The sequence below is a fragment of the Xenopus laevis genome, chromosome 4L, assembly GCF_017654675.1.
Source record: "Xenopus laevis strain J_2021 chromosome 4L, Xenopus_laevis_v10.1, whole genome shotgun sequence".
NCBI lineage: Eukaryota > Metazoa > Chordata > Amphibia > Anura > Pipidae > Xenopus > Xenopus laevis.
The window spans coordinates 116,795,800-116,912,870 of record NC_054377.1 but is presented as its reverse complement, the minus strand read 5'-3'; the positions used below and the strand labels follow the sequence as shown (position 1 = coordinate 116,912,870).

The 117,071-nt window shown below is 39.5% G+C and overlaps 3 protein-coding genes and 1 long non-coding RNA gene across 8 annotated transcripts; 2 read left to right on the top strand and 2 right to left on the bottom strand.

The window, feature by feature from the left end:
- Nucleotides 1-19,467: 19,467 nt before the first annotated feature.
- LOC108714502 lies at nt 19,468-33,756 on the top strand. 4 transcript variants are annotated; one of them, XR_005967048.1, is made up of 7 exons: nt 19,473-19,708; nt 21,930-22,026; nt 23,325-23,477; nt 27,648-27,725; nt 27,872-28,016; nt 31,739-31,924; nt 32,730-33,756. It is a non-coding gene; the product is annotated as an uncharacterized LOC108714502 (long non-coding RNA). The 4 variants fall into 4 exon arrangements; XR_005967049.1 differs by lacking the exon at nt 31,739-31,924 and having other exon boundaries at nt 19,468-19,708; nt 23,297-23,477; XR_001935375.2 differs by lacking the exon at nt 31,739-31,924 and having other exon boundaries at nt 19,484-19,708.
- A 2,680-nt stretch (nt 33,757-36,436) lies between these two features.
- On the bottom strand, nt 36,437-50,551 carry mgst3.L (microsomal glutathione S-transferase 3 L homeolog). Of its 2 annotated transcripts, none has more exon segments than NM_001095248.1 (6): nt 36,437-36,745; nt 37,236-37,308; nt 39,425-39,482; nt 40,178-40,251; nt 44,194-44,317; nt 50,297-50,551. In NM_001095248.1, coding segments are annotated over 5 exon segments (444 nt in total). In that variant the 5' UTR covers nt 44,311-44,317; nt 50,297-50,551; the 3' UTR covers nt 36,437-36,623.
- Nucleotides 50,552-61,148: 10,597 nt separating this feature from the next.
- Nucleotides 61,149-97,936, bottom strand: lrrc52.L (leucine rich repeat containing 52 L homeolog). Its single transcript, XM_018258797.2, has 2 exons — nt 96,648-97,936; nt 61,149-62,267 (listed from the first exon to the last, which is right to left on the bottom strand). Exons 1-2 carry the CDS (start codon nt 97,291-97,293, stop codon nt 61,975-61,977), a joined length of 939 nt encoding a protein of 312 aa, XP_018114286.1. The 5' UTR covers nt 97,294-97,936; the 3' UTR covers nt 61,149-61,974.
- A 9,106-nt stretch (nt 97,937-107,042) lies between these two features.
- LOC108714500 (coiled-coil domain-containing protein 190) lies at nt 107,043-114,514 on the top strand. Its single transcript, XM_018258795.2, has 4 exons — nt 107,043-107,319; nt 111,745-111,946; nt 112,411-112,537; nt 113,858-114,514. Exons 2-4 carry the CDS (start codon nt 111,757-111,759, stop codon nt 114,495-114,497), a joined length of 957 nt encoding a protein of 318 aa, XP_018114284.1. The 5' UTR covers nt 107,043-107,319; nt 111,745-111,756; the 3' UTR covers nt 114,498-114,514.
- The last annotated feature ends 2,557 nt before the right edge of the window (nt 114,515-117,071 follow it).

The following is a 117,071-nucleotide window of genomic DNA, read 5'->3' as shown; positions in this document are numbered from 1 at the left end:
TTGTTTTGTACAATAGTATCAGTGCGCCACCTTTACTATCATTATACCTTCTAACATTCCATTGTTTTCCATTGTTTTTTCATTTTTTCAAAATGGTTATTTCAATTATCTTTACTACTACTACCTGCACATTATCTTTGACAATATATAGTAAAACCCCTATTTTACATTTTTCAGGGGACCAGGAAAAAATTATGTAAAATCAGGGAAATGTAACGCTTTCTTTGAGTACTGAAAGGATATAAGCACAGGAGTCTGTTTTACTTTGCGATACAATATTTACGGTGTTAATAACAAGTTTAAGCTTTGAAGAGTTAATGTTACACTATGGGGGCATGCGCAAGGCCTCTCTGTCAGTCACATTGTAAGATGGGAAATTGACGACTTCTCTTACCGCCTGGCGTGTCTCTCAAAGAGTCCTTGTGCACAAGAGCGCACTTCCAGGTTTGCGGCCTGTGTGATGCTGGTGTTATGACGCCGGGTGTCGTGACGTCACAAAGAGGTGCCGGATTCGAACTTTGGCAGCCCACTCCACCATTTTGAAAGTGCCCAGGCTGGTTTAAGTTTTCTGTTCCTTCCTGTTTGTTACTGTAATCCGTATTCCTGTTTTTTGACTTCTGACTCTGATTCTTGCCGCCTGCCTCAACCCATTGCCTGTTTCTTGACCACGTCTTGTCTTATCCTGCCAGTACCTCGTTTACGGACATTTTGTTATACGCACTTCCTTGTTGGTTTCCGCAGCAGAAAGCCCGGGGCCCCAAAAGGGCGTCGGTGAACACTGGAATCCACAGGGATTCCCTGTGCATGAGAGTGTACCCATCACCGTCCAAGATAACTGAGAATGAGAACGTTACACACATACACAACCTAAAGAAATAATTGATTGGTGCAGGACTGTATAAGGGGCAGACTAATAGGAATTGACCATTTACAGGCAGAACCAAGGCAAAATATATATCTGGTTAGTATTTTAAACCTGTATATTTCACAAATAATAACATTCATAGAGGGAAAAAGCAGTTTTTGTGTACATCAGGACAAAATTTTGATGCAAAATCCGGGAAAACATTACCATTATCAGGGAAATGCACCCATTGAAATGCATTATAAAATCGTGGGACCACAAAAATGTATAATGTGGGAAAACTTAAAACCAGGGTACTTAAAATCAAGGTTTCACTGTAACACATATATTATAGCTGATTCATATTAAACACCCTTTAAATGTGTGGCAGCTGAAAGTGTATGCACAAATGTGCAAAGAACCTCTCATGCCCTCTAATGTACTTTTTGTAATTGTGTTAGAAGACATTATGGACAGATAGGGAATCTTTTTTCCATAAAAGAGAACAATGTGCCAGAGGCCACCCTTTAAGACTAGAGCAGGGTCCCCAACCTTTTTTAACCATGAGCCACATTCAAATGTAAAAAGAGTTGGGGAGCAACACAAGCATGAAAAATATTCTTGGGGGTGCCAAATAAGTGCTGTGATTGGCCATTTGGTAGCCCTTATGTGGACTGTCAGCCTATGAAAGGCTCTACACCTGGTTTTTAATGCAATTTAAACTAACCTTTAATCCTGAAATACAAATACTGTATAACCATCTGCGTTTAGACTGCGTGAGCAGCATGTTGCTCGAGAGCCACTAGTTGGGGATCATTGAACTAGAACAGACAGAACATTCATATGAAGCAGTGTAGGTGGTTCTTTACAGTGAGGACAGTGAGGTTGTGGAATGCACTGCCGGTTGGTGTTGTGATGGCAGATTATATTAATGCCTTTAAGAGGGGCTTGGATTATATGAAAGGCTATTGTGATACTTAAATCTACAATTAGTATAGATATCAGTATTTATAATTTGTATACAACCCTTTTCAAAAAAACAACCATACCCCCCACCCCACGTAGACCCCTCCCCCCCAGCATAGCTGCCCCCGGGGAAATGCCCCTAATTTTATACTTACCCCTTGGTGCATGCACCGCTTCGCTGGTCTCCCACTCATCTTACCGAAGACCCAGAAGATGCCTGAATCTGCGCCGAAGGGTAAGTATAAAGTTAGGGGCATTTCCCTGGGGGGGCAGCTATGCTGGGTGGGAGGAGGGAGGGGTGTCTACATGGGTTGGGGGGTAGGGTTTTGTTTTTTTTTTAATTCTCCTTTAAATGTGTAATTATGCTTTTAGCCTTAGACCTGGTAGTGTAAAAAGAGGTTACTGTCCCGACTCCCCACATCAAAATCACTTTAGGGCCCCTTATAGGAGAAAAGTAGTTTATCAGTCATTCAGCTATACAGTCAGCTAAGAATATGTAGGACCCCAGACAAGTTTCCACCCCAAATTTCACCAGCTGTTTTTTCAGGTGTATCTGGGAGAGCAAATATGCATCCCCCCCAATTCTTTCCCAACAGACTTTCAGGCTGAGCCACTGCCCCACATTTATGCCCCAACTTATACATCAGATTTGTAGGAAAACAGGCGATAGGTGCTAGTAACACATATGAATTTAGGGCAATTATTTGCATAATAAAATCTTTCCAGTATTGCATTCAGACATGTCCCAGTTGGCATTTGGACACATGTATATATATATATCACTTTGACAGCTGCAATGCAAACACGTTTATAAATGCATGTTTAGCCCTTTGGGTACATTTCCATATACCCCAAAGCAAATCAGACACAAACATACAAAACTTAAATATGTTGAGTTAAATATTGACTCAAAAAAACTAAACACAGAAAAATCCAGTACTTTGGCACTTAGATGAACATAAAAACCAATTAAGGGGTTGTTCACCTGTGAATTCATTTCAGTGTGAAGTAGAGAGTGATTTTCTGACAATTAGCAGTTTGTTTTCATTTTTTATTATTTGTGGTTTTTGAGTTATTTTTTTTTTTATTCAGCAGATCTCCAGTTTGCAGTTTCAGCAATATGGTTGCTAGGGTCTAAATTACCATAGCAACCATGCATTGATTTGAATAACAGACTGGTATGTGAATAGGGGAGAAACTGACAAGAAAGATGAATAATCAAAAAGTAGCAATAACAAGAAATGTGTAGCCTAACAGATCATTTGTTTTTAGATGGGGTCAGTGACCCCCATTTGAAAGCTGGAAAGAGTCAGAAGAAGAAGGCAAATAATTAAAAAACTATAAAAAAATAAATTATGACAACCAATAGAAAAGTTGTTTACAACTGGCCTTCTATAACATATGAAGGTGAACCACCCCTTCAAAAGACTACAATGCAAGGTTTTAATTAAATTTTCCCAAAAGATTTGCACAAAGTGCTCCCATACCATGGGCGATCCGTGGGCTGCTGCCACCTGAGGCAGCAACCCTGATGACGCCCCCCTCTCCCGCTTCGCTCTTAAAAGTTTAGCATTGGAGCGGATCAAAAGGGGCGGTATCGCTAGTGCAATGAGCGCATACTGCGCTTTCTGCACTAGCAGAGCCGAATTTCCGGTTTAAAAACCGGAAATTTGGCTTTTAAAGTTACAAGAGGCGGCTTTTTGCCACCCATTGTAACTGGCCATTCACTGCCGCCTGAGGCAAGGTGCTCACCTTGCCTCATGGCAGGAACGGCCCTGCCCCATACACACCACAGAGACCAACAGCAGCTACAAGCAAAAGTGAATACTGAAAGCGCTGCACCAAGAAATATGCACTAATTATATTGCAAGGCAGAAAATATACCCCCGCAACCAATATTTTGTCAGTAAATTTTTTGTCAAAGTAGACATGCCACTGAATTCCAGATTTTACCATAACTTTCTACCAATACTTATCTTTCACCAGCTTTTTGCCAAATCTAAATTCTTTTTGTTATAAAGCACAAAATGCACATACATATTGACCAAAAAGTCATATTTACAGCACCATATCTCTCAAATGCTCCAGAGTACAAAGGAAAGATTCCAGAATATAAAAGCAAGGGAACTTCTTGTCATGTCATGGCTATGACAATTAATCTCTTTTTCTATGATATAATGTTGCAGTTGATTTAGTGACAATATGTGATTGTATCTAGTAGAATCCCGATTGCATCTATTTCTCACTTTGAATAACCTAAAATTTCTGTGTGATCAGTGCTAAGTGGCTTAATTAATTAATTGGATTTATGGGGTGTGTTCTTTCCTTGTATTCCTTAAGGGCAGGGCCGGAACTAGGGGTAGGCAGAGTAGGTATGTGCCTAGGGCGCAAAGGTGGAGGGGCGTCAGGCACGTACTTACTCCTACCCCTAGTCCGGTCCCTTCTCTGCCGACTGCCCACTTGTTCCCATCTGTGCAAGTACGCATGCGTTGATTCGCGCATGCGCAGAAGCGTAGTTTCGCATTTGCGCAGAAGCGTCTTTATGCGCAGAAGCGTCTTTATGCGCAGAAGCGTCTTTATGCGCAGAAGCGTCTTTTCGCGCATGCGCAGAAGCGCGCAACCAGCCGGCACAGCAGCTGGGCAGGCTGCTTAGGGCACCTGCCCGGCTTGGCCCGGCTCTGCTTAAGGGCTCTTACAGACGAGCGTTTTTAACTGTGCGCTCCCTGCATTCAGCCGCATCGGAGCACAGGAGTAGACGCACTGAATTGTTTTCATTGGGGCTGTACTCACACAGACACATGTAAGAGCCGAATGCAGGAAAAATGCAACATGTTGCATCCCAACCTGCGTTCAGCGTTCATGCGTCTGTGTGAGTACAGCCCCATTGAAAACAATTCAGTGTGTCTGCTCCTGCGCTCCCCTGTAGCTGAACGCATGAAACCGGAATGCAGGGGATCGCAGCTAAAAACACTTGTCTGCAAGAGCCCTTATACTGCATGGAATGGTGGAGCTGCAGTGGGGGAAACAATTCCCCACACTCTGGATTGGGGAACGTGTTAGTTAACACCCAGTTTCTACATCATATGCATTCACTTAGGGTTCTTTGGGTAACCTCAATGTTTGTAGATGTGCGCCCCCAGTATGGCGGCCTGCACTCTGTGTAGGAACATGGTGAGGGCAATCACAATACTCACAAGGGTGGCTCATTTTTTAAAGGGGTTGTTCACCTTCTAACACTTTTTCCAGTTCAGTTGTTTATAGATAATTCACCAGACTTACTGTAATGTAATCTGTTGTTTATGATCAATAAAAAGAGATAAACCATAAAGACTTTTTTTTATTAGTTTCTAGTTGTGATCGTTGTAGTGGTGCTCTGGGAGGGAGTGGACTCTGTAACTGTTCTTAAGGATACATTAGTTGATATATTTCTTATCTTTGTCCCTGCTGAGTAGAATCCCTGAGGCAGGTGTTAGAATTGATACAATAGTTGCTTATATTCCACAGATGCTGCTAAGAAATTGATCAACTAATGCAGCAAATTGTAACAGTTCAAAAGTTGCATCTGGATCACTGAGCTGCCAACCGAAACACCATAGGGAGAAACTTTAAACTTCCATTTTTGAAAAATGGCCAGAAATAAAATATGGAAAGCTATTTAAAAAAAAGTTTTTTATTTCTTGTGAAAAAATATCTGAAAAACTGAAAAAAGTTTTTGGAAGGTTAACAAGCCGTGTAACTGGCACTATGTTTCCCCCATCCAAAGTGCACTCTTGCCAGTCCTCAGCTACAGTGGGGGAAGACAGATGCCCTTTAATATAAGCTAATTATTACCAGATAATCAGCTCTGGTTTCACTGGATTGCTAAATGGATTTTGAATTGCTACCCTTGCCAGTTACATAATCTAGTTTGATGCACAGACTGACCGAGATGTATAAAAAGGAACATGGAAGCACAAGGATATTTTCATAATTTGTTTACAAGGACACAGGAGAACGTGGCAGTGCCCACATGCAGGCCTCTTTATTAATACAGACAATGGACAGATTAAATTAGAAATAAAATGTAAACTGGGCTTGTTTACTATAAACAGACTGCATGTAAGAGGTGACCTTATTCAGAAGTTTACTTTAATCAAAGAACAATACAAAGACTTCACTGATGAGGGTTTTTTTCCATATCCTAAATTGTGCAGGTGTGTATGGTACAGCCATTCGGAATGGAAGAAAAACAGTTACACCAGAAGTATAGAACGTGACAGGGCAGGCTTTGAAATTATTTGCCAAAGGAGTTTGTGATGGCGTTTTGCCAGTACGCTGCCTGAATGTGTGTGTACTGACAGGTACAGGATCTATTGGTGTTCAGTCATCCTGTCCCCCATATTGATGCTGTTTGCTCGAAACTCTTTGCAAAACTCTCCTGCCACCAAATGCTCCCGACCACCTTTCTGCCACATACTGTACAACCCACCCCAGCTGATTACTTAACTTACCTCCTTTGTTCCATATTATACCCCTCACCCAGTCGCACTCTACACAGCTGCCTATGCAGCCTACACGGGGAGGCCCATTTATCCAAGTCCAAATTTATCTCAATACTTTTCTGAAACAAAACTAAGACCAAATCTGCATAGCTTTTTTCTCCTTATTTATTAATACAAAATTTTGTTTGCGGGAAAAAAACCTGAAAAAAATTATAAAAAATACAAATAATACCAATTTTTCGGCTTTTCCACCAGAAAACTCAGATCTTTTTTGATTTTTGGCCAAAAACCACTAAATCTTCAGATTATTGCACGAGTGGGACTTCTTCCACTGAATTATATGCAACCTCGGCAGATCTGCCTGGATTTTCGGATTCTGACTTTTTCCATTCTCGGGGTATAATAAATCCTGAAAAAAATTTGTTTTGTTTTTTCCCACTAAAAATTTGGACAAAAAAGACAATTTTTTTGTTTTTTTGGCATTCAGAGTTTAGTAAATAACCCCATACACTAGTCCTAGCCCTGGACAGTGTATACACAAAGTGGATTTTGGTGTGAAAATGTTTCTGCATTGAAATCCACATGTGTGTTGAGAGCCATGTGTTGGGTTGATCCCATATCTGTCAACACACACATTTAGGAGGTGAAAGACAGCGAACTGGCATTTATACACCAGCAGAGAATTTGACCAATCTGCCATTGGCCTCAATGCATATTTACTTGGAACAAGTTTATCCGAGACATATTGGTTCACAGACATTCTGAGTAACATGACCATTGTGAGTAAAATATGCCCTTTGCAAACAGTACATTAAAGGGGAACTCCGGCTTCCAGCCAGTACAGAAAAGTAGTCAGACAGATCAGCAGGAGAGCAGGGGGCTAGGCTTACGGAACTGTCGGAAACCATTAGAAACCATGAAAAGTCTGCATATTTTTTAATTGATGTATATTGCAAAGTTGAAATTATGTTTACTTTTCAAAAAGCTCAAGTTATGTTTTTGTGGCATTCCCCTTTAAATTAGATAGGTTAGATTAGCACATTAGATAGCACATTAAATTAGCACCCCTTAGATAAATTAACCCCACAGTATAGGACTGTCAAGCACCCATACCCCATATGATAAACAGTTGGATGGTTAATTTGACATTTACATGTTATTGTGGTTACACCCCATGATGACACAAAATGATGGGCAAGCAACATGAATAAAGTGTGCCCCTATGTAAATATATATTTTGCATGAATTATAGGATAGGATATAGGATGTGTGAGTGGTGCATATGTAGAAATACAGCATAATGTAATAGCTTTATGTTTTCTCCAGCTCTGCTAAACCACGGTCACCAAAAGGATGTTTGCTTTTGAAACAGCTGCTTTCTGTTGATTGAGTAGAAATGGGTTATTAGAAGTGGAGCATTGCTGAGATGAATGATATAAATCCTCCATATGTAATACAAGGCATAAAGTTTGACCAGGTGCAGTAACTTATAGAAACAATAAGATGTTTGCTTACCTGTAAATGCTACTTCCTGCTTAGTTGACTTTGCACCATTTATTACATAATGCCCATATAATATGAATTATTATTAAAAAATGTGAATATCTGTATATATATATTTATATATATATATATATATATATATATATATATATATATATATATACACACATATATGTGTGCCAATCTGCTGTCTTTTGCTTTAACAGCAGAATTTGGCGAGGAACAACTAAATTATACATTTTTGTGGTAAAATATAGCTGTGCATGTGCACTGACAGGTACTGTGGGGGGTGCAAGTGGCAGTGAGGGAATGCAACAGGAGCTGACAACCATGTTATCATAACATCAAATGCTATGATGTAAGATACAAAAAAAAATGAGAATTGTATTGCACAAGAACCTATTTAAATAGAATTCAAAATTTATTAGGCAATATATTGGGAATATAGAAGGTTAAAGACAAGAACTTTCTCTTATCTAAAAATGACGAAAAAACATTTTTATTTACTTTTCTCTGAGGAGAAAATATTGTGTATTGTATTTTTTGGTATTTTTCTCATTTGGATATTTGAACCCTTGTAAAACTATGGACGCTGATTTTTTTATGGACAATTTTATTGGACTGTGGATACTATTCCTCATGGACATTTTACTTACTTGGACTCATTGTTTCATTATATTGAGGGGTGTGGTTAATTTGTGATCATGATTAAGAAGGTATTTGGCTCTATACATTAAACACAGGGGAAATCCCCGTTCTCTATAGCTTGCTAAAGTCGACTCCCAGCACTATGATATTAAATAGAGTGAGTATTGCCAACCAGCCTCTTATCCCTGAAGCTCCTGCTATCAAGACATGCACGTCAGTGGTACAAATGAGCAGGGTTACTTTAATTCTGGGGATTTGTAAGTGCAGTAGAGACATACAACACAGGAGTGGCTCAGTGAAATATGAACCTGTACGTTTTTTAGTTACAAGAAGTTATTGTGAAAGTTACAGTAAATTGTGGTTTGTGTGAGTATGTGGTCATTTCAATTACAGAGTAACCTAAGAACTCCAAAAATAAGAAAAGTGATAGACTTGGTAAAAGAAAGCAAAAGAAAAAAAAAAGTAGAGGGAGGAGAGCTTGATAATACAGTGTATGTTAAAGGGGGTGCTTCACCCCTTTAATAAGTTAACTTTTAGTATGTTATAGAATGTCCTCTTACACGCAACTTTGCAATTGATTTTCATTATTTATTTTTCAGTGTTTTAATTATTTGCCTTCCTTTTCTGCCTCTTTCTAGCTTTCAGATAAGGGTGACTGACCCCAGTAGACCTGTTGTTTTCTGAGGCTGCAATTTTGTACTTATTGTTACTTTTTATTACTTATCTTCATATTAAATCCTTCATTATCCAGGCATTCATATTCCAGCCTCTCATTTAAATCACTGCCTGGTTGCTAATGTACATAAGACCCTAGCAACCAGATAGCTGCTGAAATACCAAACTGGAAAGCTGCCAATCAAAAAGCTAAATAACTGCAAAACCACAAACATTTAAAACTGAAGACCAATCTCAAATTGTCTCAAAATATCACTCTCTACATCATACAAAAACTTAATTTAAAGGTGAACACCTTGGCCTGGCGGAAGACCGGGAAAAAACCTGGTGGACCCCAGCCGGACTCCTTCTCCTGATATTTGGTTTTTACAAAAAAAATTTCAGCGCAGCGCCATCTGTATATGCGAGCTGAGCAATGTCATTCACGCATGCATGTGTCGCAGAGAGGCGCCTTCATATGTGTGCGCGCCAAGCTGCGCGTCACAGTAGGGGGGGCAGAGGGGTGCCCTGGACAGCAGTCCCGATGGGCCCCGGGCCCCCCAGTATGACCCTGAATATAAGTATGGGACCTGTTATCCAGAATGCTCGAGACCTGGAGTATTCCGGATAATGGATCTTAACCTAATTTGGGTCTTTATACCTTAAGGGTCTACTAGAAAATCATTTAAATGTTAAAAAAAAACCCAGCTGGCTGATTTTGCCTTCAATATGGGAATTGGCTATCCTGTAATTCGGAGCTTTCTGGATAACAAGTTTCTGGATAACGGATCCCATACCTGTATTTTATACTTTTCTCATTACTAAGTATTGAGAAGAAAATATACATATAGGAGGCTGAGTACTGAGTCCGAGTGAAGGTTATCCAGGGTAAGCACATGGATTTAGTAATAGGTAAGCATGGGCTGGGAGGTGGATGTGAATAGAAAATCACAGGCTGTTTGTGGGAGTAAATATGTAAGCACACTATGGAGGGAAGCAGGTAAGAATTTATAGACTTAATCAGGGAGAAGTGTTTATTAAATAAATGGCCAATCCCTAATGAAAGTGGTTACAGAGCACATTAAACTATTTGTCAAAAGCGACAGATTAATCCATCCTGAGAAAATGCTGCTCCTTTTCAAAATTACGAGTAAGTTTAAGAGTTTGAAGGAACCTGCCCACAGCCTGCATTAAACTGGGTTTTCAAAAACTCACAATACATTAGTTTGCCCACAACCAACCTACAAATACCAAGGGGAGCACTGTTTGTATGATATTAAGTAACATTTTCTCAGATTTTTAACATTAAATATTGTGACACACCATGCATATACATTGGAATGTCTCATGAAGAAATATACAGCATTTTTTTTTGGATGGAAAGCTTGTTTGGAACAGCTTTTTCTTTCACCGTTTATTTGCATTTAACCACAAATTGCATCATTTCTCAGCTCACGTAATAACTTTAAGTGGGGCTCCGAAATAGCTGGCTGCAGCACTTGAATAACACAGGCAGCTTTTTACTTATTTATGCCTTTAACTAAAGAACTACTGGATTCATTAACTACAAATTCCACTGCTATAGCCTTTTTCACTAACCCAATGAAAGAAAGCTGAATATAAAATGGAAAATTAGTAGGAAACAAAGTGACTTTTCCCCTTGGCCGCTCCAGCTGGAAGCACATCTGGCAGGCAATAGAGGGGAATATGCAAGGGCAGGTCAGTGAGAGAGCTCTCTGTCTGGGACATTGTTATATACTGTATATATGAGATACATCAACTCCTCATAGTTTGTAGCATATCATAAATGCAATACAGGGCCTACTGTGCAAGTCATATGTAATTAGTGTATGTGTATATATTCACATACATATTCCAGGCTCCAGTAATTAGCAGAACAAATATTTAGAGTGTAATTGCAACTGACATACAGACTGACTAATAGGTTTTGAACTTTTCAGGATAACAGCTTTCATACAGGTAAGGGATCAGTTATCCACAAATATATTATCCAGAAAGCTCTGAATTATGGAAAGGCCATCTCACATAGAATCAATTTTATCCAATAATGAACATTTTTACATATTATTTCCTTATTATATAATAAAATAGTACATTGTACCTGATCCAAACAAATTCATCCTTATTTGAAGCAAAACCAGCCTATTGGGTTTATTTATTGTTTAACTGATTTTCTAGTAGACTTATGGTATGCTATTCCAAATTATGGAAAGATCTATTATCTGGAAAAACCCCAGGTCCCGACAGTAAGAGACTAAACACAATAGTACATTTGTTCCAACACCTAAATGGAGCCTGGCATCACCTTCTTTCTTGGTGCACTTTACCCCTTGCACAAATGTGGTTTCTTATCACGCACCTTAGTCAAAAAGTAGTCAAAATCCCCTGCTGCTCTGTTCCCTGTAGTGAATTCACAGACATGAACTAGAAGGGAAAGTTTGGGAACAAACTTCATGTTGGTTTAAAAAGCATGTGAACTCACTGAATGAAATCTGAGTAGCTGTTGTTGGCTCCACTCAGTTTTTCTAAACCTTGGACCACAGTCATATAGTAAAAAACACTGTACACATTTTGGGGACCCTTTAATAGTGTCAGAATGGCAGCAATATAAATTTCCCGCTGAAAGTCAATGAGTGACATCTGATTGACGGTTGGTGGCTGCGCCCACTTTTTTTCTAATCTTGAACCGCAATTACCTGGTGACTAGCACTCAAAGTTTGGAGATCCTGGTATTTATATTCTAGTATTTATATTTAAAGAATGGCAGCAGTTTAAATGTAAACCAATGAAAGTCTATAGGAGAAATCTGGTTGGCTGTTGTTGACTTTTAGGGAAATGTAATCACCCAGTGACCAACTGTGCAAAATTTGGCGACTGTGACGTGTGAGAATGGTAGCAGTTAAAATTTCCCCACTGAAATCAAGGAAATAAGTGTGATTGGCTGGAAAAATTGGGGTATCGGGAGTGCTGCCCCAAAAATATGGGGGAGGAATCACTTCGAAAAGCACAAGCAAGCTGCTCCGCTATAGGACAAAGAAGTGTGGAGAGTTTGGGTGCTGTACCCCTAAGGAGAAGCATTTAGAAAATACATTTGATCCAAATTAGGATATAAATAATCCTTTCTGGAGTTAACTTTTAGTATGTTATAGAATAGCCACTTCTAAGCAACTATTCAATTGGTCTTCATCATGTCTTATAGTTTCTAAATTATTTACCATCTTCTTCTGACTCTCCAGATTTCGAATGGGGTCACTGATCCCATCTAAAAAACAACTGCTCTGCAAGGCGACAAATTTATTATTACTGCTACTTTTTTTTTTTTTTACTCATCTTTCTATTCAGGCCTCTCCTATTCATATTCTAGTCTCTTATTCAAATCAATATATGGTTGCTGGTTGGACTCTAGCAACCAGATTGCTGAAAATTGCAAACTGGAGAGCTGCTGAGTAAAAAGCTAAATTACTTAAAAATACACAAATAATGAAAACTGAAAACTGATTGCAAATTGTCTCAGAATATCACTCTCTGCATCATGCTAAAAGTTAACTCAAAGGTGAACAATCCCTTTAACGTGTGCAGGTGCCCTCTGTTCTGCGCCCTTGTGGCAAATTTTAGAAACGTTTACCCTGCTTGTTGTACTGTAGAAAGTTAAACATTTACACGATATTGCTGTGGCGAATACTTGGGCCTTTGCCTTGTTCTGGAAGGTGCTTGTACCGTTTACTTGTAGACCATTGTGTGCCTCTTTCTTGCTGTGGAACATGGTAACACCTCAGCGGAGTCTTAGTGATCCCAAACCAAAGGCTCGTGATCAATATGTTTCTCATCGACCCCTCTGGTGTTGCTCCCAGTGGCCTCAAAGCAGGCGCTCATTTTTGGATTTCTGAATTGGAGGCATAAAGCCATGTGTAATGCCAAACAGAGCCCCCTGCAGGCTGCCAGTTAACATAGGGACTACAAATAGCCAATCACAGCCCTTATTTGGCACCCCCTAGGAACTTTTTTCATGCTTGTGTTGCTCCCCAGATTTAAATGTGGTTCACAGATAAAAAAAGGTTGGGGACCTCTGTTGTAGAGCATTCAAACACCTTGTGCTTAAAATGTCCAGTGCACCAGTGTGACAACTTAGACTCTAACTAACCACTCCTTTGGTATTTATACACATTTATTTTGATAAACATGACTTAAATGCTGATCACAGTTCCTTGGAATCCTTTGTAAAGAAAAAACACAAAGTACTATTCAGACACAATTATTACACCAAATTGAGTAAACTGAATACCGTGCATTTCCAAAAGAATATGCTCAGTCCTATTTGTGTCTGCAGTTCTGTGCTTTTCTAGAAGTCACCCCTTCTAATATTTCATCAGAGATGTGCTAAACGGCACTGTTGAATTTCACAAGCACCAAGCATTCTGAGTTGAGCTGTATATTTCCACTGTCAGTCCCTTACACAGAAACCTCAATCAGCACAATTCACTTTCACTTCTCACTTCCAACTCTTCCTTCTTCCCACAATGCATTACAACTGTATGAAAGGGGATTTTGTTGATGAGGCCACATAAGATATTTCATTAAAAGCACAGGTTCACTGCAACCCTCCAAACACAATGTAATGTAACATTTGGCAGGAGGCTAAGCCACAATTAGTAATGAGTAGCATGATATGTTCTTTTGTTTTGAAAAGGTTAATTCACTGGACCACTACATGATTGCAACATAATTATATATAATCCAAGGACCAGCAGCAGCTTATTTACAAACATAGTTTCTACATTATATAACTGCAGTTACCCATGGCATCGCATCAGCTAGAGTTATACAGAATGCTCAGAACCTGGGGTTTTCCAGATAAGGGATCTTTCCTTAATTTAGAACGCCATACCATAAATGTACTAAAAATCATTTAAACATTAAATACCGAATCATTATATCTTATTTGGGGTCTGCAGGGTCTGTTTCCTCTCTAGTGTTCAAATCCCCCTCCTGCTCCTTTCTATTTCTTTTAATTGCACGTCTAAGCGAGCACACGGCACTATGTAACCGCTTTATAACTTAAAATATGTCCCTGCCTAAAAAGTCAATTTCAATCTACTATGAAGTTATGTCAAGTTATGTACGCTGCACAAAATCACAGGCGTCACGTCAGAGACAAGGTAAGTAATTCAATTGTCGCATCGTGTAGCAGCATTGATGCATCCGACAGTCGTGTTGCATCGCATCAACAATGCGACACGATCTGACACTGCCATTACACTTACCTTGTTTCCGTCACATCCGACGTGACGCCTGCGATTTTGCGCAGCGCGTCGGATCGCGGCTGAATCGGCCATGTTGTCCTGCCCTTAATGGTAACAGAGGAGATATTGACACTAATAAAATTATTTTAAGATTATTGACATTTGCAATTTGTGTACATATAGTAACATAGCCATAAATCTGCTTACAAAGTTGATTGCATTTATCTTAAAGAAGTGGTTTATCTTTGGGACAACTTTCAGTATGTTATAAAATGTCCAAGTTTAAGCAACATTTCAATTGGGCTTAATTATTTTATTTTTTAATAGTTTTTAAATGATTTGCCATTTTCTTCTGACTCTTTCCAGCTTTCAAATTAGGGTCACCGAGCCCATCTAAAAAAACAAATGCTCTGTAAGGCTACAAATGTATTGTCAATGCTTCTTTTTATTACTCATCTTTCTCTTCATCTCTTTTTCATATTCCAGTCTCTTATTGCTATTATGCAACTGCAAATTGTCTCAGAATATCATGCTCACCTTTAAGTTATTTTTTAGTATGTTATAGAATGCCAGTACTAAGCAACTTTTCAGCTTGTCTTTATTGTTAATTTTTATAGTTTTTTAATTATTTGCCTCTTTCTTTCATCCTTCAAATGGGGGTCATTGACCCCATTCAAATAACAAATGCTCTGTAAGGCTACCCATTTATTGTAATTGCTGCTTTTTATTAATCATCTTTCTACTCAGGCCCTCTCCTATTCATATTCCAGTATCTTATTCAAATCAGTGGATGGTTGCTGGGGTAATTTGGACCCTAGCAACCAGATTGCTGAAATTGCAAACTGGAGATCTGCTGAATAAAAAACGGAATAACTCAAAAACCACAAATAATAAAAAATTAAAACCAATTGTGAATTGTCTCAGACTCTCACTCTCTTCGTCATACTAAAAGTTACTCAAAGCTCAACAGCCTCTTTAATGATCTTGTATATAACTTCACAAATGTCTGAAATATCTATGATATTGCCTCTTTCAGTACAACTGTTTCTCAGAAAATGGAACGTATAGGAAAGTTAATCAAAGTTGTCTGCTTCTCTCTTTTGTATTTCTTTTCGCTTATATTTTGATCCAGGCAATCACGCAAGGAATACAGTATATGGCTCTGTTTGTAGCACCTCCTTACAAGCTGGCTATTCCTATGTGCTGTTCTAAGGTTTCTTTGTCTTTGTCTATTTAAAGGGATAATTCCAACAGAACACCTGGTTTCAGATTTTGGAGAGGACAATATTTGCACTCCTTTTATGCCCATCCCTTTTGTAAAAGGAGCACATGAAAACGTTTGCACTGTGCAAAGCAGGAGACTGGGAATTCTCTGTTTCTCACAGCCCTCTAGTGGATGTACAGTAAATAGAAGGCAAGAAGAAAGGTTGCTTCTATGCTCTCAGCACAATGCTTTATTTGTTACAAGGCAGTTTTTTTTTAACAGACACTTCTTTATGAATTGTTTTATCTTTGTCAGTGTATATTGACATATATGAGTTTAGCAAAGCTGTATGTCAGATTTATTCTGGCACAAAACGCATCCAAGGAAATATACATTAGTATTGTTTAATTTGTTGATTTTAATACTTTTATTTAAATAAATGTACTGCTGTTTTAGCTGAGATGATCTACTGTAACTTTAACAGATACCGTCACATCCACTGTGAAATACTTGCATTCCTTTGCCAACGCTAATACTTCGTTATTGGTGGCAACTCCTTGTCTATGCTTCTCTTTCTTTATACATAAATGCGTTTGTCCTTCACAACACAGAGCACTGCTTAAGGGTAGGGACACACTGGGCGATTTGGGGAAATTTAGTCGCCTGGCGACTAATCGCAGCGACTTTTCTCCCCGAATGCCTCCCCTCACTCTGCGCCTGGATAAAATGAAAAGTCGCCGGCGCTAATCACACACGGCGATTCGTTTTCCGAAATCGCCCGAAGTTGCCTCACGAGGAAACTTCGGGCGACTTCGGAAAACAAATCGCCGCGTGTGATTAGCGCAGGGATTTTTCATTTTATCCAGGCGCAGAGTGAGGGGAGGCATTCGGGGAAGATTGGTCGTGGAAAGTCGCGGCGATTAGTCGCCAGGCGACTAAATCTCCCCAAATCGCCCAGTGTGTCCCTACCCTAAGGGTCAGGCCACACGAGCAGATTCGGGGAAATTAACTGCCTTTCCCTTACCCTCCGCCGGCTAAAATGAAAATCGCCTGGGGGAAGGCACACGCGGCACTTCGTTTTCCCGAAGTCACCCCAAAGTTTTCCTCGTGAGGAAAAGGTAATCAGTGGTAATCAGATTTTGCCATGGGCCAGCAAAGTGATTGAATTCACTGGAGGGGTGATATATCTTGTATCACTTCCTCCTAAAAGGCAAACTAGAACAAGAAAGCTTTTTGGTGTTAAACTTATTTACAAATAATTTACAAAAGCCTTACCTTTTCATGAATAAAGCCTTACATTTGTTTCATGGACACCACTTTAAATTGCTCAAAAGATACCAAAAACAAATACGGGGCAGATTTATCAAGGGTCGAATTTCGAAGGAATGGGAGTTTTTTTTTTTTAACTCCCATAACTTTGAAATTCAAATAAAAACAGTCCAACTGAAATGTATTTAAGAAATCAAAGTTTTTTATTTTGGGTGAATAGACTGTATTCGATCATACGAATCGAAGTAAGATCATATTCGAACAAATAAGATTCAAAGTATTTTCAAAAAAAACCTTTGCTTTTTCAAAGTGCACCAATTGACTCTAAATGGGTTCTAGGAGGTCCCCCATAGGCTAAAACAGCTATTCGGCAGGTTTTAGATGCCGAATGGTCGAAGTTTTATAGAGACAGTACATGATAAATTTCGATATTCAAATTTTCAATTTTTTTTTCAAATTTGAATCGAATTCGGACTATTCCCTAGTAGTCGAAGTACACAAAAATAGCTCGAAATTCAAATTTTTTTACTTCAAATTTTCACTTCGAACCTTGCTAAATTTGCCCCTAAAAGTTGAGATACTTTCAATCAAATTTGAGCAGAAGGGGGGGTAAACAAGGCAAATGTGTTTGAAAGTTTAATCTGTCTAACAGTGGGCTCCTGGGGCAACAAGACTGACCATCTGAATCTACATACGCACTTCCGAACCCTGCCGCACCCACTTCCAACAGACACCCAGCCCTAATCAGAGTTCTGCAATCTCTTACATAAACAGTATCTAAGGGCTGGGACACACTGGGCGATTTGGGGAGATTTAGTCGCCTGGCGACTAATCGCCGCGACTTTCCACGACCAATCTTCCCCGAATGCTTCCCCTCGCTCTGCGCCTGGCTAAAATGAAAAATCGCCTGCGCTAATCACACGCGGCGATTCATATTCCGAAGTCGCCCGAAGTTTCCTCGTGAGGCAACTTCGGGCGACTTCGGAAAACTAATCGCCGCGTGTGATTAGCGCAGGCGATTTTTCATTTTAGCCAGGCGCAGAGCGAGGGGAAGCATTCGGGGAGAAAAGTCGCTGCGATTAGTCGCCAGGCGACTAAATCTCCCCAAATCGCCCAGTGTGTCCCTACCCTAAGAGATTATCTAAGAGACTGAGGCTGCTGAGGTGAGACAGGGGACTTTGGCCCAGAGAGGTACCGCAGTGGGCCAATCCCACATTGTTCTTCTCACCTATACAAGAGGCATAGCTTGGATAACTTAAATTTGTCTTTCTATTGTAGGAAAAGCAAAATGGTAAAGGCATATTCTGCTTGAGATAAGTTGTTACAATGTTTCCTTTACAAAACAACTGTAAAACATGCATTATCTCAAACTTTCCCAATGCTGAAATGAATGTTAAACCAAAGGAATTAGTAGCAGTTCACTTGTAAAAAAAGGCACAGTCTCCAAATACAGGTATGGCACCTATTTTCCAGAATGCTTGGGACCTGGGGTTTTCCGGATAATTTTCTGTAATTTGGATCTCTGTACATTACCGGGCCCATTTACTACTTAATCAATCAAATTTGTTTTCACAAATCTCTTAAAAATCCCTTTTTTAAAAAAAAGTTATTAAGTGTAAAAACCACAAAAACCACTAATACAAAAATTTGACAGGTAAAAGCTGTCGAGGTCCTATAGAAGTCAATGGGAGCTGCGCAGATCCTATAGAACCTTTTTAAATCAATTCAGACTTCTAAAGGTTTCCGGATTTTTTTTCGCTAGGAATGGTCTGGAAAATAGGGATGCACCGAATCCACTATTTGGGATTCGGCCGAATACCGAACCGAATTTTCATTTGCAAATTAGGGGTAGAGAAGGAAATTGTGGAAAAAAATCTTCTTTTTTGACGAAAAGTCACGTGATTTCCCTCCCTGCCTCTAATTTACATTTGCTAATTAGGATTTGGTTCGGCCAGGCACAAGGATTCGGCCGAATCCGAATCCTGCTGAAAAAGGCCATAGTATGATGTAGAGAGTGATATTCCGAGACAATTTGCAATTGGTTTTCATTATTTATTATTTAAGGTTTTTGAGTTATTTCGATTTTTATTCAGCTGCTCTTCAATTTGCATTTTAAACAATCTGGTAGTTAGGGTCCATATTACCCTAGCAACCATGCATTGATTTGAATAAGAGACTGGAATACGAATAGGAGAGACCTGAATAGAAATATGAGTAATAAAAATTTGCAATAACAATACATTTGTAGCCTTACAGAGCATTTGTTTTAAAGAAGGGGTCAGTGACGCCCATTTGAAAGCTGCATAGAGTCAGAAGAAAAAGGCAAATAAATATAAAACTATAAAAAGAAAATAATGAAGACCAATTGAAATGTTGCTTAGAATTGGTCATTATATAACATACTAAAATGTACCTAAAAGGTGAACCACTCCTTTAAATGAAAGTCTATCTAAGTAAATGTTACCCTGGTTACAAGGAAGGAGTGGGGGCGTTAGTCCAAAAAAAATAATTCTAATGAGTACTTTATAATAGCAAAGAAAGTCTTCTTTAATTAAACACATCTTGATTAACTGAAATTAAATTGACAGTAAAGGGCACGCTAACAGAATTAAAAGTTTTCCTATGTACAAGAGCCACGTCTCTACTTGAAACATCGTGACGCAATCACAGCATCTCCTAAATCTTAACTAATCCCAGTCCAGGCCTTGGCCCCGACTTCCGGCTTTGCGTTGCTAGGTGACGCGACGTCACTCTGGAATACTAACTCGCTTCCTGTGTGGGAGTTGTGCTGCTAGCGGTGCCGGCAAGATGAGCGCTATGTTTGCAGATACCATTCCGATCGTGTTTATATCAGTGTGCACAGCGCTGCTGGCTGAGGGTGAGTTCATATAAATGACGGACAGTCAGAGGGCAGTTTGTGAGCCGGAATGTGAGACCCGTGGAGATCGTGCTGTATATAGTGTTAGCGTCTCTTGCGAAGTGCAGTACACTAGCTGGTCCGTACCATGTTGTAAAGCAGGGGTGTTTTGTTAATGTACTTCCGGCTAGTGGAATAGGTCATTCCTGTTGAAAATACCATGACGTTAGCTTAGTGCTGTATAATAGAACTTAACTATATGAAGTGCACACAGTTATGTTCCAACAGAGGAAAGAGTTCCCTGTCCCATAGAGCTGTCTGTCTGAGCTGCTGGGACAACTATAGCCACATATAGAAGCTTTGCAATGTACAGTGGTCCTCCTTCATGTTAACTTTTAGTATGTTATAGAATGACCAGTTCCAATCAACTTTTTAATTGGTCTTCATTATTTAATTTGTAAAGTTTTTGAATGATTTGCCTTTTGCTGCTGACTCTTTCCAGCTTGTATATAGGGGAGTCACTGACCCCATCTAAAAAACAAAATGCTCTGTAAGGCTACACATTTATTGTTATTGCTACTTTTGATTACTTGCCTTTCTATTCAGTCCAACTCCTGCATGGTTGCTAGGGCAATTTTTGGCCTAGCAACCAGATTACTCCAATTACAAAAGTGGAGTGAAATAACTCAAAACACACAAATAATGAAAAATGAAAACGAATTGCTAATTCTCTAGTCTGTTATTTCTCCCCCCCCATGTCACCTTTAACTGACATGAACTTGTAATATTCCATTTGAACATGAGATGTAGCTCCTTTCTGTGTCAGTAGACATAGCAGAGGGTATTGGTGTCTCTCTGCCGGCTGAAATATTGGGTGGATAAATGCTACATGTCCAATTAGCCTAAGGCTGGCCGTACACGGGCAGGCTTAAATTGACAGTTGGCCCCTTCAGACCAGGTTGGCTACTTGTCTATGGACCTTCCCTTACAGGTATCTGGCTGAAAATTGCCAAATATCTATTGGCCATAATAATGCAGTCCTTTCCAAGGAGCCATCATAAGTGCCTTTTATTGTCTGATAGTTGTCCTGCAGGACCAAATGTTCAGATAAGCCTGTTTTGGACCAAGTGGATAAAGCCTGCACGGATCCGCTTTACGTGATGTTTGAATAGATCAATTGAGGCCAGCTTTAGACTCTGAAGGAGTTTTGTGACTGGTCAAAGGAGATGAGTCTGAAATGTAAGGGTAAATATAAAGTGATTAGTCACCACATGAGGGAAGAGGCCCAGGTGCACCGCCCTGAGCCCTCAGCACGGGGAGTGGACAAACCGAAAAACCTTTTGGAGCAGGCACTCCATGAAGGCAAACTTCCACCAGGCAAATAGTTAAAAGTGAAGAAAGTTTTATTGTGTACACAGCCTTACGCGTTTCGTGTCATAAATACTTAATCACAGGCTATCCTTACAGAGCCATGCCTCAAATATTTAAACACATGTGCACCAATCAAAACACACCAATTAACTATTCAACCTATCCCAAAACTTTACTCAGGTGCACCAATCTCCATTCAGTTTTAATCGGTGTGGATAAAGGTTAGAAGGGTGAAAACTTTGTCTCTTTCTTTGGAAGCCATATCGGTATACCTCAAACTGAATTGAGTGAGACAACATATTGGTACACCTCAGTTAAGTTTAAAGTGACAGTGCCATGGTGGAAGTTTGCCTTTATTGAGTGCCTGCTCCAAAAGGTTTTTCGACTGGTCAAAGAAGAACCAGAAACTGGCTGTACATTGATTACCTTTGGCAGGGCTGTACAAAGGGGGCACCTGTAATTAACCAAACTATTTTATACTATTGGTACATTAGAGTGCCATCCATTGATCAATATTTCTGTATGTTCAAATGGGGGCCTCAGGCCAAGGTTTTTCTCTTAATAGCTGCCATGTTCTGTAGTATATGGGTATGACAGATATGGAAAAATGTAACCCTTTTGAATGGACTCACAAAACAAGTAACTTTGTTTTTTGTTGTTTAGAACAAGTAGTGGGGCAAACTAAATGCAGATTACCCACATTGGAGCTGTGGGAATTCATATCTTTGCCAGAAATTTAGAGGAAGGATAAGGAATAGGTTTTTTTCTTAACTATGTTCTGGTATATATAGTCAAACAGCTGTCTAAACAAATAATGCCTAACTGTTGCATTGCTTAATAAGAATTTGCTTGTTTTCTTCTTTTTTTTTAGTGGAAAAGAAAGAGGAATCCATAACAGAATCTGCTGGACGCACTCAAGAAAATTGCTAATTCAAGTTATAGTTCAATAGGGGGTGCAGATTGAAAATGTCGGTGGTTATTTGTTAAGTTTTCGAGTTTATCTTTTTGGTCTAAAATTAATTATCAGGTTAAAAAAAAACTAGAATTTTTCAAGATTTATTATACCCCAACCCTGGAAATAGCTAGAATACGAAAATACACCAGCTGAAACCTGTTGAGGTCATGTAGGAGTCTGTGGCAGAGGTCCTTGGAACCACTTGAAGATGTTAAAGGGGTGGTTCACCTTCAAACAACTGGTTGTTTTCAGATAGAACACCAGAAATAATGACTTTTTCCAATGACTTTCTATTTTCTATGTGTGACCGTTTTTCTAATATTGAAGTGTCAAGTGTCTTTTTTCACCTTCTGAAGCAGCCCTGGGAGGGGGGGTCGCCGACCCTGTAAACTGTTCTAAATTGACACATTTCTTATGTTTGTCCCTGCTGAGCAGAATCTCAGGGTTTCATTACAGGCAGCTGTTAGAATTGATACAATAGTTGCCAATACTCCAGAGATGCTGCTGAGAAATGTATCAACTAAATGTTGCAAAATTGTAACAGATAAGAGTCTGCACCTGAATTACTGAGCTACCAGACTCAAACACCAGAGACAGGGACATTACATTTTAAACTTAGATTTTGGAAAAACAGTAAAAAATAAATAATGGAAAGTAATTGAAAAAAGTCTTTATTTCTGGGGAACAATCTAAAAACAACTGAATTGAAAAAAGCAATTGGAACGTGAACAGTCCCTTTAATAGTCTTTATGATGTTCCAAGTTTTTTTTTTTGGGAGTGTTTTGCCCAAAAACTCAATCAATTTGAGCCATTCGAGCATTTTCCCACTGAATGCTGGATTCATTTGAGTTCTCAGGTTGTTAACCCTGAACTCGCTGATTCGAGTTTTTCCATTTAAGTTTTTTTCTTAAATTAGAAACCATTTGAGTTGAGTTAATTCGAGGTATAAAAAGAAATCTAAAATTCAACCTTTGATATATAACCCCAGTCATCTTAAAATCCTGTGACTTGTATGAAAGCAAGAAGCCACAGGGTAATCTTACCTAACGTGAAATGGGCAAACATTTGTAATAAATACACTTATAAATACAGGTATAATTGTGAATAATCATGTTATCCCATGTATAATTGAGACTGACAGCTGCTGCATTACTATACACCAGCATGCATGAGTCTTGATTAGCACACTGTATAATGTGGGGCTATGTGTGCCTTTTTCTTATGGGAGTTCTGTAAAATGAAGAACACAATTAGGAGAAGTCTCTAAACTCTTCCTGTTGCAGTGTTTATACACGAGTGTTTCTACTGCAGAACGCCAGGAAGAGAAACTCAAGAACAATAACCGAGATCTCTCCATGGTGAGAAGGGAAACGTGAAACAGTGATGATCCTGATGCAAGTATAAAAATAATGCCCAGTACTTCCATACAAGTCTGAAAGACTCTTTAGCTGCTCACACATGCAGGTTGGTTTGCTCCTTTGTTATCTGCCATATAAACAAAGCAGCATTCACTCAGGGTTAAGTCCAATGGTTCATGGAGTTTTTTCTCAGAAGAACACGCAGAAGTCAAATGTCAGGATTTCGCTCACATCCCTTTCAGGTGGTGTTGGTGTACAGGAATTATTCAGCATTACTGTGTGAGCAGCTTTTTCCTGAAAGCTTCAAGGCCTGAATCTTCGGTGAAAGCTACTTGTGTCTGCTATAATAACAGTATATGACATTTAGTTTTAGATTTCCTGCTGTGACACTTCAATTTCTGGAGGCATAAAAGCACCATCCAGAGCTACTTCATTTATGGCATTGGTACCTTTATGAACCTCTAAAAATACAACAACATTGACCTGATGATGGCAGCTCAGTTTGCTTTGCTGGTATTCAGCTGAATGGTCTGCAACTTGTTTTCATGAAGCCAGTCATCTTGCATTTCATATCCGAGACCGCTTACTTGTCTATAGAAGACTCGCCACTGGATATCCATATAAACGTTTTGTTCATCAGAATACTTTAACTTGGAGCTTTCTTTGCATCTATTACGATCTATTAATAATGTGCAATATTAACTACTCACAGTTTCCCATATGGGTGGGTCCTAAGAAGAGGTCTGAAAACCAGCTTTATGTACTGTACCAGCAGTTTGCAAGAACTGTGATTAAAGGGCACCTAAAGCATTATTACCTTTTTTAATAAATATTTCTATCTTTGTACAGGTATGGGATCCGTTATCCGGAAACCCCTTATCCAGAAAGCTCCGAGTTACGGAAAGGCCATATCCCATAGACTCCATTTTATCCAAATTTTAAAAAACGATTTCCTTTTTCTCCACAATAATAAAACCGTCCCTTGTACTTGATCCAAACACAGATATAATCAATCCTTACTGCAAGCAAGAACAGCTTATTGGGTCTATTTAATGTTTACACGATTTTCTAGTAGAATTAATGTATGAATATCCATTATCCAGAAAACACCCATAGACTCCATTTTATCCAAATAATCCAAATTTTTTAAAATAATTTCCTTTTTCTCTGTAATACTAAAACAGTACCTTGTACTTGATCCAAACACAGATATAATCAATCCTTACTGCAAGCAAGAACAGCTTATTGGGGTTATTTAATATTTACATGTTTTTTATGTATGGAGATCCATTATCCAGAAAACACAAGGTCCCAAGCATTTCGTATAACACGTCCCATACCTGTAACAGAAAACAAAAACATAGTCCAGGGGCTGCAAGTACTGGACAATCCCTAGCTTGCAGAGAGTTTGGACACATTAATAAATCCCCTATTGTTCATGTTCTTGCTAAACCAAATTTAATGCACAGCAGCCCTATACATAAGGTTTTTTTTTTTGTTTTTTTTTTTTTGAATCCCCCACAGTTTGCTAAATTTCCTTTTTTCATGATGTCACATGCAAGCATGTCTGAATCAGCAAATGAGCACCAGAGGATGTGGAGCTTTGTGGGAATTTAGTAATGTTCGTGGGATTACCACATCTGCATAGGAATTCGGACTGTTGGCAATCTTTGCAGTACTGGTGCTATAATCCAATTTGCTCCAGGTCTATGGGTGTCATGTACAATTATTGTCAGTTAACATTATATAAAGGAAATGCATTAATATATGTAAATGTTAATTTTACATGATATGTGTGTTACTAAATCATGTTTATAAAAATAATACACTAAAGCAGGGATCCCCAACCTTTAGAACCCGTGAGCAACATTCAGATTAAAGGTAAGGCCAGACAAGGAGATTCGGGGAGATTTTGTCGCCTGGCGATTTATCGCCACGTCTTTTGCGCGACTATCTCCCCGAACTGCCTCAGCGTCTTTTCCCCATAGGCTACAGCGCAAAATTGCCTGCGCTAATGCACACGCGGCGATGCGTTTTCAATAGTCGCCCAAAGTTGGGCGACTATTGAAACTCTTGTAGTTTAAGTGAGAGACCAGAAACACCTGCTAACAGCTTGAATTGGCCTACAATAACTGCGTCTTACAGCTCTAAAGCTGGCCATAGATGTAAAGATTTTTAAAAGATCCAATCATAAAAGATCCAATCATTATCGTGAGACCATGAATAATTCGAAACAATCGTTTAAATGTACGATGTGTCCATCAACTAAAAAGCCCATTTCAGGCGATATTGCCAGCAAAACTCAAGGGTAGCTGCCTGCTTGGCCCTGCAGATATAGATTGCACTGGGGCCGATAAAGATCTTTTAACCTGGCCGATTAGATGTCAGTCGAAAAATCGTAAGATGTACGATCGGTCGAATCCCACTAACCGCACGATAATTTAGAAGGTTTGGTTGGACTTTGCTAAAATCGGCAAGAAAAATCTTTGTGTCTATGGGGAGCTTAACAGCAGTGGTGGCTCTCCTGCTTAATATTTTGTTTTCTTGATAAACAGAATTTGAACATCTTGTTCTTTCTAGTTGTGCTACAGAAGGATGTCCTATGGTTGCCCTTACACTTCTGTACTGTATAACTCAACTCATGCAACTTCCAATTGCAAATTCAATTTCTCCTCTACAGCAAGATGTATGTTTCCTATATATCTTTAATATTTTAAATGTATTTATTTGTATTGAAATCCTTGAAATATATGAAAAGAAATGTAAATAGGTTTTATTGTTCACACATGATACCGTGTAACCAACTACCACCACTGATTATCACCTTGGCAATTCCTCTGGCAATGGGTCCTGTAGACCTGGCAGCTGATACTGTGTTGTGTGGTTATCTTTAAAATCCAATTATCACTTTAACAACCTTTCTTTGTGAAAATTGTTGCTTTTAAGGACACAGTCCTACCAAACACCATTCTGTAGCACTGTAGCCTTTAGCCAAATGTTAAAGGGGGTGTTGACCTTTGAGATAACTTTTAGTAAGATGTAGAGAGTGATATACTGAGACAATTTGCAGTTGGTTTTCATGCTTTATTATTTAATGTTTTTTAGTTATTTAGCTTTTTACTCAGCAGCTCTCCAGTTTGCAATTTCAGCAATCGGGTTGCTAGGGCCCATATTACCCTAGCAACCATGCATGGATTTGAATAAGAGACTGGAATAGGAATAAGAGAAGCCTGAATAGAAAGAGGTGTAATTAAAAAGTAGCAATAACAATACATTTGTAGCCTTACAGAGCATTTGTTTTTTAAAAAGGGTCAGAAATGCCAATCTGAAAGCTGCAAAGAAAAAGGCAAATAACTATAAAACTATAAAAAAAAAAACAATGAAAACCAATAAAAAGTTGCTTAGAATTATCCATTCTATAACATACTAAAAGTTACCTTAAAGGTGAACCACCCATTTAAGTTACAGGAATATAAATGATGAGAACATTTAGAGAGGTGCTCTCCATTAAAGGACTGGTTCACCTTTAAAGTAACTTTTATTATGTTATAGAATGGCCAATTCTAAGCAAATTATTTATTTTTTTAAGGTTTTATAGTTATTAACCTTTGAAAGGCAAATGGTTAGCACTCGTGATGTGCGGGTTGAAATGTGACCAACCATTGTGGGTTAGGGTTGGGTGCGGGTCAGACTGGGGAAGTACCCTCCTCTTCTGCTCCCGAAGATGTATTTTGACCAGAGGCAGGCACAGAAGTAGCGAGACTGGTTAGGAGCGGGTCCTATAGTTTGAAACTCCTTAGTGGCCTGTACTAGAGGGTTGGAAGTAACTTGGTGATTGCTGCCATTGAAGGTGACCTGGAAATAAAAAAGCTGACTACACACAGGCCTCAGTGCAGGATACTATCTGATTGTCCAGAGTTTCGTTTAGCCTTTAAATTAATGTAAGAAAGGCCACATGGATGGCCAAATTGCAATGATCTCATGAAATGGCCTGTGAGTGGTTAATGAGGTGGGTCATCCTGCTCATACTCCATAGGATCATTGGTCAGCCGTCCTAGGTATGGGATCCGTTTTCCAGAAAGCTCTGAATTACGGAATGGTAATCTCCCGTAGACTCCATTTTATCCAAATAATCCAAAAAAAGAAATGATTTCCTTTTTCTCTGTTATAATAAAACAGTACCTTGTACTTGATCCAAAACTAAGATATAATTAATCCTTATTGGAAGCACAACCAGCCTATTGGATTTAATTAATGTTTAAGTGCTTTTCTATAGACTTACGGTATGAAGATCCAAATTACGGAAAGATCCGTTATCAAGAAAACCCCAGTTCCCGAGCTTTCTGAATAACAGGTATTGTATATTTTGCTCTGTCAGAGCTCCCGAGATATGCGCATATCCTAAACAAGACTGTAAAACAGAATTCTGTGTGTTTACACTATACTACTAAACGACTTTATTGTAATCATTTTTTTCTGTTTTGATTCATTTGATTTCAGATTTGATGGGCGGGTTGTAGCCAAGCTTCCCTTTGTGCCTCTATCGTATATTCAGGGGCTGTCGTACAGAAACCTCATTGGGGAAGATTACACCGAGTGCTCGTTTATCTTCTTGTACATACTGTGCACCATGTCCATCCGACAGGTATGTGATTATCTGGAATGCTGGGGACCTGGGATTTTTCCGTAATTTGAATTGCCATATTCAATTTGAATTTGTTATAGATTGGCCAATTCTAAGCAACTTTTCAACTGATCTTCATCATTCATTTTTTTCTCAGCTTTCAAATGGGGGTCACAGACCCTATCTAAAAACAAATGCTCTGTAAGGCTACAAATGCATTACTTTGTAATCAGTCTCTCTCCTTTTCATATTCCAGTCTCTTATTCAAATCAGTGCATGGTTGCTAGGGTAATTTGGACCCTAGCAATCAGATTTCCGAAATAGCAAACTGGAGAGCTGCAGAATGAAAAGCTAAATAAACTCAAAAACCAAAAATAATAAAAATAATGAAAACCAATTGCAAATGGTCTCAGAATATCACTCTGCATCATTCTGTAAGTTAAGTCAAAGGTGAACAACCCGTTTAAAGGTCACTAATAAACATTAAATATACCCAAGTAGATTATTTGCCATCAATCAGTAAAGTTAAGGTGGCAATAAACAGACTGATAAAAGCTGACAAATTGGCTCCTCTCAGACCAAATTCGACCGTTTAATTGACCCTTTTCCAGTCACTGAAGCATTATCCTGTGTTACATAAAAAAAAATTAAAAAACTAATCCATCCCTTCCAACCCGAACACAAATCTCCATGCACTGACTGTGGGATCACTGGAAGGACTCAGGCATCTTCCATATAGAGCACCAGCAGATTATAAGAACCTACCAGCAGTTATGGCTACTCCAAGGAAGGCTTGGACTCTGGCACTCAAGCTTTATCCCCAACACTCTCCGGTCCTAACCCCGAACACACCCCTGTGGGCGAACTCCTGCCTTACCCATTTTCAGAAGTTCTCTGATTTTTTATACTGGCCTAAAAAAAGAATTAGACGTTTGCAAGATGTCCTAGATGGTACCACATTTGGATCTTATGAATTCTTTAAAGAAAAACTCGCTGAACCCAATTTATCCCAGTTTAGATATTTCCAACTCAGGCAGGTTTTTCAGGCACAATTTGGTAGACTGGATATTCAAACTTCCCAACCCCAATTTGAAACACTACTCTGGTCTGCATCACTAACTAAACCAACGTCAACACTGTATAAAACCCTAATTCAAACAATCCCCTCACCTTTTAAAACAGCTTACTGTAAATGGCAAGCTTGCATCCCAAACTTTACTGAGGAGGAATGGGATGAAGCAACAGACAATAGTTACTACTACTTATACTCTGTAAGAGACAAGTTAATTCAATTTAAATGGTTACAACAATTCTACCTCACTCCTACACGACTCAGATCTATGGGGCGCAATCCAGAGGCAAAATGTCATAGGTGCGGGGCAGAGGGGGCAGACTTTCTACATATGGCCTGGAGCTGTTCCCCAGTAGCCAAATTCTGGACTGAGGTTCTCAAACTCCTAGATGACAAATTGGATTTCCCAAGGATACTTACACCACAGGTGTGTATATTGGGAATTATAGATGATGTAATAACTACCAGCCATGCCAGAACTAGATATAGAACCCTCTTATATTATGCCAGGAAAATAATTTCTATGATGTGGATGGGCCCTAAACCCCCCACAGTGCAAACCTGGATTACACTAGTAAATCAAAATCTGCCACTCATTAAGCTCACCTTGCTGGCTAGAGGCTCACAAAAGAAATTTGATAAAATATGGAGTCCGTGGTGGGAGGCGGGGCTGGGAGGTTGTGGTTCTCTTACATAACTTCCGAATTGTGAAAAGTTGATATACATACCCAAGAGAACCGTAGTCTATGACAATGTAACCCTAATATTGGGGTCTTAATCAGTAATTGCTTCTGCTTTAGAGACAATGCAATATCGGCCAAAGTACTGGGATGTCAAGTCAGTACGATGTTGAATGCTTAAATACTTGTCATGGAAATTGTTCCTAATACCATTGAATAGATACGGCATGTTTTTTTTGAGTTTTTTTTTTTTAGTTTTTTTTTGTCTATTTGTTTTATGTTGTGAAAATAATAAAAAGTTTCATCTATAAAAAAATAAAAAAAACTAATCCATACATTCATCTTTCTGTAGAGAGGCTCTGTGGGTAATATAATGTGGTAGGATTTGACAAGTGCCATTTTTAGACATTGGCTTCTTCCTTTGCTCTGTCCTTGTCTCGGCAGGAAAAGACGCAGATCCTGTGCTATTTGACCAATTCCATCTTCCTGTCTGGTGTGCTCAGGACTTCTAGCATTAATGTTATTTATACAGATCATCCCTATTTCTGCCTCCACACCCTGAGCTCCAGCAATGTATATACACTTGGGAAATGTCCTTCTTCCTCTGTGACTAATGTATGAGACAATATGTAATGCACTCATTGTCTGGATACACATGAGTAAGTACTAGTGATATGCGGGCCCGACCCTAACCCGCCCTCCCTTGACCCAACCAATCCACATTCTCACTTGCGGGTTCCTTTTATAGACCCGCGCTGCCCTGCCGATGACATCACAAAAGGGGGTGGGGCAAGCAGGCATAGTGTCTATAAAACACACGCCGGCATTTGACGCGCCACCCGCGAAGAAGTGTGCGAGGCCCGCCCGACCCACGGGTTTTGGGTCGGCCTGCACATCATAAGTATGTACCAATGCTGCTCTGATCAAATTAAAAGAAAAAAAATCTGAAGCTGCTCCATGTTTGGTCCTTGTCAGGTATTCAAAGGGGAACTAAAGTCTAAAATAGAATAATGCTAGAAATGCTGTATTTTGTATACTAAACATAAACATGAACTTACTGCACCAGAAGCCTAATTAAACAAATGATTTATGTTTTCAAAGTTGGCCGCAGGGGGCTGTCATCTTGTAACTTTGTTATACATCTCTCCAAGACCATGCACATGCTCAGTGTGGTCTGGGCTTTAGTTGGGAGGTTAAGCTTAAAATTAACAAAACAGCACTAGTCAAATAATATCTGCCATAGAAGCTGATACAGCAAGACTGATTAATAATCAGAATATACAGACTGCACTGGGTCTGCGGATACAAATCTTTACATAGTCACCGGCTGCTTTACAGGGAAACAAACAAAGCTGCTTGAGGTCACGGAAGTAAGGTAGAGGGCTCCCCCTGCCATTTGAAAGTATGATCATTTTCCTGCAGAGCAGTTAGGGACCGTCTGAAGTTTCCTACCTGCAGCTGTCAGAGCAAGTAAAACGAAGGGCAGATTTCACTGCATACAGTCAGGTTTATTGAAATAATCAAGTTTTTATCCACTATTCCTCTCTCAGCATCTGTTTCTCTTCATTGTGTCTTCATGCAGCAGTTGGGTGTCAGATGCATGATCCAATATATCTTATAGGGGGGGGTGGCTTCCTTTCCTAGCAGATGAATTAGAGCTCACTCAAATCATGGATTCCAGTACAAACAAAATCTAACAAAATAACTGCCTTTTGCACAAATTCTGCATGTAGAGAGGCAGGATGTCTGGTGATTTTAATAGTGAGCTCTAATACGTCTTCTAGGCAATAGGAGCCCCCCTACAAGATATATTGGATCATTCATCTGCCACCCAACTCCAGAATGAAGACGAAATGAGGAGAAACAGATGCTGAGAGAGAAATAGTGAAGATAAACTTGATCATTTCAGAATTGATGCAGAATATAATTAATTGTATTTAGAAAGTTTCTTATTTCAGTATGATGAAGCTTATATTATATTTTCATTTTAGCTTTAGTTCCACTTGAATAAAACTGAGACCTCCGGTAATCCCCTGCATAATGGACTTCTGATATACTGCCTATGTCTCCATCTTGTTATAACATTCTGTACGTTGGGGAGAGTGCTTCCCATACAAGCCGGGAGACCAAACGGAATCCGTTATCCCCATGGAGCCCCAGTAGGACCCTAGCAACAAGTAAGACAGGGGCCCTAATAAAAAAAAATATATACAGCATGCATATGACCACACCCCTGATCTGTCTAGACTGTCTCTGTATCACAAAGCCCCACCCCTTTTACAACTGCCATACCCCACTGTTGGCGGCCCTGTAGAGAGAAGCTGCTTGTCTGCAACCCCACTTTTTTCAATAGACTTTGTCTGGAGAGGCACAGCAAGCAGATCCATTTCATTGTATCTGGTATTCCCCAGTTATGGGATTACTTCTGCTTTGGTTTTTGGACCAGCTCTGACCTATTGCTGAATGCCTTGACAACTCTTAACGGATTAACCCCTTTTACTCTTCCAGCCAATATAGACCATTTCCCTGTATCCTGCAGCTTCTACATTCAGATGAATACCTTGAAATGAAGAGGTCTATTTATCAAAGTGTGAGGTTGCCACAGTCCACTAGAGTGATTGGGATTTTGAAAGGCCTATTTATGAACTTTCACCCATTGATAAATATTCCTTTAAAAACCCCATAGAAATGAATGGAGAGTTGCGGAATTTCTCTCTAGAGGACTGTGGCAATCTCAAACTTAATGCCCCATAGTCTTTAGTGTAACCTTGTGGGAACACACGGGATCCTGATCTCGCTAAAGTCTGTGACCCGCTAACACACAAATGGTAAATGCACACCCTGTATGTGACCCCCAAGATAATAAACATAGGCCATTTGCTAATTTGACTAATTAGGAACTGTTGACCTTTTATTCATTATTTTATATATTACCATATCATTTTATTGTAATTTTAAAGATTTTTTTTTATCCTCCTACAGAATATCCAGAAGCTGCTGGGACTTGCTCCACCCCGTGCTGCTACCAAACTAGCAGGGGGATTTCTCGGCCCCCCCACCCCAGGCTGGAAAATTCTCTTAGGTCTTCTAGGAATGCTTTGTCCTGATGGATCTTCACTGCCATCTGTCACTCATCTAAAGACTGAAAGAAGGACTCCAATAGTGAAGCTGATTCCACACGTGCTATTTATAGAGCAGTCTTCCTCAGACTTTTAACCCCTTTACTTGCAGGGGACTTTAACACACACATCTCAATGCAACAGTCAAGTCACACCCAGTTGTGTGTTTTTACGTTTTTTTTCTCTTAAAATGGTCTAATTTATATATTGATGAGTTTTGAACACAAGTATGTTACATGATATATCAGATAATAAAAGTTCCAATTCCAAACTATGTTACTGGGGATAAAGTCAAATCTGCACGGGGAGGCACATTTATCAAGGGTCGAATTTCGAATTCATAGGAGTTCTTTAAAACTCCCATAAATTCGAAATTTATTAATAAAATATTTTTTTAAAACTCTGTTGAATTGAAACAACCCGAAAACTCGAATCGAATTTGATTGGAATTTAAATGCCTATTTGAATTTAAAAAAAAAACTCTTCTGGCAGGAAGACTGTAAACATCACCAAACTGATCCCCTGTCCCATTGACTTACACAGTAATTTGGCAGGTTTTAGTTGGTGAATAGTTGAATAAGTTTTTAAAGGGCCCAGAGTATGATAAATCTCAAAATTCAAATTAAAACTCGAATCAAGTTTGGATAATTTATCATTTGAATGAGAGTTTTGACCAAAAAAAAATTTTCATTTCAACCCATAAATTTCGATATGTCTGAGAGTTATTGTGTTATAATGCAATGGGCACAGGGCCTGTAGTTCTAGTGCTGTCACTAAACTGTCTCTGTGCCTCACTATGAATTAATTCCCTGTTATCAGTCAATGAATCATATGGTATTTATGTGAAATACATCAACTCTACATGAAAAATAAATCTTGTTTTACAATTATTTCTTAGTTTCTCAATCCATGGCCTGTGTGCCCTCTAGTGGCAGAAGTGGGGGTGTGCATGCCTTTATGCTGCAATCATCTAATTTCTGTATATTCAAACTGTAGTATGAACACTGCTGATTGGCCCCTACAGTAAACTTTTCATCACATTCTGAACTAGAGTGCCCATAATACTCATTTAGCCAATGCTCTGCTAGAAGAATCACCTTGTACTACTAATGTTCATATATCTGCACTACAGGAGATGATTGGTATATTTTAGTGAATGATTATTAATACAGGTATTGGACCAGTCCCCCCACATTCACAATACACATCCATAAAATATGTACAAAACATCTATACAGCCATACTGCTACTAATTCTAATATGGATATCGATCTAACTTTGTCACCGTGTTCTATAAAATACACGTGTATTCACATCTTTATAACAAAATGTCTTAAAAAAAGGTAGCAATAACCAGCACTCATTTACTACTCATACTCATTTACACAAACCCCACACATTTTTGGGTAAAACAACAAATTAAGCATATGGTGCAACTCATGATGATAGATGGATGGATGAGTAGAGAGATGGAAAGATAGACAGATGGATGAGAGATAGATGGACTGGGTTCTGCACAATGCTGCCAGGGATCCATACCGACCCAAAGAAATAGTTATGACAGTACAGTAAACAAAATGGGGAGAAAACGGTTAAACCTGTGCAGCCTAGAATAAGGCTAGAAATGCTGTATTTTGTATACTAAACATAAACATGAATTTACTGCACCACAAGCCTAATCAAACAAATGATTTATGCTTTCAAAGTTGGCCTCAGGGGGTTACCATCTTGTAATTTTTTTAAACATCTTTGCAAGACCAAGACTGTGCACATGCTCAGTGTGGTCTGGGCTGCTTAGGGATCGTCTTAAATTTATCAAAACAGCACAAGTCAAATAATATCTGCCAGAAGCCGATACAGCAAGACTAATAATTAAAATAGGCAGACTGCACTGGGTCCTGTGTTGTCATGTAATCGAACGTGGATTTTATAGTTTTTGTATTGTTTAATATAAACTCTCTCCTAATCTGCAGAACCAGTGGCTGCAGCAAAATAATCCTCCAAATAGAATCCCAGTTTATCGGTTTAAATCTGGCTCCATGATCTTTGTCCCCGCAGCTGGAGCTGGAAACAGTAAAGGCAAAAATAAAATCCAATACAAATCTCTACACAGTCACAGACTGCTCTATAGCAAAACACAAAGCTGCTTGAGTTCTGCATGACTGGGAACCCCCTGCTGTTCATAAGTATGATTGTTTCCCTGCTCAGCAGTTAGGGACCGTCTGATAATTCCTATTCACAGCAGTAAATGAAGTGAGAATGTCACTGCATACAGTCAGGTTTCTTATAAAAACGGTACACATTTTTAAATTAAAAGGATATTAGAGATGGGTTTCTTTTTCCTTAAAGAAAGTAAAAATGGGATTTTATTTTCTTGCCTTTACATGCCCTTTAAACATCTGTTGAAAGTGCTGGAAACCTAATGTTGACCCATCAGTAGAATAAGTGGGAAGTAGAAACTGGTATTTAATACAAGGCTAATTAACATATCTTTACAAACAATTCTGCCAACATACATACTCAAAAAATATTTTACGTATTCCTTAATCAGATTCTGAAATTTCTAATTTAAAGATATATAACAATAATATAAAGATATTACCTTTATTATGTTTATCAATTTTACCCCTGTAATTATCTGCAGCAGTAATAACCTCCCAGTGGTGACATTTCAGAGCTCCACTCCCAGAATGATCCATGTGAGACGCTTGGTTGTGTGGACAAAATGTTATTTGCAGTACAGGTTTGGCATCTATAAAAATCAAACATTTCAAATCTTTCTGTAATTTGAAGGCTATACAATTCAATCTGCAGCACATACGATTTGGCTACAATCATTAAAGGGGAAGTTTTCCCTTTCAGCTGGTGTTCATTGTTTGAGTTAAGCTCCCCATAGACGCAGACGATTTTTCTTGCCAAATGACCGATTTTAGCTAAATCCGACCAATCCTTCGAAATTATCGTGAAGTTAGTGAGATTCGAATGATCGTACATCTTACAATTTTTCGACCGACATCTGTCAGGAAATTGATCGGCCAGGTTAAAAAATCTTTGTCGGTCCCAGTACAATCTATTTATGTTTGCAGGGCCAAGCAGGCAGCTCCACTTTGTTTTCCTGGCAAATGGTCTTTTTAGTTGATGGACAATTTGTACGATCGTTTCGAGATAATCATGGTCTCATGATGACTATTGGATCTTTTAAAAATCTTTACATTTATGGCCAGCTTCACTTGCCTGCCGTTATGGTGGGACATTGGCCCCATAACAAAACCCTTTTATCATCAAAACGGTTTCTCTGAGGTTGTAATGGTACTTATTTGTGTAGATTATTTAATCCCACTCCTGTTCATTTTTACTTTTGCCATTTAAATCACTGCCGGTGTGCTAAAAAACCCCACAAATGAAGACCAACTGCAAACTGCCTTACAACAGCATCATCTATATCAGAATAAACATCATTGTAAGGTAAACTATCCATGTCATTTTTAGATTTGAGCTCAGGCAGCACACACCTTCCTTGCAGACCACACACACAGCACTCCTCTTACCAAATAATATACACAAAAGGCATTTTTTTTTTCCAGTATACTTTAATTAGGAAATCATGTCCCCCCCACTCATAAATTATAGATGGATTATGCTTAGCCAGTTTTGTGGCCTGGGTTGCTGAGAATAAAGCAGGCATTCCCCTGGACTGGTTCTGCTTTATAAAGTGAAGAACATTAAGGTCCCATCTTGAGCACATCTTCTTGTTGGATCAGCACCAGGTCTTTGGGTTCAGTGTCCAGTTGAGTATTTTGAAGGCAGAGCAAACTGTAGCACCAAACAGACCAAGGAGGGCAACAGAACCGATGGCACCTCTCTGGCGCTTTTTTGGCTCTGTCAGGTAAGATCATTGTGTTAGGTGTACAGTCAGTTCTTTATTCATGGTAATTCCTATTGTTTGTCTTCTGCTCCGACACGCTGAGATGAATCACATGCGTCACGTCAGATGCACCTGAATCTAAAGTAAGTAATAGGAATGTCGGACATTGTTGCTGCGTGCATCCAACACGACACGACTGTCAAATACGAACGCTGCATGTTGCATCTTCATCCAACAGTTGTGTCTGATGCACGCATCGACAACGTCCGACATTCCTATTACTTGCCTTAGATTCAGGTGCATCCGACGTGACGCATGTGATTCGTCTCAGCGAGCCGGAACGGAAGGTATCAAACTTAATGTTTTTACAAATAACATTAAAAGCACTGACATTTATTAACAAATGTATATTGGAAATTTAGTTAGGATTATGTTTTCTTTTTAGGAAAATTTATTATGAGGTTGACTTGCCCTTTCAGTGTGAAATATACTTTTTATACTCACCACCAGTAGAATAGCCATGGGCATAGAGCTCTCTGCCAACTATCCAGGCCACACCCAGAGCACTAGTAGCTCGCTAGAAAGAGAACAGCACAGTCAGAAAGTTATTCGAATAGAACTGAAAAACACTGGGTTATTCATACATGGCACTTCACATAAGCATGCGTGTCTAGAAGTCGTACGTTCTCATGTATTCAGTTGTTAATGTAAACAGGTTTCTGCCCGTTCACAACTCTCTGGATATTGTTGTGAAGGAAAACAAAGGGTTAATCTGGAGTCGTACACAGAGACTGCCCAAAGAACCATCTGGCAGGGATAGCATGAGGAATTGAGAGTCCTTGGAAAGAAGCTTTTAAAGGAATTTTCAGTATAAAAATAAATAAAACACTTGGTCAAATAATAAATGTTTCTAATAAAGTTAGTTAGCCAACAATAATGTATAAAGGCTGGAGTGACTGGATGTGTAACATAATAGCCAGAACACTACTTCCTGCTTTGCAGCTCTCTTGGTTTCCACTGATTGGTTACCAGGCAGTATCCTATCAGTGACTTGAGGGGAGGCCACATGGGTCATAATTGTTGCTTTTGAATCTGAGCTGCATGCGAAGGATCTATTGCAAACTCACTGAACAGTTATGTCCCATGTGGCCCCCTTAAAGTCACTGACCGAGTTAGAGAGCTGAAAAGCAAAAAGTTGTGTTCGGTTATGTAATATTAGACATCCATTCAATCCAGCCTTTATACATTACATTTTTGGCTAACTATATTAGAAACATTTTTATTTTACAATAGAATTTTACCAGTTTTTATTTTCACAACGAACTGTTCCTTTAAGAACAAAGGATGCACTAAGCTTGGTATTGTATGGGGTGTAGCAAGAAAGTGTTTAGATAAGATAACCCGTAGTCATGGCCAAGTTTGTTGTGTGTGCTCTTCACTCTCTGGTGACTGAGCAGCCATGCTGATGGTTGCAAGTATGAAATAAACTCCCTGAAAGACACCTCCTCTTTTGGTCCTACTTTGATAAAGGTAAAATTGCCATGACAATGTGGTGTAGTTGAGCAGGATTCTCATGTGACGCAGAAGACCGAGCACAGCAAGGACATGGTCCTGATGGTTTAGAGTGTTGTGGAATGATAGATCTGCCTGGCTCACTGCACCATCCCAAGTACAAAGGGGACTGCCATTCAGGGAAATGGTAAATCCTCCATAGGGCAGAGAAGATTCGAGATTCTTGAGAATCACCTCTTATGGGTTACCCAGGAAAGTAACAAAACTGAGCTCTTGGGGGCTTGAGTCCCCCAGATGTGTCAGGATCAATACATGATTATTATGTTGAGGACAGTGTGTGCCAGTTTCATATGTGGGAATCTTCTTGGAGGTCCCACAAGTAAATTAAGGTAGATAGTGATCAGTTTGTTGGAAAACTGCAACCATTTTCCCTGTGTGTGATGAAAAGTTACACAATTTTAATTGTAATATTGGTGTGTAGGCAGCCATGTCAGGTCATTTTGCCTGGCCTTACGTTTTCAGAAAGAGTCAGCACTTTAGGATGGAACTGCTTTCTGGCAGGCTGTTTCTCCTACTCAATGTAACTGAATGTGTCGCAGTGGGACCTGGATTTTACTATTGAGTGTTGTTCTTAGATCTACCAGGCAGCTGTTATCTTGTGTTAGGGAGCTGTTATCTGGTTACCTTCCCATTGTTCTGTTGTTAGGCTGCTGGGGGGGGGTCATATCACTCCCAACTTGTAGTGCAGCAGTAAAGAGTGACTGAAGTTTATCAGAGCACAAGTCACATGACTGGGGGCAGCTTGGAAACAGAAAAATCGTTTTGCTTGTTTCAGAAACAGTGCAGAAGTATGCTGGGGCAGCACTATTAACTGATGCGTTTTGAAAAATTAAAAAATTTTCCCCATGAACCTATCCCCTTAAAGAATGCAGTTCGCCAAGCACTTGTGCTACGTTGGGTTTCAAAGTAGTACGTCATGTTCCTGGAAAAGTCTGGAACATATCAGTATCACTTTAATGGTTGGGTAGATTGCTTTTTGGAGAATTCTGCATGGATGAAAAGCAAATCAGATTTTTATGTTCTTAAGATGCTACTGACCCAAGACTTGGACTATTAAATTCAGACATGTGCCTAGCAGACAATACGCATGAAACACTGTATGGTAAAATAAGCTTACTTACCGGGTGAGTGAGTCCACCAACTGCTAAAAAGAACAGGAAGGATGGGTAGGATTCCAGGCTACAAGACAAGACACCGGTCATTAATCTAGCAATGGAAACGCTCTATCCAGGACTCAAATGTGGTGCACCAACTCAGGGTAAAGCTGGCCCTAAACGCAAAGATCTGATCGTACGAATCGAGGATTCATACGATTTTCGGACCGTGTGTGGAGAGTCCCGACATTTTCCTTCTGGCAGACATCGTCGTTTGGTCGATCGGACAGGTTAAAAGATTTCTGTCGGCTGCCGATAATATCTCTGCGTGTATTGCCGATCTTACGATTTTCAGTGGGAGACTGTCACCAGCTTTGGTCGGACATAACTTTCGTACGATTGCTGTCAGGGGCAGAACATCGGCTGATCTGTTCTTTTGTACTTTATTTGATCGGAATGGTTAGTGGCAGGTCGGGAGATGGGGAAGTCCGATGATTCGAAGGATCAGATCTTTGCGTCAATGGCCAGCTTTAGTGATTATATTCACTTGGGAGTATTAATTGGCACCTCACAGTGATGTTACATATCTCAGTTCTGTGACATGGATGAGAGCCTTCACATCATGCAATTCCATAGCTTTTAACATCCATACTGTAGCCCATTTATCAACCCGTAGGTGCCAATTCTCACATTTCTTTGTGTGAATCAGGAATTCAAGTATATCAAGTATTGCCCTATATCTGTTCATATATTAATTCTGGCACACAAATGTTAACTCACGTGTTCTGATGTGCCCTCTGAATGCAGTTAAAGATTTTGCCATTCTCTGGGTCATCACTGTACATTTTGGGATACTGCAGAAAAACAAACAGAATTAAAGATTATAAGCACAGAGTTGAGCCCTATTTTACCTGGCAGGACAAGGTCAGAATGCAACAGGCTGGTCTCTGTATACAGGTATGGGAATTGTTATCCAGAATGCTCAGATAATGGATCTTTCCATAATTTGGATCTTCATACCTTAAAGGGATACTGTCATGGGAAAAAATTTTTTTTCAAAATGAATCAGTTAATAGTGCTGCTCCAGCAGAATTCTGCACTGAAATCCATTTCTCAAAAGAGCAAACAGATTTTTTTATATTCAATTTTGAAATCTGACACGGGGCTAGACATTTTGTCAATTTCCCAGCTGCCCCTGGTCATGTGACTTGTGCCTGCACTTTAGAAGAGAAATGCTTTCTGGCTGGCTGCTGTTTTTCCTTCTCAATGTAACTGAATGTGTCTCAGTGAGACATGGGTTTTTACTATTGCGTGTTGTTCTTAGATCTACCAGGCAGCTGTTATCTTGTGTTAGGGAGCTGCTATCTGGTTCTTTTGTTTGGCTGCTGGGGGGGGAAACGGAGGGGGGTGATATCACTCCAACTTGCAGTACAGCAGTAAAGAGTGATTGAAGTTTATCAGAGCACAAGTCACATGACTTGGGGCAGCTGGGAAATTGACAAAATGTCTAGCCCCATGTCAAATTTCAAAATTGAATATAAAAAAATCTGTTTGCTCTTTTGAGAAATGGATTTCAGTGTAGAATTCTGCTGGAGCAGCACTATTAACTGATTCATTTTGAAAAAAATTTTTTTCCCATGACAGTATCCCTTTAAGTCTACCAGAATAAATCCAAAAAATATTGGGTAAATAATAGGGATGCACCGAATCCACTATTTTGGATTCGGCCGAACCTCTGAATCCTTTGCAAAAGATTCGGCCGAATACTGAACCAAATGCAAATTAGGGATGGGAAAAATTTTTTTACTTCCTTGTTTTGAGACAAAAGGTCATGCGATTTCCCTCCCCACCCCGAATTTGCATATGTAAATCAGGATTCGATTCGGCCAGGGAGAAGGATTCGGCCAAATCCGAATCCTGCTGAAAAAGGCTGAATCCCGAACCAAATCCTGGATTCGGTGCATCCCTTGTAAATAAACTCAACAGGCTGCTTTTGCTTCTAATGAGGATTTATGATATCTTAGTTTGGATCAAGTACAAGGTACGGTTTTATTATTACAGAGAAAAAGGAAATCGGTTTTATTTGGATAAAATGGAGTCTATGGGAGACGCCAATCCCGGTATGTAGAGCTTTCTGGATAATGGGTTTCTGCATAACGGATCCCATACCTATATTTATTTCCTAATCAAAAATTGATCACTCTTATTAGGGGGCAGGGTTACACACAAAGTCGGCCAATTGTTCATTTTAGCTGGTGGAAGGCAGTTTGGGGATATTGTTGTCCCAAAGAAGAGGCGATTAGTCGCCAGGCGACTAAATCTCTCCAAATCTGCCTGTGTGCCCCTGCCCTTATGGACAGATTTATTGAAGGTCAAATTTTGAATTTGTGATTTTTTTTTTACTCTAATAAATTCAAATATACTCAACTTGAATGGGAGGTTATTTATGAAAATGTCTAAAATTCGATCAAATAGGAACGATCTGAACATTTGTTTCATAGTAGAATCGAATACAAATGAAACTCTAATCTAAATTTTCCTCCGGAAAAAAACATGAATGTCGGGAAGGCTATTAACATATTCAAATAGTTCAAAGGACCTCTGCCATCGACTTAAATTGGGCAGGTTTTAGGTGGCAAATATTGGAATTAGAAACGGTTTCCCATGGTCGAGATGTGATAAATCTGACATTCAATTTGGGGGATTAAAATTTGAATGTGTGAATTTTGACACCAAAAAAAAAAATTGGAAAATTCCAATTTACTATTCGCCCCTTAGTAAATCTGCCCATAGTGTCTCAGGTGAGATTGGGGGAAACCTACTGTAGTAGCAAAACTACTACAGAAAAAATACGCACTCACACACAGAGAGTCTGGCAGGCGTGTAGGGCCAAATGCTGGGTAGCTTTCCTCTGTATTATTATTAACATGTATTTATATAGCGCCAACATATTGCGTAACACTGTGTACTTGTTCCCTCTGAGGCTGCCATACCTACAGCACTGGGCAGGGCAAACTTGCATTGATAATATAATACAACTATAATATCTTGCCAAACAAGTTCTTTCAATAAACTGTTCTTTGTATCAACAGCTTAATTAAGCCTCAGGCAGCATTCTGCTTTATTCACCTTAAAATAGATAAGTGGGAAACACAGGTTTGCTTAAAGGAGACGGACAGATAAAAACACTTGGAGTCCCAAATTGATAGGCACCTCCAAATGACTCTAGTTGCTTACATGTTATAGTGGGATCGCGCTCCACTTGTACACACCAGGCCCCGCCATTTTCTTTCTTCCGCCCTAGTTTCCCCTGCACAAACTTTATAGTTCCCCAGGCTGGTGCATTCTTTGGAAAAGGGGAGCTCCAGTCTGTTGTAACTCGAAGCAACTAGAACCACAGGGGATTCCCAACAACTATGTTCCCCCAGTCATTTTACCTTTACTTCTCCTTTAACCAATTGATATTTATATTATATAGCACTATCATGTGACATTAGAAAATAATCAAAGATAAAAGTAAAACATCACTACTACCAGTAATTTATATGGGTACATTTTAGAAACAGATCAGTTGGTACCTAAATCAGACATGGGAAACAGCCACTAGAGTTAAAAAAAAAAATAAATAAATAAATAAGGAAGTGGTTCTCACCTTCCAACACTTTTTTCAGTTCACTCGGTTTCAGATTGTTCACTAGAAATAAAGACTTTTTCCAATTACTTTCTATTTTCTATGTGTGACCATTTTTCTAATATTGAAGTGTAAGTCTTATTTTTCATCTTTCTAAAGCAGCTCTGGGAACAGGGGGGGGGTCGCCGACCCTGTACACTTTTCTAAATTGAAACATTTGATTGATACATTTCTTGTGTTTGTCCCTGCTGAGCAGAATCTCTGAGTTTCATTACAGGCAGTTGTTAGAATTGATACAATAATTGCTAATGCCCTAGAAAAGCTGCTGAGAAATGTATCAACTAAATGTTGCAGAATCTGCTCCTGAATTACTGAGCTGCCAGACTCAACCACCACAGACAGGAACCTTCAAATTTAAATTTTGCAAAAACTGTAAAAAATGGAAAGCAATTGGAAAAAGTCTTTATTTCTGGTGAACAATCTGAAAACAACTCAGTTGAAAAAGTATTTGGAAGGTGAACAACCCCATTAAAGAGGTGATCAGACGCACTAGAGGATAATGTACAATGAAAAGTTATTATATAGTGAATAAAGTACCCCCTCTTGTAAAATATAAGGATATTATAAGTTACCGAGGAGTTTCATGACCATATAAAAACACGAGGCCGAAGGCCGAGTGTTTTTATACAGGTCATGGAACTCCGAGGTAACTTAAAATATCCTCATATTTTACAACTGGGGGTACTTTATTAATTATAATACACACATTTTAGTGAGTCATGTGACAGAAATTACATCACTACTCACCGTTTATAACTGATGACATCACTACTCACCGTTTATAAGGATATAATTTACAGGATATTCATGGCTTTTGTGTATTATAATGGAATAGCAAACTCCAGATAGAAATAGAATCATAAACTCAAAAAAGAAAATTGACAAATTAAATAAAACATAGCTTTAATCAAGTCAGGTAAATTGTATATCCTTATATCTGAAATACTTTTTATTGCCCTGTTTCGACAGATTGCCTCTGTGTGTTGAACTACAACTTATTAGTCTTGGAAGTTGTGCAACAAAAGGGCTGCAGATCAATGAATATAATGTGAAAATCCATGGATTATGGAAGTGAATATTAAGGATTCATTGGTTTGATACTCACCTCTACGTTGTACTGTTTGCGAGCCTTGGACACATTAATGGCTAAGTGGGTGACCATTACGAAGCTGGCAGCGCCGGTCAGGACCACATACCCGTATTCTTTAGATAGGACAACCATCTTTATTCTGCCAAGAAAAGGTTACAGAAACTAAGAATAAAGGCCCCAGCTCCATTCAATGATAATATTACACATTAACCCAAATGAATAGATCCAAATAAGGGGAGTGCTGTGGTTGGAGGAAACAATATTTTTCCAAAAAAAAAATATCCCCCCCCAGGTAAATGCTGCCCTTACTGGGAGTAAGCTCCTAGTGCGACGTCCATTCTGGAACACAAGCATGTAAGTATTCATGGGGCATCACACATAATGAGCAATCTGGGAGTGACAGACATGATCATCTCCATCAGGAGCTCTTTCCAGGTGCAGATGGTACAGCATTGACGGGGGGCAATTCTTTTGAAAAATCACAATGTTTCTCCCAACAAAAGAGCGGGTCCTACTAGCCCACCCCCAATAGGTGCCCTTTAACGTGAACTTTTGGTATGTGAAGACGTCAAAATTTGCAGTTGGGTCTTAATTATTAGCTGCAGGACACGCACACATTGAGTGCTAGTGATATGGTACCCTAGCAACTAACCCTAGAAGCAATTATATGCAATATAAAAAAAACAAATGAAAATACAGATCACACAAAAAAATGCTGCAATTTTGAGCAATATGTACAGTTAGGTCCATAAATATTTGAACAGAGAACTTTTTTTTTCTAATTTTGGTTCTGTACATTACCACAATGACTTTTAAATGAAACAACTCAGATGCAGTTGAACTTCAGACTTTCAGGTTTAATTCAGGGGGATGAACAAAAAGATTGCATAAAAATGTGAGGAACTGAAGCCTTTTTTTTTTTTTTTTTTTTTTTTTAACAGAAATCGCTTTATTTCAGTGGCTCAAAAGTAATTGGACAATTGACTCAAAGGCTATTTCATGGGCAGGTGGGGGCAATTCCTTCATTATGTCATTATCAATGAAGCAGATAAAGGCCCTGGAGTTGATTTGAGGGGGGGGGGGTGCTTGTATGGGGAACATGTGGTCAAAGGATCTCTCCATGCAGGTGAAACAAGCCATCCTTAAGAGAAATTGCTACAATATTAGGAGTGGCAAAATCTACAGTTTGGTACATCCTGAGAAAGAAAGAAATCACTGGTGAACTCCGCAACGCAAAAAGACCTGGACGTCCACGGAAGACAACAGTGGTGGATGATCACAGAATAATTTCCATGGTGAAGAGAAACCCCTTCACAACACTCTCCAAGAGGTAGGTGTATCCATATCCAAGTCTACCATAAAGAGAAGACTGCATGAAAGTAAATACAGAGGGTGCACTGCAAGGTACAAGCCACTCATAAGCAACAAGAATAGAAAGGCTAGATTGGACTTTGCTAAAAAAAAAATCTAAAAAAGCCAGCACATTTCTGGAAAAAAAATTCTTTGGACAGATGAAACCAAATCAACCTCTACCAGAATGATGGCAAGAAAAAAGTATGGAGAAGACATGGAACAGCTCATGAGCCAAAGCATACATCATCATCTATAAAACATGGTGGTGGCAGTGTGATGGCGTGTGCATGCAGTTCAACTGCATCTGAGTTGTTTCATTTAAAATTCATTGTAGTAATGTACAGAACCAAAATTAGAAAAAAAGTCTGTCCAAATATTTATGGACCTAACTGTAGATCAAGTACATTAGAGGACATAATAGACAAATAGCAGGGGACCTTTTTACCCATAATGAGGATCACCGTACCAGAGCCCAACCCTTTAGACTAGAAGAAAAGAACTTTCATTTGAAGCAACGTAGGGGGTTCTTCACAGTCAGGACAGTGAGGTTGTGGAATGCACTGCCGGGTGATGTTGTGATGGCTGATTCAGTTAATGCCTGTAAGGGTAGGACTCCACAAGCAATTTTGTCGTGATCCGAAGCGCTGCGACAAAAATAAGGTAACAGATAGAATGGTGAGCATTGAACCAACGCGATCCGACGGTCGGATGCAGTCACTGCGTCTGCATCCGACAGTCGCATCAACGCTGCGACACCATGCGACAATTCTCTTACCTTATTTTTGTCGCATCGCGTCGGATCGCGACAAAAATCGCTCGTGGAGTCCTACCCTAAGAATGGCTTGGATGATTTCTTGGATAGACCTCATATCAAAGGCTATTGTGATACTAAACTCTATAGTTAGTATAGGATATGGGTATGTATAATTTATGTGAAAATATGGAGGGGTGTGTGTATGGATGCTGGGTTTTTATTTGGAGGGGTTGAACTTGATGGACATGGTCTTATTTCAAGCTGATTTAACTATGTAACTATGTGCATACGACTAAACAGAACCTGGTACTCGACGGCCAATACAGCTGACTTTGAATGGAGGGGGATATCTAGTCTTTTGTCTTGTTCTGTCTCACAGAATGAGAAACCAATCAAGTGACTGGCAGCCTATTTATAGTGACATATGTAAATGTTATATTAAAAAAATTAAGTACCTGAACAGCCTTTTACACATTTCCATATGCATAGCAGTTCAAGTAAATATCCCTAGTGTCACTTTATAAAGGGAAAGTATTTGTGACTTTGTGTGAAGGTCACAACGTGCCTGCTTATTGAAGTTGGTCTAGCCAGTTTCCATAGGCCTGCGTCTGGTACCTCCCTAAGTTCAGGCCCTCCCTACCAGACACACCTCTCTACCATTATTCAAACATTAACCACATATCCAAGTCAAATGCAGCACTGGTGTTGGTGAGTGACAGATCCCAGATGGTGGTGCAATGCCTGGACACACTGCACTTTGCACCATCTAGATTTATATTTACACAAACAACGTTTTACAACCTATGTTTTAGTTTTGCTTTATTCAGTGGCGTGTACAGTTAATTCACCAGGCAAAAGGCTCTATTTACTCTGTGTTATCCCCTAAATAGAACACCAGACAACCAAAAATGTATCTTTGTGCCTTCAACTGCCACTCACTTCAGTAGTGTAATGGCCATGCACTGACTGCCACTTCCAGTCTCTCCCTGATCACATGGCTTATAACACCACCTAACCAAATTGTTAGGCACCCCTCAGTGATTGGAGTCATTTACTTCCTACCCTGTACTGGAAAATGCACCAGCCCAGGGTACTTTTCATCTAAGCACCACTTCATCATATTGTTCTAGAGTTCCTGGCATCCCCTACACCCATTCCCCCAAATCCTACTGTAAGGCTGCATGAAATGCAGAGTGAAAAGAGGCATTTCTGGTCTGCAAACAATAAATGTAAAAAAAGCTAAAACAAGTCACACTGAAATATTTAACATCCATGAATTAGTTGGGAAGGAATCTTGTCTTCTACATTTTTTCTTTATTTTATTAATTATAAAAAAATAAATAAAATATATGTCTTGTGCCTACCCTAACTAAACTCAACCCGGGCCACACTTTACATACTCAGGCCTGACACACCAGTCAGTGGGGATGCTGCGAGCCCAACTATATAAACAAGCGAGGCCCAACTAGTGGTGTTGAGACACAGTAGAGGTCAGGGAGCAGTTGGGCTGGTGGCAAATCCTGCCTGCATCCATGTGATACGCAAATCTTTACTATAGCGTCCCTCTAGATCCTTTATGGTAGGTCTGTGTTCCAAATATGTGGTGTCCTAATGGTCCTTGCCCAGTAGAACAATAACACATGGGTAGCCAATCACAGCTCTGCCAGCACACAGAATGGAGAGCACAGATTAAAACAAAGTTCCTGGATCAGTGCAAACCCCCAGTTAATAGTTTCTATCTGTAAGTGACCCCAGAACTCAAAATCAAATCAAATTGCTGGAATTCCCGCATGTAGAATAAAAGCAATGGCATAATGTGAATAGAGGGCGAGGGTCAATAGACATCTTGTTTAACAATAATAAATAGGGCTTGTGTTGAACATACGGTTTGCCTATTATTTTAATCACAATAAATTCTATGTTTTATGTCATTTAATCAGCTAAATAGAGCAACCAGGGAGACTGAAGCTACTCTTACTTCATCCTTTATTATGACTGTTTTGTTTTGTTGGCAGGAGTCCATTAAGCAGGGGGATTAGCTGTGCACAAATTCTCTACCTAGACAGAAACGCCCATGTGGAAGGGCCCTAATGTAAAAGAACAGGGGCATAACTAGAGATCCATCTAGCAGCTCTCCTCAGTCACCACTCCATACATACAGACTATTTAGGAGTGCTGCTTTTATTCTCTCCACTACTTTTTTCTCAATGGTACACATGGGGCTTCCTTGTATCTTGGGGTCTAAATGAAAGCACTACAGATTGAGCCATATAACTGTGTGAAACAGAAAGGACTAGGGTGCCACTTGCACTTGTGCCAAGATTGGGTGTGAGCCCTGAGTATGATTCACGCTCAGCACAAACTAATCTGCCTCTCATTCGTAAGACAGACAGTTGGTCAGGGATCAAGAAAAAAAAATAAAAAATAGTTCTGCAAATGGATTTGTTTTTTGTTTTTCAACAAAATACTGTCTGAGCTTTCCCATCCACAATCCATTATACTGAACAGGTAACAGGAGCTCAAAGTGCAGAGTCACGGTTACTTTCACAATTCCACACGCACACAGTTTGTTCCCCACCCCTCCATGGTACTGAATATATAATCTGTCATAGGAGAGACGGGGCAAGAAAAAGCGTAAAGCTGGCCATAGACGCAAAGATCCGATCGTTCGAATCAGCGTACGATCGGACTTACCCATCTCCCGACCTGCCACTAACCATTCCGATCAAATAAAGTAGAAAATAACAGATCAGCCGATGTTCTGCCCCTGACAGCAATCGTACGAAAGTTATGTCTGACAAAGCTGGTGACAGTCTCCCACTGAAAATCGTATGATCGGCAATACATGCAGAGATATTACCCGCAGCCGACAGAAATCTTTTAACCTGTCTGATCGTCCAAACGACGATCTCTGCCGGACGAAAAATATCGGGACTCTCCACACACGGTGTGCAACTGCTTTAAAGGACAGGTAACATCAACATATATTTCCTCTTGTACTCAGACATGTAAAGCTGGCCATAGATGCAAAGATCCGATCGTACGAACCATCGTACGATCGGACTTTCCCATCTCCCGACCCACCACTAACCATTCAGATCAAAGTCTTACCAGTCAGATTAGTTAAAGAACAGATCAGCAATGTTCTGCCCCTGACAGCAATCGTACGATATCTATGTCCAACCAAAGCTAGTGTCAGTCTCCCACTGAAGATCGTACGATCGGCAATACATGCAGAGATATTATCGGCAGCCGACAGAAATTTTCTAACCTGTCCGATCGACCAAACGACCGATCTCCACCGGACGAAAAATGTCGGGACTCTCCACACACGGTTCGAAAATCGTACGAATCCTCGATTCGTACGATCAGATCTTTGCGTCTATGGCCAGCTTTAGTCAACACATCACCCCTCTCCCCCAAGCTGGCCATGGCTAGTACATATCTATTATATGGTTGTTATTCAATGGCAGCGCTCATGGGCAGCTCTGTAGGAAGGCACGTGCCAGTGGCACAGGTAGGAGTATAAAGATGGCGGCTGTATGGGTGCATAGAAGAACAGCTGACAGACACAAGGTTCTGTAGCTGCACATACATAGTGATATGCAACAACATGCTGCTATTATGTGGGTTAGACAGGGGAGATACTGGGCTCAGCTCAATGCCACAGATTGATCTAAATCACAGTTTCCCCCCCCCAAGTTAGTGCGAAACCCCCACTCCTATTACTTTCACACCCCTCCCCTCGACCTTGAGTTGAGCGCGCCCGTAATCAGCAGCAACAGCAGCAGGTAGAAGCAGCAGGTGAGCGCTTGCAGCAGCCGCTATACAGGCGCACGTATCCAGCGCTCAACGCTGTGGCGTCTCGAAGCTCTTTGACTTTATCCACCAAGGTCACTCATGAAATTCAGCCTGTGCGAATAGAAGTGCAGCCGCCCAGTGTACTCAGCCCGGCTGCACTACATACATAGCGGCTCCTCACGGACTTATAATAACCAAACAACCCCTTACCTGTGTTCCTCCGCCTCACCGCGTGCTGCAGTTATGCCCAGGGGAAGCGAGCAGTGCCGGCCAGCAGGAGATATAGACACTGACAGCTCCTCCCACACTCACTTTATTGTACTATTCCTGGCGGAACTATTCCTCTGCCTTCCTGCTCTTCTCTATTTCTCCACAAAGCGATCCGCGCTAGTACTGCTCTGATAGACAACAGGAGGCTGCGACCGGGAGGGAATAAAAAGGCCCTTATTATTCCCTCACGGTCCGTTTCACTACAACTCCCAGCATCCCTGATGGCAGTAATCGTTGCTAAGCAACTGCTGGGTGCGATTTTCTGCCCCTAATTCCATTTCTGTGTTGCACTCTTCACATTGTACCTTTCTGATATCAGTGAATATGAAGTTCTTCCTATCCGCAATGTCGTGTGTGTATAACTACTCGGATTTAGACACAAGTTTAAAGAACACTTTGCTACTTGGGCATAGCAACACCTGGGAATGTTTTTTTCGTCTGCCTCTGAGTTACATAGCAGGTAGTGGGGTGCAGGAAAAGCTCATGCAGGTTAAGGAGAGGTTGGTTTCTGCAGGACAGACTGATAAAAAAACAGGCACGCATATCCCCAAAACTCAGATTCTCAGCCTTTGACCTCTTCGAAGGTCATTTTATTATCCTTTCCCCTTGAAGGCTTTCAGACATTGGATAAAGGGTCCCCTAGCCTTGTGGCAAAAGGGTCTGAAGACCCTTGCCTCCCGCAGGCCTTTTAGGGTTGGCACCTTTTGGAGAAAAGCTTACCGGCCAGGGTAGGGGGCGGGTCCACGAGGTGGAGGATTGTGATGTCACAGGGGCCCGGGTTGTGATGTCACATGTGCAGGGTTATGATGACAAGGGGCAGACCTGAGTCGTGGAGCGTGGAATTGTTTAGTATTGTAGCCTCTAAAGGGAAGAAAGGGGTGGGCTGGTGGGGGTGCATTGGAGGCAGGCCGGGAGCAGTTTGATTGGTGATCGAAAATTTACCGGCAGCAACAATGCCGTTAATTTTTGTAATACCGGCCCCGGCCTTGGCTGGTATTTTACTGGCTAGACCGGTGAAATACCAGCCAGGGGGCAACCCTTAAGGCCCTTTGACCAGGAAAGTCAGACATATATGGGCTCACCCTATTCCATGGACGAAGGGGAAATTGAAGAATCCTTTTTTTCTTTCTGCATTTTGACAGGGTGACTAAGGAAAATGAATGGCAATAAGTTTATAACCTTGTTGAATGACAATTTTATGGCACAGGTTGTAGAGAAGCCAAGCAGAAAACATGCTATACTGGATCTAGTGATCTCTAATGACTCAGAACCTATAGCAAATGTGCAAGTTGTTGAGCCCCTGGGTAACAGTGACCATAATGCGATCTCATTTCAAGGGTGGTGCAAAAACACAAAATTACACTGGGGCAACAAAGAACTTAGAACAAAAAAACATAGAACAGAAATGGTTGTCATTCATTATGATATTACATTGTTATTGTTCTTAATGTATTCCCTTAAACATGGCTTTAAGGGGATCTGTCACCCTGAAAAAAAATATTCCAAATTTTATTTATTCACGTTAGTCAAGCAAAATAAACTTTAATTACACTATATAAATTATTTGAATATTGTTTCCTTCGGTCTGGAAATTCATAATTATAGCAAGGAGGCAGGAGCCGTATTGTGGACACAGTTATCAAGGCAAGCCTTTCTATCATCTCAAAATCTTGTTTGTAAAGCAGCAATCGGGAAGGCAAATAATTTGGTTATAAAAGATACATAAAAGGCATCTGTGCCTAATCAGTTCTTTTCTTCAGTGTATACAATAGAGGAGTCAGAGTTCCCAGACCTACTTCATAGCTGCACTGTTGGCTCAGCTCAATCTAGTCAGTGGCTGACTTAGGATATGATTCATAAAGCTTTAATAAAAATGAATGCGAGCAAGGTGCCAGGGCCAGATGGAATATACCCTCGGGTACTAAGAGAGCTTAGTTCAGTTTCAGACCGGTCTCTATTTCTGATTTTCTCGTACTTGCTTTCATCTGGTATGGTACCTATGGATTGGAGGAAAGCTGATCTCAGCCTGGCAATTATAGGCCAGTAAATTTGACACCGATGGTCAGCAAATTATTTGACAGTTTGTTAATGAATCACAGAATTATGTTCTGGAAAATGCCATTATGAGGACTAATCAGCATGGCTTTATAAAAGATAGGTCATAAATTTGTGTGCTTGTTATGACAAGGTTAATACGAAATAGGACAGTGGGGGAGCAGTAAATGTGATCTATTCGGTTTTTTCCAAAGTGTTGATTCAATGCCCCACAAATAACTGCTTTCTAAACTAGTAATGCTGTTTACACATGGATAGGAAACTGGTACAGGATTGGGTGCTGAGGGTGGTTGTTAAGGGTACTTTCTCTTCTTGGAGTAAGGTTCTTAGTGGGGTCCATATTAAATAAAATATTTAACTTGTTCATTAATGACTATGGGGAGGGTTCTGTAAGTAATGTATCAGTGTTTGCAGATGACATAAAACTATGTAACCCAATTAATTCCATGGACAACGTGGCGTCCTTCAGCAGGATCTTGACAAACTGACACTCGGCAGTCAAGTGACAAATTAGATCCAAATCCATATTGGTTAAAGACCTTGGAGTCCTTGTAGATAATAAACTTGGCTGTAGCAATCAATAGCAGTCAGCAACTGCAAGGGCAAACAAGGGTTTGAGCTCTAACAAAAGGGGTATAAATTTACGGGAGAAGAGGGTCATTCTTCCACTTTGCAAAGCACTAGTAAGGCCCCATCTAGATTCTAGAATATGCCGTGTAGTTTTCGTCTCCAGTGCTCCAACAGCATATTATTGAATTAGAAAGTCAATAATTCAAGGTGAAGACTAAATGGGGAGTCCAAAGTAGGGCTAATCTGGTATGGAAAGTCTCATTAATGAAAAAAGATTGGCCAAGCTGGGGTTGTTTATGTTAGAGAAAGGTGCTTCAGGAGATTTGATAACTATGTATAAATATATCAGGGGGTCATATAATAATCTCTCTAATCCTTTATTTACCAGTAGGTCCTTCCTGCCACAAGGACATCCATTAAAATTAGAATAAGGAAGTTCTTAATGTTTGGAAAGGGTTTTTTACAGTGAGCATCCTGGGATTCTTTCCATGAATCAGTAATGCTGGCAGATACATTAGATAGCTTCAAGAAGGGGTTGGGTGGCTTTTTAGCAAGTGGGAAAATACAGGGTTATTAAAAATAGCTCTTACTACAAGTTGATCAACCGACTGTTCTCATTGCCATTTTGGAGCCAGGAAGGAATTCTTCTTCCTCAGGCAAATTGAAGAGACGTAAGAAGGGTTTCTTTGCCTGCTTCCAAATGTAGCAATTAGGCAGGTTTTATATTGACAATAAGTTGCACTCGATGGACATGTGCTGATTTTCAATCTAACATCCTATGTATGTTACTATGTATGTTACTATGCATGCCTTTATTGTCACTGCAACTGGCGCCAAGCGCACCTTGCTTTTGTACCTATAATGTCAAATTAGGCTCAAGTTGCACTGAGCACAATTTTTAAGCAGCAGATAGACCTTGTTAATAAAAAACAACAGTGTGGCTCCTCAATACACTAGTCAGAAGTGTAAATCCTGTCTCTACAGACACACTATAGCTGTACTACCTAAACTGTCCTGATGGCTGTTCTGACCCTACGTGAAACCGTACCATCTATAGGTGATACACAGCTGTAAACACAGACATATCTATACAGTTATAATGCCAATAATGTCCCCCTTGTATTCCTCTTTGTCTTTTATAATGCTATGCACAAATGAATGAATATTATAGATAATATTCCATGCATAAAATGAAGAAAAAAAGAAGAAGAAAGAAAAAAGAATGAAGATCAAACCATTGTAACAAGTGCCAGGCCCGCCCACCATCACGTAGAAATCTTTGCACTTTGAGCCCAGTGCGTGCAATGTGTGAGGCATTCAGGTAAGAAGGTATATAGATTTCTGTCACAAGCCTGCAGGGTTTGCCTATAACCTACTATTTAGTGCTACCAGCAAAGTTGCCAGGCTGCAGAATAAATAAGCATGTGATATTTCACAATATGCTAGGAAATAACATTTATTATATTAACATTTTTTTTTGGAAAACAATTAATGGTTTCTGAGAGTAGAAAGAAAAACAGTTTCCTAGCAATACAAATAAAGAACCCACAGTATTCACCCATTACAGATACACAACCCACATTGCTTTAGCAGTACAAAACCCAGCCCTACAGTGTCATAAAAATCATGACAGAATCCCTTTAAGGGGTTGTTCACCTTTAAATTAACTTTTAGAATAACGTAGAGTGTGATATTCTGAAAAGATTTGCAATTGTATTTAATTTTTTACTATTTGTGGTTTCTGAGTTATTTAGCTTTTTATTTAGCAGCTCTCCAGTTTGCAATATGAGCAAACTGGTAGCTAGGGTTCAAGTTACCCAAGCAACCACATATTGATTTGAATAAGAGACTTTAATATAGATAGGAGAGGCCTGAATAGAAAGCTTAGTAATAAAAACTAGCAATAAGAATACATTTGTAGCCTTACAGAGCATTTGTGTTTTAGATGGGTTCAGTGATTCCCATTTGAAAGCTGGAAAGATTCAGAAGATGGAAAATAACTACAAAAAAATCATAAAAAAAGAAAATATGAAGGTCAATTGAAAATGTACTTAGAATTAGCCATTCTATAACATACTGAAAAACTTAACTCAAAGCTGAACCACCCCTTTATTTTTTATTGTGCCCTCTTTCTTCCTATCCCCCACCCCCATGTGCAGTTTTCTGCATCTGTGTCTCCAAATATGCGCCAGTAGCTTCCAAACTTCTTTTCTGCTGATTCACTGCACATGCTCTGTGCTGCTGTCACTTTCTGCGCTTAGGGACCCACTCACAATATACAGTACACATAGAATAGAAATGTCACAATATAAGACTGATTAGTAATTAATACAGATAATTACTACATGGCAGCACATAAACCAGTAGCATCAGAATTTAATAATCAGCCCTGTAGTATCAGCTTATATTACAGACAAACCTCATTTTATGCTGGATAATTTGTGACAACCCCTAAGCTTAGCTTCTCAACAGCTGCTCAGAGCCCACTGAGCATGTGAGGGTCACAGACACTTTCCAAGATGGTGACCCCCTGTGACAAGTTTGAAGTCCTGGATCATTGCTGCTATTGACAAGTTGAAACTTTAGGCTGGTGCAATAAGTGCACTATATAAAATATGGAATTTTTAGCCACATTCATTTTTAGGGTTTAGTTCTCCTTTAAATATTGTTGACATGTTGTGGGTATGTGCCTGGCATAGCTCTGCTAAAGAAGGGAAACGTGGTCCAATTGTTCCCGTAGAAACACACAATAACATTTAAGTTTCTCTTCTACAATGTAAGCAACCCCAACTTGGCCAGTCTTTCTTCATAAACGAAACTACCAGCTTAGTTGCCCTTATTTGAACTCTCTAATTCAGTAATATCCAGTTTTAGGACTGTAGTCCAAAACAGCAAGGAATATTCCAGATCGGGCCTAACCAGTGCTATGTAAAGTGTAAGAATCAGTGTCGGACTGGTCCACCGGGATACCAGGAAAACTCCCGGTGGGCCCTCATGCTGCTAAACTTTTGGCCTATTTCATGGCCATTCCCTATTATATGAGAACAAAGAGGCTAAATAGATCGAATAATAGATTATTGTATATAAAGAAACAAACTAGGAGAATAGAGGTTGATTGAGGAGATGAAGAATATTAGTACTGAGAGTGGGCCCATGGTCTAAGGTTTTATAGTGGGCCCCTGGTCTGAGGTTTTTGGGTGGGCCCCTGGTGTCCCAGTTCGACACTGGTAAGAATGACCCTCATGTCCCACAAATTTATGGCACTTTTAGTACTGTCAAAAACCTTGTTTGCCCATACAGCTGCTTATTAGTCTATATATATATATATATATATTAGTCTGATTGTCAGGTTCAATAAAAGTATATGTGGCTTGTATATTTTTGCAACCAAGGTGCAAAAAAATACCAGTTGCCTTTATCCACATTGAATTTCATCTGCCACTTAGCCACCCAGAGTGCCAGTTTGTCCAGATCTTGCTGCAAGTATGCCCCATACTGGATGCAATATATTGCGCTGCATAGAGTTGTGGAAAGATCACTGGCACACAGGAGTTTGTTCAGCAGGGCAAGCCCTTGCAATTTTAATAATGCACCCCTTGACTGGGTGGTTGCCGATTCCCCTACCGCCAAGCACCAGGAAGCTCTGCTCAGGTTTGTGAGGTGTGCGGTTTCTCCAAATTGGCTTGGAACTGCATAGAGTTGTATCATCTGCAAACACTAAGGGGGCGATTCATATATTTTCTCTAAAACTAAAAAAGGTTTTTTAAAAAAATCCTGTAAAACTCTAAAAATTGGAAATGTATTAACTGTACAAACCACTGTACAAACTCTAATATAAAACTTCATCAAGTAAAAGCAGTCAAGGTCCTATAGAAGGAAAAACATTGATCCTTTTTTTTTTTTTACCATTCAGACTTTAAGGGGCAGATTTACTAAGGGTCGAAGTGAATTCGAGGGAATTTTCGAAGTAAAAAAATTCAACATTCGAAGTAATTCGAAGCACTTTGTTCACCTTAGCTTTGAGTAAACATTTAAATTCCAAATTCTGTGTCAGTGACTTGATAGAGCTGAGCAATCTGTGCCCCTGCAGAGTGGGTCCTGAAGAAAGAATATTACTGACTGATTACTGTCTATCCAAATTCAAGAAGATGATTACATTTTGGATGTTCGTGCTGCTCTGGGTGTGTCCGGGGAAAATATTTCTTGTGTAACATAACATTACATGAGTCACAAACATTCCCCTCATAAAATTCATTTTCCACTGCGGCAGAGCCAATCGAACTTCTGTGTTTATATTATGGAAGGAAAGTATTTGCGTTCATAAAGTGTTACTGCACATGCATGTAACTATTCAGTTTACTCTGAAAGCAATAATACTGTAATTATCATAATTATTGGTTAATCATACAGTTTCTACACTAGAAATTAATAGCTGTTTCTCCCTGCCATAGAACAGAAACAATGCATTGCCCTCAATGAGTATTCTAGAAAATCTTGCTTTGCATCTGGGCTTTATGGATTGTTTTGTTTTCAATCCACCAAAATCAAGAAAAAAAATATATCTATATTGAGCACTGTATTAGGGACCACTCTTTAAAGGAACAGTAACATCACAAAATTAATGATTTTTTTTAAAGTAATTCATGTATAATGTACTGTTGCCCTGCACTGGTAAAAAATGTGTGTTTGCTTCAGAAAGACTGCTATAGTTTATATAAATAAGCTGCTGTGTAGCCATGGGGCAGCCATTCAAAGCTGGAAAAGCTCAGGTATACATAAGCAGATAACAAGTAAGGTCTAAAGAATACAATGGGAACTTTTCTGATATCTACTATGTAACCTGTACCATTTCTCCTTTTCCCAAACTGAATGGCTGCCCCATGTTTGCCTAGCAGTATGTTAATATAAACTATAGTAGTGTTTCTGAAGCAAACACATCAGTTTTACCAGTGCATGGCAACAGTAGACTATATTTTAATTATTTTCATTTTTTTTTGGTGTTACTGTTCCTTTAAGGCAAGTTGTTGCTGTGTCTCTGATTTACAGACAAGGAGCAGCTCCATCAAATTATAATTTCAATAGCTGGTGGGTGCATTTACTAAACTACAAAACAATCTGCAATCTGCTCCAATTCTCTGGTTATCCCGGCAACCAACCACATTCAGTTTATAAATAATATAAATGCAGGTATAGGGTCTATTATCTGGAATGCTTCGGACCTTGGGTTTTCTGGATAATTTGAATCTCCATGTCTTGCTGAAAATTTTAACATTTAATTTAAACATTCATTAACCCCAATAGGATTGTTTTGTCTGGAATAAGAATTCATTTTATCTTAGTTTGGATCAGGTACAATGTAGTATTTTTACAGAAAAAAGGAAAGCCCTTTTAACAATTAAAAAAAAAAATTGCTTAAAATGGAGCCTATGGGAGATGAGATAAGGGATCCTATACCCATACTATAAATGATTTTATTGGAGATGTGTTGTGCACAACATGTCTTAGACCCTCATGTATCCTTCTTCATGGGCTCCATATCATTCTGAGAACGTTAGGAAGCTGGCTATACATGGCAGTCCTTGGTTGGTCAGTTTTAACAATGTTAAAGAAGACCCAAAGCTTAACAAAGAATTAGGGTAGAAATGGCACTTTTATTCTGTGCTAATATCAGTTACCTGAGCTTAGGTAAGGTTCGATTCACAATATACTCTCATTACATGGCAGCCCAGAAATCAGTGCAATAAACATCAGAATGTTATCATTGGCTCTCTCGTATTACCTTTTGTGACCGGCAAACTTAATTTCCTGCTTGGTGAGGGGAATTGCACCACCCTTAAAGCTTAGCTTTTCAGCTGCTGCCCAGATCACACTGAGCATGTGCAGTGTCACAGACATGCCTAAAATAATCCAATACAATCCTGTGACAATTCTGAAGGCTCTGGGTCATGTCTGGCAACCTTTGGTCTGGTACAGTAACTTCAGAAAATAAAATATAGCTTTATAGTTTAGCTCTTCTTTAAAGGGATACTGTCATGGGAAAAAAACATGTTTTCAAAATGAATCAGTTAATAGTGCTGCTCCAGCAGAATTGTGCACTGAAATCAATTTCTCAAAAGAGCAAACAGATTTTTTTATATTCAATTTTGAAATCTGACATGGGGCTAGACATATTGTCAATTTCTCAGCTGCCCCAAGTCATGTGACTTGTGCTCTGGTAAACTTCAATCACTCTTTACTGCTGTACTGCAAGTTGGAGTGATATCACCCCCCTCCCTTTCCCCCCAGCAGCCAAACAAAAGAACAATGGGAAGGTAACCAGATAACAGCTCCCTAACACAAGATAACAGCTGCCTGGTAGATCTAAGAACAACACTCAATAGTAAAAACCCATGTCCCACTGAGACACATTCAGTTACATTGAGAAGGAAAAAACAGCAGCCTGCCAGAAAGCATTTCTCTCCTAAAGTGCAGGCACAAGTCATATGACCAGGGGCAGCTGGGATATTGACAAAATGTCTAGCCCCATGTCAGATTTAAAAATTGAATAAAAAAAAATCTGATTGCTATTTTGAGAAATGGTTTTCAGTGCAGTATGCTGCTGGAGTTGCACTATTAACTGATGCGTTTTGAAAAAAACATGTTTGCGATGACAGGATCCCTTTAAGTTAGTGCCCCAGGCTTTGAGCGTTGCAGCTTTCTTTCAGAACTGCTGTGTAAACAACCCTAAATAGTGTTGACCTGTTGTGTAGTCAGCTTATATTAGGCTCATCGTAACAACAGCTTTGAAAGACAGCTGCAGAGCTAAAAGCCTGGTATTATCAGTATAAAACTTGAGAAACCACTAAGAATTGAAATTTAATTTGAATTGGGAGAATGTTTAGAGAAGCAAGCTTACATTGATTTTCTATTCTGTATTAGATCCTCTTGAACTCATAGTTAAGGGTAAGAGAGATGGAGGCTTTCAATAAAAATCAAAATAAGCTTTTTCCTTTTTCTGACCTGTCAGAGCACAATAACTAGAAGAGAGGCATCCTTATGTTGCCCTTGTTACGAGCAGATATGCAGAAAAAGCCTCCGATCAAAGGTTTTTTAGATGTTTATGAGGAAGTGCGCATGTGCACAATAATATTGCATGAAACTATGTTTTGTACCACTATTGGTATGTGTATGATCCCAGCTCAGGCTGATATATATCAATGTACTGGTTTTGGAATAGGATTAATTCAAATATTTAATCTTCCAATACACCGTGTCAGACAATTCATTATGCATTGGCAAATCATGTGAAGAGGAGCCATGGTATTGTACACATCCCTATTTTCAGCTATGCTTTACCAGAGTGGCTTACAATTAATTGTAGAGAGCAAAGCAGAATATTTTAACACATATTTTAATGCAGTGTTCTGTATTCAACAGTTGTCCATGCGCACAATATATATAAACCATATGGCATACCCCCCTTATATACACCCTTACACAGTCCCCACTAGGATATATACATACATACACACATCTACTAACAGATCATAAATACACATATAATAACACATATTTAGACTTGATTGGCGAACTGTTAATGTGGTGCCACTATTAGCCTGAAAACTATAGGCCTGTTAGCCTGACACTTGTGGTAGGGAAGCTTCGGGAAGAAATAATAAGGGATAATATACTTAAATACAATGTATATCACACTACTATAAATTTGTGCAAGTAAGATTTTATGCATAATACATCTTGCCAGATGCAAGTGCATTGCACTTTATGAGGAGGTGAACAGGAACCTAGTCTCTGGTATAGCAGGGGATGGGATCTAATTAGATTTTACTAAAGCATTTGATACAGTACCACACAGAAAGTTATGTTGGCCTAGAACATAGTATTTGTACTTGGGTAGAGAACTGGCTGAAGGATAAATTACAACGATTGGTGGTGAATTAGAACATTTTATAAATAGACCAGTGTTGTTAGTGGAGTACCTCAGTGGCCTGTCCTTGGCTCTTTGCTTTTTAACTTGTTTATTAATGACCTGGAAGCAGGCCTGGACTGGGAGTCAAAATAGGCCCTTTCATTCCAAGTACACAGAGGCCCAAAGAGCCCGCTACCAGCCCGAACAGCCCCCTACCAGCCCACTATATGGTAACTTTCTATGGAACCATACAGCAGCCCCTCTGGCATTTGCCAGAACCTACAGATTGCCAGTCCGGGCCTGCCTGGAAGTGGGCATTAAAAGTACTGTCAGTCTGTGCAACGTGTCAATGATATGTGGACAGAATCAGGTCTTAATGGACAGAAGTCATTCTGAGGTTATGTACAGTATCACAGTGAGGTTAGGTACAGTGCTAGAATGATGTTCTGCTGAATTTCTTCTAACTCTTAAAACAACATAAAAGACAAGTAGCAAATGCCTCATCACTCCTTAATGCCCTGACCCCCCAGTATTAATTAATATTAATTTATTACGTATTTAAAAGTATTAATGCAGGTCCTTGGGGGTGGGCAAGGACCTATACTATCCTTTATTTGTAGACAACAAATATCATGGGGCTTTGCAGAGTTTCTCCCCCACATTTAAACTAGTCCATTCCCCAGTGGAGCTTACTATTTAAAGTTGATACCTTAGCACAAACACACTAAGGGCAACGTTCCAGGACCCTGGTAATGCAAGATAAAAGTGCTAACCACGAGGCCACTCCTCTGCTGCTCATTTAGGTCATATATTTTCTGCAGTGATTTACCAAATGAAGCTGCGGTTATTTTCACTACATTATAAGTTAACCTCTTTATAGGCAGCCTGGCCAAGTGGTCTCTAGATGAAGTGCAATCATGTGGTTCTGGAGTTGTTTGCTTTCCAGCTCGAGCTACTACAGCTAATTATTGCAAATCAGGTCCGTTCATCATCTCCTTTATCCATCAGAAGATGATTCTCTTATCCAATGTATTGTTTTACTGCACAACAGATAGTGTTGCTGAACCCTGTTGGCATCTACACATGTCTATACATCTGATTCTTCTTTTTTCTTTGGTTTTGGGGGTGGAGGAGGTTCTTCATCCTCATCTTCATCATCATCAGTGGAACCGCACAAACGGTCATAGATGACAACACAAACAGCAGTCAGCCACGCTATAACAATGCCAGAACCAAAGATAACAAATCCCACTAGTCCGAGAAAAAGGTAGTCTCGTTCGTACAGGCTGGGAATGCACATTAGGTTGATGTGGGGTTCTGTATCTTTCAGAAGTAGGCCACGTATATGAATAGGAGTGTTACACGTCATATTTTCTGCATCTGCCAGATATAGAGAGAAGGCACTTGTTAGGGTTTTTAGCACTAAAAATTGCAACAAATACTTCATTGGCAAAACAGTCAAATGTTGAAAATTCATCTCTGTTGCTTTATCCAGTAGAAAAAGCTGTCAAGGGGCAACAGACCTTAAATGCGGTCAGGCTAAAATGGATGCAGATGTTGCTCATATTGATGTCATTCATTAAAGGTCCAAACACAGCTGCATAGAGGCTTTATGTATCTGTGGCCCTGGAGCATCCCCCAGGAAAGGGGGAAATGTAATAATATAGCGCCTGTCTTGTGGGGTATGTGTCCAAGAATTTCAAGAGTAAAAGTAAAATATATAAAAATAAAATGGGAATAGATATGAGAAGTGCACACTGTGGAGTTTAAAGGGATACTGTCATGGGAAAACATGTTTTTTTCAAAATGAATCAGTTAATAGTGCTGCTCCAGCAGAATTCTCAAAATAGCAAACAGATTTTTTTATATTCAATTTTGAAATCTGACATGGGGCTAGACATTTTGTCAATTTCCCAGCTGCCCCAAGTCATGTGACTTGTGCTCTGATAAACTTCAATCACTCTTTACTGCTGTACTGCAAGTTGGAGTGATATCACCCCCCTCCCTCCCCCCCCCCCCCAGCAGCCAAACAAAAGAACAATGGGAAGGTAACCAGATATCAGCTCCCTAACACAAGATAACAGCTGCCTGGTAGATCTAAGAACAACACTCAATAGTAAAAACCCATGTCCCACTGAGACACATTCAGTTACATTGAGAAGGAAAAACAGCAGCCTGCCAGAAAGCATTTCTCTCCTGAAGTGCAGGCACAAGTCACATGACATGGGGCAGCTGGGAAATTGACAAAATGTCTAGCCCCATGTCAGATTTCAAAATTGAATATAAAAAAATCTGTTTGCTCTTTTGAGAAATGGATTTCAGTGCAGAATTTTCCTGAAGCAGCACTATTAACTGATGCGTTTTGAAAAAAACATTTTTTCCGATGACAAGATCCCTTTAAGACTTTTTCAGTTAAATTCTAACAAAAATGATCTGGTTTTCATAGTGAAATCCATAGCACTTTTGTTTTGCTTCTATTGACTTTTGTGATCATCTGCTCTCCGTCTGCTCAGCAGTTGTTAATATCTCAGGGCTCATTTACTAATGCATGTTCAAACACGAAGCTTGCTAATGGGTGCAGATTGTGCCTATTAGTGTGCAATACACACAGCCCTTATGTCTGGCACTGGTGGCAAATGCTCTATGAACCCTTATACCTAAATAAAGGGCCTCCAAATGTTTTGTATTCCCTCCACATTTTGAATAATGCACAAAGAAGGAGTGAGCCAGTGGCACCCATTTCCCTCTTGAAAGCGTTGTACTTCTTTCAGGGAGTGGAAAAAGTTTTAGCTTTGAGAAGCAGGCTCAGTAATAGGCTTTTGGTAAACAAATAGGAGGTAGTTTTTCTTTATTAACCAGCTGCAGAATTAAAGTGGTTATTCCCTTATTTGCTCAATAGAAAAAACATTAAATAAATAAAATACATGAGATAATAGGTTTAAATAGTGTAGGGATGTGTAAAATAGCCACCCCTAGTATTATGTGCAGACAGTCCCTCAGTGTTATAGACACCTAACTTGGTCCTAAAATACAGTTGGGAGGGGTACTGTTTGCTCTTCCTGCTCTAAGCTTGCTAAACTTGCTGTTTCTCACAGTGACCAGCAGATGGCACTGTGCTAGGATATAAAAGGCTCTGAAGCCATGCTTTCAGTGTTCATTTTGTGATAGCTCTGATCTGAACAGGCAGGTAGAGCTCTGTGGAACCTAGACAGGTCAAGTCTAGTAAGAATAGGCTACTCACCCTTATAGGTCACTCTAGGGGGCAAATTCACTAAGCGCCGAAGCGCCTAACGCTAGCGTCAATTCGCTAGCGTTGGGCATTTTCATTACTTCGCAAATTCACTAACAAACGCTGGCGTAAATTCGCTAGTGTTACTTCGCACCCTTACGCCTGGCGAATTTTCACTACGGACGTAACTACGCAAATTCACTAACGCGCGCAGTGTACTGAACGCTACCTTTTACGCTAGACTTCCTTCGCCACCTCAGACCAGGCGAAGCGCAATAGAGTAGATAGGGATTGCTTCAAAAAAAGTTCAAATTTTTTCTAATTCCCAAAAAACGCTGGCTTTTTTTCTATATTATGGGTGATAGGCTGAAAAAGATTGAAAAATTTTTTGGGGCTCCCCTCCTTCCCCCCTACATTTCCTTACTCATGGCAACTTAACTATACAGTGGGCACATGTGTAGGGCAAAAAATTTTTATTTGATGTTTTGAAGGTTTCCCAGGCATTTGTAGTGATTCTACGTATTCCTCCATTGAAATTTGAATTTGGCGCCATATGCAAATTAACCATCGCTAGCGTAACTTCGCTTCGCTTAGCAATCAATGCTAGCGCAACTTCGCAACCTTACGCTACCCCTGTGCGCAACTTCGGATTTTAGTGAATTTGCCGAAACTACGCCTGGCGAAGTGCGGCGAAGTGCGGCGACGTTACACCTGGCGCAACTACGAATCTTAGTAAATTTGCTCCTAGGAGTGACAGACAGACTATTTAGCTGAGCAGCTCAAGGCTCCGACGAGGAGAGTCAGAGGGATTAAGATCCCAGGTACTAATAGCCCAGAAGTAGGGACTAAGTGTATATGAACAGGGTAGATAGATTCCCCTCAGGTTCCACTTAGGGAAAAGGCTGAAAGCTGGGTGTACCTTTATTGCTGCTGAGCCTGTATGTGCTGATTGTATACTCCACTGAGGATTGTGTTTGTTCAATAAATAAGTTTATGGTTAAGTTATAAGAACTATGGGGGGGTTGTGGATGCACACCTGAGGCCAATTTCAAAAAGTATAAAGCCCTGTCCAAGTAATTCAAGTAAATATGCAAGTGCATGTAATTTTGAAACAGGGTTTTTTTGTTACAAAGTTATGATCATAATATTGATAAGCCACCATACCACGTCAAGGTAAAACCCCACATGGTGGTCCCTAACTTATTTATCTTTAGTCATAGTAAAAAAGGAATATTACCTCTCTGTAGTAACAATTCTTTATGTAAACATCTCCTGTGCTTTGGTTTCAAACTCTGTGCTAAATCCTCCCCCGCCAACTGCTAAGCGGCTTTTAAGAGGGAGAGACTGCCTTAACCAACGCCCATTTTAGAAAAGTAGAAGTCAGGTGTTGTAATTAAAAACAAAGTAGAGTGATATGTGCAGTTGCACAATAGTGTGTATATGTGTAAGTGAAATGTGAAGGTGTGTATGGTAGTGATAAGGGAAAGTGTGTGTGTATTTGGGAGTATGTATGTAAGTAAGCAAGATCATAACTTTGTAACTAAAAAACCCCTGTTTTTGTAAACACATGCACTTGCATTTATATTGAATTACTTATGAGACAGGGGCCCAGGGAAGTGCATTGTAAGTAGCACCTCCATTATACTTAAATATACTTTGATTTAGCCTTAGGAGTGCTTCCACAACCCCCCAATTTTGTACATTGTATTAGCCTGAAGCTGTGGCTTAGCTTCATGTGGTTTTTAATAGCACCCCATACCCACCCCTATATACTAATGTTGTTCCTATGCTTTTAAATATGGGCGTTGGTTTGGGCAATCTCTCTCTCTTAAAAGCCTTAACTGGCGGGGGAGGATCTAGGCTCCAGAGTGAAACCAATGTTCCACAAACACTGAATACAGGTAATGCTATTATGCAGAGAATTGTCTTTTTATATTATGACCTGAGAATAAACAAGTTAGGGACCGCCATATGGGGTTTACCTTGACGTGGTATGGTGGCTTTTCAACTTTATGATCATAACTTTGTAACTAAAAAACCCCTGTTTTTGTAAACACATGCACTTGCATTTATATTGAATTACTTATGAGACAGGGGCCCAGGGAAGTGCATTGTAAGTAGCACTTCCATTATACTTAAATATACTTTGATTTAGCCTTAGGAGTGCTTCCACAACCCCCCAATTTTGTAAGTTATAAGAACCACTTGCGCCCAATTATTATATCCTGTATCCAGTTACAGTTGCACTACACCCTGCCTCCACACCGTTGCGAGGGCTTACTCCCTAAGATTATAGGTCTCACCCGGAGCACATTTATTTGGAGTTGAGCTCAATAGTGGTGTGCAGTACACACAATTTACTATAGCGCTACAATAGCATAACAGTAACAACAATAACAACAATTCCTGACCTTAAACTACTGAGTTCGGAAGGATAGGTTACAAAAAGGTTACTCTCTTCCATACCTCGAAACTGTCCCTTTTTCGGAGGGACAGTCCCTCTTTTGACAGCTCAACCTGCAGTCAATCATTTGTACTGGAAATTCCCTATTTTCTCTGCACTGAACAGCCATAAAAAGAAACAGAGTTTCTAACTTAATTGGCTCTTAGGAGAGACCCCAGAAAACAGGTACAAATGAGATACTTTATAACAATTTTGAGACACAAAAAAAACTGTTTAGATAAGGATAATTATTTTCAAACTTTCATAACCTGCCAAATTTTGTAAAATGAACATGCTAATTAGGGGGTTTGGCCACATAAAGGGCGTGGTCAAAAATTTCACTGCGCTACGTGCAAAAACATTTTTTGTCCCTCTTTTTACTTCCAAAATGTTGGGAGTTATGCTCTTCCTCAATTTGCCTTACACTTTTCCTATGCAGAAAACATTTGACAATCAGTTTGGAGAACTAAAGCTTAACAAAAGAAGTAGCTAGAAATGTTGTACATTATATTTTTGGCTTCTGTACCAGCCCAAGGAAACCACAGCCCTTTAGCAATAAAGATCTTTGTCTCCAAAGATGCCCCAGTAGCTCCCCATCTTCTTTTTTGCTGATTCACTGCACATGCTCTGTGCTGCTGTCACTGAGCTTAGGGACTGACTCACAATATACAGTACATATAAAATATAAATGTCACAATATAAGTAATTAATACAGATAATTATTAAATGGCAGCACAGAAACCAGTACAATTAGCATCACAATTTAATAATCAGTCCTGTAGCATCAGCTTATATTACAGGCCATCCTTATTTTCTGCTCGATAATTTTCCACAACCCCTAAGTTTAGCTTCTCAACAGCTACTCAAAACCCACTGAGCATGTGAGTGTCACAGACATTTTCCAAGATGGTGACCCCCTGTGACAAGTTTGAAGTTCTGGTTCATTGCTGTTATTGAGAAGCTGAAACTTTAGGCATATGCAAAAACTTCAGTATACAAAACATGGCATTTTTAGCCCTATTTATTTTTAGTGTTTAGTTCTTCTTTAGGGTTTTGGCAGACTGGCAGATTCGGGGAGATTTAGTCGCCTGGCGACTAATCGCCTCTTCTGTGGGGTGACAACCCCCCCCGAACTGCCTTCCGTATGCTTGAATGAAGAATCGCCTGCGCTAATACATACGCGGCACCTCGATTTCTGAGGAAACTTCGGGCGACTTCGGAAATCCAATCGCCCTGAGTGTATTAGCGCAGATGATTCTTCATTCAAGCAGACGGGAGGCAGTTCGGGAGATTGTCGCCCCGCAGAAGATGCAATTAGTCGCCAGGAGACTAAATCTCCCCGAATCTGCCCGTCTGCCCCAACCCTTAGGCTAAGGCCACACTAGGCGATAGCGCCGCGATTTGACTCGCGGTGACTTTTCGCCGCGACTTTTAAGCCGCAATCGCTGGGGAAACTTTTGTGCTGGCGTCTATGGGGAATCGCGAAAAATCGCCAGCGTAAAAACACACGCGGCGATCTTTTCTCTACTGTCGCTCGAAATTGCCTCGCTAGGCGATTTCGAGCGACAATAGAAAAAAGATCGCCGCGTGTGTTTTTACGCTGGCGATTTTTCGCGATTCCCCATAGACGCCAGCGCAAAAGTTTCCCCAGCGATTGCGGCTTAAAAGTCGCGGCGAAAAGTCGCCGCGAGTCAAATTGCGGCACTATCGCCTAGTGTGGCCTTAGCCTTAAAGGGATCCTGTCATCGGAAAACATGTTTTTTTCAAAACGCATCAGTTAATAGTGCTACTCCAGCAGACTTCTGCACTGATTTTTTTATATTCAATTTTGAAATCTGACGTGGGGCTAAACATTTTGCCAATTTCCCAGCTGCCCCTGGTCATGTGACTTGTGCAGGAGTCAGTGGGACATGGGTTTTTACTATTGAGTGTTGTAGATCTGCCAGGCAGCTGTTATATTGTGTTAAGGAGCTGCTATCTGGTTACCTTCCCATTGTTCTTTTGTTTGGCTGCTGGAGAGGGGGTGATATCACTCCAACTTGCAGTACAGCAGTAAAGACTGAATAAAGTTTATCAGAGCACAAGTCACATAACTTGGGGCAGCTGGAAAATTGACAATATGTCTAGCCCTATATCAGATTTCAAAATTGAATATAAAATCGGTTTGCTCTTTTGAGAAATGGATTTCAGTGCAGAATTCTGATGGATCAGCACTATTAACAGATTAATTTTGAAAATTTTTTTTTCCCCATGACAGTATCCCTTTAAACAGAAGGTTCATTGTGTTCATGTGTTTCACTTTTTATTACTGGCCCCAACAAATTTTTTTTAAACTAAACAGGTTCTTAAGCTATAGACTTGCAACTAGACTACAGAAGACGGTGAAGTTCTCTACTGAATGCCCAGTTTTCCTCTAGCTTAAAGGGGAAGGAAACCTAGTCGGCACAAACCCCCCACCCCCCTCCCGTTTGTTGCCCACCCTCTCTCCTCCCCCCTGGCCTACCCGTCCCGCTGGGCAAATGCCCCTAACTTGTTACTTACCCTTCTGCGCAGGTCCAGTCCAGGGAGTTCACCGACGACATCTTCTTCCACGTGATCTTCTTCCTGCTGTGAACGGCGTTTTGGCGCATGCGCAGTAGGATCATTTCGCCGGTACGGATCTACTGCGCATGCGCCAAAAGTCACACGCATGCGCAGTAGATCGTACTGGCGAAATGATCCTACTGCGCATGCGCCGTTCACAGCAGGAAGAAGATCGCGTGGAAGAAGATGTCGTCGGTGAACTCCCTGGACTGGACATGCGCAGAAGGGTAAGTAACAAGTTAGGGGCATTTGCCCAGCGGGACGGGTAGGCCAGGGGGAGGAGGGAGGGTGGGCAACAAACGGGAGGGGGGGTGGGGGGTTTGCACCGATTAGGTTTCCTTCCCCTTTAAGACCTCAGATAGTGTCTAAATTGTAAAAAGGGATTGGTAGACGTGTCGCATCGCTTTAGTTTTGCCTTGTTGGCTGTGTATCGCTATTATCTGGACTCAATACTGCACACATAAGGGGTAATTTACCATTACCTGGACGCAAGTGCTACACCACAAAGGGGAGCAAAATTGTGTTACTTACTGCTCATTTAAGAACTATGGGGTAGATTTACTAAACGGCAAAATTCGCCAGCGTTATCGCTTTTAGGCACTTTGCCGATTTACTAATGGGTGCAGGCGTAACTTTGCTAGTGAAAGAGGCAGACTCTATTGCTCACTCGCACTCTATTGCCAGGTGAATTTTCCCTCTGGCGAATGGATGTTACTCCGCAAATTCACTAAGATGCGGATTTTACTGAACGTTACCTCTTTCGCCAGACTTGCCTTCACCAGCTCAGACCAGGCGTAGTGCATTGGAGTACATAAATCTTACTCAATCGTTTGTTACTTACATCATATTTTTAGTGGGAAAAGTCCCAAAAACGCTGGCGTCTTTTCCTTTTTTCCGAGCGATAGCCTGCAAAAGTCCTTAAATTTTTTTTTGTGTATCCGTTTTCCCCCATACATTTTCTAACATATGGAACATTAACTATACAGTGGGCTTATGTGTAGGGCATTATATCAACTCTATTTTCTTTATTAAGGTTCCCTGGACTTGTGTAATGTAATGTATTTGCTGCAACGTATACGTCCATTCAACTTTAAATTTCTCGCCGTATGCAAATTAGCCTGAGACCTCTGACGAAGTTGCACTAGGCATAATTGAATGCTAGCGCATCTTCGCTTTGATTGCCGAAGTAACGCATCGCAAAATTCGCCAGCGTTCAGCGTCCTGGATGCAACTACGCATTATAGTAAATTAGCGTTGTCTGAGCGAATTTTCATCTGGCGAAGTGTAGCGATGGGTGCGAGGCCGTCGCTGTCTAATTTTCGCAGGTTAAATTTATCCCTATGTCTGCAAACATGTTGCTCCTTGCACCATAGGGAATGCAGTAAATACAGGGATAGCTGGTGCTTCCTTACATTACTTAGTACTACTTGCCCCCTACTGCGTTACATTCATGAATACAGTTTTGCCAAATGCAGGCACTGCTTTGTTCATGGGGGGGAGGGTACATCCCGATTTTGGAGCACATGGACCTGCCAGAGTTGCTGCTTTTGGGGAAAAGTACAAAAACCATGGTGACTTCTTTGCACTTTTTTTCTTGACACATGATACAAATGTAGAGACAGACAAGAATGTTGCCCAAACTGTGTCCTACCTACTAAGCTGATCTTATTATCAAACAAATTTATTACTGCCAATAGCTTGACTTGAAGGGGGACATACAAGGCTCTACATCTATGAAAAATAAATAACACAAATGACTGGCTAGGCTTTGCTAAAGAGTAAAGCAACAATGGTCTTCCACACTAAAACATTTAGAAGCCCTACTCTCATATGTACAATGAAGAGCAAGTATCCACAAACTCACTGTAGCAAAGCTATGGTCCGGATCGAATGTATGTAGAACCGTAAAGTATTAATGCCTTGGTGCCATTTAATCTGCATTGTGGTTTGGTGTAGTTGTGTAATACAATACATCTTTACTGTCCTGTTAACATGAGTGTTGTCACTCAGTTCTGTCCAGAAATTGTGAACTACAGGTACCAGAATTCTTAGATAATCTTGCATAATGGGTTTTATTTCTCAAAGTGCAACGTCTACTGTTGATGTCTACGGAACAGAAAAATGCAGATTGGCATCCTGTTTATGTTGTATGCTAGGCTCAGCAAGATGCCAGTTTGTAGGGCCTGTGTTGAAAATGATTAAATAAGAAAGAAAATCTACTTTTTTGCTTACATAAATAAATATTTAGCCTTTCTCTCACTCCATGGGAGCAGAGTCATTATAACGAGTGAGAATCCTTCCACTTTAGCACTTATTCCTCTGTATGATTCCTTTCTGTATTATGAAATTCTCTACTGAATGCTCAGTTTTCCTCTAGATTAAGACCTCAGATAGTGTCTAAATTGTAAAAAGGGAGTGGTATATGTGTCGCATCCCTTTAGTTTTGCCTTGTTTCTGTGTATTGCTATTATCTGGACTCAATCCCCCACAAAAGGGGAGCAGAATTGTATTACTTACTGCTCATTTAAGAACTATGGGGCAGATTTACTAAAGGGCAAAGTGACTAACACTGGTGACGATTCGCCAGCATTATCGCTTTTAGGCACTTTGCCGATTTATTAATGCTGAGAGCACTGTGATGTGTGAAAAATAAAATCACTTGATTTATTAAGGGAAGTGCTGGTCTAGGAATTCTTTATTCCAAATTGTGAGTATATGATTGATATTTGGTCATGCACCCCTGAAATTGCTTTGTTGGAGTGCGGATTTAATATAATATATTATTTATATATATATATATATATATATATATATATATATATATTGAGTATGTAAAGAAGAAGCAGCACTGGTCAATTGCAAAAATTGTATTAAAAGATCAGAGCATCACTCAAGGCAACGTTTCGGACAACACATGTGCCCTTTGTCAAGCCAGAAAATTCTATCAGCATCTCACAGGTATCACATTATATAGGCAACAGACAGGAAATGACCTCAGAATTTGCATATACATAGGTACAGAGCATTATCATATACATATATCTATAGAAACAAAAACAGGTCACAATCACGATTTAAACCCAGAGGATATAAAGATTTGAGCATATTAATCCACCATACCTCTCTTCTTTTAAATTTCAATTCTCTGTCTCCCCCTCTTCTCATAGGCGGTACTACTTCCAATACCATAAATTTAAGCTGATCTGCCGTGTGTCCCAAATCAACGAAATGTTTTGAAACAGGTAATGTGGTATTGCCCAAATTAATACTAGAACGATGTTGCGATATGCGTGATTTGACCATCTGGGTGGTCTCACCTACATAGATGAGACCACACGGACATGTCAACACGTAAATCGCAAATTTTGAAATACACGTAAAATGCCCTCGTAGCTGTATATGTTGGCCGGTCTGGGGGTGAACAAACTCTCTACCTTTCAATACGATAAGACATTGTACACAGCTTAGGCAGGGATACATACCATTAGATCTCCCTCCCCAAAATGTATGTGCCTCCTTAGGTTTAGTTTTCACTAAAGTGGAAGTAACATGCGCCCCAATAGTTTTGCCTTTTCTGTAGGAGAAAAGAGGTGGTGCTCTAAATTCTGGTATAGTAGGATAGGCATTTCATAAAATATACCAATGTTTGCATAGTAATTTACCAATAGCTTCGCTATTATTGTGAAACTGGGTGACAAATGGTAAACGTTGCGTCTGTTTAGTTTTCCCCTTGGGATGTCTGACCCTTTGCTGGGCTTGTTGAATCACCTTTTCTGGGTATCCCCTCTCTCTAAACTTGTGGCACATAATTTGTTCCTGTTTCTCTTTTTCTTTCCCTTCACTCACTAACCTCTGAACCCTTGAGAGTTGGCTAATGGGGATTAATTTCTTCGTATGTGGGGGATGCTGACTGGTAAAGTGAAGAATTTGATTCCTATCAGTAGGCTTTGTAAATAAAGACGTGCATATTGAACCTTCCAAATCTTTATATACTAGAACATCCAAAAAGTGGATTTTTTGGAGATCATAGACAAGCGTAAATGAAATTGAGGGGTGTACCCCATTGATCCTACCATGGAACCGCTGAAGGGAGTCAGCGTCACCCCGCCATAACACAAAGACATCATCGATGTATCTCCACCAGGCAAGACAATGTCTGGAGAAGTCTACATCAAGGTAAATGTGTAGTTGTTCAAGCCTTGCCATAAAGGCATTGGCATATGATGGGGCGACGTTGGATCCCATCGCGTTCCACGTAGTTGAAGGTAGTACTGCTCCCGAAAAGTGAAATAGTTACAACACAATATGATCTCCAAAGCCTGTAAGAAAAAATCAATCTGATGCACAGAATAATGTGCTCCTTCCTTCAATATCCACTGACTTGCTTCTAACCCATCACTTTGTGGTATAGACGTGTACAGACTGGCCACATCCAATGTGGCCAGAATTACACCCTCACCCACATTTCCTAGTGATTGTAATTTGTGAAGAAAATGTCCAGTATCCCTTATAAATGAAGGTACCTCTTGAATCAAGGGACTTAGTACTTTATCAAGCATTATAGCTAATGGACAAAAGACCGAGTCAATGCCAGCCACAATAGGTCTCCCTGGTGGACACACTGGGTCCTTGTGAATTTTGGGGAGAACATATATGGTCGGCGTGACCGGGTTCCTAACCATCAAGTAATTCCTCAATTTGTCAGTAATCACTCCCCTATAGACCATATGGTCCAGTAAAGTTCTAATCTTTCGCATAATACCCAACAGGGGATCACAGGATAATGATTTATATACCTCCCCATCTGCCAATTGTCTCTCAATCTCTGTAATATATTGTGTAGTGTCCATTACTAAAATTGCGCCCCCCTTGTCAGAGGGCTTACTCGTAATATCGGTTCTCAATGAAAGGTCTCTTAAAGCATCACGCTGTTGCTTGGACAAATTATGAAGAATCACCCTCCACCTGACAAACATTTTTAACTTCTGCCATGATGTTATTGATATATGTTTCTACAGCAGCGTATGTAGTAGGAGGAACATACATACTCTTGCCATATAAACCAAAAGTCTCAGTGTCCAATGAATGGCTATCGCCATTAGTGATCAGTTGTTCCTGTGGTTTATATATAAATATAAATATATATATATATATATATATATATATATATATATATATATATATATATATATATATATATATATATATAATGCCATTGAACACAGGCAATAGAGAATGTTATTGACATGTCCTATTTGAATAGTATGACTGTTAAATATAAAGTGTGTGTTAGGAGGAGAATATCCTGACTGTGACATATGTATATGTAGGACATGACATATCTGCTGCTTCATGTGGTGTTTATACAAATGGCCTGCAAGTGTCACTGTCTACATGAGTTACTGTGAATACTACCTGTCAGCTTAAAAGTGAAAATTACTGTTGTGTAATGGCTGCACAAGTCTGCTAAAAAAGCACTGTTATACTCTACTCATCCTCGGCTACCCAAACATAACAAATGGTGACAAGGATGGCCTGCAGCTTTTCTTCCAAACCCTGGTGAGCCTACCATACCTTTTACTGCTTGGATCTGTATGTTTGAAAATAACATTTTTGCTGCTGACCAAGAGGAGATTTCTGCTGCTAGAAAGCGTACTTTACTTATTTACTGCCTGGGAGCAGAGGGACAGAGTATATTCTATAAATTACCATTACCTGATGAGACTTATGAAACTGCTGTTACTGCTATAAAGAACTTTTTTTGCCAAGATTAAATGTGGTTGCTAAAAGATATAAATTCCGCCAACGTGGACAACGTATTGGCGAATCCACAGAATATTTTGTAGCAGCTTTGAGAGAGCTGGTTGTTACCTGTGAGTTTGTGAATCTAAAAGATGAAATGCTAAGAGACCAAATAGTGGTCTCGCATTAGAGAGAGACTGCTCCTAGAGCAGGATTTAACCCTTGCAAAGGCTATTACAGTTGCTAGTCAAATTGAAACAGCAGTTTCAGAGGCTAAAACTCTCAGTCAGTGAACTGCTGGGAATGTACAGATTGTGAATTCAACACTGTGGCCTAATAATGCACAGTCACAGGCAAAATACAGTGCTAAGGAAAGGAATTCACCTACACTGCAAACCCGTGCAGCAAATACAAATAGAAAATACTGCTTTCGCTGTGGTTCAACACAACACATTGCAAATAATGTTACATGTCCTCCTGCAAAAGCTAAACGGTGCCGCAACTGCACACAAGTAGGACATTTTGCTAAGATCTGTAGTTCTGCTAAAGATGTTCATGAAGTCACTACTACAAATGTTACAGTATTAAGTGTGGATAAAGCTGGTACATTTATTCCAGACAAGTTTATATGCACTGTCAGTGTCAGTACTGCTTCTGCTGACAAGGTACACTCCATTAAACTGATGCTTGATACAGGTTCAGCTGTTTCTATCTACCAAAGGATATTTTCTTGAAATACTTTGCAAAAGATCCGCTTGTTGCACCTGCCCTGAAACTGGTCAGTTACTTAAAGGATCCAATCCCTGTGCTTGGTTGCTTGCCAGTGACTGTACAATTTGAATCAAATACTGCAAAATGTGACGTTTACATTGTGAATAAGTGTACTGCTATACTTGGAAGGGATCTCTTTGCTGCATTAAACCTACAATTGGTTGTTGGTCTCATTACTACAGCACCAGTGCCTGCCACACAGCCTGTGTCTAAAATTTCACCACAAAGCAACACTTCACTGGGCTGTGCAAAGAACTTTGTACACAAAGTTAAGTTGAGACCAGATGTAAAACCAGTACCATTCCCTTATTCAGCATGGGAAAAACTTGCTATTGATATTGTCGGTCCTTTTACAGATGCTACTATAGATTGTAGATTTGCTAGAACCTTGATAGACTATTACAGTAAATGGACAGAAATTGCATTTGTTTCTCATATAACATAAGCTACAGTAATAAAATTTCTGTCTACAGTCTTCAGCAGAGAAGGTAATCCAAAGGAGTTAATATCAGACAACGGACCACATTTTCTCTCATATGAGTTTGAATTCTTTCTGAGAGAGAGGAATATTGTGCATAGGAAATCTTCAGTGTATTACCCACAAGCAAATGGAGAAATCGAGTGATTCAACAGAAGTCTGAAAGTAGCACTACAGATAGCAAATCTTACTGGGAATCTTGAAAAGTATTTACAACAGAGTTCCTACATAACTACAGAGCAACACGCCATGCAACAACCCAATCATCTCCAGCTGAATTATTACATGGCAGACAGATGCGCACTAAGTTAAATGTTGCAGACATCAAACTTCCACAAAATACTGTGCCTACAAAATCATCTACTGCTGACATTGTGAAACATCAACAAGCCAAATGCAAGGCTAATACTGACAGAAAACGTGGTGCAAGAGAAGTACATTTTCAGCCTGGATCTTTAGTCAGAATTAAGAAACCAGGAATACTGAAACAAGGACAATCTAAATTTATTACACCACTTGAAGCGAGACGCCAGCGAGGACCATACACATATGAACTGTCTGATGGATGCATATGGAATGCAAGTCGTCATGCTCCTGTTAGATATGACTTTGGAAAAGCTGCATTTGATGAAGAACATTTTCCTACTCCTGATGTCAACTGCAATAGGCCTGAAGAAAGTGAACCTATAAGGCGTACTGAGAGAATCAGAAAACTACCTGCATGGACCTAGGACTATGTGATGTGAATAATGTATATTATTGCTTTAAGATGCATTTTTGTTGTTTATTATAGTTGTCCAAATGCTTTCCTACTATAGGGGGAATATGTGGTGTTTATACAAATGGCCTGCAGGTGTCACTGTCTACATGAGTTACTGTGCATACTTCCTGTCAGCTTGAAAGTGAAAGTTACTATTGTGTAATGGCTGCATGAATCTGCAAATAAAGCACTGTTCTACTCTATTCATCCTCGGCTACCCAAAACATAACACTTCATATCATTAAGTGGATAACTGAATAGACAGAGAATAATAAAGATTTAAGGAAGTTTAGCCCCCCCCAAAAAAAATGACTGCCACTTATTCATATACCAGGAATGGAACATGTTATCCACAATGCTCGGGACCTGTGGTTTTCCGTATAAGAGATCTTTGCATAATTTGGATCTCCATACCTTAAATCTGCTTGAAAAATCATGTAAATATGAAATAAACCCAATTATCTGGTTTTGCTTCCAATAAGGATTAATTTTATCTTAGTTTGGATCAAGTACAAGGTACTGTTTTATTATTACGGAAATAAAGGAAATAGTTTTAAAAAAGTTTAATTTGGATAAAATGTAGTCTATGGGAGATGGCCTTTCCGTAATTCGGAGCTTTCTGAATAATGGGTTTCCCAGATACCTGTTTAGTTATAAGTTCTCTGATATAAACCATTCTCTTGGTAGTCTCCCCTAGATATCTGCCAGATTTAGCCAGAAGCCAATGCCAACAGCACCATGAACACTAGAGTAGAGAATGCCATCTTTTCTCTATGATCGTTGTTTATATTCCCATTTGTTATGACTAATGGGTATATTAAAAGCTCAATACATGTATTTGTTTTCAGTTTGTTTTATTTCCCCAGAGATTCTTGGAAGGTATTGCTGGATGAAGCTTAAATTTTAACCTTGCCAAAGCAGCCATTGTCTCAGTTCAACTTGTCTATGAAAGACAATGCTGTCAGTTGTTCTCACTATAAAGAGCAGTGCACCTTATATACGGCACAGTTGCATCATACCACTCCATCTACGTTCTAATCTAGACCATAAGACCATGTCCCCTCCTGGCTTCTGGTGATTGTATTATAAATCCTACCCTGTGGGAGTGTATTCTCATGCCTGAGCTTGTTTATCTGGACAGAAAACAAGACAACAGTCTTCACCATGTAAGCCACTATTGTACTACATTTGGCAAAAAAAAGCTATAATCAATATTTTACACCTCTCCAATGTACCATATTATGAAATGCCAAACTCAGCCCAACCCACTGCCAGTAAACTAGCATATCTCTAATAAATAGGGGGCAGTGTTTCTTAAAGGGGTACATTTTACAGCTTCATTTTGACCGTATGAGACTCCAAGGCGCTATTAAACACCTGCTGAAAAATTATAATAAATAAACACTTGAAGTAAAGGCAAATGGGGGGGGGGGGATTAACTGCCACCAGGCAGACATAAATCCAAGAAGTGAAGTACACAGCAAAATTGAAAACACGAGGATGATAACATGACATTAAAGATAAAATAAAAGTGAAAAGAGAAAGCCATTGGGGAGGTGCTAAGTGGTAACCTTTTCCAAAAACTGCCCAGCTCAAAACACATATTAATAACTAATAGTAATTTGTGTTTTTTTCACGTTATTTTGTATACAGTTTTTCCCCCATTGTTCTAATGCTACATTGATTTATATATATCTATTTAATGCAACCTTGTATCTTTCAGTTGTTCATCCAAACAGACTGAGGTTGGTCAGGAGAGTCTGCCTTCATATACGTAAATATTCTATTACATAATACAAGTGTAGGATTCTTTACCGGAAAGCCGTTATCCAGAAAGCTCTGAATTATCGAAAGGCCATCTCCCATAGGGGCAGATTCACTAAGCGCCGATTGTGCGCTAGCGTCCGCTTCGCTCACATCGTAACACTTCGCCAGGCGTAAATTCGCCCAGACAACGCTAATTCACTAAAATCCGAAGTTGATTCCAGGGCGTCAAACGCTGGCGAAGTTGCACTAGCGTTACTGCACCAAGCGAAGTGAAGTTGCGCTAGCGTTGGTTAATTTGCATACGGCGGGAAGTTAAAGTTGAATGGACGTATATGATGCAGCCAATACATTACACTACACAAGCCTGGGAAACCTTAATTAAGAAAATAAAGTTGTTATATTGCCCTACACATGAGCCCAGTGTATAGTTTATGTGCCATATGTTAGGAAATGTAGGGGGGAAGCCGGGTACCCAGGAAAAATTTTACGATCTTTTGCAGCCTATCACCCTGAAAAATGAAAAGTCGCCAGCGTTTTATGGGACTTAGAAAAATTTTCAACTATTTTTTGAGAAAGTCTACTCTATTGCACTTTGCCTGGTCTGAGGTGGTGAAAGCAAGTTTGGTGCAAGAGGTAACATTCAGTAAAATCTGCATCTTAGTGAATTTGCGTAGTAACGTCCATTCGCCAGAGCGAAACTTTGCCAGGCGTAAGGGAGCGAATTGCCGCTAGATTCTATCTCCTTCGCCAGCTCCCATTAGTAAACGAAATGATGTCACGAATTTTCGCTAACGTTGGTCACTTCGCCCCTTAGTAAATCTGCCCCACAGACTCAATTCACTCAACTCAAAATAATCAATCAAAAAATTTCCTTTTTCTCTCTAATAATAAAGCAGTACATTGTACTTGATCCCAACTGAGATATAATTAATCCTTATCAAAACCAACCTAATGTGATTATTTAACGGTTAAATGGTTTTCTAGTCCACTTAAGGTATGAAGATCCACATTTACGGAAATAATCATTATCTGGAAGACCCCCAGGTCCTGAACATTCTGGATGACAGGTCCCATATCCTTAATATATTGCAGAAGAAATACTACATTGCAATGTACATGTTACCCTCTCCATATTCACATTCTCTTTCCATAGCTATGGAGCTATGGAATGGAGGCTATAAAAAGCCTCCATTCCATCCCAACTTGTGGGCCCTCGGTCTCCCCTCCCAGATGCCATTTTCTTTCTGGGAATGAAAGTGGAAGAGTAAAGTGGAGCTGTCGTGCCTCTAATAGAAAGAATAGAGAGTTTGTTGCCTTTGCTTACCTGACTGACATACACAGTGGGAAAAGGGGCAGGAAACATGTTTGCCCAGGAGGCAAATCGAACAGAGCAAAGAAAATCTTATTGTCTTACCCCATAGTGCTGGAAACAAGGTCTCTTTGTACGAAGGCGACAGACACAAATGGCAAGGCACCACACGGATGCTCTTAAGAGACCGAGTTATCCTATATCACTATCACCTGGAGGCCGATCAGCTGACTTATAAGCCTTGTCAGATAACCTCATCGTTTCCAGACAGGTTATCAAGTGAAAACATTAAGGCTGGTAACACTGACTGACCATGAGCCCTGTGTTCTTTTGCCACACTCTCATACCATTTTGGTCTTGTATACAATCTAGTTTGTATTACTTGGACCTGAATATAATTAATTTCATAGGAACATAAGTCCTACCGAGAGCAATGGGGAATTGTTTTATATACTGTATAAAATGACCATCATTATGGATGCTGGGATATGTGGTTCAGCAACAGATGTGCAGCCATAGACTGGCTAACCCTTACAAAAGCTACATTTAGGAATGCACCCTCCTCAAGCCTGAGTTCATGCAACAACCCCATGACCATATAAAACCATGCCACCAAATGTAGTACCATGATAAGCCACTAACTGATGGATGTGTGTCTTTATGAACCTCAAGCACCATATCAGATGATTGCCTACTAATTTGTAATAAAATTATGATATCATACAAAGGAGTAATACAAAAAGAAGGCAGTTTATAAATAAGTTGGGATGGACAAGGTGGTCTGTACAACTCCTTAGGTTTCTTATTTCCCTTAGTATTTAAGGGGTGGCATACATATCAAAGTGACTGCCAATTTTTACCTCTTGTAAGGCCAAAAAGACTGCAAATAAATACATGTATCCACTGTTGTAGCCCAGTAGGTTGTAAAACACAAATTGATTTGGGGGATGCTGGGAAATAAGGTATATGAATGTTGTTGGTGCTTGCAGTAAAGTTTGTCACACAAGAAACAATGTCATTAAACATCTCAGGCATTTCCGATCCATTGGTATGGTCACCTCTCTGTGTCGGGGGACCTGAAATGAAAATTTTGTCCAAGCAAACTGTAATTTCAAAAGCTTTGAAATAGAAAACAAAGCTAATTTTGAGTGGCCAAACTGGGCAAAACAAATGGCTCAGCTTATGTATGTGACCATTTATACTACATTATGATACATAACTATGAACTTTATGAACCCACCTTTTCTGGCTGTGATCTTTATCTTTATTAAACTAATGTAACACATTTATAATATGTGAATTCCTGGATTCTGAGCCACACTGAAGCTAGAGTCTCTATATAGTGCGACAGAGTTCATGTATCTTTGTACATTTCCATGCTCATTTTTGAAAAAGTGATATAAACAGGTTCCAGGTTTATACAGAATAGTGAATAGTGTCAGTATCATTTGTCACTGATATGATGAGATTATTCCTGAATTCTGACAATACTACACCTGCAGCAATAATGTTATTTGAGAAGACAGGTTAGAAATGTGTGTCTAGTCACCCTATTGTAAGCTACCCCCATCCCAGTTACTTTCCTCAGTCATGGACTTTTCAGCTAAAGCTGCTGCAGCAGTGATGTTGGCCTTGGGGGCAAAGCAAAAGCCCAGAGTATTGTTTATCCCTGATCATTGTCATTGCATACCACAAATACATATATAGGTGTGGGACCTGTTATCCAGGATGCTCAGGACCTGGGGTTTTCCGGATAATGGACCTTGAAATAATTTGGATCTTCACATCTTAAGTCTACTTGAAAATCATTTAAACAATTTTTTTGTTAATTTGCGTAAAAGATCATTTAGCTTGTCTCTCGCTCCATGGGAGTAGAAACATTATAATGGAATGAGAATCCTTCCACTTTAGCAATTAGTCCTCTGTATCTTTCCTTTCTATATTATGAACTTGTTATATATATATATATATATATATATATATATATATATATATATACATGTATATATTGTGCCATAGAACACAGGGAGTAGAGAATGTGATCGAGGAGTTCAGTGTATATGACTCATTCTCACACTTTACACTAAGAAGAAAAGGAGGGAAACATGTTAGTGCTATATAAGATAAACGATACGACATGTCCTATTTGAATATGTTATTGGACTTTAGTACGATATGGATGGATACATCTGCTGCATCATATCATTAAGCGGATAACTAAATAGACAGAGAATAACAAAGATTTAGGGGTGTTTAGCCTTACACAAAAAATGACTGCCACTTATTCATATACCGGGCATAGAACCCGTTATCTAGAATGCTCTGGACCTGGGGTTTTCCAGAAAACAGATCTTTCCGGAATTTGGATCTTCATACCTTAAGTCTACTAGAAAATCATGTAAATATGAAATAAACCTAATAGGCTGGTTTATTTCATAGTTTAGCTCAAGCACATGGTACTGTTTTATAATTACAGAGAAAAAGCAAATCATTTTAAAAAATGTGGATTATTTGAATAAAATGGAGCCTATGGAAAAAGGACTTTCCATAATTTTGAGCTTTCTGGATAACAGGTTTCCGGATAATGTATCCCATACTGGTTTTGTTTGCTGCAATTGTTATCATCCTTGAATGATCTAGGACCCCTTGTAGATTGTAAGCAGCAAGCAATGTATATTAGTGGCAGGAAGAAAAAGTCTAATTATAAAACTTTACTGGAAATAAGAAAAGCATATGTTTAAGGAGAGCTAAACATTATTAATATAATTATTATAAGGCCCAACAATAACAGGGTCTCTCATAGGACTCAAGAGCAATTACTCAACATAGCAGAAGAGTTGCATTTAGGTGATCATTTTACATCAGGAAAGGAAACTTTTAGGTGGCGAACTAGGGGGTCGAAGTTTTTTCTTAAAGAGACAGTACTCTAACTATCGAATGGTCGAATAGTCAAACGATTTTTAGTTTGAATCATTCGATTCGAAGTCGTAGTCGAAGGTCCAAGTCGCCCATTCGATGGTCGAAGTAGCCAAAAAAACACTTTGAAAGTCGAAGTTTTTTTACTTCGAATCCTTCACTCAAAGTTAATGAATTGGCCCTTAAATCCGAGAACAACTGAAGTATCTTGTTACTATGTGCAGATAAATGCAGATTTAGGTTAAGTCTTCAGTAACTCCTTAATGTTCTTACTGTCTCCAGGTTCTTCGAGGTTTTCCAACCAGACTTGTTGGCTAATGGCTACTTTCTTGAAGAGCAAACCTGAGATGAGTGTATAACTTTGCAGGAGCAATAGCTTGAGGCATACATTCACCCTTCTCAATAAGGTAATCTTTCGCTATGGCCAACTTGCTGAGGTGAAGAGTTTATAATGTAGCTGATACAATGAGATAAGATCAACGGAAGATGTTATTTTTAAGCAATGAGCCCTTATTCGCATGACCGTGAGAGCACCTGAGCTGGTTCCTATAACACTGACCTAGTCACTGGATATACAGTAAGTGTTACAGATGAACCCGTTACCCCAGCAGATAAGTGCTAGTATTCAGTGTGTACCTGTTTCCAAGCGAGAAGATGCAATTACACACGACTATGAAAGACGAACTCTTTGTCTTGCATTGTGTTCCTGAGAAACCCTTTTAATTTGTCAGCTTCAAAGAGGGACAGAAGGAAGGGGAAAGGTGACCAGGAAACCTTCTAGCTATTAGCACATCACAAAGGGAATTTCTAACTCTAAATTGAAAGCCATTAAGGTGCAAGTGATGCTCTATTACCTACAGTATCTGGGCTGAAAGTGTTATAAAAACCTCATTAATTGAAAGGTGAGAGACACACAGTCCATGGAGTTTAAACAGAATAAAGTAATTGTAGATGTAAATTTTACATTTGTGTGTCAATTGGTTGTATTTTAGTCATATGCCGCCGCTTCATCTTGTCTTTTCTATATTCTGCCTGCAGTCAGGGTCACATTTATAGACAGCAATGGGTACAGTTGCTCAGCATTCAGCAGGACAAGGGGGGCTTTCTACTTTGCCAACACTTTTGATTGGCTATGGACCACTATGATGTATTATCCGCTGGTAGAAGATGAAACCTAACTCTGCTGTGTCGTCTCTCATTTGCTTTAATGAACATTGCGACAGACTGATATCAATCCCAAAGCACCGAAGCCTAAAATTCAAGATCCATTTTAGTGTTCCTGCATAATATTTTTGTACCAGGAGGCAGTGACGTAACTATAAAGGAAGCAGACCCCCCGGTTACAGGCGCCTTTGGAAAAGGGGGGCCCGGACCCAAGCCTTGGATCTGTGCAAAGGCCACAAAGGCCAGGACCTAGGGCAGCAGAATTTTAGGGGCGTGGCAGCCCAGCCACACCTACATTGGTTAGGAAGAACTGGGGATTGGCAGGAGATAGTTTTTAAATTTTCTGTGCACCAATCCCCAGTACTCTGAACCCGATGATGAAAATTTGTGCATGTGCACAAAGGAAGGGAAGGAGACGGGGCGATAAAAGGCAGCGCCTGCTATGTAAATCAGGCCCTGCCCTGCTATAGCATTCAAATCCCCCTCCCCACCAATTTCTATTTCTTTTAAATGACTCAAGCAACCACGTGGCAGGGAAGGGGGTTGCAGAGATGGCGAGTAAGATCTCCTATGCACGACAGGCCCTCCAAAACATTTTCTGGCGGAGTTGCCTTACTTTGGACTCTCTCTAATTCTCTGTGTCCAAAGAATTAAGAATTAAATAATTGTCAGTCATTTAGCACCAACAGTCAAATAGATGGCCGCTCCAGACTCATCCCTCTTGGGTCAATATCCTCTACTTGCTCCACTCCAAATCCAGATGCTCAGCCCCCAGTGCCTCAGCTGGAGTAAATACAAATAAAAGCAGATAGGCAGCACTCCGGATAAGATTAAAAGAGAATTTATTCCAACAGTTAAAGGATCAACATGGCCATTTTATTTCTAGTCCTTTAGCACCAGCTCCTTTGATAGATGTAACCCTGCTTTCTGTTAATGTTTTGCATCTAATCTTAACATCAACCCAGAGTACACTCAGCATGTACAGTGTCACTAATTTGCAAAGATCAAAATTGGGGAGCTGCTCTGGACAATGGTAATGCCATCGAACCTTACTCCAGAACCTCCGGGCTGTTACAATAGGTTCAGTAAACAAAATAAATAATTTCTAGCCATTATTTTATTAGGCTTTAGGCCTCCTTAAAGGGCTTATTTACTATGTATATAGATTCCAGTGGTAGAGTGCAAAAGTAATGATACAAATGACTAGCACTTTGCTGTGCTATAGACTAACCAAGTTAGCGTTTACCAGCACTCATGAAGTGATACACAGAAAGTTGAGTTGCTGTCATATATACGGACAGGTTATTGTATTACTGTTGTCACTTCTAATTCATTCAGAGTCATAGAGTGTCCTTACTTTGATAACATAAGAGATTTAGTTAAAGACAAAGCATAGCTTATCCTATGATCTACCCTCAGCAAAGATGGTAAGAGAAGCTGTCAGTGAGAGATGATACTAACCCACCCATGCTAAGAATGTGCTCTTTCCATTTCAATGAGTAGCACACAGCACTCGGCCTTTATCATGTAAAGCAAAACCGCTAAGATAAGAAGTGAATGTATTAGTATCGTAACAGAGACTCTACTAACAAATAGAAAGTTTACTCTCCCAATGAAAAGGTCCCTGGAAAAATAAAACCTATTATATTACAGTATATTTAATTCCTGTAGGGAGTGGAAATTGTTAGTTTGCATGCACAACTGAGTACACATTGATCAGAATGGTACACACCCCTACACGCTGCTTTGCACCTTGGGTGAGCTCCTATGCACCCCCTAGAGCCTGTTCTGATGAATAACGTGCAAGTTCATGCACCTGGTAATAATTCTAGTTCTTAGTGAGTTGCCTCGATAGCTGCAATTATCTTGCCGGGCATTAATTGGGCACTAATGATGGAAGTGACACCTTTCCATCACAAATACAGAGGAAATGTGTGACGCAACATGTACAGTGCATTGCATTCAAGTTGCAGTGCCCACAGTGAAATTCTTGTAGATACACTGGATAAAAACATGACCACAGTCACTAGTGTCCTCCCTCCCCCCGACTAACTCATTTTCTCTGAAGAACGCACCAGTCTTCTTTCCTTTAGGGTACTGAGCCAACATTTTCTCCATGCTCCTAAGAATCCCTGCTGAATAAATTCAAGTTGGACAAATCTTAAGAATCTGCTGTATGATACGTGCCTATGTAGGAAAGAGAAAGATGTACCTGGGAGCAATGGAGGAATTTTTTTATTACTTTAATGAGTGGTGGGTGACTTATATTTGCCACTCCTTGGGGAAAATTTACTAAGAACCAAAAATTCGCCAGCGACGGCTTTGCAGGTAGCGCAACACTTCGCCAGGCGTAAATTCGCTCAGACAACGCTAATTCAACATGCAAAGTTGCGTACAGGGCACAGAACGCTGGCGAAGTTGCACTAGCATTAATTCTGCAAGCAGAATGAAATTGCACTAGTGTTGCCTAATTTGCATACGGTGCGAAGTTAAAGTTGAATGGACGTATATGTTGCAGCAAATACATTACATTACACAAGCCCAGGGAAGCTTAATAAAAGAAAATAGAATTGTTATATTGCCCTACACATGAGCCCAGTGTATAGTTAATGTTCCATATGTTAGGAAATGTAGGGGGGAAGCCAGTTACCCCAAAAAATTTTACCCTCTTTTGCAGCCTATCACCATGAAAAAAGGAAAAGACACGAGCGTTTTTTGGGACTTCGCCTGGTCTGAGGTGACGAAGGCAAGTCTGGCGCAAGATCATTAATATTCAGTAAAATATGCATCTTAGTGAATTTGCGCAGTTACGTCCCTTCGCCAGAGCGCAACTTTGCCGGGCTATTGAGTGCGAATGAGTGCCAGGCAGTCTCTTTCGCTAGAGAAGTTACGCCTGCGTCTATTAGTAAATTAGGCAAAATCAGGGTAAAGTACCTACTGTAAATTATGTCACGATGGCGAATTTTCGCCAGCATTAGACACTTCGCCATTTGGTAAATTTGCCCCCCTAGTGTTTTAGACACACCAATACCATATAGCCATGAAAAATTGAATTCCTATGTAACAAGGCTTACCATGTCAAGTCAACATATCCTTTGACCCCAAAAGCTCATTAAAAAATTTTGGAGACAAATCAATATATGAATGGGAAGCAAATTAATCATTTCCCTACTTTAACCTAAAAGTTGACTATGGTGTACATCGGGACTAAGTCAAATAGCTGGTACTACCTACTTCCTATTTCTGAATTCACATAACTGCCCTAAATAAGAGCATGCAGATTAGTACAAGCTCAAACCTCACATATATATGCCATCCTTCTTTTATTTCTTGGGCTTCAGCAATTTCATACAGACCCACTTAAAATCGCTGGTCCTCTAAGGTCTGCCCATATTAGCCTCATCACCAATAGGAATCTTAGTGCCATGCTCCTTCGTTGACGGTTGGTTCCTAAGATATGAGTGGGCAGTCTTTAATTTTGCACTTTAATTGGATATGAGAATGTAAGAGATAATGACAAGCTCAGGGTCAGTGGGAGGACCAATATTGTGCACAACAAACGGAATTGTATGCAGAGGAAAGAAATTACAAGGCAATCAAAGATGGTGGCTGCAATGCAAAAGAAATAAGCAGACACTCTTTCTCTAGACTGGTACACCATTATTTTAATGATTTGGAATACAAATACAGTGGTTTGGGAGACCATAAGGGGGCTTATCTATGGCCATTTATTTGTGTACCTTTAGTTCTCCTTTAAATTTTTATTTTCCCCACTATTTCCAGTGTGTGTAATTTTTTTAACCACTAGCACCTTGCTTAGTTCGCATCCCTGGTCGCTTGCTTTGGCTTAGTAGACCTGGAGTTTCCTGTACAAATGAATTACATTATCTCTCATTTACAGGAAAGAATAAAAGAATATTATATTTACTTATTAATATCCCCAATGGCATTAGGCTGATATCACAAAAGCTGGTGCCATTTATGGTCATTTGGTTTATTCAAGGTGCAAAGTTGCTTTTTTATCTGCATATAGAGAATGTGCTGACATACTCCTAACAGTACACACATTTTTATTATTCTATATGTAAGGTGTGGTTCACCTTTAAGTTAACTTTTAATATGTTATATAATGGCTAATTCTATGCAACTTTTCAGTTGGTCTTCATCTTTTATTTTGGATAGGTTTTGAATTATTTGCCTTCTTCTGATTCTTTCCAACTTTCAAATGGGGGTCACTGACCCCCTCTAAAACAAATGCTCTGTAAGGCTACACATTTAGTTATTGTTACGTTTTATTACTCATCTTTCTATCCAGGGCCTCTCCTATTTATATTCCAGTCTCTTATTCAAATCAGGGCATGGTTGCTTGGACAATTTGGACCCTAGCAACCAGATTGCTGAAATAGCAATCTGGAGAGCTGCTGAATAAAAAATGAAATAACTCAAAAAATGACAAATAATAGATAATGCAAACCGCCTGCAGATTGTCTCAGAATATCACTCTTTACATCATATTAAAAAGTTAATATAAAGCTGAATAACCCCTTTGATAGAAAATAACACATACATTTGACTTTTTTTTAACTACATTTTAAAAAACATTTCAGTTTCAGTGGATTGTTGTTCATTCTATTGGCCTTACATTATAAGTCTTTTCCCTGCTGCTTTGGGAGACTACCATCAGCCAAAGTAATGGCTTTCACTTGTTTTAATTTCATTTACAATTGCCTTCTACTGTAAACAGGTTGAAACAAGTGTTTTTGGTTTGAAACAGCAATGTATATTTTATGTGGCCCAAACGGAAATCTGGAACAACTATTTACACCACTAACTTTCTATAACTCTGCTGACAGAGCAGTAAATGTTCAGTATTGTACATTGCAAAAAAAGTGCTGCTCCATACATTCAGAGCCCAAAAACAGGGGAGCTCCTATGCAGGAGAATTCTGGGGAGATCTATGATACCAATTAACCTCCCCACTGCCCTCCTTGCAACAATCTCTGATTGCTGCAAGAGGTGTTAAAGAAATAGGCTTTTAATGTCTTTTTATTGTAAAAAATATGTTTTGTGAAATTGAGACATTCACAGGGATTTCACTTTTTAGAAGCCTTTAGTTTCTCTTGAACTTTGGTCCCAGTAGTTGGAATTCTGGTTTGGTCCTCTAACAAAATTTCATGCACAAGTGATTTGCTAACCTTGCTACATATCACTAGTTAATGATAACATGTATTGCTAAAGGAAGCACAGGTATGGGACCTGTTATCCAGAATGCTCGAGACCTGGGGTTTTCAGGATAATGGATCTCCATAATTTGGGTCTTTATACCTTAAGTCTATTACAAGTCACCCAATAGGCTGGTTTTGCTTCCAATAAGGATTCATTATATGATATCTAGTTTGGATCAAGTACAAGGGACTGTTTTATTATTATAGAGAAAAAGGAAATCATTTTTACAAATTTGGATTATTTGGATAAAATGGAGTCTTTGGGAAGACAGCCTTTCTGTAATCCGGATAACGGGTTTCCCATATCTGTATATATTTCCCCTCAAAAAATCCAAGTTGTCTTATTTATTTTTCTGTGCCTTTACTGCAATGCTAAGTGTGCTGAAGCAACCAGACTTGCATTCCATTTTTAACGACCGTGTCAGGATTAATGAAAATATTTGGTGGCAGCCATGGAACCCTCTAGGACACATATATTATTGACAAGGGTTGGATCAACAGCCACCAGACCTCTTAGAAGTTATACAGAAGCAATTGCCTCCCTCTTCATTGCAAACTGCACCGTGCTAAAAATGGGTGCAAAGAGCACAGCACAGATAGGTATAGGGCTCCTCACTTACTCCTTGCATTCCTGGTGCATTACTTATTGCCTTGTATGCACAGATATGAGATATGTTGTATGTATGTGCAGAGGCTGCAAACCACTGTTTGCTGTAGATGTACCTTGCCTCTTATAGTGATTATTGCTATAGATAGTGGCTTTTAAAAAGTAAAGCTGGCCATAGACGTAAAGATCTGATCGTACGAATTGAGGATTCGTGCGATTTTCGGACCGTGTGTGGGGAGTCCCGACATTTTTCGTCCCACAGAGATTGGTCGTTTGGTCGATCGGACAGGTTAAAAGATTTCTGTCGGCTGCCGATAATATCTCTGCGTGTATTGCTGATCGTACGATTTTCAGTGGGAGACTGTCACCAGCTTTGTCAGACATAACTATCGTACGATTGCTGTCAGGGGCAGAACATCGTCTGATCTGTTCTTTTACTACTTTATTTGATCGGAATGGTTAGTGGCAGGTCGGGAGATGGGGAATTCCCCATCTTTGCATCTATGGCCAGCTTTAAACATGATTTCCATGCCCCTTTCTAAATTCGGTATAAAGCCAAGCTGGTCTCTCTTATTAATAAGTAAACGTAACATCCCAGTCGCCTCTTATCAAACACTTTGAAAGTAGAAAATGTGATTCTCAGTCCAAATGCCTGTCTTTTTGTTGTCCCTGTAGACCCTTATTTATCTTCCCTTGTACCCTCCCACCTACTATTTCCCTATTTTTGTACCCTAAGCAATATGATGTGACAACTGATAATGCTGTTAAAAAAATTTACAATAAAAACCTTAGTTTAAAAAAAAAGTTATACAAGATTAAAAAAAACACACTGAATATGCCCCTCTAGATAACAAGTTCTTCTATAAATATCTTAGGGTATCATCACTTAATAAATGATGGTGCTAGGGAGTAGGCAGTAAGATAGTGTGCATAATTCCCAGATGCTGTTCCCACCTCCCTTTTCAGGCTTCTGTATGTGAAAGAACATTTAGAGGACACTGCCCCCTAGCAGGTTTTATGCCCTAATAATATGTGTTGCATTTGCAGAAAGGGTGCAATGAAATCATTTGCCTCTGATCTTACCTTTTAATCACTGAACTATTTGTGACAACAAAAGGTGCAATTCCCTTATTACACAATGCAGACATCACGCCAGCACCAAGTTAAAACAGCACATACCTAGAGCTAAATGAATAGAGCTTGTAGCGAAGAAAATGTTTGCCTAATCTTTCAATTAAGAAATATCTATGTTTTTGTTAATTCTTGCACCAAGCAAAATAAATGAACTACTTTTACTTTAGCGCTTCCTGTCACTTCCTGTTCTGCCGAGCAGAAGAATTACCAGTTTATAGATATACCCTCTGTATAGTGAGCTATCCCTTATCGCAAAAGGCTGCAGCTTGGGAAAGGACGGGATTCGTTTTTTCAGAATTACTAATATCCCTTTGAACAAGTTACCCTGTGAACATAGGGTGAGGTCAATGGAATAAACAAACCAGTGTTCTCTCCTTTGTTTTATAATGGGAAACATTAAAATAAATAAGATAATGGGATACAAATTACAAAATGTGTACTTAAAAATAAAAATCAATTTCTTAAAAAGGTGTGTGCTGCCCTGTTAAGCAAATACAGTAAACTGTAAAAAACCTTGTGTGTTGGTCAGTATACAGTATATATGTTTGATATATAAACCCATCTGTTGTACAGTGATGCATAATATGTTGGTGCTGAATAAATAGATTTTTTTTCTTTGCATAATGTCACAATATGTCCCAGAATTTCTAAATACTTTTTTTTAAAACTGTCTTCATTTCTACTTGGCTAATCAACCTCTCTGTGCCACCATTACTCTTAATTTGTGCCTAAGTCAAGGCAGCAAGGGGTCACCCTTTCCAGATGGATGATCATTACTACCATCCCTAGTCTCCTAGGAACCATGCAATTCTCCTTCTGCATACTAACCTTTATATTGCCTTTGTTATCAACCCCTGAGGTATTTACAAAGCAGCAGAGTGTCCAGGCAGAATCCCTGGGTATATCACTAGTCATCAGGTTTCCCCAGGGGAACCACCACAGCCTGTAACAGTAGATCTTCTCTTTTATATGAGGATGGCGTCTGCATGCTCGGTCACAGCTCCCTATGGTGCCACAGATCAGCTTATATCATGCCGGGAGCTTAGAGTCTGCTCTGCAACTCTGTGGGACGTTCACTAAACTGAGATAAGTAATAACACATAGCTACCAATCAGAATGTTTTATTTTTTCATTAGCCTTACTGCAGTTGCCTCTGAAGCACTAATTGCTCATTAGCTGTTTCAGGTTTCACAAAAAACAGATTTTTGTTGATGGACTTTAATACTCACAAAATTTTAAAGAAGAAAGAAATAATATTTCCTGAGTAACTAAACTGAAGGCCCTACATTGCATTTTATGTCCACTAACCTACCCATGAGCTCAGACTGGCAATCTGTGGATACTGGCAAATGCCAGAGGGGCTGCTCTAAATTGCCATATTTAGTGGGCTGGTGGGGGGCTATTTTGGCCTCTGTGAACTTGAAACACCAGGGCCTATTTTGAATCCCAGACCAGACCTACATTACATGGAAAGCATTACACAACAAGTGCTTTATACCTAAAGAGAAAATGGCATAACTTGTGTTGAAATGTGTGCAGTAGTAATGTTAGGGTTGGCCTGCAGGTTGTGCAGGTTAGGGTTGAAATTTGGCCAACCAAGCAGGCTGGTTAGATTGGGGAAGTACACTCATCCTGTGCCCCCAAAGATTCCCTCTCTTGGCAGCGTCAGACTGTGGGGCCCAGGGCCCACCAGGCCTGTATCCTTAGAGGCACCCACACCATCCTCTGGGCCCTCCAGCCAGAAAGCCCCCTCTGGCCTCCCAGCTACAACCTGCCTCCGGCCACCCCATTCCAGTCGCAACTCCCTTTTGCATACCTTTTAGTGCACGTCGGCAGCGAGGGCCAGGGAAGGAGGCCCGGGGCAACAACCGGGGTCAGGGAGGGAGGTAAGGAGAGCTGCAGTGCAGGGAGCGGGTCTGGGCTGTCGGGACCAAAAAAGTCAGTGCCCACCAGATTTTTTCCTGCTGACCCAGTCCGACCCTGCCTCTTGGGACCAGAGACGTGCACAGAACAGAGCAGAAAGTCTCTGGTATAGATTGGGTGTCAGTCCTATAATGGTTAGGGTGGGCGCGGGTTGAGTTTTTTTTGACCCACACATATTTGTTCACAGTACCATTCTCAAAACCCAATATTTACTTTCTAGATAAACATTCTGTATCATTTCTGAAACAATTCATAGTGTTTAGTATCCCCCTTTCAGCAACCCATCTCTCTTCATGCAATCAGAGTCATAGTTTGATTGACATTTGGGTCAAATAAATGGGTGTGTGCTCCCCTTGCTTAGACAATGATTTCGAGCTAACTGTCTTTCAAAATAACCAACTACGACACAAAGCTGCATAAAGACAGACACAGCATTATGAAGGGAGTCTGTTATTTTACTGTATCTTTAAATACTACTTGCCCGTCAAAGCAACTGGCCGTGCAATCATTATTATAGTCCCAGGTGAAAAACCAAACTCATCTCTAACTACTGCTTGGTAAAATAGTTACCTTTCATTGAACTGGGGTGTGTGGTAGACCATGCCTTATGCATAGATAACTTGGCAGTTATTTAAAGGGGCCTGTCATACCCAGATTCCTGTGGTCTATTTACATTGGTTGTGTAAAGTCTAATAAACATGAATGTTGCCATTTCTTTCATAAGATGTGAACAAAGAACATGCAGACAGCACCTTCCTTGTCTCACCCACTCAGTATAACCAGCAGGGGACAGGGTGTGTCTTACAGGCAGACATTGCCAAATAAAATTTCACAAATGCAAATCTATAGCCTCAGTTTTTAAAGAAATTCAGTGCAATAGGCCAGGGGCAATTCTGGCTCCTGTGATGCCGCCCCCCTCTCCCCACTGCTCATACTTATCCTGCACCAGAGGGGATCCAGGGGGCCCACATCAATAGTGCACTAGTGAAGAGCAGGATTTCTGGTATATAATCTGGAAATTTGGCTCTTAAAGTTACCAGGTAACTTGCAGGGCAATGCTGTTCTCTGTGCCTCATGGCAGTAGGGATATTAAAGTAGTCACATAGCAGGTGCTGCTGAACTACAACTCCCAGCATGTGACATGAGGCGTACCATCATCTGCACAACAACAGACTGAATCTTGTTAGCAAAAAGATGAATAATAAAAAGATCAATTGCACCCACGATCAGGTGTAAATTATTGTTGATAATTTGCAAATATTTCTTCTCTCAAAGTCTTAATGAATCAAAACCCTGTGTTATACAATACTTTATTAGTCATTATGTCTTTCTGCAGTGTGAGTGTGGAGCATTCTACAATAAATGAGCCCCATGTCACTCTATAGTGTAAGTATGTAGCATTATACAGTAATGTTTGCCTATGTCTTGCTGCAATGTTAGCCTGGGGTATTATAAAGATAGTGACCCCTCTATGTCTCTTTGCAGTATGAGTCTAGGGGGCTATTGAGCCCTTGTCACTCTGCAATATGAATCTGAAGCAACAAGCAGTTCTTTAATCCCATATCACTTAACAATATTTGTCTAGTGACCTGAGCTAAAAACAAATTAATAGATTTTAGAGCATATGCTCTGCAAAAAAACTTTAATAAATCACTGTCCCAAGGTTTATTTAGCTAATTTCTCCTTCATTTACAATTTATCCTTCAGCCTAAAAGAAGGCATTGCAGACAGGTCTTCTTATTGCAACTCAAGAAATACAACTGCATTTTCCATGAAATGTATTGTCCTTACCATGACTAAAGCTCTTATAAACTTGCCAGCTGTTGCCTATTTATCTTAGTTAACTTTCCAGACAGGCTTTTTAGACAGTCTGTACAGAATTATAAGTAAGCCCATAAATAAATGTCCTTCAGCCAGTATTAGGCAATCGAAGATGTGCAGAAGGAAGCCTGTCCATAATTATCTGCTCCTGATTAGAAATTGCATGTTTTATATGACCTGGGTATTTTATAGTTTGAATTAAGAAACACAGACAAGAAAATATGAGGTTGGGGAAGCTTAATTTCCTCAGCAGACTGAAATGCCTGTTATACTGCTTCTATTTAATATAGTGATATGATTATTATGTAAACCCCAATGTACAATTTAACATGTTAGAAGCCCCAAGCATCTCTCTAGCAATTATCTGTAAAAGTAGTGCAAGACCTATGGGTCTCATAAACTCCAAGGTGATTGCTAATATACTTATGTCTTATATTACATGAATTTTAGATTTTAGCATTTATTGGTGCTTGTATTTACCTGGTGGTGGGCATAACTATCATCAGTCACTATGAATATATGTTGGAGACAAAATGCCTTTAATAAGACATTCATGCTCAGTGGGCTCTGAGCAGCTGTTGAGAAGCTAAGCTTAGGGGTTGTTGCAAATTATCAAGCAGAACATGAGGTTGTCCTGTAATATAAGATGATGCTACAAGGCTGATTATTAAATTCTGATGCTAGTTGCACTAGTTTCTGTGCTGTCATGTAATAATTATCTGTATTAAGTACTAATCAGCCTTATATTTATTTTTCACATTTCTCTTCTATGTGTTCTGTATATTGTGAGTGGGTCCCTAAGCCCAGTAAGTGACAGCAGCACAGAGCAGTGAATCAGCAGAAAAGAAGATGGGGAGCTACTGGGGCATCTTTGGAGACACAGATCTTTACTACTAAAGGGTTGTGGTTGCCATGGGCTGGTACAGAAGCCTAAAACATAATGTACAACATTTCTAACCTACTTCTTTAGTTAAGCTTTAGTTCTCCTTTAAAAAGCACTGATATGTTGCACAGAGCTTGTTTATTGTTTACAAAAATCCCTGCCCAGTGGAGTTCATAAGCCAAGACCCTTGTCTCGTTTATATGACAGACCTGGGTTTGTTTCATCTGAGAGTCAGCTACCAGTCTGTATGCTATTGGATAATGAGTGGAAACTGGAGTACCTGGAGTAAAATCTACGTAGGAACAGGGCCAACATGCAAAGCATACAAACTCAATTGCAGTGTGCATAGTGCAATTCTGGATTGGGTTGTGTCACTTCCAGAAGGTGTGTTTAAAACTGTATATGCATCCAATTCACTGAGCAGGAGACTAGTGCACCTACTGACTCAGCCTGCTCTAGGAACCTTGGAACTACCAACAGGTCCAGGGTGGCAGTAGCTCCAGGGTTCCCCAGCATCAATAGGTGAACCAATCATCAGATAAGGCAATATAGATGCATTTCCAACCATGGTAACTATAATTATAAGTTAATGCCAAGGATAACTGTCTAGTAATATATTAGTATAGTGTTGTCCAGCTCTAATCCCCCAAAAATATTTTTTGGGGAGTATGTAGACTCTCATCTGGTAAACTTAAAAATCACTTGCACCAAATACCAGTACACAGGTTGGTCAAGCAGTGACTACTTGCTGTTTCTCATTGCCGTTTACAGCAGGCTTGCCAGTACTATCTAAACATAGATGTTTGTACCTGTCCTTGAGCCGTGCAAGCAAAAGCTGTGTTCATTGGGTAATTCTTGTGGTGAAATCCAATATATGGCCTGTACGGGCACTGAGACCTGGACTGGACTCTCCTGGTTTATTCTGTTAATATGGCGTCATTTTCACAGATCTGTATAAAACATTAGAAAATTCTAACGATATGATACTTTTCATAGCAGACTCACCTATGAAGTAAACATCAGTCTCCATCACCCACTTGAGGAACTCTTTTAGAGGGCAGTAACAGTCCCAAGGACTAAAGCTGAGGCCTAGTGTTCGTAGACTTGGCAGTGAGCTCACTGTACTCACATCCAGATACGTCAGGGCTGTTCCGCTGAGGTCCAGGTGACGTAGCCCTGTATTGTTGGCAAAAGAGTCCTTCTCAATCTCTTGCAGGTTGGGGTTGTCTGAAAGCTTTAGAACTACGAGGTTGTTGAGAAGATAAAAAGTACTTGCAGTTATTTTAGAGATGTTGTTGTGACTCAGGTCCAGGTAAACCAAGGGCAAAGCAATGAACGTAGCCTCCAGAGAATCTCCCAGCATATTGCGGCTACAGTCCAAGTACACCAGGTCAATCAAGAGGTTTAGCTCCACAGAAGGAAGATAGGTGAGATTATTGCGAGTTAGAACCAGCTGCCTGGTGTCCATTGGGATTGCCGTGGGAAACTCTTCCATCTGCTTGTCCGTGCAGTTCACTATTAAGTGCTCACAGTGACATTCCTCTGTGCAACATTGGACTTGTCCCGCCAGCAGCCCGAAATTCATAATAAGAAGTAAAAAAATCTGACCATAGCAAAAAAACCAAGGACATGGATTTTGTTTATTATCCATGAATTTGGGAGGTCTTCAGCAAGCAAAGATGTAATTGACTATAAGGGTAACTGTCTGAACAAGGACCAGCCCTGTTTAAACAGCCCCATTTGACAAACAGTGATAGGAAAACTGCTGTCATGTCAGGCAATATTCATACCTCCTCCAATGTCTATGACTGTTATCCCCCTTTACTACAAGTCTCCCATTGCCCTCACTCTGCAGATCTCATTGACAGCCTTCTTTCTCTGTCTGGCTGTGAAAGTGCCACCGCTTAGATACTTTGAACTTGAAAGTGAATGCAGGCAGTTAAATAGCTGGCGCAGACACAGAAGGGGACACATCGTTCATAGTCACAGTGGTTGCCAGTTGACACCTATGTGACGTCAGCAGCTATTCTGAGACGGCCCTTTTTGCTGAAGCAGAAGAGTCCAGGCACAGCTGCTAGCGTGAGATGTGTGTTGTGTCTGCAAGGCATGTTACATACTAGTCTGTCAGGGGCTTTTGCACTGAGCGAAACCCTGACAGTTTGGCATGCAGCCTGCCTGGGAGTCACATTGACTATGCCTGGTATCAGATGCTCTGACAAGTTGCTGAGCTCTTTCTTCTCAAGTGCATTAGACTGTGCTTTCTCTTTGTGCTGATGCATTCCCCCCACAGCATTGTTACACAAACGGATGCACTCAATCTATTGTCAACAAATAGTCCGTCTTGGGTGCAGAAGCTACAGAACACTATGTCGGGCAGATACATTCTGTTGTCCTTCTAGATTTAGTGTTTTGGATTTAAATGTGAGTTTGCTTTTATACCTGACTGATTGTTGCTGTGATGTAGAAGTATTTTTTTACATGTTCAGGTGGATGATAAAATACATATTCTACTCCCAGTATATGCCCAGCTCCCAATAGGGTCACAAACCTGACTCCTGCTTTTCCAAAGGACTGTACATTTTATATGGATATGGGTTAGATGTGCAGAACGTCTTGTGCAGTCTAATACATGGACACATTTTATCTTGGATAACAAAAGGAATCCTCTCTGTTTTCTCTTTCCATGTGCCTCAGTAACCTCAATAACCTTCAATCAGCCATTTCAGGGACAGAAGTGCATGAAATAATATTCTGCATCGATGGCCAGAAATGAATAGCAATCCATAGAGCTGACCCAAGAGGAAGCGCAAATGATGCCGTTGCAGGCTGCAGAGAGTTCAGCAAGGTTACAGTGTCCCCACACATGTACTGCATCTGGAGCGTGGGGAGACCTGCGCTAAAATAGAACAGGAGAGGTATTTCTTTCATGGTAGCCATAGGCATCTAAAGTTTCAGGCTGTGTCCTTAACCCCTTGCAGGCATGGCAACTTAGCTCCATGTTATCAGTCAGTCCTGGCATATTAAAAGACTAATCACTGTTATTATTCAGGGGGTTATTTACTTAACTCCGAATGGCAAAAAGCCGAAAAATTTGTATTTTTTTAGTATAAAATCTGAATTTTTAGCAAAAAAAAAAAATCACAAATTTATTATGCCCCGAGCATGGAAAAAGTCGCAATCCGGCATCTTAGACCTGCCGAGGTTGCATATAAGTCAATGGGAGAAGTCCCAAAGATTTTTTGATCTGCACTGGGTTTCGTGCAATAATCCAGAGTTTTTTGGTGGAAATTTGTATTTTTCATGATTTTTTCCTCTAAAAAGTGTATTAATAAACAAGCTGAAGAAACCTGTGTGAATTTGGTCTGAGTTTTTTTCAGAAAATATTATAAGATAAGTTCTTATCTGTGCACTTAAAAAATGCTGAAACTGGGTGACTTCCTCCTCTATCCATGGAATTAGGTGACTTCTCTCATCCTGCTTATCCATAGCAGTGATATATTTAGGAAAGGGTTAAAATGGAGTCAGAAGCAAAAGCACATCATCGCTGCTGAATATTGTGTGGCACCTAAATGCCGGCAATGGCAGCTGCAGCATTTCATGGGGCTATAATTTAAACAGAACTGTTATATGATAACTAGCTCAGGCAAATCATATGCCAGCAATGCAATAGAACAAGCCATGAGTGAATTAGCATGTTACAAGAAGTATGTACTGTATATAGCAACTTAGCAAGGACATAGAAATCATAAGTATCCTATCTAGGGTTGCCACCTGGCCGGTGGCCAAATGATGGTTGATCCCAATGTTATTATAGGGAAAAAAGATAAATATATAGGAAGGCCTGTATTATTTTCCAGAAAAGGTGGCAAACCTAATCCTATCTTGAGATCAGAATAGGAAATAATGTTCACAGAAAAAACATATACAGGTAATGCTTGGGACCTGGGGCTTTCTGAATAAGGGAACTTTCCTTAATATTTTAAGTCTGCAAAAAATAATTTAAGCATTAAATAAACCCAATAGGATTTTTAATTAAGGTACTGATTTGTTATTATAGGAAATATGTTTGGAAATATGTTTGGAATGGGAACATTTTGAATTATCTAATTTAAATTGTGTCTATTTGCCATAATTCTGAGCTTTCTGGATAATGGGTTTCCGGATAACAGATCTAATACCTGTATGTACATATATATATATATACACTGTATCTTAGACAAATACATTATGACTATGCCTTAACGTAGCAGGTCATCCATGGTTTACAACAAAGAACAATGGAGCTATATTTCTTTATAACTGTGGTAGTAACAATCTTGATTTACTGTATATCCACCACTTCTCTAAAGGGCTATACGGTCAATTACAATATATTAAAAGGAAGGTTAGTCTAGGTCCCCTTTGCCCAAGTGTCATATCTACAGTAGACACAAGTTGTATTCTTTATTCAGGAAACCTGCACTTAGTAGGACCACTGTACTGACAAACAGGTCATGCAAATAAATTCTCCTTCTATACCAAATCATTGGCGGGGACAGGAACATTCCTGTAAATATTATAAGCATCGACAATGTTCCACTTTTAATAATATTATGTATTCATCACGCTAGACAAGAATATAACAGAGTGTGGGGTTTCAAGCTTGACTTTATTTAAACTGTCCACCAAGGACCTAGCTCAAGTTAATGTTTGCACTAATACAGCTGTAGGGTAACCACTAATAAAGAACTATTGTTTTATTTCTGTGTTTTGCCCATCACTCAACTATCACACAATTATCCGTAACACCATGACACTAGACTGCGGACTATGGTCTGTAGTCCTAAATTTTACAGGGCTATCGAGATAATTCCTAAACTGTATCATCAATCTAGTGATGTAAAAATATAAACTTCAATCCATATTTAGGTATCATAACTGCTTAAAGAGGTTGTTCATCTGTAAGTTAGCTTTTAGTATGTTCTAGAATGGCTAATTCTAAGCAACTTTTCAATTGGTCTTCATTATTTATTTTTTATAGTTTTTTTAAACATTTGTCTTCTTCTTCTGGCTCATTGCATCTTTCGAATGGGGGTCAGGGACCCCATCTAAAAACAAATGCTCTGTAAGGCTACAAATGTATTGTTATTGCTACTTTTATTACTCATCTATCTATTCAGTCCCTCTCCTATTCATATTCCATTCTCGTATTCAAATCAATACATGGTTGCTATGCTAATTTGGACCCCAGCAACCAGACTGCTGAAATTACACAAGAGCTTTTAAAAAGCTAAATAACTCAAAACCCACAAATAATAAAAAAAATGAAAACCAATTGCAAACTGTCTCAGAATATCACTCTCTACATCATACTAAAAATTAATTCAAAGGTGAACGACCCTTTTAAAGTGTTGCATACACAGATTAGCATATGCTTTTGTCGTGGACGAACCAATCCACACACATCATGAATAAAATAATAGCAGAGGCACCTACTGGTCAGAGTAGATAACTGAAATGCTTTTGCTCTGTGCATTATTTAAACTGAAACTTTAAAAGGTTTGTGTTATTTTACACCTGATTAATAGGGGTAAACGGGGTCCTATCTCTAACTCATTGCATGATATATATATATATATATAACATACCTCCCAACATTTTGGAAGTAAAAAGAGGGACAAAAATTTTGTTTCCGCATGTAGCGCAGCAATTTTTGACCACACCCCTTTCTGTGGCCACACCCCCTAATTACCATGTTTGTTTTACAAAATTTGGCAGGTTATGAAAGTTTGAAAATATTTCTCCTTATCTAAACTGTGTTTTTGTGTCTCAAAATTGTTACAAAGTATCTTATTTGCACCTGTGGCTGTTCTGGGCTCTCTGCTAAAAGCCAATTAAGTGAGAAACTTTGTTTCTTTTTCTGGCTGTTCAGTGCAGAGAAAAGAGGGACTTTCCAGTACAAATGAGGGACTGCGGGTTGAGCTGTCAAAAGAGGGACTGCCCCTCCGAAAAAGGGACAGTTGGGAGGTATGATATAACCTTGAGCGTAATGAACTTGCTGTAACTAATTGCTGGAGCATGATAATACAAAGGATGTCTACATTTCAGATTGACAGTGATCAATCATGCCAAAATTGCAGTGATCATTTAACTGGTTTACCATGGGGACGGCTGGCTACTATTAGCACCTGTATGTGGCCTGTCTGAACATGCCCAAAGTGGAATTAGTAAAACAAGCACACAAAAGCTCTGTTCCTCAGCATTACAAGTGCTTATTCAAATAATGTCTATAAGGAAATGCTGTGGCTGTGCTACTAATTATTATTGTGTCGGCCGCAGATTGTTTCTGCTTTTAACTTTACTTGGTTTCCCCAAGCAAATAAATGCACACTGCCTTTAAATTTTCCTTTCATTAAACAAAATATCCATAATTATCCCCGCCACATAATAAAAAATGTAAATATTATGCCTTTTTGCCTAATTCTTACTGTACTCAGCAATCATTGTAGCCTTTACTAAGCCAAGTTATTACCGTCATGCCCCACAGGAAGTATGTTAGTAAGGAATGACAAGTAGGAATGACAATTAGCCTATTGACACTATACATATATATAGTGTCACACGGACACGATTGTAATTGAAAAATATTAAATATTTATTCACATATTTATGGTTTTATGGAAATACAAAGATATGCACTTATGCACGATTGAAATATATATACAATGGAGATGTAATTGCTTTTTATATATATATATATATATACACTTGATATTTAATTGTAACACATGATTTACTTGACATTTAATTGTAACACATGATTCACATTGAAATGTTGATTGAAAGAGGGCACTGATTGGTTTGCAATTGAGCACTTTTTTTATTTAATGTGTTTTTAGAAAGTTTTTTGTATCATCCTTGAAAAAGGTCCTAAGGTAGACCAAAACGTCGGTTTGATACCAAGACAACAATAAAGAATATTACGTTTTAAGCAAAGGGAGTGCTGGTCCATTGGTAATTGATATATATAAATATATATATATATATATATATATATATATATATATATATATATATATATATATATATATATATATATATACACAGTGGTGTGAAAAACTATTTGCCCCCTTCCTGATTTCTTATTCTTTTGCATGTTTGTCACACAAAATGTTTCTGATCATCAAACACATTTAACTATTAGTCAAAGATAACACAAGTAAACACAAAATGCAGTTTTTAAATGAGGGTTTTTATTATTTAGGGAGATAAGAAATCCAAACCTGTGTGAAAAATTAATTGCCCCCTGAACCTAATAACTGGTTGGGCCACCCTTAGCAGCAATAACTGCAATCAAGCGTTTGCGATAACTTGCAACGAGTCTTTTACAGCACTCTGGAGGAATTTTGGCCCACTCATCTTTGCAGAATTGTTGTAATTCAGCTTTATTTGAGGGTTTTCTAGCATGAACCGCCTTTTTAAGGTCATGCCACAACATCTCAATAGGATTCAGGTCAGGACTTTGACTAGGCCTCTCCAAAGTCTTCATTTTGTTTTTCTTCAGCCATTCAGAGGTGGATTTGCTGGTGTGTTTTGGGTCATTGTCCTGCTGCAGCACCCAAGATCGCTTCAGCTTGAGTTGACGAACAGATGGCCGGACATTCTCCTTCAGGATTTTTTGGTAGACAGTAGAATTCATGGTTCCATCTATCACAGCAAGTCTTCCAGGTCCTGAAGCAGCAAAACAACCCCAGACCATCACACTACCACCACCATATTTTAAATATAATATTCAGAGCAAGCTCACCGAATTTCTTTGTTGGCTTCTTCCACAGGTATTCTGTGTGTAATACCCAATAGTTCAATGCATTCAGTAGTTGTGGAACAAATCCAGGGCAGCAACTTGTCTGCAAAGTTCTTTATTGGGATAATGAGTAACTCATTATCCCAATAAAGAACTTTGCAGACAAGTTGCTGCCCTGGATTTGTTCCACAACTACTGAATGCATTGAACCACCATATTTTACTGTTGGTATGATGTTCTTTTTCTGAAATGCTGTGTTACTTTTACGCCAGATGTAACGGGACGCACACCTTCCAAAAAGTTCAACTTTTGTCTCGTCGGTCCACAAGGTATTTTCCCAAAAGTCTTGGCAATCATTGAGATGTTTTTTAGCAAAATTGAGACGAGCCTTAATGTTCTTTTTGCTTAAAAGTGGTTTGCGCCTTGGAAATGTGCCATGCAGGCCGTTTTTGCCCAGTCTCTTTCTTATGGTGGAGTCGTGAACACTGACCTTAATTGAGGCAAGTGAGGCCTGCAGTTCTTTAGATGTTGTCCTGGGGTCTTTTGTGGCCTCTCGGATGAGTTGTCTCTGCGCTCTTGGGGTAATTTTGGTCGGCCGGCCACTCCTGGGAAGGTATACCACTGTTCCATATTTTTCCCATTTGTGGATAATGGCTCTCACTGTGGTTCGCTGGAGTCCCAAAGCTTTAGAAGTGGCTTTATAACCTTTGAAATTGAACTCAGGTGTGATAAACCACAGTTAAGTTATTTTTTAACAAGGGGGGCAATCACTTTTTCACACAGGCCCATGTAGATTTGGAGTTTTTTTTCTCCCTTAATAACGTAAACCTTCATTTAAAAACTGCATTTTGTGTTCAATTATGTTATCTTTGACTAATACCGTATATACTCGCGTATAAGCCGAGTTTTTCAGCACCCAAAATGTGCTGAAAAACTCAACCTCGGCTTATACGCGGGTCATACCTTAGATACGCTCCTTCCGCGGCCCCAGCAGGACTGTCTGTGACTGACTGTCACGATCGCCGCCCGGAGCAGGTCCAGGAGCTCCGGGCGGCGCGTCCTTCCCTGCCGACGTTCGCTCCCAAAATGACAGACAGACAGTCCTGCTGGGGCCGCGGAAGGAGCGTATAGCCGAGAAGGAATAAGAGGGAACATTAGGTGGGCCCCCAGGGCCTCGTCAGCCCAGATCCACTCCTGCGGCTGGCAGAGCTGCTTCTTGCCTTCACTCCTTCCTGACCTCCCCCACTCAATAGCAGCTGTAATACACATGAAGAAGGTAAGCACTGGGGGAGAAGGGGGGACAGAGGGGAATTTGTGGCTGGGGGCCCCGTGCGGGTGGTGGGGAGGTAGTGTGCAGCCTCTGATTCCATAGTTTTCTGTTCCATAGTTTTTGTTACTCCTTTTTCTCAAAATTGTCTACAAACTTCTCAATATGATTTTATCTGTTAAATCATTTCTTTTAAATGTAAAAATGAGCTGACTTTTATGTCTCGATATTCACATTTTGAAATCTGACATGGGGCCCCTAGGCTTATACACGAGTCAATACATTTTTCCAGTTTTCTTAGGTAAATTAGGTACCTCGGCTTATACACGGGTCGGCTTATACACGAGTATATACGGTAGTTAATGGTTTTTGATGAGCAGAAACATTTAAGTTTGACAAACATGCAAAAGAATAAGAAATCAGGAAGGGGGCAAATAGTTTTCACACCACTGTGTGTGTATATATATATATATATATATATATATATATATATATATATATATATATATATATATATATATATATATATATATATATATTCTTTGTAATAATAAAACAGTACCTTGTACTTGATCCAAACTAAGATATAATTAATCCTTATTGGAAGCAAACCCAGCCTATTGGATTTATTTAACGTTTACATGATTTTTTAATGTATGAAAATTCAAATAAAGGAAAACCCCAGGTCCCAAGAATTATAGATACCAGGTCCCATACCTGTACATGAAAGAATTCTGTTCTGATTTATTCACCTTTAAATAACTGACAAATGAATATGTAATAATCTCCACATCCCAAACATGTAACAAACTCCAAATCCCAGAATCAGGCACAACTCCCATGATGTTCAGTGAAATGCAATTCACATCAATTCCAAAAACAAGCAATAATTAATCCTTTATGTGTCTAAAAATAGTGTCCATAGTCCAAATCTTTATAAGGTGAGCTACAAGGAAATATCCATCCTAAATCCAGTCGTTATATTGTGAAATCCAAACAAGCACAGTTAAATAAATATCAAACTATTATCAAACTAAAATGTTTGTATAATTTTATTTATTTATAGTGACAATATTTGCTCTTATCTTGGGCCTGAATGTCTATATTTTAAGAATATCAATCACCCAAGGTCAGGGGCTGTCAAAGAGAAAAAAAAAAGACTTAGGGAATGGTAGAAATTTGCATTTAAAGGATAATTTATAATTATAAAAATAATTACATTGTATAGGATATGGAGAATGTAGATAAGAGACTTACAGTAGCTACAGATTTAGATCACCACGTTTTAAAGGGGTTGTTCACCATTAAATTAACTTTTAGTATGACATAAAGAGCAACATTCCGAGACTATTTGCAACTGGCTTTCATTTTTTATTATTTGAGGGGTTTGCGCTATTTAGCAGCTCTCTAGTTTGCAATGTCAACAATCTGGTTGCTAGGGTCTAAACGACCCTAGAAACTATGCATTGATTTGAATAAGAGACTGGAATATGAATAGGAGAGGCCTGAATAGAAAGACGAGTAATAAAAAGTAAAAATAACAATAAAGTGAAGCCTTACAGAGCAATTGTTTTTAGGTGGGGTCAGTGCCCTCCATTTGAAAGCTGGAATAGTTAAAAAACTATTAAAAAAAAACAATTGAAAAGTTGCTTAGAATTAGCCATCTTATAAAGTTAACTTAAGGGTAAGGGCACACCTGGCGATTCGGGGAGATTTAGTTGCCTGGCGACTAATCGCCTCTTCTTTGGGGGCGACTAATCTCCCCGAAGGCTTCCCCCTGTCTTCCGCCGGCTATAATGAAAAATCGCCTATGTAAGGCAACTGTGGGCGACTTCGGAAAACGAAGTGATGCGTATGCCATGCCGCAGGCGATTTTTCATTATAGCAGGCGGAAGACAGGGGGAAGCCTTCGGGGAGATTAGTCGCCCCAAAGAAGAGGCGAATAGTCGCCAGGCAACTAAATCTCCCTAAATCGCCGGGTGTGCCCTTACCCTAAAGGTGAAACATCCCTTTAAGCAGAACCAGGAATAATGGCAATCAAATGACAATTGGTTTTAGACAGAGTTAACGTGTCTTAATCCTTTTCCTGGCATTGAGGTTATCATTGCAGAGTCTGATCTTGTTGATCTGATGATAAGGTTAATATATGAATAGATGCTTGTTGTTGTGCATGCGGCCAGTACAATAACAATGTTTGAAGGGTGACACCATGTAATTTGAATCCTGCATATAAACCTGCATATTTGCACTTCATTGTTTCTCCAGTGGTAACTATAGAGCCCTGGCCGGCCCCTGCCTTTAGATATTGCCTCCTCTCCCAGCAGCAGAAACAGCATGTATTATGCAGCCTGTCAGCTAGGCAGTAAAGCATTCAGTGAGGAATGTGCAGAATTGCTGAGAACCAGCACCTAGTCATCCTGGAGCTCCGCAGCTATTCCAGTGTTAGCACTAACTGAGCAGGACTTCATAGCACTGGGCTACTTAGCCAAACAGCAAGCACTGGCGAGTCAGACTCCCCATCAACTACTGATTGTCAAGACTAAACCAGAATGAACATTTCTCTATAACTAACACCTTACTGTCCACAGCCATTTATTCCAGGTTCTTTGGTTAACAATAACCTCGAGGTAAGTAGCACCAACCTACATTCTGTATTAATGGACAATGCTAAACATTACAATCCAATGGATTTGTGCATGGAATTTGCATGTGCTCCCGTGTATGTGTGGGTTTCCCCCTGACTCCACATACATACAGGCTGGTAAATCTGCCATAGTGTGTGAGAGATTCGCCTTTATGCAGGTGCACTTATTGTTATTTTATAATACAGGTATTGGATTCATTATCCAGAAAGCTCTGAGTTATGAAAAGACTCCATTTTATCCATATTTTAAAAACGATTTCCCTTTTCTCTGTAATAATAAAACAGGACAGTGTACTTGATCCAAACTAAGGTATTATTAATCCGTATTGGAAGCAAACCCAGCCTATTGGGTTTATTTAATGTTTACATGATTTTTTTATGTATGAAAATCCAAATTACGGAAAACCCCAAGTCCCAAGAACCAGGTCCCATGCCTGTACATGAAAGAATTGTGTTCAGATTTATTCACCTTTCATTAAATGTTCGGCATGCTGCAGATGAATCTATTATAACTGGCTAGTTGGTCCTTTTATTTTATGGATTTTGAATGATAGGCTTTGCTCTTCTACCTCTTTCTTACCTGAAACTGACTATTCTGGATGACCCAGGCAGCATATTGGCTGTACCTTTTATTGCTTGTGGATCTGTTCAGACCCTCTACTATGTTTCTTCTTTTCTGACTGCTTAACTGCTCCCTGGTTGCTAGGGTAATTAAACCTTAGCAACCAGATAACTGTTAAAATTCCACAGCTGGTAGCTACACAACAAAATATGTAAATAACCCCAAACCATAAAAAATAAACGAATTTACTACATCGATGGATGCAAGAGGAAAATATTTCTATCGATTACACAGCACTTGCATTTAGGGCACTCCTGCAGTCTGCACATGTATTAGATTAAAGAGGCAGTCCCATTGGCTCTGTTGCACCTTGCGCCTGCTGGTGTTCCCTTACTTGTGCACATAAATGAGGCAAAACTTAGGGGGTGGGATAGGGGCAGCCATGTGCAATCTGCAGCCCACCCCTCACAAATACAGAACTTCTAAATGTGTGAATCATTGGAGAGGTGCAGGTCTTTACACATTCTTGAGCACAAAGGTCTGTTTCTGAGGTGCTCATTTTGGAGCAGGGTGCTAAAGTGCAAGAAATATGACAGTTTGTGCCCATTATTTGAACTTTGAACCACAATCTACACTTAATAAATAAGTCCTATTGTATAAAGCAACTGTAACAATGTACATCTACTCCAGTGAAACAGTATATAAATAATAATAAAAAGGTAAAGTACACAGTTGATTAACAATTTATTTGTCCACAATTTATTTTATTATTTATTGACTGTAGTAACTAACATTGTAAATTTTAACAACACCTTCCCTAGATCATACTATATACTGTGTGAAACAAGTGAGACACATATAAAGCCCCACCTGCTGAGTGAAGGTGGAATTGCTATGTGTATTTTTTACAGCACCAGTTCTCTTGTCCTTATAGAATAGTAAGTAGATAACACATTCTAACTGCTAAATGTCATCTCAGCATTACTAAAGATTAAGTACACTGTAATTATCCATTTGCAAAAAAACAAAACTGGAGCGAATATTCTGGGCACATACAATGTCACCAATGTCAGCCATAAGCAAATTGATAAATATGGGGAAAAACACAAAATAACCATTTCAGCAGATAACATTTAGCAGCTGGCAAACCTGTTTGTTTCCCTTTGACAGTGTGATCAATGAGTTAAATGAAGAAATACAACTACAATGAGATTTAAGCAAGGTGGCTGTGTACTGATAATATGAACTGCATTATCATGGGGCAACATTCCCACTAAGTGTCTAAATGGGCATTTTATATGTTTGAAATGGAACTACTGCTTGAATATCTGCTGCAGTACTGACAGATTAGTGTCTTTAGGAACCTAAGCAAGGCAAGCAACATGGCAACTCATGTTTATGAAGTTATACAAAAAAGAGAAAAACGCTCCGACGAGGATCATATTATCCATCAAAACCATATATGACACTTGGAGATCAGTAGCTGCTACATCTAGATTGCTAGAAATTGGTCTTTATTGTGTATACTGTAGTATCCACTGAAAAACATTTCTTCCACAAAATGCAAATACCATATTCTCAGAAGTGTGGCAAGTTAGGGACCTGTTATCCAGAATGCTCAGAACCTGGGGTATTTTGGATAAGGTATCTTTCGGTAATTTGAATCTTGTCTACTAGAAAATCATTTAAACATCAAATAAACCCAATAGGCTGGTTTTGCTTCCAATAAGGATTATTTGTTTCGTTTGGATCAAGTATAAGAAATTGGTTTATTATTAGAGAAAAAGGAAATATTATTAAAAAATGTGGATTATTTTGATAAAATAGAGTCTATGGTTAGCAGGTTTTTGGATAAAGGATCCCATACCTGTAGCTGCCTTAGAGCTTTGACATACATCAATTCAATACAATATCCAATAATTACTGGACGGGTTCAGGCATTTGTATAGTAGAGATAATACTTCCATTAAAATGTTAATAGTCAAGGAAACCGAAAAGTGAATATGTGATATACTGCACTGGTACTTCTTATGTTTTGGGTAGCCAAGGATGAGTATAACAGTGCTTTATTAGCAGAGTCATGCAGGCATTACACAACAGTAACTTTCACTTTTAAGCTGTATGAAGTATGCACATTATAAGTCTGGGCACAGTGACATCTACAGGCCATTTGTATAAACACCACAGTACTGTGTACACACACACTTGTATGACATGAAAAGCATTCTTTTTTTTTAGTGAATAAAGCTTATCTGTGTGATATATACGTCTCTTTGATAGAGTTGAAATATTCTAGATAGGGGAGCCTAACCCAAGGGTGGGATTGGGGTGAATGCTGATTTAATGCTCTGAACCTATAGTAGGGTGGCTATTATGATAATGTTTTCATATGTAACTGTAACTTTGTTAGGAACTTAAAGGTTCTTGGACTCAAATAGTCTGTATCTCTGTTTAACCAAGTCCCTCCCTGTCTCTAATTGCTGACTCACCTGACTGTGTTTCAGTCTTATGGATAAGGAGAAGAGCACTATGCAGGGGGGTTAACTAAGAGGAGGATGTTGCCCTCTGTAAGAGCCAGTGTTAGAGAGTGTTAGATCCAGATGTTTAAAGACTGTTAGAATAAGCATATCAATAATATTCCGTGACCACAAATGTGGATTTTACTGGCTTGGGTCACAGGTCAATCTGCTTAAATTCCACACACCCAGTTGGCAGAGCCATATTTGTAATTGTGGGCAGGAAAAAATACACATATACGGTATTAATGGCATGTGCATCTGAATACAGTCACTAATTCAGCAACATCTCAAAAAGTAATAGATCAAGTTAGAGAGACACTATCCTGGATCCCTTCAGATCTGCATTTGTCTTGTCCATGACCATTCAGCCCCAGCCTGCCGCCAGACTTGTTGAAAAAGACTTCAGGCAGCCAAATCATCATGTAGAAGGAATCCATGGGGCACAGATGTACTACACGATCTGTTACCGTATATTCACCAACCATGTGTCAGGTCCCTTCTTATCAATGTACTAAGCTGCTATTTATTAGAGCTGGAGGGCCTCCCATCTCACTTCCCTATCACAGGGACATGGTTGAAGTTCCTGAAGTTCCTAGTGCAGTGATCCCCAACCAGAAGCTCGTGAGCAACAAGTTGCTCACCAACCCCTTGGATGTTGCTCTCAGTGGCCTCAAAGCAGGAGCTTATTTTTGAATTTCAGGCTTGGAGGCAAGTTTTGGTTGCATAAAAACCAGGTATCCTGCCAAATAGAGACTCCTGTAGACTTCCAATCCACAAAGGGGCTACCAATAGCCAATCACAACCCTTATTGACACCACCCAGTAACATTTTTCATGCTTGTGTTGCTCCCCATATCTTTTTATATCTGAATGTTGCTCTCGAGTTAAAAAGGTTGGGGACCCCTGCCAGTTTTAGCCACTAATGTGTTCTTCCCATTTTAATACAGGTATGAGATTCATTATCCAGAAATTTCCAAATTTCAGGAAGATCGTCTCCCATAGGCTCCATTTTATCTAAATAATCCAACATTTTAAAAATGATTTCCTTTTTCTCTGTAATAATAAAACAGTAACTTGTACTTGATCCTAACTAAGATACACTTAATCCTAATTGGAAGCATAACCAGCTTATTGGGTTTATTTAATGTTTAAATGATTTTCTAGTAGACTTAAGATATGAAGATCCAAATTACAGAAAGATCCCTTATCCTTAAAACCCCAGGTCTCAAACATTCTGGATAATAGGTACCATACCTGTAACTGCTTGTTGTATTGTTATGTATGTTACATATTGTAAATAACCTCACTATGTGCTCTTTTCCTTGTAGCCACGTGAAGCAATGCAACGCTCAAAACGTCTTGCTATTAATGCAGACAAGCAGTGGGAGGTGGATAGGCGGGGTGCTAAACGGGCAGAAGCCAGGCTTACCAATGGTATTCATGAAATCGAAGAAGCCCAACTGTACCATGTCAACAACATGATAAAGGAGCAGAAACGCATCCAAATGGATCTCATGAGAATCAAAGAAGGTGCGCCTCTGCTAATAGATCAGCAGAACTCATGGTTGGCAGAGGGGTAACCAATGGAATTAGGGACTGGGGTACCAGGGTATTGCATGACTACTGTCTAACATGAGACCTTGACAATTATACAATTGCTTGATTTGGAGGATTTTTGTTAAATTGTAATTGCTATGCTTTCTATTCGTGCCCTCTTTCCTTCATCTTCCATTTTTTTAAATTGGTTGCTAAGATCGTAGACCCTAATAAATCCACAGCAAAATGAAATACCAAAATGGAGAGCTGAGGAACAAAACCATAGAATGCCATTGTCTGCATTACCTAAAAAGTTCAATTCAAAGTGAACTTCACCTTCCCTCTAATACTGCAATGCAATATTTATTTGCCTATGAAATGGGTATTTATATATTTAGTGCAGTGTCTCCTTGTTAAATTGCCCCCTGAGCTGTGATATTATTTACCTTGATTTCCAGCATCCAAGAAGACTCCTGGCAATCCTAGAAGCAAACACCCTGACTATAGCACTGGCAGAGTACCCCAGCATCCATCCAGCAATGGTGGCAGGAGACAAAATCCTGTCCCTGGCATAGTAGGCGGAAGGTAAGGAACAATGAATGGCAGATTACTAATGCTGAAGGATAGTGATGGGCGAATTTGGGGCGTTTCGCTGAAAAATTTGCGAATTTCCCTCGAAATTTGCGAAACTGCGTTTTTGACGCCGACGTCCGTTTTTTGACACCAGCGAATTTTCGCGTCGGTTTCACGAAATCGCAGGAATTCGCCGCAAATTCGAACCTGGGGAATAAATTCGCCCATCATTACTGCTGGAGGCACTGGATAGTGGTGTTATGTAAATACAGCTAGGGAGATCTAGTATCCAGAAACCAGTTGTATAAAATGCAGCAGTGCCATTTCCCCAGGCACCAACACTTTTCTTACGAGTAGTGCCGGCCCAACATGGACGCCATATATATATATATATATATATATATATATATATATATATATATATATATATATATATATATATATATATATACATATATTTCCACCATCCCATGTACAAATTGGCATAGAATGGGGCAAATTTTGCTCCCATCGCAGTGCCTTGTCTCTGTAAGTAATATTGGTTGTCAAAAAGGAAAAACTTGTGTGTCGTGTAAAGTAAATGTAAAGTTGTAGCCCACAGTGGCAGTGAACATATTACAAATAATGATGAATATAGGATGAGTATAATCACCATCCATGATTGGGATAATAAGTAAACCCATACATAAATGGAGGTTAATCAAGCCAAATTTTAGATTCAGCGCTCCACAAACTAATTCCAGTCAATTTCAGGCTAGACATGACATGACTGATTGTAATGCATTTAATAATTTTAGGAAGGCCCAGGTTTTCCCTGCTCTAATAGCTTCTTTTGCAAAGCGGTCAAATATGTCTGTTACACTGAAGACGAAAAAAATATTACAGTGCAATATAATGACCTTATGGAAGTTTGGTATACAGGTATAGGATCCCTTATCCGGAAACCCGATATCCAAAATGCTCCGAATTATGGACTCTATTTTATCCAAATAATCCAATTTCTTAAAAATGATTTCCTTTTTCTCTGTAATAATAAAACAGTAGCTTGTAATTGATCCCAGCTAAGATATAATTAATCCTTATTTGAAGCAAAACCAGACTATTGGGTTTATTTAAGTTTAAATGAATTTCTAGTAGAATTAAGGCATGAAGATCCAAATTATTGAAAGATCCATTATCCGGAAAACCCCAGGTCCGAGCATTCTGGATAACAGGTCCCATACCTGTATAAATATCCCTACGTAATCCTCAACTAGGTAATAGACAGTTCCAGTAAAAGGTAAACTTTGATTACTTAGTAAAAACATATATTATCCCTTTTTCTGTTTTTAGCACAGTTAAAAAGCCAGAGCCTATGACAGCAGGGCCAGTGATGGCATCTGGCTCATCTATGACTCTACAGAATCGTATAAATGACTTCATGGATGGTGTTAACAGCAGGGGGGCAAAGATGGGGTCTTCATCTATCCCTAGACCAGAGTCTGAGTCCAGCTCTACAGAAGATAACATGAGTGCAGTAAATAATATTAAGAGACTGAGTATCTCTGAGAATCCCACAGCGATGGAAGAATTTGTCTCCAACAATGAGGAGCAAGGCTCATCTTATGGCATCCATACAGAGGCTAATGAAAGCACAGTAGGAACTGTTCACAAATCTTCAGGTGTTGTTCCTCAAAGACTGGGACATACCAACACTCAATCTGTTGGACAAAGGAGGGGTTCTCTGTTTAAAGAAAACCTAGTTTTTGACAAGGAAGTTTATGCCCCAGATGGAAGTCTACGCACCATACATACAATGCCTGACCTCAATAAATCTCTGGAAGAAGCTAGAAATGCCAGATATATTCGTTACAGGCACAGGCCTGACTTTGAGCAAGAGCTGAGTGTTCAAGATATATTCCAAAAGGATCAAGGTGGAAACCCTCATGTCAACTCATCTAAAGGAAATGCCGGCAATGTTAGGAAAAAATAAATTTTCACCAAAATCAAGACTTTGTTAAAAATCCTTGGCAAGGTCATCAATAACCTCTTGGTACCAAAATAGGGCAAATATTAGGAGTTGGTTAGAGTGTGATGGTCGGAGTTTCTCATAGTCTTCAGACACACAGTTATATATTATGTTTCCTAAAAGAAAAATGGCAGTAGTAATAATTTAGTATTAACCAACAGTCTACATTGTTTTGGATGATCATGGCTGCAATCCATTTTTGTAGGCAAAATTCATAATTATGGGGGACTTATGATGGATAAGGGAGGGATTGTAATGAGTTTAAATAAAATTCATAACAATCGCTCAAATACACCTGACAAGACCCCTTTGTTGGTAATTTTGAATACAATAATGGAATGATGCTGTGAACATCTGAAAGAATGGTGACAGGCAATAAGTAATAAATTGCTATATTATAAATGCAAATGAGCCTCCATTCCTATAAGGTTCAACTTTTTTGACTATTTATGCTAAAAACATGGTACAGGTATAGGATCTGTTATTTGGAAACCTTTTATCCATAAAGTTCCAAATTACACTTTTAAAAATGATTTCCCTTTTCTCTGTAATAATAAAACAGTACCTTGTACTTGATCCCAACTACGATATAATTAATCCTTATTGGAAGCAAAACCAGTCTATTGGGTTTATTTAATGTTTACATGATTATTCTAGTGGACTTAAAGTATGGAGATCCAAATTACAGAAAGATCCGTTATCCGGAAAACCTCAGGCCCCAAGCATTCTGGATAACAGGCCCCATACCTGTACTATATTTATTACACTTAATGGTTGTTAATGTGCAACAATGATGTTATGTTCCTTTGGACAGTAGCTACACCCTCTAAATGTTGATGGTTCCCTAACATTATAGAACATAGATTAACGTGGGGATCCTTGAGTAGAACTGCTGAATTTTCCCAGTAATGCGTAGGGTGTTAGAAAATGAATTTGTTTGTAGGAAACACGGAAAGCTTTTAATGATCATCCAGTTATATATATTGATATACATTGCTGAAACACCAGACTGGGGTTTGTATTGTAGTCCAGTTTGGTTTATTATTATACTTAGGTTTAGAAGAAGACCAGAGCTGCAGAATTCTTTCGACTAAAAAGGAATTTAAGCTTGTTATTGTATGCACGCCTAACAGAAATCCTCTTTAGTAATTTAGCCACAGGGTTCAAGGAAACTAAGAGCCCCACTAATTTAAGTCAGATTTTTCAGGAAATCTTTCCTGCTTTGAAGCATTTCAATGGTTTTTTCATCAAAACTCAAGACATAGAAATTGTCTAATTAAAAGCAATAATTCAAATTTTTAAAACAAAAATAATTGCGCAGGTTTGACTGATTTTGCTGGGATAAACAAGGCTCTCGCTGACAATAAACCAAAACCTGCACAAACAAACACAATATATTCGTTGTGATCTAATTTAGCTCTCTGAAAAATAGCAGTCAGTGTAATGTTACATTTTAGATGAAAGAAAGCAGCTGATCTCTCACTATTGTATACTATATATTGTACGTGTATTTTACTGGGACAATTCTGTTTTATTGGCTGTGTCATTAAGTCATGGAATTTATGTGACTGGAGGAATGTAGGAAAAGCTTACACCACAAACAGCTCATGTAGGGGCTTCTGTAGAACAGACCAAAGTAAAAAGTCTGCTTCCTGGTGTTTTACTGCATCTAGAATCCCTTGTTATTTACTTTTAAGAAGTAGTGATGAGCGTATCTGTCCTGCTTTGCTACGTCGAAAGATTTTCGAAACTGCAAAAAATTTGCAAAAGGTATTGAAGTCAATAGGCGTCAGTTTTTTTGACTTGCAACTAGGCTTGCCACCCGGCCGGTATTTAGTTGCCGGTAATTTGTGATACACTTAAAAAAGCCCTTGGCCTGCTTTTAATTTGCTCAGAACTTACCGTTTTTTCCCCAGGCCTCTGGCCATCGCACCTGTTGCCTTTTGAGGCACTGTGTGTGTGGCCCGCCCCCTTTTTGCATCATGGACCGCCCCTTTTTGTTCCCGCCCCCCCCCACCGGACGGTAACATTTTTTAGAAAAGGTGGCAACCACTTGCAACCTTTTTTTTCTCACCCCAAATGCATTGAAGTCAATGGGGCACATTTACGTACGTGCAAATGTTTGCTTCACAAGGCTCCACCATATGTCGCACAACTGCATCATAATTATTTTGTGACGAATACGCGTATTTATCAAAATGCGCAATTATGTCTCGCCAAAAGAAGGCTGGCGTCAGCGATGATTCATTAGCAAGAAAATTTCATAGCGAATTTTCTTTAGTGTTACTTTCTTCCTAGCGTAACTTCTCTTACTTACTTATGCTTATATCAATTAAAATTCAGTGGGTATATAAAGGTCATACTGTATGTATGTATTTATTAGTGAGGTTGGTGAAATTGCTGGAAGTGGCTACTTATTATTTAAAATGAATCTATTGTCCTAGACACAAGCCCACCCTAAAACAAATATGGCATGAGCTTCAAATGGTAAAAAAAAGTGTAAATAAGATATTAGACAGATACTTTGTTTCTCAACTG

Excerpts from the sequence above, each read along its gene's own strand:
- mgst3.L (XM_018256883.2), bottom strand. The coding sequence starts at position 44,310 with ATGGTTGTCCTATCTAAAGAATACGGGTATGTGGTCCTGACCGGCGCT. Across the intron at positions 40,252-44,193 it reads GCAAACAGTACAACGTAGAG|TATCCCAAAATGTACAGTGA; the intron begins GTGAGTATCAAA and ends GTTTTTCTGCAG. Across the intron at positions 37,309-39,424 it reads TTGGTGGACTCACTCACCCG|CGAGCTACTAGTGCTCTGGG; the intron begins GTAAGTAAGCTT and ends TTCTCTTTCTAG.
- lrrc52.L (XM_018258797.2), bottom strand. The coding sequence starts at position 97,293 with ATGGATAATAAACAAAATCCATGTCCTTGGTTTTTTTGCTATGGTCAG. Across the intron at positions 62,268-96,647 it reads GACTGATGTTTACTTCATAG|ATGCAGAAAATATGACGTGT; the intron begins GTGAGTCTGCTA and ends TATATCTGGCAG.
- LOC108714500 (XM_018258795.2), top strand. The coding sequence starts at position 111,757 with ATGCAACGCTCAAAACGTCTTGCTATTAATGCAGACAAGCAGTGGGAG. Across the intron at positions 111,947-112,410 it reads TCTCATGAGAATCAAAGAAG|CATCCAAGAAGACTCCTGGC; the intron begins GTGCGCCTCTGC and ends CTTGATTTCCAG. Across the intron at positions 112,538-113,857 it reads CCTGGCATAGTAGGCGGAAG|CACAGTTAAAAAGCCAGAGC; the intron begins GTAAGGAACAAT and ends TTCTGTTTTTAG.